Raw genomic sequence first — 121,896 nt, 5'->3', positions numbered from 1 at the left:
TGAAGGGCAAGTAGGAATGCCGTAAGTAGAAAGGCTTTCCATTTTCGTGGATTTTCCAATGTATTACAGATGTAACAACTTGGTACTTTTGGGGCCTCTTTACCCAGAGAAATAAGTAAATGGCAGATCAAGAAGGGCCTAGGTGGTACGGCAGAGCTTGAATTTTACCTTGCAAACTAAGAAGTTATTGAGAAATTTCAAGTAGGGAAATAAAATGACCAGGCTTGAATTTTAGTAAGGTCACTTAGGCAATAATATGGAAGATATATTGGAGGAAACACGGAGCAACTGGAGTGCGGAAATATTAAGAGCCGACTGAAGTAATCTGGGCTTGAACTAAGAGGGCCTAAGTTAAGCAGGCAGGGGGACAATTTAGTCTTGCTACACTCAAAATGGTCTTGATCAGCAGCACGAGCATGTTTGAGAAGCTTGCCTGAAATACAGAATCTTGTGCCGTATCCCTTACCTTCAGAATCAGTATTTTAACAAGCTCCTCAGGTAATCTGTATGTCTGGGAGGCACCACACAGTAGGGGCAGTACTGGAGGAAAAAGAAAATCACTCTCAGGTGGGGTCAGTTTGAGGTGTTTATGGAACATTCAAGGAAGCTGATCCATAGCAGTTGAGTATATGGATCTGGAGGCTGGGCTGGAGATGCAATTTAACATTTATCAACCTGTTAGTATTTGAAGCCATGGTCCGACCCAACTTTCCTGGTATCTGCCCAGGAAATTATATCATTAGGCAGAGGGCCCAGAGGGAGCACTAAGAAACACCATTATTTAAAGTTCCATACAGCAAAAGGTATCCACAAGAAACAGAAGGAGCTTCCAGTGGTAGGTATAAACAACGTGAGCAGTGGGAAGAGTTCCAAGTGGCCGGATGGTCAACATTCTTGTTTTCCAGCAGAGGTCACATAAGAATAGACAAAAGTCCATGGATTTGCCAATCTTGATGTCAGAGTAAAGCTATGGGTGGAGATTATTTCCCATTAAGTTCTTTCTTGACCTTAGTAAGTGGGGATGCAATTTAGTTTCTGCTTTCAAAGTTCAGATGAGTAGAGTATGTGAGAGGAGCTTGGTATGGAGCCAGTTTGCAAATGTTCTCTCTTCCAATAAGATGGTAAATTCTTTGAGGAATAAGGAAGGCACATAAAGATGAGTAAGACCCGGTCCTAACCCTCAGCGTTTATAACAAATAAGAAATAAGATATCTGTAGTACAAGGTGGGACATATATTATAAAATATTATAGGAATTCAAAAGAGGCATACACTACATCCAAACAATCAGAAGAGGCTGCTTACCTCTCCTCAACTGTTATTACAGAGATTTGCTTACTTAACATTTACATACTTAACACTTAAACTATATTCACTGCTTGACTTTTTCTCTTAACAAATCTGATGAATTATTAATAAAGTCCCATTTATTCCAAAATCCAAGGAAACTTCAAACTCATTCATGAGATATTTATTAAAATAACACATTTAGGGAAAAAAATCAATACAATTGTATACATCATTACTGAAAACTGTATACCATCATACAAAAAAGGATTTTATTTTGGGAAATCAATTCCTAATTTATGGCAAGTTTTACTTTCAGAAATAAAACCACAAAACAACACAATCTAATTCAATCTTAAAGGCTGGCATGCTGAGCAAGGAATGTTCTTATTCTTTGTAGGAGCTCCTTCTTTACACTGTCAGGTACCAGGGCTGAAATATAAAAATAAAAACATAAGAGTAAAGAAGATCCCAATTAATATATGTCAATTTGAGATTTGGTATTTTATTCAGGACTACCAACAAAATAATTTCAAAAGTAACCCATATGCTTCAATAAAAAAATAAAGACATTTGAGAAAATAAAGTATATTTGCAATTCATTATTTGAATGAATTATCCAATACCTAAAAATATATTGCACATGTGAAAATTCTTTAAACTAGGAATAGAAAAGGCCTTTTTTAAACAGAGGCTGTAAAAGATTAATGAATTTGATTCAAATGCAACAACTTAATAAGCTTGGTCAAAATTACCATAAACAAAAACTGAGAAAACACTGCTAATCTCTCTACTACACAATTTCTTCAATTTGATATGAAAAAGATCAGCAGGCTTACAGAAAAATGAGCAAAGGAGATGAAGAAAAGGAGAGGCATATAGTTCTTGAATGTAAAAGTTTAACCTCACAACAGAAATGAAAATTAAAACCACATTCAGATAGCATGTTTTACCAATGAGACTGGCTAAAATCCAAAGGTCAGTAATGTATGTATTGGCAAGACTGAGGGAAAACTGGCCCTCTCATATTAGCTGGTGGGAGAATAAACTGACAAAACATTTTGGGGAAGGTAATTTGGCAATACTGTATTGAAATAAATGCATATACTTGAATGAGCAAAGATGCAAAAGCTTCAACAGTAGCTGTATTTGTTATAGGCTTATTTTTAAAATTTTGAACCATGTAACTGTATTATCTACTCAGAATATTAAACTAAAAACGGGAAAACGGGAGTTCTCTGGTGGCCTAGTGGCTAGGATCCCAGGCTTTCACTGTTGTGTGGCCCGAGTTCAAACCCTGGTTGGGAAATGGAGATCCTGCAAGCCGTGTAGCATGGAAAAAAAAAAAAAAAAAAAGGGAAAAAAGCCCTGCTCTTTGAAATTTAAATTAATATTAAATGTCAATAAATAAATCTACACTATTTTCCCCCTTTTTGGCTACTAAAAATAAGGACAATAGGGAATTAACTATACAGATACTCCTCTTTATAAATTTACTGTAAGCCTGCCTAGAAATAAAGACTACATAATTAATTCAAGTCCACTGCAAATGTGATCACTATGTATGTTAAATATACTTTTAATCAAAATTATGGTGATGGAGAACAGATCAGCTGCCTTGGGGTTAGAGATGTGGTGTGACTATGAAGGAACAGCTTGAGGGAGTTTTTTAGAGTGAATCTATACATGTGTATAAAGTTCATAGAACTGACACTAAAAAAGGGTCAATTTTACTGTATGTTAATTTAAAAAATAAAAACAAATACCTCTCTTGACAATAAAAAGAACACTATGAAAATAAAAGAAAAGATTTATTTTTACTTCTCTTTTCTTTTTTGCTCATTCTCTAGCAAGGGAGCTACAAAGGATTGAAATGTCCAACACACAAGTATTGAAGGAGAAGCAAAGGATGATTTCTACCCTGTTAACAGATTAAGTTCTTAAATGTTAACAGATTAAGCATAAATTACAGAAGAAAAGTAGAAAAAGAAATCAGAAATTTATTTTAAAACATAAATCCATGGGGAGAACAATAAATACTGCTTTTTCCCCCTCCTTTTCCTGAGACATGATTGAGCAAAAAAGTCATGTTGTTTAGCTGTAAACAGCCCTAAAAAGATGGCTGGAGGGCTTCCCTGGTGGCGCAGTGGTTGGGAGTCCGCCTGCTGATGCGGGGGACACGGGTTCGTGCCCCGGTCCGGGAGGATCCCGCATGCCGTGGAGTGGCTGGGCCCGTGGGCCATGGCCGCTGGGCCTGCGCGTCCGGAGCCTGTGCTCCGCGGCGGGAGAGGCCACAACAGTGGGAGGCTCGCGTATCGGAAAAAAAAAAAAAAAAAAAAAAGATGGCTGGAAAGGACCACGAGATGTTGTCGCTCTTTCCACATGGTAGCAGTTCAGGGGACTAGTATTCCTTAGTAATAATTTTAAAATCATTTACTTTTCACACTTAAATTCCTTTTACTATTTCTGTGTGAGGAAATAACTAACGGGTCATCTAATTTACCTGCTTCCACTTACAATACAACTCTCCCTCCCCCCACTGACTTCCTCAAATGAAATGATGAAAATAATCTCGTTACACTTAATTATATGATGTAATTCCTGACTTAATACTTATTACATATAAATATTTTGTTAATAGTTTGTTAATATACTACTTCCTCTCTTTCCTTTGGCTTCTCTAAACAAGGTATTAAAGGGAGAAATTAAGAAGGTAGTTGAAGTATGAGTCTTAAATATGAATTACCCTGACCATGAAGTTATGGAGCTACCAAATTTGTAATTAGACATTCAAGAAGACATTTTTGTTTATTTTTAGTAAGGAAAGAGAGCACTGACTCAGGGGCTGGTGTAAAGCTCTGAATTATTAAATATCAGGCTAAAGTTTACAAATCCTAGCTTCAGGTAATATTTGCCTCTACAAAATCCTGTATTATAAAAATGATCTGTTCTAACAACCACATCAACTTACATTTGTGTACTGTTTTAACAGTGCAAAAACGTTTTACACCTCTTACTTGTTTGTTACTCAAGACCATGCACAAAAGTTGGTGAGGCAACTATAACTCTTCCCAAAGAGGAGATGCAAGTACCCACATAATTTTGGAAAGGGTGCTTTTCCTTGTAAAAAGAAAGAAAAGCTGCACCAGCAAAAGAGAGAAAAAAAAATCATGTCTTAGCCCACAATTCCTTTCACACAATTTGTATTCATTCCTTACCTCTGCCTTTTGGTGTGATTTCAGCCACCAAGTCATCAACAGTAACGTGTTCTAGTCCTTTTTCTTTAATTACCTCTTATGCAAAAGCAAAAAACAAATCATATCATTTAAAATCATTATCTGTAAGAAAGATTTTCATAGAGGAAGGGTTAAGATCATGTTTTTAGAGTACAGACTGGTCTTTAAAAAAAAAAAGAGGACACTTCTTTTTTTCTTTTCTAATGAAGGTTTATTTCAACCTTAAACACAGTATGTATTCACCAGATCAAAAACATAAAATAATGATAACACTTAGAATGAATCTGAACTGTAAATTCAAATCTAATATTTGTAAAAAACTGGAAACTTACAACTGCACAGATCTTATTTCACGATAATCATATCAGCTCTTGAATGTATGGAGGGGAAAAAACTGTAATTTAAGTCTAACTTGTAATTTCACAGCCCCAAATTAAAATATAGAACAACTCCTTCGCTCCTTTCTCTTCTCTAGGCTGGGCCAAAAGAAGGAGAAAGGAGTTTACACTTATTGGACCCCTATTATGTGCTGGGTGCTTTGCATCATTTAATATTCACGATAAGCTGACAGGCTGGGCATTTTTCCCACTTCAGAGGTGAGGCAAGTGAGGCTTAAAGATTAAATAACTCATTCAAACACGACTTGAAATCCAGCTCTAGTCTTACCAGTGAAGGTCTGTATGACCTCAAAGTCTATGCTTTTATTAATTTGGCACATTGCCTTCTTCAGGTTAATGATATAGTTTCTATTATCATTTGTAGAAACCAATACGAGAATTCATTATAAATATCCAGAATTCCAGCATACCAAAAGCTGAGCCAGAAAGGAAGGAGGCTCATCTTAGTGACATTTGTAATTGTATCTAATGGCATAATCATCAATACCTAATTGCAATTTAACAAGCTCCCATTTTATAATTTTAAAAATACATGTAATTTTCTAAGAGCTTTTATAGATGATTTTTTAAAAAATAACACTGTTAAAGATAGGAGATATAATTCCTGTAAGTCTGCCAACCGTAAAGTGCTCAATGTGTTAAGAAAAACAGACTAGGAATAATTAATGTTTCACTTTGAGTAGGCACAGCAAAAAAGGTGGGATTCCATATTCCACGCCAGAGGAAATCTTGCCTCACTTGTTTTAAGAGAAACACAAAGAAAATTTCTAAAAATTAAGGAATAGGTCTACATATTATCACTGAGAGAAGGTAATCTATTACCACAAGCTTCAATTTTCTATTTGTTTAAAATTATGCTTGAGCACTCAATATATCTTAAAATACTGACTATAATTTTTCTAATGAATTCCAAACCAACACAGTTGAGAGCTATGGAATTAGCTTATCTTCTAAATGAAACAGATTACCTTTACAGTGTGCCTTCAACTGATCCTTCCAGCCACATTCAATTAATTTAGCTCTCAGCAACTCTTTGAGGCTGTTGAAAAAGAAGTGTTTCCAAATTAAACTACAATAGTGTTCAAGTGTACAATATCTTAGATAGGAATGCTTGAGGCAAAGCTTCAACTGTTCAATTAAAAATCCCACCTTCCAGTTATAAAACTTTAACCATGGCCTAATCTTGGTTCTACCACTAAAAAGTTCTTTGGTCTTATGCAAGTCATTTAAATGCTGGGCCTCATTTTTGTCATCAGTAAAATTCAATGAAGTGGATGGGGTACAATTCTTCTTAAGAAACCCTACTCTGGCCTTCTTACACACTTTCTACTTCCCTCCACCAACAGGAATATTGTGGGTTTTGTACAACTTCAGAAGGGTATTAGTTGAGTTTGAAGCAGCTGTACTTTTGAAATCTTCAAACTCCAAAATCCACTCTTTAACTACAAATTCTTACCCATTAGCTCTCTTATTGCCCCGTTATATATCTAATCTCAGACTTGCCCCTCCCTTTTTCTCATTGTCCTTCTAAATTACACATTAACTATGGTATTTCATTAATTCTAAGACCGTGTTTTCCCACATTTTAACAAGTCAGTAATTGGCATGCCTATCATAATTTAATTGGCAGTATTTTCTTTATTCTTAAAGGTTAAAAAAATATTGGTGGGTATTACAACTAATGGCATCATGGGTGCAATAAAATATTTTATCCTTCTGCAATACCTAGTCTTATAAAACCTCAATCTTCAACCTAAATCACCTCATTTCTCAGCTTAAACATGTCAAGTCCCAAACCAAACTGCTCCTTTTTCCGTATTCCTAACATCCACTATGTGACATTTCCATCTAGATGTTTAAGTCATTTAATCGTAACAGGGACAAAACCCAACTCTTGCTTCTCTTCCATCTCAAGCTGTTCTCCTTGTCAGACTGGCCACTCCATTCTTCCGGATCCTCAGGCTAGAAACCTTGGCAGCATCCTTCACTCAGCAATTTTTATTTATTTATTATTATTATTTTTCGCGGTACGCGGGCCTCTCACTGTTGTGGCCTCTCCTGTTGCGGAGCACAGGCTCCGGACACGCAGGCTCAGCGGCCATGGCTCACGGGCCCAGCCGCTCCGTGGCATGTGGGATCCTCCTGGACCGGGGCACGAACCTGCGTCCCCTGCATCGGCAGGCGGACTCTCAACCACTGCGCCACCAGGGAAGCCCCACTCAGCAATTTTGATAACACTAACGTCCAACCCATAAGCACATCCTATTGGTTCCAGTTTTAAAATATATACCTGAAATCCAAATGTTTCTCACCACCTCTGCCATTACTACCTAGTTGAAGCCACCATCTTCTCTTGACTGGACTGTTGCCAAAGCCTCCTAACTCGTCCCCCTGCTACTTCCCTTGTACACGTCGTTCTCCTCTCACTGCTCAAAACCCTCCAGTGGCTTCCCAATTTACTCAGAATACAATTTCAAGTCCTTACTACAACCTAAATGACCCTGCATGGCCTGCCCCCTCCGAAGCAATGCCTCTGACTTTACTGTTTCCTACACCCAGCTGACTCAGTCTTATTAGTTTCCATGGGTTCCTCAAAATGCCAGGCAAGGGAACTCCCTGGCTGTCCAGTGGTTAGGACTTGGCGCTTTCACTGCTGGAGCCTCGGTTCCATCCCTGGTCCAGGAACTAAGGTCCCACAAGGCACACAAGGAAAAAAAAATGCCAGGAAAGCTACTGTGTCAGGACCATGGCTCTTAAGAGTCCCCTCACTCCCTCATATCCTTTTGATCTCAGTGAAGACTACTTTTTTTTTCTTATCCAAAATAACACACCTGATTATTCTCTGCTTTATTTTTCCTCTAGAACTCATCACCATCTGACATGTTACATATTATTTTCTGTCTCCTCCCATTAGAATGTAAGCTGTGTAAAAGAACAGGCTTCATTTTGTTCACTACTATATCTCCAGCACCTAACAGGACATGGCATATGGTAGAAACTCAGTAACTTTAAGCTGCATGAATGAAAACAGATAAAAAACCAGTAATACATAATACCCTACACCCATTATTGGCAATACTATCCTCTCAGTTTCCCAACGCACTGTTCTAGAGGCTTTCTTCTTCCTCATTCCTCATGTCAAGGGTTGTTGATTTTACTTAAAAAAAAAAAAAACCTGTAAGTTCTCCTTTCCATTTTTGCTGTTTTCCACTTTTAACCTATTTTCTGCAATTTATCTCTAGCCCTTCAAGTCTATCCTCCATACTGCCAAAATAACATTCCTAAAGCGCAAATATGATCTAGTCAGTCCCTTTCTTAGAATTTTTTAATGACTCCCACCACCCAAGGATAAAGTCAACAACAGATGTTTTTGCAAACTACCACCTATTTTCCTGCCATTTCTTTGACAGTAAAAACACTCTACAACTCTTGGTGTAAGAAATCCGGGTAGGGCTCTAGCAATGGAAATGTGACCTAGGCAACGCTGATTATGAATGGCCTATTACCTTAATTAAGTAGGATGGTAATCTAGCTAGGTCCTTTGCTGAAACTACTAGGAGAACGGTAGTCTCAGGTGGAGAGATGTAAATTTTGAACCGCTAATTTCTGCCACCTTGTGGGTAGTGCCTTCTTGAGAATAAAGCCAACAGAGAGGAAAGCAGAGATGAGAGACGGAAAGACAGACATGTTCTTGGCAACAATTTTTGAGTGCCTGAAGCACCTTCAAGCCCTAGATTTTTAGTCACACGATCTTATATAGAAATTGGCTGAGCCAGTTACTGAGTTCAGTTTCTTATCATTGTGAATGGAAAGATTTCTGATTATACAAAAGCCACATTTCTCCTGTCCACTGTCTTTCACATTTTAACTGCACAATCCCCCAGAATATTATCATATTGTAACAAATCTCTTTGACTTTGCATATTCGGTTCCATTTGCCTAGACTGTCCTTTCTCCTTTACCGGGTTGGGGAACTGCGAATCCTTCTTACCCAGCTGAAGTACCACTTCTACTATTCTGTGAGAGCTTTACTGATTACCTTAATCCCCAGGTAGAACTGAGAGATCCCTCTTGTTCCTTATATATATTTCTCTCATACAATTTATCACCCTGCTCCTGGAAGCCTTTTTTGATTCCTTAGATTCTCCTCTGTACTTCCAAACCTGTTCATTCTTCAAATATTTACCTGGCCAATTATGTGCTAGGCACGATGCTCGGTATACAGTAGTATTTCTGCTGTCAAGGAACTCGGATTCTATTGATACAAACTAGCAAAGGAGGTGATTATAATACAAAGTGATTAAATACTATGATGGAACAAGGTATTTGGGAGTTAACAGATTTCTAGAAGAGATGATACTTAAATTAAGACCTGATAATGAGCTAGAATTAGTTAAAGATGGGGGGAAGGAAGAAGAATGTTTCAGAGAGTAGGAATAGCACACATTGCTCTGAGGTTAAGAGAGCTTGGTAACTGAAACTGGTCCATCATGTTGTCTCCCTGTTAAAAAGTGGGTAACATTTTATCTTCAATTGTAGTTATCTGGGTATGTATTTTTCTTCTCCATTAGATTAGACATTTTTTGAGAGAGAGTCACTTCCTGTTCATCTTTGTACATGATCCACTTCCCTCCAAGTCTTGCAATATTGAACAGACCTAAGCATTTTTAACAGATGTTAGGAATTGCTTTTGATAATCTCAATTTTCTGTAATTATTTCCACTGACATCAGTTTTGTTACTTTTTAGATTCTTGTAACTGTAATTTAAAGATGTTAAATGTAATTAATTAACACAATCGATTACTTACCGTTCTCTTTCTCCAGTTTCTATCAACTTTTGGTTAATTGCTGCTCTCATCTGCGCATCTTTGTTCATCTTGCTAACCTGAACATCAACATGTATTTTCAGATATAGAACACTTACAAAGCATTTTCTTCTAAATTCTCTCAAGCACCTCAACAGATTTAACATTCTGTCTATCAACTGAAGGGGTGATAAATTTCAACAATGTGTTAACAAGGTCCTTACTCCTAATATTATTTACTGCATCCCAAGAAGTCATGATCATGACTTTACAATTTTCTTCCCCCATGTACCCTTTATTAATAAGTCTCTAGATAATGACAATTACTGTAACATTTATTAAACACTTATGTACCTAGAACTGAGCTAACACACTGAGTTTTTAATCTCATTTAATTCCCAGATCTTATTCTTTTATGCAAGTACTATTAACATAGTTTGTATTTTACAGATGAGGAAACTGAGGCACCGAGATAGAAAAGTGGTGAAGGCAGGACTTGAACTCAGGTTCTGTGACCCCAGAAGCCGCAAAATACTTTAACCACACATAATAACTGACTGCTAATCATTTCTGCATCTTAATTAACTGTATTCAAAATTTGGGGGAAGCTATATAACCTAAATATCAATAGAAGAGTAAGCACAGTTTGTGAAAAATGAAATTCCTGGGTAAGGATCTGAAGTGCTTTACTTTACTTTCCACTAGTATGTACCCAGAATTACAACTGCCAAACTAGCTTTAAGTATGTGTGTGTGTATATGCTCTTTATCAAAGCTTGCTGGTTGGGTTAAGGAGAAAACAAATACCAAATTAATTCCTAACTTAGAAAATTCTCAGTTTTCAGTAAAAACGGACAACCAAAACGGTGTAAAAAGGACAGGGAGGATAAACTGTAAAACTTGGAATAAGGTAACGTTACTCCACTTATCTGTCACCAACTTGAGACTACTTTTGTTGTCCCCAACCTCGCTCGCCGCCTCTATGACGACTCAAGACTGGCAGTGAGTTTTCAGAGTTTTTTTTTTTTTTTAATGGAACAGGAAAAAGGAGAGGTTGAGAAGTGACTAGGATATGTTTGCTTTTGCAGTTGGAGGCTAACATTTTCAAAATAATACTAAGGTCTAGTCCGTACCATTAGCAGAATACTGAACTTGATCTTGCCTTGGCCCCCAAAATACGGAGAGTGACCTTGGACAAGTCAGTTCTTAAAGGCCTCAGTTTTCTCACTGGTAAAACAAGGGCGCTAGGGGATCCCTCCCAGTTCAGACAGTCTTTGGGAAAACAGAATAGGGCGGAGACAGCGGGAGAGGCGGGAGGGGAGGAGCCAGAAAACAAAGCGAGGACTGGCTTCAGGCCAACTCCGGTAGCACGCCCTGTCGGAGAGCCCTACAGGCCCGCGAGCGCGGGTCGGGGAAGCTAACGAAAGACAGCACATCGAAAGGAGCCTGGGCTGGGCCCGGGTCCCGGCCCTGAGGACCACGGGCATAGCTCACCACCATCACCGCGGGCGAGGGCCGTCCCTTCCCAGCGACGAAATGACCCTTGCGCTGACGACCGTTACCTACCACACTCTTCGGCTGCCCGGACCTAGACCCTCAGTAGCTCGGGCACCTAAGCACACAGAAAGCTAGCACACGCATTTCCGGGGCGGGGTCTCGCCACCCTGCCTATAATGTGAGAATTTAACCAGCGCGGGCCGCCTCCTGGTCGCTCAGCCCTCTGGGTAAGAGAGTCCAGATCCTGCTGTCACACGGGCATTAAGTTCCCTAAAAACTACATATCCCAATATGCAACAGAGCCAACTTCCCCGTGGGCACTACATTACCCAGAAGGGATGTTACGCCGCAGTGTTTTCTGGGATGGGAAGCACGCCGCCTCCCAGCCACGGTAATATGCGTGAAGCGCGGACCTTTCAACCCGAACTTTATTAATTCTCACGCTAGGCCCCCGGAAGGCGATGGAGGTGGCTGCTAATTGCTCCCTGCGGGTGAAGAGACCTCTGTTGGATCCCCGCTTCGAGGGTTATAAGCTTTCCCTCGAGCCACTGCCCTGTTACCAGCTGGAGCTTGACGCAGGTGGGTAGCGGCTGTGCCCCCTAGCACTCTGTTCCTTTCTCCTTTTGGCTTCCGAAACTCGACGCTTCCCGCATTTTCTTCTTTTCTGACTCCGGGTAGCCAGGCGACCGTGGCCTTCCTCACGGCCTGCCGGGCAGGGGTGGACCAGAGTGGCTGGTTCTGGAGAATGATGCCCATCCCCGGCCCCCAAGGGAGCCGCCTTCGAGTGGCTCTGCCGTAGCGGGACCCTGGGCCGGCTCTAGGCTCCGCTGCCCGTGCTCCGAGGTCCTGCATGCGGGTGCTTTCTGGGCTCTGCCCGCCTGTCGGTCCTGGCCTGGCCCCTGCTGCGGAGAGAGCTCAGGGCAGGCTTTCCTCCTGGAGCATTCCCTGTAAACGTGTGCGTTGAGAAGTCACACCTCTTTGGAGGACCTTCTGCTTCTGTTTCCTCTGGCCGAGACCCAGTTCTTAGAAGAGAAACTCCATTGCAGTTAGGAGCGTTTTCAGTTACCTACGGGCCGTCAGATTAAGGACTCTATCGTAGATTACATCTCGAGAAATATTTGAGGAAAAGTTGGTTTAGTACCCACACTTCTACTACTTGTTTGTTTATCTGTAGGTGGCGGGAATATTCATCCTTGTTTTTACAAGGTGAAGAATGGCATTTTTGTTAATGATAAAGAGCTCAAAGATTGCATTTTTAATACACAGCCCTGCTGATTCTGATGCATGTTGTCAGTGGATCACACTTTGAGAAATAATCTAGAGTTAATAAGTTTTATAGAATCAAATACGTGTTTATTCATTTAATATATAAATTATATAAGTTCAGAAATCTCTGTTGAGAGCCTGTTTTATGTTACATGTTGATACAATCAAGATGAATATGACACAGCCAGTAACATAAAAATGCTGTTGTCTAGTTAGGAAGAAAAGTGTAAGCAAATAATTATAAGACAGTAAGGCAGTGATAGGGATATGTACAAAACATATTGATAACGTTTCAGTATCTTTCCCAGACCAGCCTGGGACATCTGGGAAAGCTTCCAAAAGAAGTTGATATCTAAGTTGAGCTTTAAAGAATAGGTAGTTGATCACGGTAAGAGAAAATGAGCTTGATGTTTCTTTTCATTCCCTTCCTTTCTCTCTCCCACCCCATATAAATGAATGATACCACCATGTTAGTTAGCCTTGCATTAAAAAACCACCCCAAAACTCAGTGGCTCAAAACAGTAAGCAGTTATTATTGCTTACAAGTCTACAGGTCAGCTAGGTGGTTCTAGTCATGACTGTACTTTCTCATATGTTTGGGGTTTCTCTGGCTGTAGGCTGGTTTAAGATGATTTCAGATGGTCTTTATCCTTCAGCATGCTGGCACAGGGTTATTCCAAGAGTCTTGTCTTGAAGAGTTTTTCAAGCTCTGATTGCAGTAAGTGTGCTATTGTCCCGTTGGCCAAAGCAAGTCGTATAATCAAGCTTAGAGTCAATATGGGAAGCTCAAACCAAAGGGCATAATAGGTCCAGGGAAGCATAAAAAATTGGGACTACTAGTGCAGGTTGACATAATTGCTCATGCGAGAGTCACCTTTGGTGTATTTCTTCTCTTTTATCCCCTATTGTTTCTCAGCAAATCTAGTCAGCTCAAAATCTTGACTTCTCCATGCCTCTACCGTTGTGCAAATCCTTGTTATCTCTTACCTGAACTATAGTACCTTCCTGACTAGGCTTCCTGCCTTCGATTTTGGGCTCCTTCATTCCATTCTTTGGAAGGCAGTACTTATAGTTTTTATCGATAACTCTACATTTGTTTGATATCTGTTTCCTCCACTAGACTGTGAGCTCCATGGATACCGTGGTGTTTCTCTTGTGCTTGGCATAGTGGGTACTCAATACATTGAGTGAATGAAGAAGAGAGGTTGTTGAGGTCATTCCATTCATGGGAAGCATGAGCAAAGGGAAAAAATTAGATTGTGTGCAGGGCACTATTGCTGTATTGCGTGAGCAAAAAATCTGGGAAAATGAGAGGACTTAGGTGAGGGCACGTTTTGTCTTTTGGACTTTATCCTGTGAGTCAGTGTTTCCCAGACTTTTCTATGGGCAATTACAATAAAAAATAAAGCTCAGCTGTCATTGATTTACCAACTTTTTAATTTGCTAAGTGCAGGTGTTTCTTAAGAACTGTCACGTACTCACCCACCTTTTCATAAACAAAAGGATATTTTGACACCAAAAAAGCAGGAAGCAAAATCTCACAATAAATAGTCCTCTTAATCGAATACATTAACTTTATGAAAAACTGAGTTGTTCTTTTTCGCCCCTCATTTCACCAGTGTTGGTCTTAGATTCTGTTTGGGATGCACAGGTGGAGGTGATGAGGTGCCATTTAGGGTTTTAAGTGTGGAAGGGAAATGGCAGGTTTGGGGATTGAATGGTTCACTCCTAGGCTCTGTGGAGATTGAGTTTGGAAGATGAGGGGAATGGAGATGGGGAGACCAGCTTGGAGGCTTTGCAACAGTTCACATGAGGAGCTTTCATTAAGAATTAATTACTTGAGGAGGAGGATGAAGAAGAGGTTAATTCTTTTCAAAACTGCCATTTCTAGAGATATTGTGAGGTGTGATTGAGCTACTTCTCCTGACAGTTTGATTTCTTTTATAACCAACCTAAGGGGTTCATGTTAATTCAGCAGACTGTTGGTGGGCACCTGTGGTGTGTGAAGCTTCCCAATTGGGATGTGAGAATGAAGATGTGGTGTCTGGTCTCAAATTGCTTGGAGCTTTGAGTTTTATTCTCTTGTCTTAAATGTTATTAAGTTGTTCTGAAACCCCCTATGCTACATAAACAGTAAATGTCACTTTGTCTTTTTCTTTTCCAAAGAACTAAGCAAAAAAACCTTTTGTATAAAATTGTAACTGCCCTTTGAGCCAGCAGTTCCACTTCTGGACATTTATCTTATATTTTTTCCCTAGACTCTTCATTAAGTAAATGTATATATTTTCCTCCTACATTTCACCTAGCTAACTCATACTCTGTTCTTTCATCTTGGTTTACATGTTACTCAGATTCCTTTCTTGACTATCTAGTAAAAATCTATACAAATTACAATCTGTACTTTTCCACAGTACCTGATTCTTCATAGACTTTATCACACTTTAGCATTTGGTGTTTCTCTGCTATATCCCTTTCTCTGCTAAGACTGCTAGTTCTGTATTGAGGGTCCTGTGTCCGTCTTTTTCAGTGTTTCATCTCTGGAGCTGCAGCATGACTGATGAATAATAGAAGATTTTATATCACAACCTAAACAGCTTTATTGAGCTATAACAATAATCTACACATATCTAAGTGTATAGGTTGATAAGTTTTGACATGTGTTCATATACACTCATGAAGTCATCACCACAATCAAGATATTAAACTTAGGGCTTCCCTGGTGGCGCAGTGGTTGAGAGTCCGCCTGCCGATGCAGCGGACACGGGTTCATGCCCCGGTCCGGGAAGGAAGATTCCACAGGCCGTGGAGCGGCTGGGCCCGTGAGCCATGGCTGCTGAGCCTGCGCGTCCGGAGCCTCGGCTCCGCAAAGGGAGAGACCATAACAGTGAGAGGCCCACCTACCGCAAAAAAAAAAAAAAAGATATTAAACTCAGCTACCATCCCCAAAAGTTCCCTTGTGCCTTTCTGTAGCTGGCCCTCTGTTCCTCCCTCTCCCCTCTCAGTCCCTAAGCCACAACTGCTCTGTCACTGTAGATTCGTTTGTATTTTCTAAAGTATTATATACATAGAATTACACAGTATGTACTTTTTTGTCTGGCTTCTCTTACTCAGGATAATTACTTTGAATTTATTCTTGTTGCATGAGAGAGAGATTTTGAAATCCCTGGCTATAATTGTGGATTTTTCTCTTCTTCCTTGCAGTTCTGTCAGTTTTTGCTTCATATATTTTATGTTGCATAAACATTATTGATTATTATGTTCTCTTGATAAATTGACCACTTTATCATTATGAAAGAACCTTTATATCCTTGGCGATAGTCTGCCCTGAATTCTCCTGTTTGATGGTAAAATAGTCACTTCAGCTTTCTTCTAATTAATGTTACCATAGTGTATACATATATATCTTCCATTCTTTTACTTTTAACCTATTTGGGTCTTAGTATTTAACATGCATTTCTTTTTTTAAAATTTATTTTATTGCAGTATAGTTGATTACAATGTTGTGTTGATAACATACATTTCTTTTTGGCAAAAATAGTTAGGTCTTTTTTATTCAAACTGATAGTCTTTATCTTGTGATAAGACTTTACATTTAATGTGTTTATTGATTTTGTTAGGTTTGGGTCTTTCATCTTGCTGTTGGTAGTCTGTTGTTCCCATTTAGTCTTTGGGAGAATGGAAGTTTCCTGCTTTTCTGCCTTCTTTTGGATTGAGTATTTTTAAATGAATCCATTTTTATCACGTTCGTTGGCTTATTAGCTATAGCCCTTTGTTTTGTTATTTTAGGGTTTATAGTATACATCTTTAAATTATTACATGGTGCATTCAAATGGTATTGTACTGTTTCATGTGTAGTATAAGAACTTTACAAAAGTATACTTCCATTTCCTTAATGCTATTGTTGTGCATTTTACTTTTACATATTACTATAAACTTGTAATACATTGTTATTATTTTTGTTTAAATAGTTAATTATCTCTTAAAGAGAAGTAAAAAGTAGAGAAAAAAATCTTATATATTTACATTTCTGGTGCTCTTCATTCCTTTATGTAGATCCATATTTTTATCTGTATAGTTTTCCTCCGCCTGAAGGACTTTTAATATTTCTTGCAGTGTGGGTCTTCTGGTGATTAAATATTTCAGCTTTTGTATGTCTGAAAACATTTTTATTTTGCCTTGATTTTCAAAAGATACTTTTGCTATGTGCGGAATTCTAGGTTAACAGCTTTTTGCTTTCAGTACTTTAAAGATATTACCCCTTGTCTTATTACTTGTATTGTTTCTGATGAGAAATTGTATGTTAGCCTTTGTTCTTTTATGCATAATATCTTTTTCTTCTCTGGCTGCTTTTAAGACTTTTCTCTTTCATATTGGTTTAGAGCGGTTTGATTATGTTGTGTGTTGATGTGGTTTTCCTCATGATACTTGTGCTTGGGGTTTGTTGAACTTCCTAGATCCATGGGTTTATAGTTTTCATCAAGTGTGGAAAGTTTTCAGCCATTATTTCTTCCAGTTTTTTTTTTTTTTTCTCCCCTCTGTTTTCTCCTTTGAGGAATCTAGTTACCCATTTTTGGATTACTGGAAGTTAACCCCAGCTCATCAATGTTCTTTTTATTTTTTTCTGGTTTTTTTTTAAATCTTTCTTTGGGTTTTTTTGTTTGTTTTTTTGGCCCTGCTGCACAGCATGCAGGATCTTAGTTCCCCGACCAGAGATTGAACCTGTGCCCCCTGCAGTGAAAGCATGGGAGTTTTAATCACTGGACCACCAGGGGAGTCCCTTAAATCTGTTTTATTTTGGATAGTTTCTATTTTCATGCCTTTAATTTCACTAATCTTTTTTTTGCAATGTCTATTCTGTCATTAATCCCATCTAGTGTATTTTTCATCTTAGCTATTGTAGTTTTCATCTCTAGAAGTTTGACTTAAATGATTTTTAATACCTTTCATGTCTCTGGTTGTCATTTTGAACATTTGGAATGTACTTTAATAAATATTTTAATTTTTTTAATTTAATGTTTCATTAAACATTTTAATGTTTTAAAACATTTTAATGTTTTGTTCTGCTAATTGTAACTTCTGTGTCAGTTATGTGTTGGCTTCTGTTGATTGGGTATTCTCATTGTGGGTTTTGTTTTCTTTCCTCTTTGCATGCCTGGTAATCTTTGGATGCAAAAAGTTGTGGATTTTACCCTATTGAGTGTAAGACATTTTTGTATCCTTATAAATCTTCTTGAACTTTGTTCTGTGATGCAGTTGAGTTACTTGGATTAATTAGATTAATTCCACTAGGTCTTGCGTTTATGCTTTTTTAGCCTTGTCTGGAGCAATGCTCAGTCTATGGCTTATTATTCCTCACCACTGAGACAAGACTTTTCTGTGTACTCTGCCTATGAATTCGGAGTTTTCTCTGGTCTGCCTAGTGGGAACAGTGACAGCTCCTAGCCTTGTGTGAGTACCCAACACTGTTCCCTCTAATCCGTTCAGATGGTTCTTTCCCTAGTCTGGGGTAGTTTGCTCAGACATATGCCATTAGTTCTCTGCTGAATGTTTGAGAGAGACTCTCTGCAGATCTCTGGAATTCTCTCTCTCTGTGGCTCTCTCTTCTCTGGTACTCTGTCCAATGAACTGTAACTGTCTTGATCTCCCCAGACTTTCAGCTCAGATTCCTCAACCCAGGGAGCTGGTCAAATTCTACCTCACTTTCCCCTCTTTGTGCTGTGGGCTGGAAACTCACTCATGGCACTAAGCTGGGGCAGTAGTAGAGCTCACCTCATTTGTTTCTCATCTCTTAACGATCACTATACTTTGTTGCCTGTTGTCTTGTGTCTTGAAAATTATTGTTTCATGTAATTTTGTCTGGTTCATTTTATTTTGTCTTACTGGTTGTTTCTGAGGGAGGGATAAATCTGATTACTATTATTCCATCTTGGCTGCTCAATGCATATTTTTAAGGGAAAAATAATTTTATAGAGTAGTAGAGCTAGAAACAAAATTAAAATGGGTTAATGAGGGTAATGAGAAAATGGGAGTGTAGACTCTCTTCTAGAGAAGTTTGAGAAGTACAGGGTGGGAGAGAGCTCTGCTTTGAGTGCAGAGCGAAGAAGAGGAAATCTTTTTCATGTGTTTTGAAAGTGGGGAAGTTTTCAGCATATTTAAGTGGAGGAGAAGGGGCCAGTGGAGAGGAGATAACCTGAGGAGAGGCCTAGAAGAGGCAGGAGAGAATGGAATCATAAACAGCTGTGAGAATTAGCCTTGGAAGGGAGAAGAGGAACCGGGAGATTAACACTTACTCTTTTTCTTAGGTGTCACATAGCAAACACTTCACATAATTTAAACTTGTCAGTAATTTCACAGGATAAGTATTATTAACTTTTATTACAGGTGAGGAATCAGGGTAGAAAGTTAGGTAACTTAACCTTAGCCATCAGTGGCTAACCTGACCCTACAGCTCGTGCTTTTTCTAATGCACTTTGTGGTCTCTGGGCTGTTTCTTCAGGGCAGGGAAAATAAAAGCTGGTGAAGGTTTAGGCTATAATTGGAATAAAGGGAGAGAAGAGCCATGTAACTTATTTATGTAAGTTTACTATAAAATTCATGCCTACTCTTCTGGAGGAAAATTTGGGGAAGAGAAGCAGATCACTGTGTTATGGTGCAGAAGCATTGTATAGAAAAGTAGTGGGAGCAATGCTGCTAATTCTAGCCCTGCCTTGTTCTGTACATTTTGCTTCAGAACTAATACAAACCTGTACTCTTTTTTACATCTTTATATGCAAAGAGCAAACACAGTAACTAGGTGAACAGCAGACTTAACTGATCATTTTTAGAAGATAAATGGTCTAAGAAGTGACCTTTGTGAGTTAACGTTCTTTGGCCCTTCCCCTCCTCAAAAAAAAATACTGTATTTTGCTTATGTAAGTATTAGATTGAATCATATTCAGTTGGTGTCAAAAGAGTTGAATATTGACAATTTCATGTGGTTCAACCTAACTGTGTATTTTGAAAGGACAAGAAGCAGTAATTGTGACCATTGTTAGCACGATTAGGACACAGGGATCATGTCTGTTTTATTTACCAGTATTTGCCCAATGCCAAGCACCACGTCTGGCACGTAGTAGACATTCAATAAATAATTTGTGAGTGAAAAACTATAGGTTTTTGAGGTTCCATGCATGTTTTATAAGAAATATAGGTAAAGATTAAGGGAGATTCCCTTCTTGTTAGGCCCTAAGTTCTTTTTCGTAGAATAAGTGAGAAGGCTTTTTCAGCAAAGCTGTTTGATTTCTAATGTAAGATAATGTTAATAAAATATTTTACTACAGTGGCTTCTTAGCCCTCTGTTAAAGAGGTTCCTCTTCTTCAGTCATATCAAAGATCGAGCTGGATTGGAGACTCCCTGCTGTCCACCCCTCCCTTAGTCTTTACAAAAGAGCCCCATCAGTGGTTAAGCTCTGTCACATTCTGGACATTGCTTTTCTCCTTTCATTTTTCTCTGCCTGCCCTTTTATACTCAAGTTGATTGACAGGGTAAATGCAGTAACTTTTCCTTTCTCATTTGGGGCCAGGGAGGTGGCCTTTTTCTGAGCACTGTCAGCTTTTGCAAAATAGCAAGTATGTAATGTGCCCTTCATTTGTGTCCTAATAACCTACATAAATTAATCTTGTCAGAATGCAGCAACCTAAGACTTAGACTATTTCATGGTTTCCTAATAATGGTTTTCCAGAATCAATACAGTTACAGACAAGGTGTTGTACCAAGGCAAAGGGCTAAGAAGTCTCTGGCTTGTTCAGGTTTGGTCAGGGGTCTTTGGTACAAATACGAAGAAAATGTATTTGTTGTATCATTGCCTAATATTACTGCTTTGGAACATTCTGTTACCACGTACACTTCCTGCAGCGTCGAGTTGAATCCACACAGTGGTGCTAGAAAAACAAGAATTAATGATTGTTTCCCTTCTAATTAGTGAATATGTATTTTTAACTTCCTTATAAAATAAACACTTCCTTGAGTCATGTAATAATTTCCTCAGCCTCTATCAAATCCATCACAAAGTTATAATGATTTAACCTCTGATAGGTCTCCAAATTTCAACCATCCTTTACCTGGATGACTGCAGTAGCTTCCTGGTGGATCTTCCTGGGCTTACTTTGCTTTGCTCTGGTCTGTTTTCCATAGGTAGTTATAAGTAACCTTTTTTTAATTTTTTAATTTTTGGCTGCGTTGGGTCTTCGTTGCTGCGCATGGGCTTTCTCTAGTTGCGGCAAGCGGGGACTACTCTTCATTGCAGCGCACGGGCTTCTAGTTGCAGTGGCTTCTCTTGTTGCAGAGCATGGGCTCTAGGCACGCGGGCTTCAGTAGTTGTGGCATGCAGGCTCAGTAGTTGTGGCTCGCGGGCTGTAGAGCACAGGGTCAGTAGTTGTGGCACGTGGGCTTAGTTGCTCCGCGGCATGTGGGATCTTCCTGGACCAGGGCTCGAACCCGTGTCCCCTGCACTGGCAGGCGGATTCTCAACCACTGCGCCACCAGGGAAGTCCCTATAAGCAACCTTTTATACATTCGAATCTGGACTTTACTCTCCCACTTAAAAGTTCTTAAATGAGCTCTTATTACATTGAGTTTATCAACAATGATAAATAAAGGCAAGGCCTTTTGTGATCCAGCTTCTGCCCAGTTCTCTAGCTTTATTCATCTGTTGCCTTTCCTTGTGCAGTTCTCCATGTTGCTCTGTATTTCAGCCAGTCTGGCTGACTTTTAGTTTTTTGAACACAAGTGTTTCCTTCTACTTTCACCTGCTCTCATTTTGCCTGTGATAAGTTGTGTGTGTGTGTGTGTGTGTGTGTGTGTGTGTGTGTGTGTGTGTGTGTGTGTAGGGATGTTTCTTAAGTTGACTCTACCTTGTCCTTTGTAGCTTGGCTCAAATTTTTTAAAGCCTTCTTTAATCTCCCCAAGTAGATCAGCTTCCAGTGTTATTTGTTCTCACAGTATCCAATAATTTTCCTTTATAACATTTATTACAGTTTAATTATATATTTATTTATTTGACTAACGTCCATTTCCCCACTGGATCATAAGTGTTAAGAAGGTAGATTCTGTGCTCTTTTCTCATCATTGTATCATTTATGCCTATTAAAATATTTGCTAAATAAATGAATGAATAAATGTAAGTCAGCAGGCCTCAAGGCAGGTAATAGAAGTACCAACAGGTGAGCATTTGGGGAAAAAAGATGAGAATAATTGCAACCAGAATACAGTAAGGTGAGCTTCATAATTAAGGTAAAATATTGGCCCAGCATAGTCTACTTATGTATCTCCTGTTGGAGCAGAAATTCTAGGTCACTGGTAGCCCTGAACTATAAGTTTCTCTCTACATAGAAGGGAAGGAGGAGTGGGAGGCAGAGATCAGGCTTGGCAGATTTAAAATTACGGAAGCAGGACTTCCCTGGTGGCGCAGTGGTTAAGAATCTGCCAGGGTTTGAGCCCTGGTCCAGGAAGATCCCACATGCCACGGAGCAACTAAGCCCGTGCGCCACGACTTCTGAGCCCGCATGCCACAACTACTGAGGCCTGCGTGCCTAGAGCCCGTGCTCTGCAACAAGAGAAGCCACCGCAGTGAGAAGCCCGTGCACCGCCACGAAGAGTAGCCCCCACTCACCACAACTAGAGAAAGCCCGTGCGCAGCAGCGAAGACCCAATGCAGCCAAAAATAAAATAAATAAGCAAATAAATAAATAAAAAGGAAACATAAAATTATGGAAGCAGCTAAGAGAGTAGATTTTAAAAGTTCTTATAACTAGAAGAACAGTTGTAACTATGAGGTGATGTCTGTGTTAAGTAAACTTATTTTGATAATCATTTCACAATAAATACATATATCATATCATTATGTTGTGTACCTTAAACTTATACAATGTCTTATGCCAACTACATCTCAATAAAGCTGGAACAAGGTAAAATAAAGTTATGGAAGCTTCCAATGCCCTAGTGGAAAAAACACTGTTCTTTAAATAAGAAACCTTGTTTCTGTTCCAGATATGATCACTGTTTTGTTCTGTACTCTTGGGAAAGATGTAGTATAGCATTAGAGAAGTCACCATTTGCACTTACATTTATTTCCATAATTATTTTACGGGATAATAAAAACATTCTCTTTATTTCTTAATGTGTGGTAAAAAATGAACAAGGTGATAGAGGTAGAGCATTTTAAAAAGCACACACTTTATAAAGTGTACTTAATATTTGCCCAGAAAACAGGAAATCTTTCAATTTTATGATTTCTCTGTTCTTTTTATTTATAATTACAAGGAAGAGGTACCTAAAAGCAAAGAGTGTGGTATGAAGAGCTCTATCTCCTCTGGCCACTGTATTCTGAGTTCTGTAAGGGCAGGGGCCTTGTCAGTTTTACTCACTGTTTATCCTCTGCACACAGTGCCTAGTATAGGGGCCCAGAAATTGTTTTTGAAATGAAAAATGTAGTGAATTGTCCTGAGGCCTTGGTAATTAGTATTCTGTGATTTTTTTGCCTTGTTGGCATTCTGCAGAAAACAACAATCTGAGGCAGAACTCTTGATGTTTGTTTATTTTTCTTATATTTCAGCTGTGGCAGAAGTAAAACTTCGAGATGATCAGTATACACTGGAACACATGCATGCTTTTGGAATGTATAATTACCTACACTGTGATTCATGGTATCAAGACAGTGTCTACTATGTTGATAACCTTGGAAGAATTATGAATTTAACAGTGATGCTGGTAAGAAAAAAATTTGTAATACTAGGATTTTCCAATAAATTTGTTACTTAATTTTCCCTTTTCATCTAATGTCTAGAGAATTGAGGTACACATACCTTTAATATATGGAATCCTATCATCAGTTTATGTAAGGCTTCATTTTGTTTAATTCAATTTTAATTTTTCCCCTTATTCCTGTTACTTAAATTTACTTATTCCCCTCCACTCTTACCAACAGGCAACTACTCTGATGTGTTGTATATCTCAATATTGATGTAACTCCTTTTTCTATGTGAGTAGTTAATCCTATGACAGTGGATTTATCTGTTTTTTCCTTTTAGTTAATTTTTGCTTTATGTATTTTTAAGTATGTTAATTGGGTGCAGACATTTTATCAATAGGATTGTTTTGTCTGTTATGCAACGTCCTTTTAACATTATAAAATATCCCTCTTTATCTCTGGGCTCTGGGAATAATTTGTCTTGAAGTCTTCTGATATTAATATAGCTGTCCTGGCTTTTTTTGTTTGTTTGTTTAATTAGTATTTGTCTTTTTCTTTCCGTTTTCTTTGAATTTGTCAGTGTTGTTACTTTTAAAGTGTGTCTCTTGTAAAGAGCATATAGTTTGGTCTTGTTTTTTATCCAGAATGACAATCTTTGTCCTTTAATTGGCTTAGTACATTTATATTTAATGTCATTACTGATATGCCTGGGTTTATGTTACCGTTTGCTAATTCTTTCCATTTTGTCCCATCTGCTCTTTGTTCCTTTGTGTCTCTCTTCCTATCTGTTTTTTTAATTCATCACAGTTTTTCTTTTTAAAAATTTTTTTTCTTAAAATTCTACTTAATTTTCTCTTTTAGCTTTTTATTTAAACCTGTTTGTATTGTTATTATTTTTAATGGTTAATGTAGAGATTGTAGTACTCATCCTTAATTTATCCTACTTTGCCTCCAATTAATGTTATTCCACTTTAAAAAAAATTTAAAAATCTTATGATATTATAATTCCTTTTACTTTTCCATCCTCTGAGCTATTGTCATACATTTTATACTTCTTCATATGTTGTAAGCTTCACAATACATTGTTAATGTATTTGCTTTAAGTAATCAGTGGTCTGTCAGTAGCTTCCTGACTACTCTGCTCCTTTCAGCTTTCCTTTGTGTTGCATCTACAGAATAATCTATCCAGTTTGCTTGTTTAATCTTATCACTTCTCATTTAAATTCCTTAAATATTTCCTTTATGACAAAATCCACACTTATTAATATGTGATTTTAGAATAGATAATGCATTCATGTGATTTAAAAAACAAGAAATTTAAAAAGGTATTTAGTAAAGTCTCTCTGACCCCAGTTTTATCTGTCCTGTGTTCAGTACCCCTTTTCCCTCCGTAACTTCTTCTTATTAGTTTCTTGTATATTCTTCCAGAGGTGGGGTTTTTTTTGTGTGTGTGTTTGTTTGATTTTGATTTTCCTAGCAAGTATAAGCATAAAGTGATGTATTTGTTTAAAAAATACAAACTCCTCACCTTGGCAAATGCAGCTTATAATGCCCTTTTCTTCAGCCTTGTCTTTCACCACTTTGTACACTATATTCTAACAATACTAAACTCTTGCAGTTACTGAAACATGCTCTGTATCCTTTTCCCTCCAGCCCTTTTCCCACATAATTTACTCTACCTGAAACATTCTCTCTTACTTGTGTGTCAGGTTGCTTCCCAGTCTTCACTTGAGTTTCAGCTAACTATTTCATCTAGGAGGCTTGATGACGTCCTCCCTTTGTTCCCCCAGGGATATTCAAACCATTGGCTCTCAGATCTGCATGGACTTTGAATTCCTGCTAGGCCAGGGGTTGGCAAACTTCTTCTGCACGGGGCCAGATAATAAACGTTACAGGGTTTATGGACCAGTCTTATGTCACAGGTGCTCAGTTTTGCTGTAGTAATGTGAAAACAGCAGTTCACGATATGTAAACAGTGATTGTGGCTGTGTTCCTTGCAAACTTTATTTGCAAAACCAACAGGCTAATTTGGCTCATGGGCTATAGTTTGCCAACACTTGGTCTAGGCTGTGGGTCTTTCTTATATTTCTGTAATCCTAGCAGCCAGCAGAAGGCTTAATCAGTATGTTTATACAATGGATAACAGTTGTTTAAAGCTTGTTCTTACTCTTTGGAGTTAGCTTTTCATTCTTTTTTTTTTTTTTTTCCCTTTGTGGTACGCGGGCCTCTCACTGTTGTGCCCTCTCCCGTTGCGGAGCACAGGCTCCGGACGCACAGGCTGAGCGGCCATGGCTCACCGGCCTAGCCGCTCCGCGGCATGTGGGATCTTTCCGGACCGGGGCACGAACCTGTGTCCCCTGCATCGGCAGGTGGACTCTCAACCACTGCGCCACCAGGGAAGCCCGGCTTTACATTCTTGATAGGATCTTTTTATTCTTCAGGTACAAGTATGAGTCTGGTTTGTTGAGATAATTTTACTGAATAAGAAAGATTTATTTTTCTTCAACAAACATGTATTGAATACTGCTGCATGCTTTGTAGCCACACACACAAATAAATTGATAATGTCACAGCGGAAGTAAGGATAAGATGCAGAAGTAGTATGGAGGAGGAAATAGTTTACTACTATGCATGGCTAGGAGAGGGATGTGGATAGGGTCACATTTTAGAGCCAGAAGCTTGGTTTTATCAGTTCACTCATTGATAATCATGATTTGGGATACTAATTCCAACTTAAATCAAAAGATTGGAAATCTAGAATTAAAGTTCATGACTGCATTTGCGATACTGTAGATAAGCAGTGTGGACTGGTCAGTATATTTTTCTTCTATTGCAGAGTTTCCATAGGAAATAAAATTATTTTATTTATTTATTTATTTTGAGGAGACTATTTACAGCTTTCTTTTTTTAATTTTATTTTATTTACTTTTTATACAGCAGGTTCTTATTACTCATCAGTTTTATACACATCAGTGTATACATGTCAGTCCCAATCGCCCAGTTCATCACCCTCCCACCCCCACCCCATCCCCCTGCAGCTTCCCCCCTTGGTGTCCATACGTTTATTCTCTACATCTGTGTCTCAACTTTTGCCCTGCAAACCGCTTCATCTGTACCATTTTTCTAGGTTCCACATACATGCATTAATATATGATATTTGTTTTTCTCTTTCTGACTTGCTTCACTCTGTATGACGGTCTCTAGATCCATCCACGTCTCAACAAATGACCCAATTTTGTTCCTTTTTATGGCTGAGTAATATTCCATAGTATATATATACCACATCTTCTTTATCCATTCGTCTGTCGATGGGCATTTAGGTTGCATCCATGACCTGGCTATTGTAAATAGTGCTGCAGTGAACATTGGGGTACATGTGTCTTTTTGAATTATGGTTTTATCAGGGTATATGCCTAGTAGTGGGATTGCTGGATCATATGGTAATTCTATTTTTAGTTTTTTAAGGAACCTCCATACTGTTCTCCATAGTGGCTGTGTCAGTTTACATTCCCACCAACACTACAAGAGGGTTCCCTTTTCTCCACACCCTCTCCAGCATTTGTTGTTTGTAGATTTTCTGATGATGCCCATTGTAACTGGTGTGAGGTGATACCTCATTGTAGTTTTGATTTGCATTTCTCTAATAATTAGTGATGTTGAGCAGCTTTTCATGTGTTTCTTGGCCATCTGTATGTCTTCTTTGGAGAAATGTCTGTTTAGGTCTTCTGCCAATTTTTGGATTGGGTTGTTTGTTTCTTTAAAATTGAGCTGCATGAGCTGTGTATATATTTTGGAGATTAATCCTTTGTCCGTTGATTCGTTTGCAAGTATTTTCTCCCATTCTGTGGGTTGTATTTTTGTCTTGTTTATGGTTTCCTTTGCTGTGCAAAAGCTTTGAAGTTTCATTAGGTCCCATTTGTTTATTTTTGTTTTTATTTCCATTACTCTAGGAGGCGGATCCAAAAAGATCTTGCTGTGATTTATGTCAAAGAGTGTTCTTCCTATGTTTTCCTCTAAGTGTTTTAGAGCGTCGGTCTTACATTTAGGCCTCTGATTGATTTTGAGTCTATTTTTGTGTATGATGTTAGGGACTGTCCTAATTTCATTCTTTTACATGTAGCTGTCCAGTTTTCCCAGCACCACTTATTGAAGAGACTGTCTTTTCTCCCTTGTATATCCTTGCCTCCTTTGTCTTAGCTTAGTTGACCATAGGTGCGTGGGTTTATCTCTGGGCTTTCTATCTTGTTCCATTGATCTATGTTTCTGTTTTTGTGCCAGTACCATACTGCCTTGATTACTGTAGCTTTGTAATATAGTCTGAAGTCAGGGAGTCTGATTCCTCCAGCTCCGTTTTTTTCCCTCAAGAATGCTTTGGCTATTCAGGGTCTTTTGTGTCTCCATACAAATTTTAAGATTTTTTGTTCTAGTTCCGTAAAAAATGCCATTGGTAATTTGATAGGAATTGCATTGAATCTGTAGATTGCTTTGGGTAGTATAGTCATTTTCACAGTATTGATTCTTCCAATCCAAGAACATGGTATATCTCTCCACCTGTTGGTATCATGTTTAATTTCTTTCATCAGTGTTTATAGTTTTCTGCATACAGGTCTTCTGTCTCCCTAGGTAAGTTTATTCTTATGTATTTTAATTTTTTTGTTGCAATGGTAAATGGGAGTGTTTCCTTAATTTCCCTTTCAGATTTTTCATCATTAGTGTATAGGAATGCAAGAGATTTCTGTGCATTAATTTTGTATCCTGCTACTTTACCAAATTCATTGATTAGCTCTAGTAGTTTTCTGGTGGCATCTTTAGGATTCTCTATATATAGTATCATGTCATCTGCAAACAGTGACAGTTTTACTTCTTTTCCAATTTTATTCCTTTTATTTATTTTTCTTCTCTGATTGCCATGGCTAGGACTTCCACAACTATGTTGAATAATAGTGGTGAGAGTGGACATCCTTGTCTTGTTCCTGATCATAGAGGAAATGCTTTCAGTTTTTCACCATTGAGAATTATGTTTGCTGTGGGTTTGTCGTATATGGCCTTTATTATGTTGAGGTACGTTCCCTCTGTGCCCATTTTCTGGAGAGTTTTTATCATAAATGGGTGTTGAATTTTGTCAAAATCTTTTTTCTGCATTCATTGAGATGATTATATGGTTTTTCTTCTTCAATTTGTTGATATGGTGTATCACATTGATTGATTTGCATATATTGAAGAATCCTTGCATCCCTGGGATAAATCCCACTTTGTCATGGTGTATGATCCTTTTAATGTGCTGTTGAATTCTGTTTGCTAGTCTTTTGTTGATGATTTTTGCATCTATATTCATCAGTGATACTGGTCCGTAAATTTCTTTTTTTGTAGTATATTTGTTTGGTTTTGGTATCAGGGTGATGGTGGCCTCATAGAATGTGTTTGGGAGTGTTCCTTCCTCTGCAATTTTTTGAGGAGTTTGAGAAGGATGGGTGTTAGCTCTTCTCTAAATGTTTGATAGAATTCACCTGTGAAGCCATTGTTTGTTGGAAGATTTTTAATCACAGTTCCAATTTCATTACTTGTGATTGGTCTGTTCATATTTTCTATTTCTTCCTGGTTCAGTCTTGGAAGGTTATACCTTTCTAAGAATTTGTCCATTTCTTCCAGTTTGTCCATTTTATTGGCATAGAGTTGCTTGTAGTAGTCTCTTAGGATGCTTTGTATTTTGACGGTGTCTGTTGTAACTTCTCCTTTTTCATTTCTAATCTTATTGATTTGAGTCCCCTCTCTCTTGATGAGTCTGGCTAATGGTTTATCAATTTTGTTTATTTTCTCAAAGAACCAGCTTTTAGTTTTATTGATCTTTGCTATTGTTTTCTTTGTTTCTATTTCATTTATTTCTGCTCTGATCTTTATGATTTCTTTCCTACTGCTAACTTTGGGTTTTGTTTGTTCTTCTTTCTCTAGTTCCTTTAGGTGTAAGTTTAGATTGTTTATCTGAGATTTTTCTTGTTTCTTGAGGTAGGCTTGTATAGCCTTTTAGAACTCCTTAGAACTCCTTTTGCTGCATCCCATAGGTTTTGGATCGTCGTGTTTTCATTGTCATTTGTCTCTAGGTATGTTTTGATTTCTTCAGTGATCCTGTTGGTTATTTAGTAACATATTGTTTAGCCTCCACGTCTTTGTGTTTTTTACCATTTTTTCCCTGTAATTCATTTCTAATCTCTTAGAGTTGTGGTCAGAAAAGATGCTTGATATGATTTCAATTTTCTTAAATTTACTGAGGCTTGATTTGTGACCCAAGATGTGATCTATCCTGGAGAATGTTCCGTGCACACTTGAGAAGAAAGTGTAATCTGCTGTTTTTGGATGGAATGTCCTATAAATATCAATTAAATCTATGTGGTCTCTTGTGTCATTTAAAGTTTCTGTTTTCTTATTTATTTTCATTTTGGATGATCTGTTCATTGATGTAAGTGAGGTGTTAAAGTCCCCCCACTATTATTGTGTTATTGTCGATTTCCTTTTATAGCTGTTAGCAGTTGCCTTATATATTGAGGTGCTCCTATGTTGGGTGCATATATATTTATAATTGTTACATCTTCTTGGATTGATCCCTTGATCATTATGTAGTGTCCTTCCTTGTCTCTTGTAACATTCTTTATTTTAAAGTGTATTTTATCTGATATGAGAATTGCTACTCCAGCTTTCTTTTGATTTCCATTTGCATGGAATATCTTTTTCCATCCCCTCACTTTCAGTCTGTACGTGTCCCTAGGTCTGAAGTGGGTCTCTTGTAGACAGCATCTGTATGGGTCTTGTTTTTGTATCCATTCAGCAAGCTTGTGTCTTTTGGTTGGAGCATTTAATCCATTTACGTTTAAGGTAATTATCGATATGTATGTTCCTATGACCATGTTCTTAATTGTTTTGAGTTTGTTTTTGTAGGTCCTTTTCTTCTCTTGTGTTTCCCACTTAGAGAAGTTCCTTTATCATTTGTTGTAGAGCTGGTTTAGTGGTGCCGAATTCTCTTAGCTTTTGCTTGTCTGTAAAGCTTTTGATTTCTCCATCAAATCTGAATGAGATCCTTGTAGAGTAATCTTGGTTGTAGGTTCTTTCCTTTCATCACCTTAAGTATATCATGCCGCTCCCTTGTGGCTTGTAGAGTTTCTGCTGAAAAATCAGCTGTTGACCTTATGGGAGTTCCCTTATATGTTATTTGTCGTTTTTCCCTTGCTGCTTTCAGTAATTTTTCTTTGTCTTTAATTTTTGCCAATTTGATTACTGTGTGTCTTGGTGTGTTTCTCCTTGGGTTTATCCTGTATGGGACTCACTGTGCTTCCTGGACTTGGGTGGCTATTTCTTTTCCCCTGTTAGGGAAGTTTTCAACTATAATCTCTTCAAATATTTTCTCAGGTCCTCTCTCTCTCTCTTCTCCTTCTGGGACCCCTATAATGCGAATGTTGTTGCGTTTAATGTTGTCCCAGAGGTCTCTTAGGCTGTCTTCATTTCTTTTTATTCTTTTTTCTTTATTCTGTTCCGCAGCAGTGTATTCCACCCTTCTGTCTTCCAGGTCACTTTCCGTTCTTCTGCCTCAGTTACTCTGCTATTGATTCCTTCTAGTGTAGTTTTCATTTCAGTTATTGTATTGTTCATCTCTGTTTGTTTGTTCTTTAATTCTTCTAGGTCTTTGTTAAACATTTCTTGCATTTCTCGATCTTTGCCTCCAGTCCTTTTCTGAGGTCCTGGATCATCTTCACTATCATTATTCTGAATTCTTTTTCTGGAAGGTTGCCTATCTCCACTTCATTTAGTTGTTTTTCTGGGGTTTTATCTTGTTACTTTATCTGGTACATAGCCCTCTGCCTTTTCATCTTGTCTGTCTTTCTGTGAATGTGGTTTTTGTTCCACAGGCTACATGATTATAGTTCTTGCTTCTGCTGTCTGCCCTCTGGTGGGTGAGGCTACCTCAAAATAATTTTATTTGATAGCTTATTTGACATGAATCAGAGCAAAGACTAATATGTCTTTGATTCCTTTTCCTGTCCTATTGTCTAGCTTCTGTGGACACCTTAGAATAATTTGTTATAGTTCCTTATTTGGTTTAGTCTCTCTTTGCCTGTCTGTTGACTCATTAAAGACACTAAATACACACACACTCTATATACACTATATACTTGATAGTGTATGCACACAGCCAGATGCCCTATAGACATACATGTGTGCTATATTGCCCATACATGATCATACACATCCATACTCTGCATATGCATAGTTAGCATTTTATTGTGTGTTTTAAATTTAAGGGCTTTTACTTTTTTTTTAAGATTCTGTTATATTTTGTTTAGAAAGACAAATCTAAAATCTGGATATTCTTTAAGAATATTTAGGGCTTCCCTGGTGGCGCAGTGTTTGAGAGTCCGCCTGCCAATGCAGGGGACACGGGTTCGTGCCCCGGTCTGGGAGGATCCCACATGCCGCAGAGCGGCTGGGCCCGTGAGCCATGGCCGCTGAGACTGCGCGTCCGGAGCCTGTGCTCCGCAACGAGAGAGGCCACAGCAGTGATAGGCCCGCGTACTGCAAAAAAAAAAAAAAAAAGAATATTTACTTATGGAGCCTAACTCAGTCACATAGTCTAATTTAATACTATTCATTCAACATTCAAAATGTTTATTGAATACTTGCTATATGTTATGCATTATTGTAGGCACTGGGAATGCTGCAGTATACAAAGTAAAGTCTCTTCCAGTTTATTAATTTACAGTAGAATATGAACAGCTTCCTTCCCTCTCTTCCCCAATTTGAACTTAACATTGAAATAACAACCTCTTTTGTATGTTTGTACATGTTCAAAGCAATGTACATCTTCCTAATTATAGTGTACATTTAAATTTGTTTAGTTTCCTGGTAAAATTGGAAAGTTGTGTTTTTTTTTCCTCTTCGAAAGCAATAAGGAAACTATAATTTAGAATGCATGACTTCTGGGAAAGTTTCTACAAGGTGCATTCTTTCCTAGTTCTCAGTTGTCATTCTCATCCCAGAATTCTTTTAGCACTTCATATGTATTCTCTTTTTAGCAATTGGATTACAAAGTCCTTGAATTATTTAGTCAAAAAGATATAATACCCACTCTAAAAATAGTTTATTAGACCCTCTATCAAAAAGACCTACCATATACCTATATATACCTTTTTTGTTTTTTTCCCCAACTGTTAAGTGACAACTGTATGTTTGAGTGAGAATCCCCTGACCTGAATGTTAGTTTTTGTAAGTTATATCTCCTGGGCTGGCAGGTGTCCTCAGAGAGGAGTCCTCTGGTTTCTTGTCTGACAAGTATTAAGGCCTGATTTTGGCTTTCTGGGATCCAAAGGAAAGAAAAGAGTTTGTAGTCTCATCTTATAATATGTGGGGATTTGCTGATTCCTCTGTTTTCTTTCATTGGTGTCCTTTACCCCTGTACTTAGCTAGGCCTGATGGCCAGAGTCAGTCTAGTTAAAACTTTCATTAGAGAAATCTCCAGTGTTTTGCTAGAGTGGGTAGTTTTTTTTGTTGGGGAGAATTGGCTTTTTTTTTTTTTTTACCCAAGAACATGGTATGTACTTTCATTTATTTAGATCTTCTTTTATGTCCTTAAGTAAGAGTTTTATAGTTTTCCCTTGATCTTACGCTTATTAAGTTTATTCTTGAATATTTTATGGTTTCTGCCTCTCATTAATATAGTTTTTTCTGTTTTCTTTCCTAGATGCTTATTGATAAAGACTATTTGTTGTATAAGCAGTCACCTTATTTGACAATTGAGTAATTTTTACCTACTCCCATTTAGGTTTCCAAAGTACATAGACAGTTCCATCCTTAGCAAAAGGAAATGGTTTTATCTCTCCTTTTCCAGTATTTATGAAAGTAGAAATAACATTCCTGTGTCATTTTATTTTTGTCTTATTGAGGTTAGTAGACAGAACCTCTGAGACAATGTTGAATAATAATGTGGACTGCAAGTATCCCTGTTTAGCTTTTGATTTTAATTGTAATGGCTTTTAAATTAAGAGAATACTTATTGTCAGTTTTAGATAAATAGCTTTTATTGTTCTAAAGTTGCTTCTTTGAGTTTCTGTTTCTGTTTAATGTTTTTATTATGCCTGCTGAATTTTATTGCATGCCTTTTCAGAACCCACCTATTAATGATTGTGTGCCTTTTATTAATTTGTCAATGTAGTGAATTAAATTGATATATTGTAGTTTTAATTTCATAATTCCTTAAGTTCCTGGAATAAATTATTTTTGGTTAGAGTGTTTTATTCTTTTGATACATTATTGGTTTCTATTTGCTGACATTTGTAATATTTGTATTTGTTTTCACAAGTTATACTGGTTTTGATTTTGTTGATATCTGTCAGATTTTGATTAAAGTTTTTTGCTGGCTTCCTTGAATTGGAGAGCTTTTTGGAACTGGAATAGTTTCAGATTGGAATAATCTGTTATTATTTTTCTGATCAGCAACAAAGGAAATTGACTTGCTCTTTGAACTGTGCTGGGGCAGGTGGAGAGTATGGGCTGCTAGATACTCATTGACTTTTTTTAAAGCAGAAAACAGTTCTAAGATACATTTTATTGTCTGATTTTTTTTTTTTTTTTTTTGAGTCAAAGGCACACATGCACAAATCCCAGAGAGGTTCTTTTCTTGTGGCTGATTTACAAAAATGACCGTCCATGTTAATCTGGGCTAAACACTATTGTGGTCAGGATGAAGGCTGTAGGGCCCAAGAAAGGAAATCCACAAGTTGCTTGACTGTTAGGTTTGTCAGGAGCCAGCAGGTGGCAGCAGTTCAACACACAGGTTTATAGAGGCATTACACTTCTAAGTCAGTCTAACTTGTGGTTTACAGTTGTTAATTTTAGAGAAATGTCAATTGGGAGGAAGTACAGTTAGGAAGTAGAAAATTCCTTAGGAAAGAAAAATAAATTGTGTTTTAAAATTTGGTTCTTTATTATTTTGTCATTTTATTATGATATTAGGGCTTATTTTAAAGTAATGTGTTCTGTTTCTTAATATTTACGGAATTAATTTTGTCCTAATTTATTTTTCCGTTTATCTGAAAAACTCATGTTTTTGCTACTAAAGAAGAGCGTCATCTTGTGGTGCCTCTTTAAATTGCATGTAAAGATGGAGAGGAGAGTTACTGGATTCCATTTGAAGCATGCATTTGTGAGGTTGCTTGTTAGTCCAGCTCAGTTGTATGCCAGTATGTTCTTATCTAGACCTGAATCTAGCTTATTTTCTACAGCTGAATGTATTAATAGGGAGCCAGTAATTTACCTGGTTAAAGAAAAACGAGTGGAGTAAGTTCTTGGAACTGTGTGTGCTTAATGCATTATTGAAAGCTTTGTGGTACATAAAGACGTTACTTAGTCAAATTGCAATTAATTTAAAACACCCTTCCTTAAAGCTTTAGCAAAAGAAAAAAAAAAGGTGGGGGCAGAAAAAGGAAGACTTTTTTTTTCTTCCAAATAAAATTAATAGTTATTAGTGATAAAAGACTTTCTCCAGAAAAAGATCACTCCCTTTTAAAAGGGCAAATTTTTAAATGTCAATGTCTAATAATACTATTAAATGGCATCCTTATTTAATTTAGCTTGACCAGTTTTTTAAACTTGAGTAGTGTTTTCTGTAAATGTACATGTATTAGAAAAATGCTTTGTTAGTTCAGAGCTTGTCTCCTTGTAGTTGTAACTAAGAGATCCCCAAATGGTTTTGAGATGTTTTCATAAATATGTACAGTTTATGAAAACAGTACTTATTTACTGTTTAGTGTCATTTATATACAATATGTGGACATTGAGATTTTTGTATTATGTTTTGTTGACTCAGGAATCTAATTAAAATGCTGTGTAATATATTAGCCTGAAAGAAAAACTGAATATGGTAGTTTCGTTCATATTAGGGTTTTTTTTTTTGGCGGGATGGGGAGTTATTCTCTAAGTTGCATTGAGTTCTGGGGTATCATTTGTTTAGAAAAACTTGAGAATTGGTTTCTTCTCAAGAAAGTGTGGAATACAGGAAAGACCAGCTTTTGGAGTGTGGTCAACCAAGATTTGAATATTGGCCCTGCCATTTTCTAGCAGTGGAATTCCAGGCAAATTATTTAATTTTTTTGAACAGAGTTCTTTATCTTCTTAAAGTGCGATAATAATTTCAACTTCATAGGGTTTGGAAATAATTAAATGAGATGGCAAAAAGTCAAAGCACTTATTTAATACAATACTGTACATTGTAGTCATTCAATAAGTGCTCCATTTATCAATGAAATTTTAATTCTTTTGCAATTCACCTGTGAAATGTTAGAATGATTTTCAACAGCTTTGCACATAGTTACGTTAATTTTTTTTTTGACTGGAGGAAGAAAATGATTGGGTGGGACCAGGACATTATAGATGCACATTACATAAAGCTTTATTATTAGGACACTGTAAAACTGTTATTGAAGGTTATTCAGAAATAATTTAGTACTCTAATTTACACAAGAAAATATTTTATTGGTACAGTCCATTTAAAATTAAAATGTACTCTTTGAGAATTAGGTTTCAAAAATCAGGAACATTTAGGTTCTTTCACATAAACTATCATATAACTTTAAGATACTGTATGTTTTCTTTTGAATTTTAATTTAATTTTGGCTTTACATTTATAGACTTGAATATCTTAATCATTCTACTAGATATTGCACTCATTTATCTGATAATTAGGTACCTAGCAATCTCAGTTATGTGGAACCTTGTATTTAAAAGAAGATGGCTTAAAGCCACCTTTATAATTGAATATGAAATGAAGAATAGTGGCTTCCTAATAATGCTTCCCTAGATTAGACATAGTGAAGAGCATGTAATGGAGGAGACCACTAGAAACTTTTACTTTGAAACAACTATTCTGAGGAAGAAGTTCCATTTTATTTTATCTTATTCACATCCTTTAATTATGTATATCACACGTAAATTATCAATATGGAAAAAAAAACAGTCAAGCAATGTATTTGAAGCAGTAATGGAAAATTCTTCTTTACCCCCAATCTCCCTTACCACCAGTTGCACTTTGATCTCATTTTCCTAATAGTAAACGCTATTAACAGAATAGCACGTGTCTGTCTACAGCTTACTCTGTGCTGTCATATTGCAGTGTTTGTTTAAACGTACATGGATTTATACATATTCTGCATCTTTTTTCCCTGTTATTATCTTGGTGATCTTTTTGATGTATTGTAAATCTACTTCAGTATATTTAACAGTTATTTGGTATTCCAAAGGATGATTATTCCACAGTTAACCATTCCTCTGCCAATGCTCTCCAGACAATGATGCCAGGTACACATCTATAGTTGAACACATTGGATTTATTACTTTTTGCAGCAGAGGAGAATGCATACCATGCAGAACCATAGGGTATCTCAGAAGATGTTAGAAAGGCCTTATTGTGGGATTGAGCTTATATTAGATGATTTGGGGGGAGGATTTAAGAGACTGGGGCTTTGCTCTGGATTGGATACTGTTAGGAAACTGGATAATTCCATGATGGATATCTTAATAAGTCTTATCCAGAAAGAGGGAAGAAGACTGGGCCAAGGCTCAAGCTGTGGTTAGTAATAATGGCATGGATTAGGGTCCTGTTTGTAGCTTTGGCAATGTACATGTTTTATCTGTGTTCAGATACCATTACAGGGTGATGCTGTTTTTGTCTTGTTCTGTTATGGTGACAGAGGTCACACAGCGGCCTTGTCTGATGACGATGTTCTGTGAAGTTGTTTATGTTCATCAGGAGAACATAGCTGTTAGTGTCACCAGCTCATAGCAAAACCAAGGCCTAGCTGATACTACCAGGCTAGCACTGGGATGCCAAGGGCTGCTATTTTCTTACTTACTGTTGATAAACAGCTAGGTTGTCTTAGTTTTTATTGACACAGCTTTTCATTTTCATCGTTAAAATAAACATTCTCGTTATATGGATCTTAGTGTACATGTGCAAGTATTCTTATAGTATAAATTCCTAGAAGTGGAATTATATTAAATGGTATATAATGCATGATAAAATTTGATTTATAATCATTGCTGAAAGCCTATACTTATTTCTGTTCCCACCAACAGGGCACCTTAGCCAAGAATAGACATTAACAGTCTGAGATTTTTTTTTTCTGACTAATAGAGATATCTTATTATTTTAATCATATATTTTTTTTACTAGTGAGTTTGAGCATTTTGCTCATTTTTTTTAAAGCCATAGTTTTCCTGTTCATATTCTTTTCCCATTAAAAGAAATTTAATAACCTTGTCTTTCTTGTTGAGTTTTAAGGGTACTTCGTATGTTATAGATATTAGTACTGCTTTATATTTGTGGCAAGTATTTCTCTCCCTACCTCCTATATGTCTTTTATTTACATAGGAAGGCTTTCTCCACCTTGAGATTATTAAAACATTATTAATCTTCTAGCACAGTTATTTTACTTTTCCCTTAAGACATTTATTTTATTAATCTATCTGGAGTAAGGAATATTTTTGTGTAATTTTTTCCCTAAAGATCCCTAGTGTTCCACTATCATTTGTTGACCAGTCCATTTCCTTCACAGTAATTGGAAATACCACATCATGTTCTAAATGCCTACGTAGACATCAGCCTGCAGTAAAATTTCTCTTACTTGCCCTTCACTTAACTAACTGGGTTAACTGATATTCTCTATTCTCTTTGAATAACATACTGACTGAAGACCATGGTAAGCTTAATGTTTATTGCCAGTAGGCTACTCAGTACTATGCTGTTACAATTCTGTTTCTGTTAGTTGAGCTTTACATCACTAATACCCAGATTTTGTCATTCTAAAAACTTTATGCCAGCTGTGTTTGTCGTTGCATTTTCATTATTTAATGCAATATTATGTAAATCAGTAAAATATGAGTACAGAAAGAAGGAAAGTTGCTGTTTTAAAGAAAATTGCATGCTTTAGAAAGAAACAGTGAGTCACTAAAAAACTTGAGGCTAATAAGGACATAGTTTACTTAAATTTTTTTAATATTTACATATATTGATCTAAACAGTTCTAGGAGTAGGGAATGAAATACATGAATCAAGGATTATTTTTGTACTGCAGGAAAACCTGTTAACTAAAAACTAAAACAACAATAAAAAATTAATTGAGGGCTTCCCTGGTGGCGCAGTGGTTGAGAATCTGCCTGCCAATGCAGGGGACACGGGTTCGAGCCCTGGTCTGGGAAGATCCCACATGCTGCGGAGCAACTAGGCCCGTGAGCCACAACTACTGAGCCTGCGCGTCTGGAACCTGTGCTCCACAACGGGAGAGGCCGTGATAGTGAGAGACCCACGCACCGCGATGAAGAGTGGCCCCCGCTTGCCACAACTAGAGAAAGCCCTTGCACAGAAACGAAGACCCAGCACAGCCAAAACTAAATGAATTAAATTTAAAAAAATTAATTGAATTGAATACAGTTTGGTGTATGAGAGGAAGTTTATTTTCTCGGTTGTAGCCCTTTTTATATATTTTCTTGTAAAACATTTTAATGATGTGTAATCCATCTTACAACTTTATATTGTAAGGACATATACATGATAAAAATGTGTCAACAAAAACCCAAGCTGTTAATAACATAATACAGCATTTTCATACCACAGGAATGTCCGTGTAGGCATTTAGAACATGATGCAGTATTTCCAATTAGTTAAAAATACTGATCATTAATTTTAAACTTAGAAGAATGAAGACTAGATTACTGCATTGTATTAGTTTTCTGCCATATTGCTATGTAACAACTTACTTCAGAGCTTAGTGACTTGAAACAAATGTTTGTCATCTCACAGTTTCAGTGAGAAATCAGAGTGGCTTAGCTGGGTGGTTCTGTTCCAGGGTTTCTCAAGAGAATGTAGCCAAGGTGTCAGCCAAGACTGCAGTGATCTGAAGGCTTTACTAGGGCTAAAGTGTACACTCCCAAAATGATTCACTCACAGGGTGCTGGTTTTTGTCAGGAGCCCTCACTTCCTCCTCATATGTGTCTGCCATGTGCAATCCAAGAGAAAGCAAGATAGAAGATGTAAAGTCTTTTATGACCTAGTCCGAGAAGTCACATACCATCACTTTTATTTCTTCGAAGTGAGTCAGTGGGACAGCTCACACTGAAAGGCAGGGGAATTAGGCACCTACTCTTGAAGAGGAGCGTAACCAGTGCACTGAAGGTATTTACTCTGTGTGTGTATGGGTCACAGAGAGGGCGGGATTCACTTATAATGTTTGGCTTCTTTTTAGGACACTGCCTTAGGAAAACCACGAGAGGTGTTTCGACTTCCTACAGATTTGATAGCATATGACAATCGCCTTTGCGCATCCATGCATTTCACATCTTCTACTTGGGTTACCTTGTCAGATGGAACTGGAAGATTGTATCTCATTGGAACGGGTGAACGTGGAAATAGTGCTTCTGAAAAATGGGAGGTGAGTTTTTTTTTTTTCTTCTTTAAACTTAGCAAAGTCTGGAAAGTATATTCAAATTAGAACTTAATGATTTTGAAATAACACTTTTTTAGGGATAGTTTACATGTGACCTCTTGATTTTTATAATATATAATGTTTTGGATATCTTTTTAAGTTAAATTATAAAATGTATACCTTTTATGAAACTGATATATTAGCTATTCCTGTTTTGATCTGGGGTGCATGCAGTTATCAAGGATTGCATTTGCTTTTCAGCAAATACCTATTGAGTGTTTTATAAGTGTAAAGCAGTACACTAAGCAATGATGCTGCCACCTTCTTCTTCTTGAAGAGTTGGCCAGAAAATTGCATTGTCATGTCTTTTCTCCTCTACTCTTCTTCTATTTGCTGGTATGTTTAAGGGCCCAGCACACTGCTGCACCACTCTGCTAACTGTCTGGTATGTTTAAACTCGTCAAATAGTAACTATACCAGAGTATTCCCAACTTAGAAAAATATACTGTAGAATAAATAACTATAGTTACGTACCAGTCTCCAAGATGTCATTTTTACTTCAGTTTTTTAAAAACAATGTAACAGACTTAAATCTGAGGGGCAGGTGTTAGGATTTTAATAGTAATATATATGGAATTATTTTCTCTAGAGCCACAGTTTTTGAAGGTAGAGAAGAATGACACTGAGTTGTGCTAATAGGTACAATGTGATATTGCTACTGTCTAAATCTCAGCAGGTGGCCTTTCGTTCTGGGTAGCTAAAGCGATATGAATTTAATATTTTACATCTTATAAAATATTTTTATCAGACCAATAGATGCCTACAAAGACCAGGCTTTAATTATTTGAGAAAAACCAAGAAGGCCTTAGTGGTTTACCTTTCTTACTAAGTTATACCAAATGCTATACTTCCAAATTGTAGTATGTTCAAAAAACTAAACAAAAAACACAGTAAATTATCAGAACAACAATAGCCTGTTTATAGGGAGCCTTTGTAGTCACAGTTTCAAATAGTTATTGGACATTGTGACATTTTCTGTTCTGGCCTCCAGTAATAACCTTTTTTTTTTTTTTTTCTTGCTGAGGCCATGTGGTATATAGCACAGCTACCTGAAATAGTTGGAAGGAATTTGGAGAATGATGGGCAGGAGAGATATGAATGAGAATTTATCTGTTATCAAGCCGTGTGGATTCTGTTGGTTTTCAGTAGTAAGAAACACACTGACCTTGTTCACCTTCAGATTAAAAATAACACCACATATTCCACCAGAAGGAAATCCATATGGGTTTATATTTCATTTGATTTCTGCTGTGTATATCTCCTTGGCACATATTAGGCCTTCAATAATATTTTGTAAATGAATTAAAAATTTAAATTCACTCCACATCCTCTTCAGTATTTGTACTATCATAATGAAATCAACACTCTCTGGGGAGGTTGGGGGAGTGGGAAAGGGATGGGACTTGGGCATTACTGAGGTGGGAGGAATACTGAGGGATATTGGTCGCTTTGAGAGAAATAACTCAGTAGAGTTTCAAGACTTTGGGGGAATTCGTGTAAGAGAGGAGGCTAAAGGTGAGCATGACGGGGGCATGGTAGGGCCTAAGGGGGCCAAGCAAGCGTGGTGGTGATGACTCAAATGTAGAAAGAGAAATAAAAGAAGGCAAGGAAGACTGCCTGTTTCCAAATGTGTGGCCTCTAATGTGATGGGGGTGCTATATATCAACAATATCACAGTTGATTTGCTAGGTTTGTTCAGAAGACTGGAAACTTCAGCCTAAGAATTTTTAAGAGTCCAGACATCTACTCCTCTGGTCTCATGAGAGAGAAAGAAGAGAAGGAAACAGTAAACTGGCTACTTGTGCTTGGCAGAACTTTCAATTTTTTCTCCCTGTGGTTTATTTCTTCTTGTCCCCCAAACAAAAGCAGAACCCAGTCAACCAACTATAAAAAACCATGTCTGTCATCTCTGTTTTGAGTATTTGAGGTGTTTTTGGTTTTTTATCCCTGCTTGTGGAAGACTTTAGAATGGATTTCAAAGCTCTACTATTCGAATAATTTTGGCAGAGTTGCTCAAACACAAAGAGAAAATGATGACATTAAAGCACACTTTTCTTTTTTTTTAATTTTTTTTTACTTTTTTATTTGCGGTACGCGGGCCTCTCACTGCTGTGGCCTCCCCCGCTGCGGAGCACAGGGTCCGGACGTGCAGGCCCAGTGGCCATGGCTCACGGGCCCAGCCACTCCACGGCACGTGAGATCCTCCCGGACTGGGGCACGAACCCATGTCCCCTGCATCGGCAGGCGGACTCTCAACCACTGCACCACCAGGGAAGCCCTTTTATTTTTTATTGAAGTATAGTTAACTTACAATGTTTTGTTAGTTTCTGGTATACAGCAAAGTGATTCAGTTTTACATATATATATATTCTTTTTCATATTCTTTTCCATTATAGTTTATTACAAGATACTGAATATGTTCCCTGTGCTATACAGTAGGATCTTGTTGTTTATCTGTTTTATATATAGTAGTTTGAATCTGCTAATCCCAAACTCCTAATTTATCCCTCTTCCCCTTTGGTAGCCGTAAGTTTGTTTTCTGTGTCTGAGTCTGTTTCTGTTTTGTAAGTAAGTTCATCTGTATCATATTTTAGATTCCACATATAAGTGATGTCATATGGTATTTGTCTGACTTACTTCACTTAGTATGATATTCTCTAGGTCCATCCATGTTGCTGCAGATGGCATTATTTCATTCTTTTTTATGGCTGAGTAGTATTCCATTGTATGTATACCACATCTTCTTTATCCATTCATCTGTCAGTAGACATTTAGATTGCTTCCATGTCTTGGCTATTGTAAATAGTGCTGCTGTGAACATTGGGGTAAAGCACATTTTTCTTTATAAGGCTTTCAGGTAGGAGCTGATATGAGGGGATTCCAGATAATGGGTTTAAAAAGAATAAAAAAGCTAATTTTTGTCTCAGATTAGTATTCAGCTATTTATTTTTTCATTTATTTGAAAAGCTTGTTTAGAAATTAGTCTTAAAACCTCTCCTATTTGGTATTTAATAAAAATATAACAGTCTTTTAGATTATGTGTTTGTCTTATAAAAAATTTGATAAGATTTTGTGTGTCTTTGCATAATGCTTTGATTCGCTTTTTAAAAAGGAGCTTCAGTATTTAAATAGCGTTGGTGGAATTATACCTTTTAAATGTAAGTGGGCTCTTTTGTTTTTGAAGAACAAGAAAGTTTTTGTGATTTGTTCTCTAATTCCTTTGACTCTTACCTTTGTAAATTTCCAGAAAACAAAGAAAAACAAACCAAACCAAAAACAAAAGGAAAAAAAACATACACACACCCACTCACAAATACACACGAACTGTATTCAGAAACTAAGAGGAAGAAAGCAGAAATAAATCAGAGATGAGACAGGGGAAGAGATGCAGTAATGCATGTTGACTTGCTCATGTCCTGTACAGAACATTCTTTAAACTTGACAATTCTTTTCTAGAAGATTGCTTTTAATTCCCTTTCTCCTTTAGATGCTGTTTGGATGCCCTGTTGTTTTCTTTGTTTTTAAGCCATGAGTACTGATCAGTTTTTTCTGTTAAACAATTAGATATTTTCCAAAAGTTCTTTCTTCAAGCAATATGGTTTAAACTTGTAAGCTTTATTTAAGGGCTTTTTTCATTTTTGTATCCTTGTAGTAAATATGGATAGTATCCGAGTTATTTGTTGGATTGTCAGAATTCTGTATATTTCCTCTGTGCCGTATACATTCATCTAATACATTTTTGTGAGTGTCATCTTTTTTCTTTTTTGTAGATTATGTTTAATGAAGAGCTTGGAAATCCTTTTATCATAATTCACAGTATCTCATTGCTGAAAGCTGAAGAACATTCGATAGCTACCCTGCTTCTTCGAATAGAGAAAGAGGAATTGGATATGAAAGGAAGTGGTTTCTATGTTTCCTTGGAGTGGGTCACTATTAATAAGAAAAGTAAAGGTAAAACAACAAAAATCTGATCTCTCTGTAGTGGTTGCCGTAATTTAGTAGGTTTTGAAATGCAAAGAAGTTCCTGTAAATGCTATTTGCTTTTTCTTAGGCACTGTGTTATGATTCTGGTACCTGCCACCCGGTGGAATGAATATTTATAGATAGTTTCTCCTTAGGGATGGATTATAAAAAAATAATAATGTGTTTCCATAGTCAGATGTGCCTTTTTGTGTAAAAGGAGACACTATTACATAATTTTGGAATAATTTAAGTGTATATTTTTAATATATACAAAAGTATATGTTAATATGTGTATGTATATACACACACACACACACACACACACACATATAGACACAAGATTTGTTCTTCGAAATATTTAATGTAATTTGTTTTTTCTTTCCAGTGTTGTAGTTTTATCTCTGGAGGAACACAGTAACTGAAAACTTCAGATTACGTGTTAGAAAGTTTCTGTAAAGGGCTAGATGGTAACCATTTGACTTATGTCATAACTACTCAACTATGATGTTGTGGTGCAAGAGCAGCCATAGATGAATGCATAAATGAATGAGTAAGACTGTATTCTGGTGTTTATGGACACTGACATTTGAATTTTATATAATTTTTACATGTTTTTAAATATTCTTTTGATTTTTTGTGATTTTAAAAATATAAAATTCATTCTTTGGCTCACAACTTTCTTTTCTTAATATCTCAGTTCCTCTTGTCCCTGAATTACTAACATAATTGTGTTACTTTTTATTTTCCCTGAACATTACAGAGCAGTGTTATATTTCTAAACTCTTTTGAGTGGAACATTTGATAAGTTATATTTTATGGTCAAGTAAGTTTGAAAATGTGGGCATACGATATCTCCATTTCACATTAAGCATATTCAAGTTTCTAGAAATTTTGAGTAGAAAAAATTTAATTTTGACCCAGCATTTCCCAACTCATTTAGCCATGGAATAATTCACTTGAGACCTACTGTTTTCTGTCCCACACATGTTGGGAAAAACCATCCAATAAAATATACAGTGTCTAAGTTTGGGTCTTTAGAGGAAGGTAGGACTCTTTGCTGTGAATGTACCTGTGGAGGAAAAATAGGAGTTTTTATTTCATTCATGAAATGAAAAGTCTATTCCTAAATATGTATGAAGTGAATGTGTGAATGTAGGTGAGGATTTAGAGAAAAAACACTGACAGATGTTTTAGAACAAATTGTATTATTATGTATGTATATGTGTTACTATGTGTAACTCATGACATTGAGTTATGATTTTTGACTGTTCATTATGAAGCTTAACAAGCACTACCCACTGTAATAAAAATTTGTTACCCACAGTAACAATATAAGTAAAGGTACGGACTCAACTGAAATGTTTGGGTACTTTTTAAAGCAAAAAACAAAGACAAAAACCCCTTATTTTCATAGAATAAATTCAGTTAATTTACCAGAAACTCAGAATACAGTTAATTGTTTATATCTTAAAAATTCCAAGCACAGTTATTTATATTTGGTTATAGTAGGCAGATAGATCTATATCTGAATGTGTATAAAAATCATTTCTACCATAAACATATTTCATTTAAAAAAAACCCTTATCAGTAGCTAGAATGGGAAGAAAATAGTCCACACCACACTTTTTCTGGTATCATCAGTTTGTAGCTTTTTTCAGAAGACACTTATCATATACTGGCTGAGAAAGTAGACAGGCTGGCTGTAGTGAAGGAACGGGTAGTTTTTTCAGAGGTTCATGTTTCAGGTAAGGCAGTCACTTTTATGATTTAGAGCACTGCTCTCCAACAGAAATTTTTCCAAAATGGACGTGTTTATATGTGAGCCACTCAGTGTGATAGCAGGTAGCCATGTGTGGCTTTTGAGCACTTGAAGTGTGGCTAGTGTGACTGAGGCATTGAATTTCAAATTTTACTTAATTTTAATTAAATAGCTACTCTGGCCAGTGGCTACCACTTGGACACCACAATCTAGAACAAATTTCATCAGACCCAGTATTTTTTTTTTAACATCTTTATTGGAGTATAATTGCTTTACAGTGGTATGTTAATTTCTGCTTTATATCAAAGTGAATCAGCTATACATATACATATATCCCTATATCTCCTCCCTCTTGCATCTCCCTCCCACCCTCTAGGTGGTCACAAAGCACCAAGCTGATCTCCCTGTGCTACACGGCTGCTTCCCACTAGCTATCAGTTTTACATTTGGTATTATATATATGTCCATGCCACTCTCTAACTTCATCCCAGCTTACCCTTCGCCCTCCCCATATCCTCAAGTCCAGTCTCTATGTCTGCATCTTTATTCCTGTCCTGCCCCTAGGTTCATGAGAACCACTTACTTTTTATTCCATATATATGTGTTAGCATACAATATTTGTTTTTCTCTTTCTGACTTACTTCACTCGGTATGACAGACTTTACGTCCATCCACCTCACTACAAATAACTCAGTTTCGTTTCTTTTTATGGCTGAGTAATATTCCATTGTATATATGTGCCACATCTTCTTTATCCATTCACCTGTCAGTGGACACTTAGGTTGCTTCCATGTCCTGGCTGTTGTAAACAGAGCTGCAGTGAACATTGTGGTACATGCCTCTTTTTGAATTATGGTTTTCTCAGGGTATATGCCCAGTAGTGGGATTGCTGGGTCGTATGGTAGTTCTATTTTTAGTTTTTTAAGGGACCTCCATACTGTTCTCCATAGTGGCTGTATCAATTTTACAGTCCCACCAGCAGTGCAAGAGGGTTCCCTTTTCTCCACACCCTCTCCAGCATCTATTGTTTGTAGATTTTTTGATGATGGCCATTCTGACTGGTGTGAGGTGATACCTCATTGTAGCTTTGATTTGCATTTCTCTAATGATTAGTGATGTTGAGCATCCTTTCATATGTTTGTTGGCAGTCTGTATATCTTCTTTGGAAAAATGTCTGTTTAGGTCTTCTGCCCATTTTTGGATTGGGTTTTTTGTTTTTTTAATATTGAGCTGCATGAGCTGGTAAATTTTGGAGATTAATCCTTTGTCAGTTGTTTCATTAGCAAATATTTTCTCCCATTCTGAGGGTTGTCTTTTCATCTTGTTGATGGTTTCTTTTGCTGTGCAAAAGCTTTTAAGTTTCATTAGGTCCCATTTGTTTATTTTTGTTTTTATTTCCATTTCTCTAGGAGGTGCAGACCCAGTATTTTAAAATAGGGATTTATTTACAGAATATTAGGTTGTAAATTTTTTTTATCCTTTTTAAAAAAGTCACCTAATAGTGTGCTTTTTAATAGTACATTTAAAATATTTAGTTTAAATTAGAATTAATATACAAATATATTCAAATATTTTTATTATATAGTTTTTTATTTGTAATTTTTTTGTTCTAAAATGCTTTATTTTCTTACAGATAAAAAAAAATATGAAATTACTAAGCGTAATATTCTCCGTGGAAAGTCAGTGCCCCATTATGCCGCTATTGAGCCCAATGGGAATGGTCTAATGATTGTCTCTTACAAGTCCTTTACATTTGTTCAAGTTGGTCAAAATCTTGAAGAAAGTAAGGATGAAGACATGTCAGAGAAAATCAAAGGTGATTTTACTTCGAATATCCATAGAGCTCCTGTGTAAAATATATCTGATTTGTCCTCCCAGCTAGGTTATGAGTTTTACCAGGTCAAGATAGGTGCTTAATTTTTCTTTATTTTCCTTTATATTTCCCAGAATGGTCTTTTATAAAATATACCACCTAAGTAGTGTGAACTGTTTAATTTAATACTTTTGTAATTACCAAAAATGTTTTTAAAACCTATATATTATCTTACCTGATTAGATATTTAATAAATACTTACTGAATGAATAAACAAATACTAATGTCTACTTGTTGGTGTTTGAAAATCCAGCATATTAGTATTGTCAATAATAATTTTTAAAAATAAGCTAACCTCTGTTCATTATAGGTGTCCTAATTACATGTTCTTATCTTTCATACTAAACTGAAAGAAGGTTCCTTGGGGGTAGAATCACTAAGTTTTCTTAGTGTTGCATTCATTCATGAATGCATGAGTGAATGAGTGAAGGTAATGTTTTAGAATGAAAAGAGTAAAAAGGTCTTTCAGGAGAAATTTATATTTGTATACAAAGAGTACATATTCTTTAAAAGTATTCCAGAGAACATTTTTCTATAATCATTACTGTTTATATTTGTGGTATTTATAGCCAGGGACTAGTATATTTTACTTAACAGAGATTTTCACAATATTTAACAATTATATATATTACTCTTTGAATCTACCCTTTTTATTACTTTAACAACTTAATTATTTAAAATAAAAATTAGTTTCACTATTTTTATAAGTATATTTTTATATATTTTTATAGCTTAAAAAATGAATCCTTCAAAAAGTATTTAAAAATACTTTTCAAGCACTTAATTTATATATGTTATATAATATTTGAATATGTAATAAATATTTGAAAAATACTTTCTCCAGGTTTGAAAACATGTACAACTCCAATTATAAGGGTTGTGCTTGGTAGCGTTTTATTTAGCGTCTTGTGATGTTTTTATGTGAGATCCTTTTCTGAATAAATTCTACTATTTTGTCTTAATTATAATGTTAAACTCTCCTAAAGCTTAGCCAGAGCAGCTATCCATATCTCTAGACCACATGCGCTTTAGAACTCCTTTGGTGAGCGATTGTGGAAGAATGAAAGACTGCCTTAATCCTTAGAACCAGTCTGCCTAGTTAGGACCATGTGGTTCCAAGACAGATTTGCAGGCTAGTTGGGACACATCATGTGTTTAAATCACTAGCCACTAGTCCAGTGTTTCTTTTGTTGACATCTCACACTATATTTTGCATTCCTCCTGAGTTCGTTTTTCCCTTTTAGTGTAAACCACAAGTCCCTTCCATTTTTCTGTTTCTTTTCTAATAAATAGCCCTTTCTTGTACCCACTTTCTCTTGGGAAATTTCTTCTGTATTTATTTTATCATTGGGCTTTCACAATAAGAAAGGAAAATTGTTCTAATTTTTAAAAATTATGCATAGTTTGTTAATTAGTATGCTTTCTTTTAAGCACTCTTTTGAGTATGTATACCGGTTTCATTTTCCATAAACTTCAAGAAGACTGATATCATCTATTACCCATTTGGTATTGTCATGATATTATAAATAATGATATTTTCTTTGAAGACCTAATACAGTCTATAGAGATATAGAAAGGTACTCAAAGCAACCAACAATGGAAAAAATTATTTAGGTGTCTGTATAGTTTTGATGGAGAGGGGAGTAAGAAAATTCTGGCTTTCTCTTTAGTCTATGTCCATGGCCTTAATTTATACTAAAAAGCTCATGTGATTTTGCAGGTTCCTCCCATCACCATATCTGGCAGAAATTCTATATTGCATGATTATTATGTATAAACTGCCTTGTTAATGTTTGTGCGAGACGAGGGATGAGTAAAACATTTCTTAGAGAGCTTATAGTATGTCTTTTAAGCTATATTTCAAGCGTTTTCAGTAAGTTTTTATTAAAAGTACTTCTAAAGGCAAAAGATAGAGGATCTGAGACTTAAAGGAATGTGATGCAAGTTAGATATTACCCCGAAGTAACAATTTTATCCTAAAAATTCATGCTTTTTTTTTTTTTTTTTTTGCGGTACGCGGGCCTCTCATGGTTGTGGCCTTTCCCCTTGCGGAGCACAGGCTCCGGATGTGCAGGCTCAGCGGCCATGGCTCACAGGCCCAGCCGCTCCGCGGCATGTGGGATCTTCCCGGACCGGGGCATGAACCTGTGTCCCCTGCATTGGCAGGTGGACTCTCAACCACTGCGCCACCAGGGAAGCCCCCCATGCATTTTTTTAAAATTTATTTTATTTTTGGCTGCGTTGGGTCTTCTGTTGCTGCGTGTGGGCTTTTCTCTAGTTGTGGCGAGCAGGGGCCTCTTGTCTTTGTGGTGTGCGGGCTTCTCATTGCGGTGCCTTCTCCTGTTGCAGAGCACGGGCTCCAGGCGCGTGAGCTTCAGCCATTGTGGCTCGCAGGCCTCCAGAGTGCAGGCTCAGCAGTTGCGGTGCCTGGGCCCAGTTGCTCCGCAGCGTGGGGGATCCTCCCAGACCAGGGCTCGAACTTGTGTCCCTTGCATTGGCAGGCAGATTCTTAACTGCTGCACCACCAGGGAAGCCTGCATGTTTTATGTTTATTTCTATATTATCATATTTGTTAAAAGAAAAATTTTAATATCAGATAAAAGTGACCCTTCCAGGAGACACACCATGCTTATGCTATATCTTTCAGCATATCAAGTACCACCCCAAGTTTTAACATAAAACCACACAAAAATAAAAAGAATAATAACCCACATTTAGTGAGAGTTTATAATATATTTAGCTAACAGAATTGATATTAAATGTTTTACATGCATTAACTCATTTAAATGTCACCAGTCAGTCCTAAGAGGTGTGTAATATTCTGTTATACTGTTTTACAGATTAGAAAAATGAGAATTAGAGGTATAGTTGTGTATCAGAATTATTAAATGGTTGAACCAGGATTCAGATCGTGGACTAGCCAACTCTGGAGCACTAGTTCCTAACAGCCCTGTTATATTCCTTTCTGATGAGTGGATAGACAGATTAATGTTTATGGATGCCATTAAGCAAATATTTATTCATTTTGCATTTAAGCCCTATTTTCCTACTTCCATGGTGATAGTATGATGGGTCTCAAAGTGTCTCTTTAGTAGATAGCTTTTTTGGAGACAAGCTGAGGAGTTAAGAGAAGGTGATGAAGGCAGGATTCTTTTATTGGGAACTTAGACAAAATATACTGACAGCCCTTGAATTTGCTATGAAATTGCTTTCATGTTTTGAATGAGGTAGAATAGCCAATACCTTTATAAGGAAAATATCTTTTATTTTTGTGTGGACATGTATCCCACCAAATAACAGTAGTCTCCTGTATCACAGAGTTACTATATTGCTCCAGCATTGGCAAATCAAGGCTGTGGTGAATGTTTCAGACAGGAGTTTATGACATATTTGGTATTCTTTTGAAATCGGAATCCACTGTGTGTGTGTGTGTGTGTGTGCGTGTGTGTGCGTGCGTGTATAAGAGGAAGAGGGAGAAGTAGGGAAGTAGGGATACTGAGAGGCAGGGAGAGAAGGAATGGGGATGAAAGAGTTGCTATGATTTGTACTTTATGAATGTGTATCTCTTGGAGCATGAGGTAATCCTGGAACAGGAAAATGTCAAGTAAATTGCTACAACTCTTTAAGTGAAAATTCCCCATGGACATCTCTGTGTGTTTGTTCATAATCATTTTTTTGTGAGACGATCACTAGAAAATATGCTAAGATAGGTTTTCTTTTGTATGACCTAGTCTCAGCTTTTTAATTACATAATGCATTTTTCTTTTCCTAAAAGAACCTCTGTATTACTGGCAACAGACTGAAGATGATTTGACAGTAACAATATCGCTTCCAGAAGACTGTACTAAGGAAGACATTCAAATACAGTTTTTGCCTGATCATGTCAACGTTGTGCTGAAGGGTCAGAGGTTTTTGGAAGGAAATCTCTATTCATCTATTGATCATGAAAGCAGTACATGGATAATTAAAGAGAATAATAGGTATTTTTATAGTTTTATTTATATTTAAAATTTTATTTTTTATTATTTCACTTTTTCCTTGTTTTCTTTTTATACTTTTTGCAGTGGTTACATCATAGGGGAATACTACAATAGGTCCATCAGTATTGCTGATTATTTTTCTTAAGATAGATTAAAAATGAAATTACTGTAGTTAAGATTAAAGATACTATTATAGTTATTGTTTACATTATACTGCGTGCTTTTCATTACCAGCTCTGGATACAATAATAATAATAACAGAAACAATAATAATAAATAGGTGAAAGTGGTCATTTATTTAAATTTGTGCTTTTTAAACTTTTTAATAGAAATAATTTTTTTCTATTAACTTTAATTTGCTAATTAGTGGAATGCTACTCTGCAATATGAACCTCAAAAACGTTACATGGACTGAAAGAAGCCAGAGACAAAAAGTATGCCCTGTGCAATTCCACATAAGTGAAGTTCTAGAACTGGCAGAACTAATCTATGGTGATACAAATCAGAACCGTGGTTACCTCTAGGGTGCAGGAGGATTGACTGGAAAAATGCACAAGGGAACTTCCTGGATGTTTCACTATCTTTTTTGGGTTATACGGGCGTATGCATTTGTCAAACAATGAATTCTACACTTAAAATCCATGAATTTCATCTATAAATTACACCTCAGTAAAAAGAATATGTAAATAAAAGGTAAACAAAGGTTGTGTCTTGTAAGACTATAATCCTCTGTCCCAACTACCGTTCCTCTTTGTAAATCTATTGTTCCAGATACTTCATTCCCTAATCATTTGGATTAATAAAATTAGTCTCTTTCATTTTAGATCAAGTCTTAGTAATTATTGAATTCAGTGATGGTTAATGAATGGTGTTAGGCACTTAATTTTTAAAATGGTCAAATTTTGTCAGAAGTGGGTTAAAATTAGATATTTTCATTAAATATAATTCTTGGTTAGTGGTATTTTACCCATCCATGTGAGTCTTGATGTGACTCTGAATTCTGCTAGTCTAAGAAATATGTATCTAGTTCAAAATTGTTTTTAAATTAAGCAGATACCCTGAAATCATTTTATTAATGGAGAGATTTGGTGACTTCGTTATACTTTTTAATGTATTATTTTAAAAACTCAATATCTGAAAGGTTCTTTCAAAAATATTTTATATTTCCATATATTCTATTTAAACATATCTTACTAGTGTGTGTGAGAGATGAGGATAGCATTTTTAAATTGGCAAACCAGCTGGAACATACTGCTAAATATATGTCATCAAGCAGTAACCCAGCCAAGGTTTAGGAGAAGAGCTGGACCTTATGCAAATAGTTTCAGCATTTAACACATGAATATAGACCAGTATTCTTTTTTCATTAAATTTGAGGTGCTTGATTACTATTTTATGTTACAAAAGATAATTACAGTGCTGTGTTGGTGGTATCATTGGTTTAAAAACACATGATTTTTTTGTACTTGATTATATTATTCGTCTCATTTTCAGTAGTGAATGTTCCTTGTAGTTTTGGAAGGATTTGTTAACTAATCTGTAGTTTATTATGTATGGGGCTGTGTGTTCCTTTTTGCTTGGATGATAGGATGTGATTCTAGTTTTAAAATGTAGAAATGCATTTGTGCTAAAAGAGTAACATTGACTAGATATGCCAATTTAATGATGGTTCATAAATTCTTTATAACTAAAACTGTACGAATTCTAACTTCTTTAGCTAGCAACTGACTAAGAACAGTATTTATGCATTCTGGTCACTAGGTACAAGTTCTTTAATAGTTATTTACATATATTTTTTCAGAGAGGCAGAATAGTGCAGTAGTGAAGAACATGGACTTGGAGCCAGACTGCTTTACTAGCTTGTGACCTTGGCAAGTTACTTAACCTCTCAGTGCTTTCTTTTCTTACTTGTAAAATGGACATGATAATAGTGCTTACTTTATTTGTTTGTGGTGAGCAGTAAATGAGTTAAACATGTAAAGTACTTAAGATAGCACCTAGCTTACGGTAAGCATTAGGTAAGTATAAGCTGCTGTCATTATTTTTATTATCATTATCACCATCATCATCATCATTCAAGATTAGCTTTCTCCTTAGAAAATGTAACTAAATCTGGGCATTATTGACCATGGTGGTAGTTTTTAATGCTAATGATAGGAACTCATTACATAAGAAAGATATTATTTTGTATAGTCTCTTAAAATACAAGAAGTTTTAGAAAATTTTAAAGTACTGTAATTAATTCATGACGGAGTGATAATAGCCTTGAAAAAGAATATCTGATAAGTTTGCATGTTCTGTTTGATAATTACGATAATAGTTACTATCGTGTTCTTGCAATTGTTTCCTTGCAATTGTGTTCCAGGGCATGGGTTAGTATGGCCCACGTGTACCAGAGATGGCACATGGAAAAGGTTGCTTTGCTGTGAAACAGCTACCACCAACATCACTTTTCTCTGTATTATAGCAACAGCCAGCTTACCTGGATTTCCTTTCCTATTCAAGAGGCCCATGGGCAACTCCCTATCCCATGTCCACAGTCTGCCCTGACTCAGCTCTCTCTCCCTTTTGTGCTGTATCAGTCCTTAATCTTAGTGTTCCCCGATGGGTCCTTTTTTATTGATTTAACTAACCTTCCTGATATTTAGGTCAATAATATATTATGGCTACTAGTTTGTGATAATGAAGGTAATTGTTGGCTCCACACACAAAGAGGTACCTTTAGTTATAGGCCCTTTCCAGTTAACTTTATGTGCCCCCCCGACCATTCCCCAGTGAAATATCTCATAGATTCATGCTGCTTGCATTTTTCTGTTACTGAAGATTGGTAACACACAGCACACCTGAACTGCAGCAGTACTTTCTGAGTGGTGTTACTCTTCCCAGTCACTCCAGTGGTGCCTTCTTGTCTATTAGATCTATATTGTTTACCCTTGGATGATAGGTTTTCCATCATATGCAGAATGAAAATGAACATGATTTTTGGTAAAACATCCTCTGGACATCAGAGGTGTAATTTCTGTGGAAGATTCTTCTGTTTGGTATTGGTTGTATAATTTGTATAGTTGCTTAATGTAACATTACTTTTCTCATCTTAAACTTCTAGCTTGGAGATTTCCTTGATTAAGAAGAATGAAGGACTGACATGGCCAGAGCTAGTGGTCGGTGATAAACAGGGGGAATTTATTAGAGACTCAGCCCAATGTGCTGCAATAGCTGAACGTTTGATGCATTTGACCTCTGATGAACTGGTAAGCAATTGCAATAGCAGTGTGACTTCCCAAGGATCCAGAAGTATGTTATGTGAGGATTATACCATGTTTTTCAAACATTATTTTGCTTTTCCTAATGTAAGAGACAGATTAGGTATCACTGACTAGTGCTTGAATATGGCTTAAAATTCTAATATATATTCCTTATACTGTGTGAATATATATATGTGTGTGGGCATGTTGTACATATAGGGTGGGTGTGCATGTATGGTTGTATGTATATATGTATCTTTCGCTCTCTCAATATATGTACAGAGAGAAAAAAAGAGATATACAGTTGACACTTGAACAATGCAGTGGTTAGGAGACCAACCCTTGTGCACTCAAAAATCCAAGTATAACTTTACAGTTGGTCCTCTGTATCTCCTGCTCACATCCTCAGATTCAACCAGTTGGGTATTATATATTTCTGTAGTATGTATTTTAAGTGGACCTTTCCAGTTCAGACCCATGTTGTTCAAGTGTCAACTCTATCTCTGTGTATATCTATATTCTCTTTTAGAAGAATTGACTGACCAAAGCTGACAGGGACAAAAATTATGATTTTACCCCCTACCTTGCTAATAATCTACGTGTAGTCATTGAAGTTTTCTGGGTGCTCTTAGAATATCACAAAGGGTGTTGTGTGTGTGTGTGTGTGTGTGTGTGTGTGTGTGTATACATATAAAACATACAACTGTGAGATTTTTGTTGAGTATGTTCCTATTCCGATAACATTTAAGATAATGTTAAGAATTTGAACAAATTCAGCAATACACCAGAACTTCAGTTATGTTCCTTTACCAAAACATACCAGCAAATTTAAAATGTCTGATTTATTGCCATCTGGAATTATAGCAATGAGGAAGATTATATAAAGAAGTATTTATACTGTAGGGTTAGTTGCATCCTAAGGTAGAAAGGAAAGATTAGAATATTGAAGGTCAATGTCTCTGACAAAAGAAAACATGACCAAAATGGAGAAACCAAGTTTCACATTTTCTAGCATAATGGAAAATTTCAAGAATCACTGGAATTCATATGTATGACTATAGAACTTCGATTTCATAGCCCTCTTGTTACAAGCCATGCAGACTGCATTGCTCTGTGTTCATTCAATATTCAGCAAGTATTTATTGTGATAGGGCTCTGGGGATATAATTATAGTGATAGTAGTGGGGGTTTGTTTTGAGATTGTAGATAATTGCTACTAACTGTCTTTTAAACTTGATGATTTCAAATGAATATTCATATATATGAGTAAGTTATTTATGCCTAAACACTAGTGTGTTTGTTACTTTTAAAATAAAAAACAGAATCATGTCATCTCTAACTGAAGGCAGTTTTGTGTTTTTCAAATCTTTATACTTTTTCTTGCCTTACTGCATTGATTAGAACCTCTAATCCACTGTAAAATAGGAATGGTGAATAGTGAAAGCAGATATTCTTGCCTTATTCATGATCTTGCGGAGAAGACTGAATTTTCACTATTAAGTATGATGGATTCTTTTTATCACTTTGTGGAAATTTCTTCTATTCCTAGTATGCTAAGAGTATTTATCATGATGGTCATGATGTATTATTATTCTTTTTTACATATCACTGGTTTGGTTTACTAATATGTTATTGAAGAGTTTTACATTTATGTTTGTGAGGAATATTGGGGCCTATGGTTTTTGTTTTGTTTTGTCTTTTTACTGTCTTTATGTACTTTTGGTATCTGGGTAATGCTGCGTTCATAAAATGAGTAGCGAAGTGTTGCTATCTTCTATTTCTGGAAGAGATTGTGTAGACTTGGCATTATATGTTCTTTAATGTTTAATAGACGTTGCCAGTGAAACTATCTGGACTGGAGTTTTCTTTTTTGAAGGTTTTAAACCATGAATTTAATTTCTTTAATAGTTATAGGATTATTTGGGGCATCTATTTCTATTGACTTTATTTTTCCTTTTTTTTCAGTTTCCAATTTCATTCATTTCTGTTATTACATTTATTTCTCTCTTTTGCTTGCTTTAGATTTATTTTGCTCTTTTTTGAAGGTGAAAGCTTAGATGACTGATTTTTGACCTTTCTCCTTTTCTAATGAAAGCATGTAATGCTATACACTTCCTTCTAAATACTACATTAGCTGCATCCCCAACATTTTCTGCCTGTTTTCTTAATCCCCGTTACTGATTGATTTGATTTGATGCTGGATTTCAGTTTTATGCACGGCTGGTTTATTCTTTGTTCTTAGTCCTAGGGCGGAACTTTTCATGAATCTCAACTGAAAGTCTGGAATGTTTACCAGGGTTTCTCCTCCTGTGTGGGCCCTGATCTCTAATTTTTGTCTCCCAAGCACTTTGATAATTATCAAAACTCAGCTTTTTAGCCCCTTATCCTCTGCTTTCCACTTGTCTTTTTCAGCTCAGCTTGAAATAACAGATAACTCTAGGAAAGCAGCATAGTCTTGGGTTCTCCTTGCTATTCCCTTTTCTCTATAATCTTGTCCTATTAAATACTGGCTGCTTTGATAGTCCTTAGCTTTTAATTTTTGCCCTCCCATCTCTAACATATGGGTAATTGAAAGGAGAAGGGAGGGAGGAGTGGGGAGGGTGCTTTCTTTTCTGCTGGATGTATATATCTTCTTGAGACACTGTGACAAAATGGCCCCAGCTAATTGCTGGAATTACCTTCTCAGCCAGCCACTGCAACCAGAATTGTTTCATTGGTGCTTAGAAAGGAGAAGACAGCCACAGCTAGCTGGGTGCTTTCTTTTCTGCTGGATGTGTATATCTTCTTGAGATACTGTGACAAAATGGCCCCAGCTAATTGCTGGAATTACCTTCTCAGCCAGCCACTGCAACCAGAATTGTTTCCATTGATACTTAGAAAGGAGAAGACAACCACAGCTAGCTGGCTCCATATCCCAGCTGGAAAATGGACAGATTTGATAATGTCTGTAACTTCCAGACATTTAGTTTCACAGACTCTCTGGTCCTTTCATTAGGTTCTCAGTAACATGACTGCATTTTGGCAAACTAGTTGTGTGGACATTTTATCAGTTGTTATAGAATTGTATTTCTATTATATGCATGTGAATGTATAACTTATCTTTTAAGTGATCCTTTTTTATTCTTTGAGGGATATAAGACCAAACAGTGATTTTTGCATTCAAACAGTGAACATATTAAAATTACTTTAATGATTCCATTTATCTCTACTTTTGGCATATTTTTCATGATACCTCTGTGTTTTTGTTTGGGTGGATATTTGTGTGTGTGTTTAGTGGTTGTTCTAGAGTTTATAGTATAACATCTTCACCTTATCACCATCTATCCTCAAAATATATCACTTAACTCATAACTTAAAAACTTTACAATATATTTCCATTCCATCCTTTGTATTATTTTTGTCATTTTATTTCTATGTTATAAACTTCATGATATGTTATTATTTTAACTTTAGTCAGTGAGTTTTCTTTTAAAGAGATTAAAAATGCAGGGTGAAAAAGCCTTATATTGATCCAAATATTTGTCATTTCCTCTTTTTTACGTTCCTTTGTGTTGATTCAGATTGCCATCTGGTGTCATTTTTTTCCTGGCTGAAGAACTACTTTTGTCATTTCTTGCAATGTAGTTCTGCTGGATAAATTCTTTCAGCTTTTGTTTGTCTGCAGAAATACATGTCTTCCTTGTCTGCAAAAATACTTGAGTTCCTTCTTTTAAAGCTATTTTTGTTAAGGGTGTAAGTCAGTGCTGACAGGGTTTTTTTCCCTTTCAGAACTTCAAATATACTCCATTGTTTTCTGGCTTGTGTAGTTTCTGATGAGAAGTCAGCTGTCATTTGTAATTTTGTTCTTCTGTCAGTAATGTGATTTTTTCCCTCCTGTAACCACTTTTAAGATTTTCTCTTTATTACTTGGAGAATAATTTCATTTTTCTCATTTTTAGCAATTTCATTGTAATGTGACTTGCTCTGTGTTTTTTTTTTTTCTTAATGTTTGTTATGCTTGGGGTTCTTTGACCTTCTTTAATCTGTAGGATTATAGTTTTCATCAAATTTGAAAAAAAATTGCCATTATTTCTTCAAAATTTTTTCCATTCTTCTTGCATTCTTCCAAATACTCATATGTTAGACCATTTGATGTTGTTCCACAGGTCACTAGGGTTCTCATCTTTTGTGTGTGTTTTTATTCTTTGTCTTCTCTGCTTCATTTTCAGATAGACTCTATTACTATTTTAGATAGACTGTTACATTTTAGATAGACTCCAACTCACTGGTTGTCTTTTCTTCTGCAATGTCTAATCGGCTGTCAATCCCATCTAATATTGTGTTTTCCATTTCAGATATTGTATTTTCATATCTAGAATTTCAGTTTAGTTCTTTTTTATATCTTCCATATTTCTCAATGTGTTTGTTTTTCTTTACATCTCTGAGTATATAGAACAAGTTTATAATAGCTGTTTTCATATCTTTCTCTGCTGATTCCATCATTCTCTTTTATGTGTCTGTTTTTAAGTTTTTATTGGTCATGAGTCTGAAATTTAATATTTAATTATTGCTGTAATCTTAACATTGTTGAGTATGAAGAAATTCATTCTCTTGTTGTTATTTATTTTCTTTTATGGTCTAAGAATCCAAATCCAGATAAAGGTAAACCTCCTTGTAATGCTCAAGAGTTAGAAGAATGTGATATTTTCTTTGAAGAGAGCTCCAGTTTATGCAGATTTGATGGCAGTACATTAAAAACTACTCATGTGGTAAGTTTTTGATAATGATATTTCTAAAAATTTGTGAATAAATAAAAGTTATTCAGATGAGATGATAATTGATTGACTAAATACTATTTTGCAAAGACAGGTTGATTGTCAGTTACTGGCTGTGACGTAAATTTCTTCACTCCCTAAAGTAGCCATCATTTTATATCGTCATCCCTAATTAAACAATGTTGTATGTTTGGCACTACTGCATATTGATATCTTTCAGTGGGCTTTTTTTCTGTGCAGTTTTTCTATGTGTAGTTGTGCCTGTAATATATAACAACTTAATATCTAACTTTCCTCTCACTGTCCTTTCCTAACTTTTTTTGGATACTTAACATTTTTTTAACTAATGGCTGGGTATTACAATACTCAAAGGTGTTATAAAAGTGAGCATTTTTTTGATTATACCTATGTAGACAAATGAGGTGGAATGGCATAAGACCAGTGGGTAGAAAGAGGTATCATTCAAGCTTGTACCAAAATTACTTACTCTACTGATTAATTTCTGCATCTGCTTTGCTCTCCTATAACTAACTAACTCCAATAATTTCTAAAAAGCACAGAGATGACATTTTGCTTACCACAGTGTACCTAACACCCACCAAAGGTTCTGATTCTGATAACTGCTTAAAAACATTTTTAGACTGATCTCTTGGTGACAGTCATAGAAATAGAAATTGTTTCAGGTGCATCTTGGATCTCAAGAAATTTGCATACACTTTTATGTTTCCCTTCTTTGTCAATCACTCCTCTAACTGAAGAGTAAACAAAGTTCTTGGTCATATTATTTTATGCAATCTGGGCATTGATCCAAAGCCCAGATGATCAAAGTCGTTAGATTTTTTTAGGCGTTTTGCTTCTTAGATATTGTTTAGTTCTGACATAATCCCATAGATAACTCCATTAATGGTGAGTGAAGAGCCATTACACAATTACTCTTACTTCCTTGGGTTAGATTTTAGAAAATCATTCTTAAGTGTGACTGATGAAAGACTCTTCAATCTGACTAACTGTAGATTATTTATTCTTGAAGAATCTGGCCTTTCTTCCTAAAGTTATAGTCTTAGGAGCTATAACTTTTAGGTACTGTTTCCTGCCTAACTTTTATAGAGAAGACACCTGATCTTAGATGTCGTAAAATGTTATTGTTTAAGCTTAGCTTCTCCAAGAATTTCATTTCATTTTAGTATAGCACTACTAAGTAGTACTGATCAAGTAGTTTAATGTTGGTCATTGAGAGGCATCTAGTTAATGATACCTCTCTTTATTTGCTATGTTTAAGCATACTAAAAATTAAAACCAAGGAGTAACAGAAGGGGACCAAAATAAAACATTTATTATTTACAAATTAGGGTACAAAAGCCCCATCTGCTGACTAAATCCTAGAATTTAGCAAATTTAACCTTAGTCACAGGCAGTGCCAAACCAGATCTGGCTGACCCTGGTGGAGCGGTGGAAACATCTTATTCCCTGAGGCCTCTAGCACCTTAGAGGAAGAAGTTGATACTACTACTTATATACTTATATAAATATATACTCTCTTCTATTTTTCTAAGCTTTGTTGAAGTTCTCACTTTGTTCATTCTTCTCCCAAGCTCAGTGGGCATCTTTATGACCATTATTTTGAACTCTTTATCAGTTAAATCACTTATCTCTGTTTCATTAAGGTCTCTTTCTGAGGTTTTATCTTATTGCTTCCTTTGAAAGATATTCCTCTGTTTCTTCATTTTCCTTGACTTGCTGTGTTGGTTTCTATCCGTTAAATAAAATAGCCATCTCTCCCAGTTAAAGACGTGGTCTTATATAGGAGATGAACCTTATTGTTCAACTCTGCCCCTAGTTCTTAGTTGCCTCTCAGACTTTGTGATTGTCTGAGCAGCTTTTTTTTTTTTTGGCTCCCAGTAATTGAGGGTGTGCCAAGACCTGTTAGTGTCCCAAAACGGACGATCTCGGTCAGCACCTGAATTCAGGCTGGTTGGAAGCCAGACCCTCAGGCATCAGGTTTTTTTTTTTTTTTTTTTGAGTTGTTTCCTTTTTATTCTTTAGGCATCAGGTTTTGAAGTACACAAATGTGTACAGTCCTGTGGGATCGCAAACATAAGTCAGCCCCACTGTCCATCAGAGCCAGATGGTCTAGAGGTATACCCTGGGTGACAGTCGCAAAAATTGGGGCACCAGATGAGTATGCAAGCTCCTTTCCTGGAGATACCAGTGACTTAGAGTAAGGCAGAGGGAATGTGCGAAGATGGCAGTCACTGGCCTCTGTCCACACAGAGCAGCAGCACCTCAGTAAGCCTCTAGGTGTGTGTCACACCAGAAACCTACCACTACTCTGAAGCTTTAGGACAAGCAGAGAGGGTTTTTTCACAGAAAGACTGGGGGTGTGTTTCGGTCTGCCATCTCCGTTGAGCCCTGTAGTGGTAGTCAGCCAGGAACTGTCTCTAATTGCTATAGTCCCATGGCACCAGGAATGCGAGCCTTACTGGCTACCAGAACCAGGCAATCAGTGAGCATCCCCTGGGCAGAAACCACAAAAATCAGAGCACCAGATGTGTGTACAAGGTTCCCTCTGAGAGATTACTGGTGCTCTGAAGTGAGGCAGAGGAAGAGTGCAAACGATGGCACTTACTTCCTCTCCCTGAAGTATATTTCAGATGTGTGTTGAATTAGATGCTTGCCCCTCCTTCGTGGGAGGAGGTGAGTTAGTATCTTTCTGTCTTGAACCAGTATCTCAACTGAGTTAAATTTGAGGCCAAAGTTTCTTTTTATAATGGTAAGCACTTTGATTTTTCTATCATTAGTCATTTTTTATGAATATAAGGCAAAGATTCAGTGAAGTAAAAATGCATAAACATTGATGTTTGGGAATAAGTGGAATGGTAATAACTGGAACAACAATTAAGTACTAAGTCCATCTTCTTTCTGAAGACAGATTTGGGGACTTCCCTCGAGGTCCAATGAAGGGGGTGCAGGTTCGATCCCTGGTCGGGGAACTAAGATCCCACGTGCTGTGCGGTGCGGCCAAAAAAATAATAATAATTAAAAAAGTAAAAATAAAAAATAAAGACAGATTTGGTAGGTCAGTGTATTGTATGAAAGTCAAGGTCTGTCTGGTCAAATGTAGCTTGTTCAAAAATAGTTTCTTGGTGTACCTAAGAGGATACCAGTTGGCATGTCATTGGGGAAGGGAATGAAGGAGGCTCCAGTATTGTGGATATTCAGTGGTACATCCATTTTAGGCATCAGATAGTACTATATGGGTAATTCGTACTCCTTTCTGCAATGTTTACTTCAGATTTATCTTCTTGATTTCATTTGTCATGACTTTGGACAATTTGAAATTACCTGTAAATGGAAAGGTCAGTATATGTCCTTAATTTAGAAGGAAAAAAAATACTGTAACAAAAAGGTCAGAACTTTATATTGTAAATGACAGATTTTCCAAAATATAAAATTCCCTGAAAGAAATGTAAATTAGGGTTAGAATTTGGCATTTGGAAAGTAAAATGTTAAATGAATATATGTAGCAGCAGAATAAAAGAGAAATATTAAATTTCAGAAGCGAAGGAGAAAAGTAATAAGATGTGATCACTGGGGTGTAAAGCTCAAATCAGAATTTAGATACAGTTGAAGATGAATTATTTTTGCTTTTTTCTAGAGCTGTGTTATCCAAAATATTAGTCACTAGCCACATAGCTTTTGAGCACTTGAAATGTGGCTAGTTTGTTTGAGATGTGCTGTAAGTGTAAAATACACAACCAGATTTTGAAAACTTAGCATGAAAAAAAGAATGTGAAATATATTATTAATAATGACTTTTATACGAATGTTCATGTTGAAATGATAGTTATGTTTGGTTAAGTAAAATACATTTATTAAAATGAATATATCTCATTTCTCTTTACTTTTTTTTTTTCTTTTAACATCTTTATTGGGGTATAATTGCTTTACAATGGTGTGTTAGTTTCTGCTTTATAACAAAGTGAATCAGTTATACATATACATATGTTCCCATATCTCTTCCCTCTTGCATCTCCCTCCCTCCCACCCTCCCTATCCCATCCCTCCAGGCGGTCACAAAGCACTGAGCCGATATCCCTGTGCCATGCGGCTGCTTCCCACTGGCTATCTACCTTACATTTGGTAGTGTGTATATGTCCATGACTCTCTCGCCCTGTCACAGCTCACCCTTCCCCCTCCCCATATCCACAAGTCTGTTCTCCAGTAGGTCTGTGTCTTTATTCCTGTCTTACCCCTAGGTTCTTCATGACATTTTTTTTTCTTCTTAAATTTCATATATATGTGTTAGCATACGGTATTTGTCTTTTTCTTTCTGACTTACTTCACTCTGTATGACAGACTCTAGGTCTATCCACCTCATTAAAAATAGCTCAATTTCGTTTCTTTTTATGGCTGAGTAATATTCCGTTGTATATATGTGCCACATCTTCTTTATCCATTCATCCGATGATGGGCACTTAGGTTGTTTCCATCTCCGGGCTATTGTAAATAGAGCTGCAATACTTAAAATTATATATTTGCCTTGCATTTTATTACTGCCAGACAACACTGATTTATAGAGATCAAATTAAATATAGCCTTGAACGATCAAAAGATGATAGGATGTTTTTAAAAAATTACAGTGAATTTTGCAGATCAGGTGGTATTCATCATTTACTGCTTAAAACATGAGAATGAAACAGTTGAAAAGAATATTTGTAACTTATAAACTCACTGAGACAGTAAGCAGAGGAAGTACAAATAGGAAATAATTCTTTTAGGTTAATGTCACTAAGAAAGGTAGTAGAAATGGTGTGTATTCAGTATACTAATTCCTTCAAAAAGATATTAAGAATTAATATCAAGGATCAGAGTTTATAGAGGAAGGAAGTACATTTAGAAAGTATCTAAATCAGTGGTTCTCAAGCTTTTAAGCTCCTTGAGGTACTGAATTTATAATTTACTTGATTATATCAAACTTGACTATATTAGAAATGAAACTATGTAATAATTTCCCTGCCTTCATGCTCAGAGTAGGTATATATCTCTGTAACAGTGCCTGAAAGTGGGAGGAGACAAATCCTAGTGCTAGTTGTTACTATGGGATGGACCTGAGGCTCACCATTAGGTTAGTGAGGAGGTATTCTCTTCTGGAAGAGTTAGAAACAACCAGAGCACCATTCAGGCAGCTGTCTATGAACCATCTTCCCTGGAAGCAGTCTGCACCCCTCTCCCCAAGTCTTCTTAATTACCAGGCAGTAAAATAGAGGACCATTTGTTGCCTGATTGGCCATACAATTTGGTCAGAGAATTTGCTACCAGTACCCACAGACTTACCTCAAATTGTATAAATTGAACCATAAGGCCCTCATATTTTTTCTTTAAGAGAGCCATGTCTCTATCAGCATCCCATCTTTCTCTCCAAAATCGCAGTGCGTTTGAGATTTTTAACTTTCCCATAAACTAGCAAATTAGCCTGCCATAGTTTCATAGATGCTGGTAAAAGACATGAGACTCTTGGGTCAGAAACAAAGGACAGTTTATTACAGCAGTAATATTAGCTAGAGTATCAACATTTGGACCAATTCCCAGTGCCCCAGTTCCCACAGTGTAATATGAAGATGACCAGAAAGCTTGGCTGACCTTGCTCAGGAGAGAGAGCTTATGTTCATGCCACTGGACAGTAAAAAAAGCCTGCCTTTTGCTCTGGAGGGAAACAGTTTACCTTCCACAGTTGTTTGCTTTAAAAACACCTTGAAGTAGTAGTCTAGAACACATTAGTGCTTCTGCTAGAAAGATGTGCAGAAATGAAAGAGTCCTTAGGATAACTGTCTCCCTGCAAGTTAATGTTCAGGTATCACAGTAATACTGGTGTCATAATGAGTGTGATTCAACTGAAAGCACTTCAGTTTCTTTCAGGGTTATGAGAATATAATGGATAATGTCAATTATTTGTTGCCAGTGGTTATTATTGACATTACCTGTGACGGACCTATTTGAAGTAGTCTTCAATTCCATTTTTACCTTCTGTTCTCTGAAAGGAAAGATAATTTTAGTTGCATATCACATATTTCTTGATTCTTAAAGTTTCTACACAGTTATCAAGCCCTCAATCCACTAGAATTTAACCTTTCCCTTGAGATATCAATGAGATTGTTACTTGACTGACAGAATTTTTTCTTAGAATATGAGTTCATATATACTGAGCATCTCTACAGGAAGAAACTCTTCCTAGAAGTTTTTGTTTTAGATAGAATATTTAATAAACTTTCATCTAGAATCTTAAAGGACAAGGATATTTTCAGAAACTATCCTAAGTGACAATCCCAGTTGGAAGACCTTTTATCAGACAACCTATGGCTCTTTTCTTTCTTTATTCAGCAGCCTTTTCCCCAGGATGATTGCCCCTCACACACCAGATAAGGGAAATTCCCTTATCTGGGAATTTATAGATACTTGACAATAATTTATTATTGTCAATTTATAGATACTTGACGATAAATGTAGTTTGTTTGTTATTATGGACAATAAGCCTAACACAGGAATACAATTAGCCTGATTTGTGACAAGGATAATACTACAATATAGTGGGGAAAAAGATGGTCAAAATAAATGGCTCTTAGTCTGTTAGATATCCATAGGAAAAATAATTTATTGACATTTACATCACACCATATGCAAAAATCAATTACAGATGGATTGCATGTCTAAACATGAAACAGTAATTTAATAAAGCATATAGAGGAAAACAGACATTTTTGCGGCACAGGTAGAGATCATTTGAACAGGACATGTAAAACACTAACTGTAAAAAAAAGATGTTCAGTTGGATCAAAATTAAAAACATTAAAAACATCTGTTTATCAAAAGAGGCCATTATGAGAGTGAGAAAGGAAACTTGCAATGAGAAGATATTTGTAATACACGTGTTTGACAAATGGTTCATATCTGGAACAGGGTCAGTAACCGTACTGGTTACCTACAGCCACCTGATTGGTAAAAAAGTTTTATTGGAACACAACCATAGACATTTATTTGTATATTGTCTGTGGCTTCTAATATACTACATCAAGAGAGTTGAATAGTTTTAACAGAGACCATATGGCCTTTAGGCCTGAAATATTTACCATCTGGCCCTTTGAGTAAAAGTTTGCTGATCCCTTCTTTAGACAGTACTATACTGGCTTGATTCTGTGGCTATGTAGTGAGTCTTGATTTCAGATAGGGTTAGTCTTGATCTTTTTTTTATTTTCCTAAATTGGTTTTGTTTTTGTAAAAACTTTACAATTGGCTTTTCAATTTGTACCAAAACATCTGCTGGGATTGTCATTGGGATTGTGTTTAGTTTGTAGGTCAACTTGAGGAGAATTGATATCTTAATAATATTGAGTTGTGTCATTCATGAACATTGTATATCTCTGTTTATTTAGGTTTCCCTTAATGTTTCCTAGCAATATTTTGAAGCTTTTAGTGTTAAGTTTAACACCAGTATTTCATATTTTGGAAGCTGTTGTAATTAGTATATTTTTTTAATTCCCAATTTGTTTTGTCTTTTACACAGAAATAAGGTTGAGTGACTTTATATTGTAACTTATAAATTCTTGTTCCAGTGCTTTTTTGTAGATACGTCAGTATGTTTATGTACAGGATAATGCCTGTGAATTAAGATAGTTAACATTTCTTTTCAGTCAGTACACCTTTTATTTCTTTGTCTTGTCTTATTGTACTAGGTAGGACATCAGATGCAGCACTGAATTTCATTCATGGGAGCAGAAATCCTTGTCTTATTCCTAGTCTTAGGAAGAAGGATTGAGTGGTTTACCATCAAATACAATGTTAGTTCTAGGGCTTACGTGTATGTTAGGTTGAGGAACTCACTTATAGTCTAGTTTGCTGAGATTTTTATCTTTTTAATCATGAATGTGTGTTGAATTTAAGTGCTTTTTGGGGCATTTGCTTGATTATATGGATTTTCTTCTTTCTGTTAATATGTTCAGTTTTATCATTTAATTACAAAATTGTAACAGCATTATTTTAAGGATTTTTATTTCTATATTCATAAGGGATATTAATCTATGGTTTTCCTGTAATTTCTTCTTTAGATAACAGTAATGCTGTCCTCATACTATGAATTGAGAGGTGTATTTTCTGAAAGAGTTTGTATAGGGTAGATATTATTTGCTCCTTAAATGTTTGGTAAAATTTATCACTGAAATTACCTGTGCCTGGAGATTTTTTGTGGGAAGGGTTTTAGTTACAAATTTAGCTTTGTTAGTAGATACAGAGCCATTCCGATTTTCTCTTTCTTCTTTAGCTTGTGTTGATCGTTGTTGTCCTTCAAGATATTAATCCATTCCATCCAAGTAGTTGAATTATTGCAGAAGTCCTCCAGAATACTCTCTCATTGTCTTTTTAATGTTTGTAGGATTGTAGTAATGGCCCCTCTATTTACCAATTATGGGTTTAATTTACTCCTCTTTTTCTGGTTTCTTAGGTGGAAACATAGGTAATTGATTTGTAGCACCTCTCCTCTGATAAATGCATCTAGAGCTATAGATTTCCATCAAAGTATCACTTAACCTTCATTCCATATATTTCATTTTATTTCAGCTTAACGTATTTTCTAATATCCTTTGAGATTTCTTCTTTGACCCATGCTTATTTATAAGGTGGTGTTTTAATTTCCAACTATGTAGGGATTTTTGTGATGTGTGTATACAGGTTTTTTTTTTTAAACTGATTTCTCCTTTAACTTCATTGTGGTTAGGGATAACCAGTCTTTTAAAATTTATGCAAACTTGTTTATAGCCGAGTACATACACGGTCTCTGTAGGTATCTTTTCCATATATACTTGAAAATATGTATATGCTGTGGTTGGGTGACCTCAATTTCTGTTTGGTCAAGTTGTATTAGGTTCAATAGCTGAGGTTTTTTTTTTAAATTTTTATTTTATATTGGTGTATAGTTGATTTTCAGTGTTTTGTGTTAGTTTCAGGTGTACAGCAAAGTGATTCAGTTACACATATAATACATGTGTCTGTTTTTCAAATTCTTTTCCCATTTAGGTTATTATAGAATATTGAGTACAGTTCCCTGTGCTATACAGTAGGTCCTTGTTGGTTATCTATTTTAAATATAGTAGTGTGTATATGTTAATCCCAAACTCCCAATTTATCCCTCCCCCCCCTTTCCCCTTTGGTAAACATAAGTTTGTGAGTCTGTTTCTGTTTTGTAAATAAGTTCACTTGTATCATTTTTTTAGATTCCACATATAAGTGATATCATATGATATTTGTCTTTCTGTGTCTGACCTACTTCACTTAGTATGATAATCCCCAGGTCCATCCATGTTGCTGCAAATGTCATTTCATTCTTTTTAATGGGTGAGTAATATTCCATTGTATATATGTACCACATTTTCTTTATCCATTCATCTGTCAGTGGACATTTAGGTTGCTTCCATATATTGGCTATTGTAAACAACAGTGCAATGAACATTAGGGAGCACGTATCCTTTCGAACCATGGTTTTCTCTGGATATACCCAGGAAAGTGGGATTGCTGGATCATACGATAGCTCTATTTTTAGTTTTTTAAGGAACTGCCATACTGTTCTTCATAGTGGCTATACCAACTTACATTCCCACCAACAATGGGAGGGCTCCCGTTTCTCCACACCCTCTACAGCATTTATTATTTGTAGACTTTTTGATGATGGCCATTCTGACTATCTGGATGTCTTTTTTTTTTTTTTTTTTTTCTTTTTTGGCTGTACCACATGGCTTGTGGGACCTTAGTTTCCTGACCACAGATTGAACCCAGGCCCCCAGCAGTGGAAGTGCCAAGTCCTAACCACTGTACCACCAGGGAATTCTCTGTATGTCTTCTTTGGAGAAATGTCTATTTAGATCTTCTGCCCATTTTTTGATTGGGTTGTTTGTTTTTTTGATATTGAGCCACATGAGCTGTTTGTAAATTTTGGAGATTAATCCCTTGTCGGTTGCATCGTTTGCAAATATTTTCTCCCATTCTCTGGGCTGTCTTTTCGTTTTGTTTATGGTTTCCTTTCCTGTGAAAAAGTTTTTGAGTTTAATTAGGTCCCGTTTGTTTATTTTTGTTTTTATTTCCATTACTCTAGGAGATGTATCAAAAAAGATATTGCTGCAATTTATGTCAAAGAGTGTTCTGCCTATGTTTTCCTCTGAGAGTTTTATAGTATCCAATCTTACATTTAGGTCTTCAATCCATTTTGAGTTTATTTTTGTGTATGGTGTTAAAGAATGTTCTGATTTCATTCTTTTACATGTAGCTGTCCAGTTTTCCCAGCACCACTTTTTGAAGAGACTGTCTTTTCTCCATTGTATATTCTTGTCTCCTTTGTTGTGGATTAATTGACCATAGGTGCGTGGGTTTATTTCTGGGCTTTGGTATATCTTTCCATCTGTTTGTGTCATCTTCAGTTTCTTTCATCAGTGTCATAGTTTTCTGAGTACAGGTCTTTTATCTCCTTAGGTAGGTATATTCCTAGGTATTTTATTCTTTTTGATGCAAAGGTAAGTGGTATTGTTTCTTTAATTTCTCTTTCCGATCTTTCTTTGTTAGTGTATAGAAATGCAACAGATTTCTGTGTATTAATTTTGTATCCTGCAAATTTACCAAATTCATGGATGAGCTCTAGTAGTTTTCTGGTAGCATCTTTAGAATTTTCTATGTATAGTATCATGTCATCTGCAAACAGTGACAATTTTACTTCTTTTCCAATTTGGATTTCTTTTATTTCTTTTTCTTTTCTGATTGCCACGGCTAGGACTTGCAAAACTATGTTGAATAAAAGTGGAAAGAGTGGGCAACCTTGTCTTGTTCCTGATCTTAGAGGAAATTCTTTCAGCTTTTCACCATTGGGTATTGATATTAACTGTAGGTTTGTCATTTATGGCCTTTATTATGTTGAGGCATGTTCCCTCTGTGCCCACTTTCTGGAGAGATTTTATCATAAATGGGTGTTGAATTTTGTCAAAAGCTTTTTCTGCATCTACAGAGATGATCATATGGTTTTTATTCTTCAATTTGTTATTTTGGTTTATCACACTGATTGATTTGCAGATATTGAAAACTCCTTGCATCCCTGGGATAAATCCCACTTGGTCATGGTGTATTATCCTATTAATGTATTGTTTCTAGTTGTGGCCTTTTCTTTTCCACCTAGAGAAGTTCCTTTAGCATTTGTTGCAAAGCTGGTCTGGTGGTCTTGACTTCTGTTAGCTTTTGCTTGTTTGTAAAGCTTTTGATATCTCTATCAAGTCTGAGTGAGAGCCTTGCTGGGTAGAGTGTTCTTGGCTGTATGTTCTTCCCTTTCATCACTTTATCGTGGCACTCCCTTCTGGCCTGCAGAGTTTCTGCTGAGAAATCAGCTGATAACCGTATGGGACTTCTCTTTTACATTATTTGTTGCTTTTCCCTTGTTGCTTTTAATTTTTTTTTCTTTGTCTTTAATTTTTGTCAGTTTGATTATTATGTGTCTCAGTATGGTCCTCCTTGGGTTTATCCTGCCTGGGACTCTGTGCTTCCTGGACTTGGGTGACTGTTTCCTTTCCCATGTTAGTGAAGTTTCCAGATATTATCTCTTCAAATATTTTCTCAGGTTCTTTTTCTCTCTTCTCCTTTTGGGACCCCTATAATGCAAATGTTTGTTAGTTTAATGTTGTCCCATAGTTCTGTTCGACTGTCCTCAGTTTTTCTTTATTCTGGTCTGTGGCAGTGATTTCCACTGTTCCGTCTTCAAGCTCACTTATCTGTTCTTCTGCCTCATTTATTCTGCTACAGATTACTTCTATTGTATTTTTAATTTCAGTTATTGTATTGTTCATCTCTGTTCTTTATATTTTTTAGCTCTTTGGTAAACATTTCTTGTATCTTCTTGGTCTGTGCCTCCATTCTTTTTCTGATATTTTGGATCATCTTTACTGTCATTATTCTGAATTCTTTTTTGGGTTGACTGTCTCTACTTCACTTAGTTGTTCTTCTGGGGTTTTATCTTGTTCCTTTGTCTGGGACATATTCCTCTGCCGTCTCATTTTATCTAAATTCTTGTGATTGTGGTTTCCATTCTGTAGGCTGCAGGGTTGTAGTTTTTCTTGCTTCTGCTGTCTGCCCCCATCTCGTTGTGCCGCCTTCTTTGTCTTTGGATGTAGGATATCATTTTTGGTAGGTTCCAGTGGTTTTTTTGTTGATGGTTGTTCAGCAGTTATTTTGGTGTTTTTGTGAGAGGAGGTGAGCTTACATCCTCTACTCCACCATCTTGTCTCCACCCAACATTTGACACTCTTGAGCCTCTGAATTCACAGGGGCAGGTGGTCCTCATGGTTGCTGCCGAGTCAGCAGAGTTTGTGGCTGCAGCTCTGCCTCCTCTCAGTTAGTTGAATTTTTAATATCCCTTTTGTCCTTCTCTCTACTTACTACAGTTTCCAGATGAGGAGGGTTACAATCTTCAACTGTAATTGTGAATTTTAAAGTTTCTCCTTTTAATTTTTAGTCTTGTCAGTCTTAATTCAAGTATTTTGAAGCTGTATAATATTAGGAGCATACACATTTAAGATTTTTTTTTTGTTCTCTAGATGAACTGACCCTTTTATCATTATGAAATGCCTGTTTTTATCTCTGGCTAATACTCCTTGTCATGAAACATACTCTGTTTGATATTAGTGTAACCACAACAGCTTTCTTGTGATTAGTATTTATAGGATTAAATTTTTTCCATCCTTAACCTGCAACATGTGTCTTAATATTTAAAACATGTTTATTAGTTAACTGTTGCTATATAACCAGTTATCCCAAAACTTAGTGATTTAAAACAGAAACATTTATTATCTCATACTTTTGTGGGTCGGGAATTTGAAAGGCATTTAGCTTGGTGGTTTGGGTTCAGGATGTTTCTTACGGTTGTACTCAAGGTGTTGGCCTGGGCTGTAGTCATCTGAAGCTTGACAGGGGCTTCAGGATCCACTTACAAGCTCACTCACGTGGTTGTTGGCAGGAAACCTCAGCTTCTAGCCATGTGAGCCCCTTCATAAGGTTGCTCATGACATGGCCACTGCCTTCCCTTAGAGTGAGTGATCTGAGGAGGGTTGTGGGGAGAACAGAAGTGACCAAGATGGAAACTGTAATGTTTTCTATAACTAGATCTTGGTAGTGATATACTGTTATTTCTTCTATATTCTGTTGGTCACACAGGCCCACCCTAGTACATTGTGAGTGGGGAAGACATAAGGCTGTGAATAAAAGAAGGCAGGGATCAAAGGGTGCCACTTTGGTAGCTGGCTATCATAGCCACTGATATGGGCATTGGGGGCACTGGCATACCCATTGTTGCCAATGATTTATGGCCTTCTCACATGCAAAATAGGTACCCTGCAAAGGTCTCTTAAAGTCATATTCTAATATAGCATTCACTCAAAGGCAAGTATATCATCACCTAAATCTTGTACGGGTATAGATGAGGATCCTTTAAGGACAGCTCCTTGGGTACAGTTGCTCTTGATCTGTAGCCCTGTGAACTAAAAGACTAGTTATCTGCACCAGTATATCCAATATAACATGATGGGATAAACATAGGATTATCACTGTACACATTTCTGTACAAAAGGGGAAATATGGAAGGTACACAGGGGTGACAGGTCCAAAGCAATTCCAAAATCTAGCCAGGCAAAATGTTGGAAGTTTCTCAAGTAAGACTCAACCCTACTCTTATTTGGAAGTGTTTCTCCCTGGCTCTTGGTTCTTTCTTCTGCCCTCTGGGCTCTTGATTCCACCCTTTAGGTCATCTTTCCTTATTCCTGAGAGATTACAGGCATACCTCGTTTTATTGTGCTTTACTTCATTGCACTTCGCAGATATTGCAGTTTTTACAAATTGAAGGTTTATGGCAACCCTGTGTTGAGAAGTATCCTCTAGTTGACTCTTGGCTCTTTTTTTAAGTAACATGCTTAATTGAGGTGGTATTTTAGAACTGACAACTTAAGATTCAGCATCTGAATTCCTCAGTTTTGATATGCACATGCTTCTGGCCAGGGCAGTAACTATTCCTGGGTGAAGTTTGGTGGTTGGGAAGAAGATGGTAGCTATAGAAACTGGCACCTGGAGCTTCCAACAAGCACTGTACAAGCTACCACTATAGTACAAATCTAACCATGGCTGGTGTTCCAAAAAGCCTAAATTTGTCAATACAAGCATACCTCACTTTATTATGCTTTGCTTTGTTGTAGTTCTCAGATATTGCATGTTTTTGTTTTTACAAATTGTAGATTTGTCACAAGTGTGTGTCAAGCAAGTCTATCAGCAACTTTTTTCCAACAGCGTTTGCTCACCTTGTCTTTCTTTGTCACATTTTGGTGATTCTCACAGTATTTCAGATTTTTCATTATTATGTTTGTTATGGTGATGTGTGATCAGTGATCTTTAACGTTAGCATTGTAATTGTTTTGGGGCACCCACAAACCATGCCCATATCAGATGGCAAACTTAAGAGATAAAGGTGTGTGTTCTGATTGCTCTGCTGATTAGCAGATTAGTGTTTACTGTTCCCCCATCTCTCCCTCTGCTTGGGCCTCCCTATTCTCTGAGACACAATGATATTGAAATTAGGCCAATTAATAACCCTACAGGAGCATCTAAGTGTTCAAGTGAAAGGAAAAATTGCATGTCTGTCACTTTAAATCAAAAGCTCGAAATGATTAAGCTAAGTAAGGAAGGCATGTCGAAAGCCAAGATAATCTAAAAGCTAGGCCTCTTGTGCCAGTTAGCCAAGTTGTGAACGCAACAAAAAAGTTCTTGAAGGAAATTAAAAGTACTACTCCAGTGAACACATGAATGGATGTCTAATTATAGTCTAATGGAAGTCCAATTCTCCAGTCTAATTACATGGAGAAAGTTTTAGTGGTCTGGATAGAAGATAAGAACAGTGACAACATTCCCTTAAACCAAAACCTAATCCAAAGCAAGGTCCTACTTTTCTTCAATTCCATAAAGGCTGAGAAAGATGAGGAAGCTGCAGAAGAAAAGTTTGAAACTAGTAGAGATTAGTTCATTAGGTTTACGGAAAGAAGCCATCTCCATAACATAAAAATGCAAGGTGAAGAAGCAAGTGCTGATGTAGCAGCTGTAGCAAGTTACCCAGCTAAACATTACACAACAGATTTTCAAGGTGAAACAGCCTTATATGGGAATAAGATAGCTAGAGAGTAGTCAATGCCTGGCTTCAAAGGATAGGCTGACTCTCTTGTTAGGGTGAATGCAGATGGTGACTTTAAGTTGAAGCCAGTGTTTATTTACCATTCCCAAAATTCTAGGGCCCTTGAGAATTATGCTAGATCTCCTCTGGCTGTAAATGAAGCAACAAAGCCTGGATGACAGCACGTCTGTTTACAGCTTGGTTTACTGAATATTTTAAGCCCACTGTTGAGACCTACTGCTCATTGACATTGTACCTGGTCACTTAAGAGCTCCAGTTGAGATGCATGATGAGGTTTATGTTGTTTTCTTGCCTGTTAACATAACATCCATTCTGTAGCCTGTGGATCAAGAAGTTGTTTCAACTTTCAAGTCTTATTTAAGAAATACATTTTTTAAGGCTGTAACTGCCATAGATAGTGATTCCTCTGATGGATCTGGGCAAAGTAAATTGAAAACCTTCTAGAAAGAATGCATCATTCTAGATGCCATTAAAAACATCATTATTTATGGGAAGAGATCAAAATATGAACATTAACAGGAGTTTGGAAGAAGTTGATTCCAACCCTCATGGATAACTTTGAGGGGTTTAAGAATTCAGTGGAGGAAGTCACTGCAGATATGGTGGAAATAGCAAGAGAACTGGAGCCTGAAGATGTAACTGAATTACTGCAATCTCATGATAAAACTTTAATGGGTGACTTACTCCTGGTGAAGATGCTGTCAAGACTGCTGAAATGGCAACAAAGGATGTAGAATATTACTTAGTTGATAAAGCAGTGGCAGGGTTTAAGAGGATTGATGCCAATTTTGAAAGAAGTTCTGTAGGTAAACTGCTGTCAAACAGCACTGCATGCTACAGAGAAATCAGTCGTCCATGAAAGGAAGAGTCAGTTTTTGGCCAACCCAATATTTTTTAAAGTAGGTACATTTATTTTTTCAGACACAGTGTTACTGTGTGCTTAATAGACTGTAGTATAGTGTAGACGTAACTTTTATATTCACTGGGAAACCAAAAAACTCGCTTTATTTTGATATTCACTATGTTGCAGTGGTCTGAAACCGAACCTGCAGTGTCTTCAAGGTAGGCTTATACGTGTTTGCACTTTAATAGTTTTCTCAGCCTGTGTTATGGGCTGAATTGTATACCCGCCAAATTCATATGTTGGAATCCTAGCCCCTAGTCCTATCCTAACCTTGAGAATGTGACTATATTTGGAGATAAGACCTTTAAAAGATAATTAAGTTAAAATGAGGCCATTATGGTGGGTCCTAATCCAGTAGGGTTGGTGTCTTTGTTAGTAGAGGAGATAAGATCACAGATACACATAGGAAGGACCATGTGAAGATAAAGGGAGAGGAGAGCCATCTGTAAAGCTTCAGAAGAAACCAACCATGCTAACACCTTGATCTCAGACTTCTAGCCTCCACAACTGTGAGAAAATAAATTTCTGTTGTTGAAGCCATCCAGTCTGTAACTAAGTATAGTCATGGCAATGCTAGCAAACTAATATAGCCTACCTCCTGGAACTTGTAGAAATTGCAAGCGTGGGGGGTGGGGGTGGGAATCTAAGGACCACTTTTCATTTTGTGCTGTGTCCATTTCAGTCCAAGCTGTTGTTATTCCTGCTGATTTAATTTTCTTAAAATTTTGTGGAGATTCTGTTAATCTTACTAGGATTTACTCCATTATACAAAAGCCACACCCACAATATCTTGTAGATAAGGCCTTTCTCTACCTTGAGTTTCTGTTGAGATTTCAGCTGATGAACAATGTCCTTAAGCTATTTAGAAGCCTGTTGTTGGATTAGTGAGGCATACTCTTTAAGTCTTTAGGGAGCCGTTTGTCTGACTGAGTGGTGCTTTCTTTGCACTTTGAGTTCTTTGAGTAAAGAGTTTTACAGTTATACCCTTGCTTTCATCTTTAGATTATGCTTTCCTGAGAGTACCCTGGATGTGATCTTTGCAGAGAAGCCATTTCTTAATTTTAAATTTAATAGGTAGAACAGTATGTGTGTGTGATGACAGAGTCCACAATACATGTGACTTCCTGTAGTCAGCGTTGAATTCTGAGGTTAAACAATGACCAGTAGAAAAAAGACTTACTGGCCAGTAATATTTGTTTCATTTTTGTTGTTTGTGTAGGATAGGATTGTCCATGTTACATCTCTGAAGGCAGTGAGTATCTGATGGGCAGCAGAAAGATTTGGTATACATTTAACACATGGAAACATCAGTCTTAAACCTTTAACCTTAAATCGTGAACTCTAGAATAGGTGAGATTTCAAATTACTCTGCAAAATAGAGTATGTAACCCAGCCTCTGTCTAGCTAATTTTTCTTAAAGGTGTATCTTAATGTATAACCTATTAATATAAACTGTTCATGTAACACTAGCATTGATACAGCTGCATTTAATCCTTATAATTCAGTCTTGGAAGTTTCCATTTTATTTCCCACTTTACAGAGTGAGTTGGCAATTGATTTTTTTTTTTTTTTTGCGGTACGCGGGCCTCTCACTGTTGTGGCCTCTCCTGTTGCCTCCGGAGCACAGGCTCCGGACACGCAGGCTCAGCAGCCATGGCCCACGGGCCCAGCCGTTCCGCGGCATGTGGGATCTTCCCAGACCGGGGCACGAACCCGTGTCCCCTGCATTGGCAGGCGGACTCTCAACCACTTTGCCACCAGGGAAGCCCCGGCAATTGATTTTTATAAACCAATTTTATATTTTGTAGCCACAGTGACCCATTTTATTTTAAAATTTTGACTTTGTGTTTTCAAAAAAATTCAAATTTACAGAAAAGTTACAAAAATAACAAACTACTATGTACCTATATTAGTTTTCTGGGACTTGCCGTAACAAAGTACCACAGACTGGATGGCTACACAACAGAAATTTATTTTCTCACAGCTCTGAAGGCTAGAAGTCTGAGCAGCGTTGGCTTCTGGAGCCTCTCTCCTTGGCTTGTTAGATAGCTGTCTTCTGCATTTGTCTTCACATAGTCTTCCATCTGTGTATCTGTGTCCTAATCTCCTCTTCGGACACCAATCCTATTGGAATAGGACCTACCCCAATGACCTCATTTTAAATACCTTTTTGAAGGTCTTCTTTCCAAGTATAGTCACATTCTGAGGTGCTGAGGATTGGAACTTCAACATGAATTTGGGAGGGGATACACCTCAGCCCATAACAGTATCCTTCACTTAGATCTTAGTAACTATAATATTAACATTTGCCAAATTTTTTCTGTTTCTCCATTTCTTTTTGTTTAAACATTTAGGAGTAAGTTGAAGATGCCATGCTCTTTTACCCCCAGTACCTCACAATATATACTAAAAATGAAGACATTTTCTTGTAGAACCACAATATAATTCAGGAAATTTAACGTTAGTATATATCAATACTTTCATCTCATATATAGAGTCCATATTCAAATTTTACCAGTTGCTCAAATAATGTACTTCACAGCAATTTCTTTTCCTGATTCAGGGTCCAATCCCATGTCTCATATTGCATTGAGTTGTGGTGTCTGTAGTCTTTAATTTGGAATATTCAATTATGCAGCCTTATGACATTGACTTTATTTTCTACCTTTTATAGACTATGTCCAGTATTTCCTCAAAATCAGATTCTGATTTTGCATTTTTGCCAGGAATAATATTACATAAATGATGTTTCCTTTCCAGTGTATCACATTAGGAGGTACTTGGTTGACAGCTACTGTTTTCATACTATTGTGGTGTTAAATTTGATTACGTGGTGTCCACCAGATTTCCCTATTTTAAAGTTATCATCTTCCCCTTTGAATTAGTAAGTACTTTGTGTGAAGTTCAAAGTAATCGTCGTAAAGGGCTTAGATTTTGTCATTCCCCTGTTTCTTTCCTCCCTTTACTGGCTTTCTGTCACATTTAGAATAATGTCTAGGATCCTCACTGTGGTCTACAAGCAGCCTTATGACTCACTGTATTTTGTATATTTTAAATTGAGAGGTCAGGATACACATATAACATGAACATATTTGAAGCAAAGATTTCACAAAACAGTACTATCCTTATTGTACAAGACATATTTTAGTACTCTACTCCATACTATTTTTAGTGAAGTAAAATAGAAAATTCTTTTCTTGATCTGCTAAATTGATTTTGCTACCAGTGTTGAAACCCATAGTTAAAAATCACTGCCCTCCAGTACTTACTGCCTCTCATTTTTTACCATGTTTTCCCCAGCTTACTTTTCTTAAACCACACTGGCCTTCATGCTATTCCTTGTACTAAACATGCTTCTCCCTGAGGGTGTTTGCATTTGTTATTGTCTGAACCTGAAATGTTCTTCCTTTTCTCATTTGTTCCCATACTTTATTCACACCTCTGTTCACATGTTAGCTTCCATCCTTACTAACCTATAGGAACCACAACCCATTATCTACTTACCTGTTTGCTCTTTTTTTTTCTCACGGCACCTTCTATTTTCTGGTATGTGTTTCTGTTATCTGTTACATTTATATGTATATATATATATATATATATATATATATATCCTCCATTAGAACAGTCAGTGAAATTTGATATTAATTATGATACACACAGGTAAAGATCCAACTTGATGATTTTCAAAATGAAAAAAAATCAGCGTTTTTTTCCTCATATTTCTAAGTAATATTTTCTTTCTACGGCTTTTATTTAAAAATGTAAGTGCATTTCCCCCCATTTCATTTTACACCACTTAGCTAAGATCTGACATCTTCCTATGCTACAGTCTCTAGTGAGTATTAGGACGTCTTTAATTATATGGTTAACTTCATGAATGGATATTCAAAAAAAAATGTAACTCAGGATTTTATAAGACTTTTCTGTAGTTTTCAGACATCAATTTTAGACATATCACACATGTACAACTTAACACAACTTAACTGACCAAACAGAATATATACATATTATCAGCTTCTTAACCTAAATGTCTTAACCTCTTGAGTTTGAGTTTCTTCTTCCATAAAATGGGAATTCTCAGGTAGTGAAGATTCAATAGGATTAAGTAAGGTAGCTGTGAAAAAGTATATATTGATCTCTGTCCAGTTCCTGATACAGAGCTCCTAAAACCTTTGTAATTTCCTAAGTGATAAGAGCACTAGGACCAGGAGCATATTTTGGTGCTTGGTCTTTGATCCCAGTTCCTGACACAGCTCTTAAGTCCCTTGGGATATCCTGGGTGATAGGAGTGTCCTTTATGCTAATGAGGCGGTACTCTTGGTGAGCTCCTGGATAGCTTCATGATGGGGGCTGGTCACCAGAAAGACCAAGTCATGATTGCAAGACTGGAACTTGCAGCAGCAGCCCTCCTGTAACGTCCAGGAAGGGGAGAGGGACTGGAGACTGAGTTAATGATCATGCCTATGTGATGAAATGTCCATAAAAATCCCAAAAGGACAGAGTTTGTAGAACTTCTGGGTTGCTGAACACATGGAGGTACTAGGAGGGTGGCGTGCCTTGCAAGGGAATGGAAGCTCTGTTCCCCTTCCTAGGAAGCTTGCCCTATGCATCTCTTCCATCTGAATGTTCATAGTTATCCTTTATCATATGCTTTTATGGTAAACTGGTAAATATAAGCATCTCCCTGAATTCTGTGAGCCATTTTAGCAAATTATTGAACCCAAGGAGAGTCGTTGGAATTCTTGATTTATAGCAGTCAGTTGGAAGTACAGGTGACAACTTGGGATTTGTGATTGGCATCTGAAGTGGGGTGGTAGGGAGAGTAGGGGAGTGGTACTCAGTCTTGTGGGACTGAGCCCTTAACCTGTGTAATCTGATGCTATCTCCAGGTAGATCGTGTCAGAACTGAATTAATTGTAGGACACCCACCTGGTGTCAGAATTGCTGGATGTGTGGAAAACCTACACATCTGGGGCCAGAAATGTTTTGAGTGTGGTGGTATTGTGAGTAAAGGAGAAACACCAGGGAGTGTTTTTCCTTATACAGTAGTAGATGCAGATCAACTCAATATTTCATGCATAGTAAGAACAGAGTAATTTATTCTACGTACAGAATATGAATTTGGAGTTAAAGTTTCAACTTTTCAATCTGACCTCCAACAGATACGTTATTTATGAATAGATAAAACCTTTTTCTTAATACTACTTTTCAGTTCAGTTTGGTAATAGCAGTGATTAAAGGTTGTTTAAATGTCTTCACTTTGACATATAATCTTCAGAAGTCTTTAATTGCTAAGTGTTCTACAAAGAGAAGAAAAAGACAATCGACTACTTGAAATTCATGTTCCAAAGTTTTCTCTAGAGAATATTTTACTCTAATTGTGATCTTCACTGGTACTTAAAAGATAAACATGAGAATAGAAGAAATGTGGGGTTATATTTTATTTATCAAAGGGTTTATGAATTTAAGAGGTTTTTTTTAAGGCAATAGGTTATTTTTTTGGTAATATATACATAATTTATTTTTTTAACATCTTTATTGGGGTATATATAATTGCTTTACAATGGTGTGTTAGTTTCTGCTTTATAACAAAGTGAATAGGTTATACACATACATATGTTCCCATATCTCTTCCCTCTTGTGTCTCCCTCCCTCCCACCCTCCCTATCCAGGCGGTCACAAAGCACCGAGCTGATCTCCCTGTGCTATGCGGCTGCTTCCCACTAGCTATCTACCTTACGTTTGGTAGTGTATATATGTCCAGGCCTCTCTCTCACTTGTCACAGCTCTTGTCACAGCTCCCCCTTCCCCCTCCCCATATCCTCAAGCCCGTTCTCCAGTAGGTCTGTGTCTTTATTCCTGTCTTACCCCTAGGTTCTTCATGACTTTTTTCCCCCCTAAATTCCATATATATGTGTTAGCATACGGTATTTGTTTTTCTCTTTCTGACTGACTTCACTCTGTATGACAGACTCTAGGTCCATCCACCTCATTACAAATAGCTCAATTTCGTTTCTTTTTATGGCTGAGTAATATTCCATTGTATATATGTGCCACATCTTCTTTATCCATTCATCCGATGATGGGCACTTAGGTTGTCTCCATCTCCGGGCTATCGTAAATAGAGCTGCAGTGAACATTTTGGTACATGACGCTTTTTGAATTATGGTTTTCTCAGGATATATGCCCAGTAGTGGGATTGCTGGGTCATATAGTAGTTCTATTTTTAATTTTTTTAAGGAACCTCCATACTGTTCTCCATAGTGGCTGTACCAATTCACATTCCCACCAGCAGTGCAGGAGTGTTCCCTTTTCTCCATACCCTCTCCAGCATTTATTGTTTCTAGATTTTTTGATGATGGCCGTTCTGACTGGTGGGAGATGATATCTCATTGTAGTTTTGATTTGCATTTCTCTAATGATTAATGATGTTGAGCATTCTTTCATGTGTTTGTTGGCAGTCTGTATATCTTCTTTGGAGAAATGTCTAGGTCTTCTGCCCATTTTTGGAATGGGTTGTTTGTTTTTTTGTTATTGAGCTGCATGAGCTGCTTGTAAATTTTGGAAATTAATCCTTTGTCAGTTTAATCCTTTGTCAGTTGCTTCAATGCAAATATTTTCTCCCATTCTGAGGGTTGTCTTTTGGTCTTGTTTATGGTTTCCTTTGCTGTGCAAAAGCTTTGAAGTTTCATTAAGTCCCATTTGTTTATTTTTGTTTTTATTTCCATTTCTCTAGGAGGTGGGTCAAAAAGGACCTTGCTGTGATTTATGTCATAGAGTGTTCTGCCTATGTTTTCCTCTAAGAGTTTCATAGTTTCTGGCCTTACATTTAGGTCTTTAATCCATTTTGAGCTTATTTTTGTGTATGGTGTTAGCGAATGAGCTAATCTCATACTTTTACATGTACCTGTCCAGTTTTCCCAGCACCACTTATTGAAGAGGCTGTCCTTTCTCCACTGTACATTCCTGCCTCCTTTCTCAAAGATAAGGTGACCATATGTGCATGGGTTTATCTCTGGGCTTTCTATCCTGTTCCATTGATCTGTATTTCTGTTTTGTGCCAGTATCATACTGTCTTGATTACTGTAGCTTTGTAGTATAGTCTGAAGTCAGGGAGCCTGATTCCTCCAGCTCCGTTTTTCGTTCTCAAGATTGCTTTGGCTATTCGGGGCCTTTTGTGTTTCCATACAAATTGTGAAATTTTTTGTTTTAGTTCTGTGAAAAATGCCAGTGGTAGTTTGATAGGGATTGCATTGAATCTGTAGATTGCTTTGGGCAGTAGAGTCATTTTCACAATGTTGATTCTTCCAATCCAAGAACACGGTATATCTCTCCATCTATTTGTTATCATCTTTAATTTCTTTCATCAGTGTCTTATAATTTTCTGTATACAGGTCTTTTGTCTCCTTAGGTAGGTTTATTCCTAGATATTTTATTCTTTTTGATGCAGTGGTAAATGGGAGTGTTTTCTTGATTTCACTTTCAGATTTTTCATCATTATGTGTGTAGGAATGCCAGAGATTTCTGTGCATTAATTTTGTATCCTGCAACTTTACGAAATTCATTGATTACTAGTTTTCTGGTAGCATCTATGTATAGTATCATGTCATCTGAAAACAGTGACAGCTTAACTACTTCTTTTCCGATATGGATTCCTTTTATTTCCTTTTATTCTCTGATTGCTGTGGCTCAAACTTCCAAAACTATATTGAATAAGAGTGGTGAGAGTGGGCAGCCTTGTCTTGTTCCTGATCTTAGTGGAAATGCTTTCAGTTTTTCACCATTGAGGATGATGTTGGCTGTGGGTTTGTCATATATGGCCTTTATTATGTTGAGGAAAGTTCCCCCTATGCGTACTTTCTGCAGGGTTTTTATTATAAATGGGTGTTGCATTTTGTCAAAAGCTTTCTCTGCATCTATTGAGATGATCATATGGTTTTTCTCCTTCAAATTGTTAGTATGGTTTATCATGTTGATTGATTTGCATATATTGAAGAATCCTTGAATTCCTGGAATAAACTCCACTTGATCATGGTGTATGATCCTTTTAATGTGCTGTTGGATTCTGTTTGCTAGTATTTTGTTGAGGATTTTTGCATCTATGTTCATCAGTGATATTGGCCTGTAGTTTTCTTTCTTTGTGACATCCTTGTCTGGTTTTGGTATCAAGGTGATGGTGGCCTTGTAGAAGGAATTTGGGAGTGTTCCTCCCTCTGCTATATTTTGGAAGAGTTTGAGAAGGATAGGTGTTAGCTCTTCTCTAAATGTTTGACAGAATTCGCCTGTGAAGCCATCTGGGCCTGGGCTTTTGTTTGTTGAAAGATTTTTAATCACAGTTTCAATTTCAGTGCTTGTGATTGGTCTGTTCATATTTTCTATTTCTTCCTGATTCAGTCTTGGCAGGTTGTGCATTTCTAAGAATTTGTCCATTTCTTCCAGGTTGTCCATTTTATTGGCATAGACTTGCTTGTAGTAATCTCTCATGATCTTTTGTATTTCTGCAGTGTCAGTTGTTACTTCTCCTTTTGCTATCGTTCCTTCATTTCTTTTTCATTTATTTCAGATTTGATTTTTATGATTTCTTTCCTTCTGCTGACTTTGGGGTTTTTTTGTTCTTCTTTCTCTAATTGCTATAGGTGCAAGGTTAGGTTGTTTATTCGAGATGTTTCCTTGTTTCTGAAGGTGGGCTTGTATTGCTATAAACTTCCCTCTTAGAACTGCTTTTGTTGCATCCCATAGGTTTTGGGTCGTCATGTCTCCATTGTCATTTGTTTCTAGGTATTTTTTTATTTCTCTTTGATGTCTTTAGTGATCACTTTGTCATTAAGTAGTGTATTGTTTAGCCTCCATGTGTTTGTATTTTTTACAGATCTCTTCCTGTAATATCTATTCTCATGGTGTTGTTGTCGGAAAAGATACTTGATACAATTTCAATTTTCTTAAATTTACCAAGGCTTGATTTGTGACCCAAGATATGATCTCTCCTGGAGAATGTTCCATGAGCACTTGAGAAAAATGTGTATTCTGTTGTTTTTGGATGGAGTGTCTTATAAAGTTCAATTAAGTCCATCTTGTTTAATGTATCATTTAAAACTTGTGTTTCCTTATTTATTTTCATTTTGGATGATCTGTCCATTGGTGAAAGTGGTGTGTTAAAGTCCCCTACTATGAATGTGTTATTGTCAATTTCCCCTTTTATGGCTGTTAGTATTTGCCTTATGTATTGAGGTGCTCCTGTGTTGGGTGCATAAATATTTATAATTGTTATATCTTCTTGGATCGATCCCTTGATCATTATGTAGTGTCCTTCTTTGTCTCTTCTAATAGTCTTTATTTTAAAGTCTATTTTGTCTGATAGGAGAATTGCTACCGCAGCTTTCTTTTGGTTTCCATATCTTTTTCCATCCCCTTACTTTCAGTCTGTATGTGTCTCTAGGTTGACCTGAAGTGGGTCTCTTGTAGACAGCAAATATATGCATCTTGTTTTGTATCCATTCAGCCAATCTGTGTCTTTTGGTGGGAGCATTTAGTCCATTTACATTTAAGGTAATTATCGATACGTATGGCAATAGGTTATTTATTTGGCATTAACAAAGAATGAGTTTTCCAAATAAATTGTCTAGTATAAATTACTTCTTCTCATTTAAGTGCTAAAACTATATTTAGAGCTTTTTTTTAATGGAATCTTACTAAAATTTATTATTTGCCCCAAATCTAATGTAGAGCATTCTGAAGAGAAAGTAACATTTTATAGATTGTCGAATGTCATCAGAGTGAATATTAATTACAATGCTGTATATGTCTATAGTAAAACCATTAGAAGCATTTGAAGTTAAGTTGGGTTCTTTACTCCCACACTAAGTAGTCTCAGTGTACTCCATTTAAAAATTTCTTCTCTGGTTCTGCATGGTTTGTTTTTGTTCTTTCCACTGCTAATAAGCTATTGGGTACTATGCTTACCTTTGACAGTGTGTGCCCTAAACATTCATCCTTTTCCTTCTTTCTTATTTGCTGTCGCATTTTGCTTTTGGCTACCAAGTTGTGAACTCAGTCGGATTTTTGGCATCTGTTCTTTTTTTGAAGCATAGTTGATTTCCAGTGTTGTGTTAATTTCTGCTGTACAACAAAGTGAATCAGTTATATATATTTTTTTATATTATTTTCTATTCTGGTTTATCCCAGGATGTTGAATATTTTCCCTGTGCTATACAGTAGAGTCTTGTTGTTTACCCATTCTATATGTAATAGTTTGCATCTACTAATTCCTAACTCCCAGTCCATCCCTCCCCCACCTGCCTTCCCTCTTGGCAACCACAAGTCTGTTCTCTATGTCTGTGAGTCTGTTTCTCTTTCGTAAATAGGATCATTTGTGCCATTTTTTGATTCCACATATAAGTGATATGGTATTTGTCTTTCTGATTTCACTTATATGATAATTTCTAGCTGCATCCATGTTGCTGCAAATGACATTATTTCGGTTTTTTTTTCTTTTTTGTTTTGTGGTACGTGGGCCTCTCACTATTGTGGCCTCTCCCGTTGCGGAGCACAGGCTCCGGATGCGCAGGCTCAGCGGCCATGGATCACTGGCCCAGCCGCTCCGCGGCATGTGGGATCCTCCCAGACCGGGGCAGGAACCCGTGTCACCTGCATCAGCAGGCAGACTCTCAACCACTGCGCCACCAGGGAAGCCCCTATTTCGTTCTTTTTTATAGCTGAGTAGTATTCCATTGTATATATATACCACATCTTTTTTATCCATTCATCTGTTGATGGACATTTAGGTTGTTTGCATGTCTTGGCTATTGTGAATATTGCTTCTGTGAACATAGGGGTGCATGTATCTTTTTGAATTACAGTTTTATCTGGATATATGCCCAGGAGTGGGATTGCTGGATCATATGGTAATTGTACTTTAGTTTCCTGAGGAACCTCCATACTGTTTTCCGCAGTGGCTGCACCAACTTACATTTCCACCAACAGTGTAGGAGGGTTCCCTTTTCTCCACACCCTCTCCAGCATTTGTTATTTGTAGGCTTTTTAATGATGGCCATTCTGAGAAGCACGTGGTGGTACCTCATTGTGGTTTTGATTTGCATTCCTCTAACTAATTAGCGATGTTGTGCATCATTTCATATGTCTATTGGCCATCCGTATTTCTTCTTTGGAGAAATGTCTCTTTAGGTCTTCTGCCCATTTTTCAATTGGATTGTTTTCTTGTTGTCAAGTTGTATGAACTGCTTGTATATTTTGGAAATTAAGCGCTTGTCGGTTGCATTGTTTGCAAATATTTTCTCCCATTCTGTAGGTTGTCTTCGTTTTGTTTAGGGTATCCTTTGTTGTGCAAAAACTTATGTTTGATTAGGTCCCATTTGTTTATTTTTGTTATTTGTATTGCCTTGGGAGTCTGACCTAAGAAAACATTGGTATGATTTATGTCAGAGGATGTTTTGCTCATGATCTCTTCTAGGAGTTTTATGGTGCCTTGTCTTATATTTAAGTCTTTAAGAGTTTACTTTTGTGCATGGTGTAAGGGTTTGTTATAACTTCATTGATTTACATGCAACTGTTGAACTTTCCCAGCACCACTTGCTGAAAAGACTTCTTCCCATTTTATATTTTTGCCTCCTTTGTTGAAGATTAATTGGCCATAGGTATGTGGGTTTATTTCTGGGCTCTCTATTCTGTTCCATTGATCCATAGGTCTGTTTTATGTGCCAGTACCACACTGTTTTGATTACTGTAGCTTTGTAGTATTGTCTGAAGTCTGGGGGGGTTATGCCTCCCGCTTTGTTCTTTTTCCTCAGGATTGCTTTGGCAATTCTGGATATTTTATGGTTCCATATAAATTTTAGGATTATTTGTTCTAGTTGTGTGAAAAATGTCATAGGTAATTTGATAGAGACTGCACTAAATCTGTAGATTGCTTTGGGTAGTATGGCCATTTTAACAATATTAATTATTCCAATCCAAGAGCATGGGGTATCTTTCCATTTCTTTGAATAATCTTCAGTTTCCTTTGTTAATGTTTTATAGTTCTCAGCATATAAGTCTTTCACCTCCTTGGTGAGGTTTATTCCTAAGTATTTTATTTTAAAAGGTTTTTTTTTCTTTTATTTTCCCTTTCTGATATTTCATTGTTGGTGTAAAGAAATGCAACCGATTTCTGTATGTTCATCTTGTATCCTGCTACCTTGCTGAATTCATTTATCAGTTCTATTAATTTTTTGTGTGGAGTCTTTAGGATTTTCTATATATAGTATCATGTCATCTACATATGGTGACAGTTTTCCCTCTTCCAATTTGGATACCTTTTATTTCTCTTGTCTGACTGCTGTGGCTAGAACTTCCAATACTATGTAGAATAGAAACGGTGAGAGTGGGCATCCTTGTCTTCCATATTTTTGTGGAATGCTTTCAGCTTTCACTGTTGAGTATTATTTTGACTGTGGGTTTGTTATAATTTTTATTATGTTGAGATATATTCCCTCTGTACCCACTTTGGTAAGAGTCTTTATCATGAATGGATGTTGAATTTTGTCAAATGCCTTTCTTACATGTATTGAGATGACCATGTGGTGTTTATCTTTTCTTTTGTCCATGTGGTATATCACATTGATTTACATATGTTGAACATCCTTGTGAACTTGGGATGAATCCCACTTGGTCATGGTGTAAGATCTTTTTTATGTATTGTTGGATTTGGTTTGCTAGTATTTTTTTGAGAATTTTTGCATCTATATTCATCAAAGAAATTGGCCTGTAATTTTCTTTTTTGGTGGTGTCTTTGCTTTTGCTATCAGAATGATGGTGGCTTTGGGAGTGTTCCCTCCTCTTCAGTTTTGGTGGGCTGTATGTTTCTAGAAAGTTGTCCATTTCTTCTAGGTTGTTGAATTTGTTGACATATAATTGTTCATAGTATTCTTTTATGGTTTTTTTGTATTCCTGCAGCATCAGTTGAGATTTCTCCTTTTTCATTTCTTATTTTGTTTACCTTTCAAAGAAGCAGCTCTTGGTTTTATTGATTTTTTTCTATTGTTTTTTAATCTCTTATTTATATCCTCTCTGATCTTTATTATTTCTTTCCTTCTGCTGACTTTAGGTTTTGTTTGTTCTTTTTCTTTTAGGTGGTAGGTTCGGTTTGAGATTTTCCTTGTATTTTGAGAAAGGCCTGTATCGCTATGAACTGCTCTAAGAACTGCTTTTGCTGCATCCCATAGCTTTTGTATGGTTGTGTTTTCATTGTCATTTGTCTCCAGATATTTTTTAATTTCCTCATTGACCCGTTGCTTTTTTAGTTTGTTGTTTGGTCTCCATGCAATCTTTTTTTTCTCATTTCTTTTTCCATGGTTGATTTCTAGTTTCATGCCACTGTCAAAGATGCTTGAAATAATTTTTATACCAGATTTTGTTTTGCGCCCTATTTGGTCAATCTTAGAGAATGTTCCATGTCCACTTGAAAAGAATGTGTATTCTGTGTTTTTTGGATTTAGTCCTGAAAATGTCAATTAACTCTAACTGTTCTGTTGTATCATTTAGGATATCTTTGCCTTCTTGATTTTCTGTCTAGAATATCTGTCCATTGATGTGAGTGGGGTGTTAAAGTCTCCTACTATCATTGTATTCCCATCAGTTTCTCCCTTTATGTCTGTTAGTTTTTGTTTTATGTACTTGGGTGCTCCTATATTAGGTGCATATATGTTGACGAGTGTAATGAGTGTAAAATCCTCTTTTTTTTTAACATCTTTATTGGAGTATAATTGCTTTACAATGGTGTGTTAGTTTCTGCTTTATAACAAAGTGAATCAGTTATACATATACACGTTCCCATTTCTCTTCCCTCCTGCATCTCCCTCCCTCCCACCCTCCCTATCCCACCCTTCTAGGTGGTCACAAACCACCTTGCTGATCTCCCTGTGCTATGCGGCTGCTTCCTACTAGCTATCCACTTTACGCTTGGCAGTGTATATATGTCCATGCCACACTCTCACCTCGTCACAGCCTACCCCTCCCTCTCCACATAGTCCATGCTCTAGTAGGTCTCTGTCCTCTTCTTGTATTGATCCTTTTATCATTATATAGCGTCCTTCTTTGTTTTTATGGCCTTTGTTTTAAAGTCTGTTTTGTCTCATTGCAACCCCTGCTTTCCTGTCATTTCCGTTTGCATGAAATATCTTTTTCCATCCCCTCACTTTCAATCTATGTGTGTCCTTTGCCCTAAAGTGGATCTTATGTATGCAGCACAATGTAAGGCTCTTGTTTATTTATCCAGTCTGCCATACAGTGTATTTTGATTGGAGCATTCAGTCCATTGACATTTCAGATAATTATTGATAACTATGTATTTATTGCCATTTAAACTTTGTTTTCCAGTTGATTCTATGTTTCTTTTTGTTGTTCTTTTTGTGGTTTGATGATTTCCTTTTATTTTATGCTTGTGTCCTTTATTTGGTTGTTGTGAATCTATTGTTATTGATTTGTGATTACCGTGTTTTTTCAAGTATGTTAACCCCTTCCAATAGCTGCTTGCTTTAGACTGATAGTCATATAGGCTCAAACACATTCTAAAAAAAAAAAATCTACATTTTCTTACTCTCCCCCACATTTTATGATTCTGATGTCCTCTTTTACATCTTTATGTTTATCCTTTTGCTGTCCCTTGTGTTTATCATCACTTCCACAAATAGCTTTTTTTTTTCTTTTTGATCTGTATACTGGTTTATTTAAGTGATTTACTTTCCAATTGTGAGCTTCTCTTTCCTATATCTTCTTGCTTCCGTTCTATTTAGAGAAGACCTTTCACTATTTCTTTTAGGATAGGTTTAGTATTGCTTTAGTCTTTTGGTTTTTGCTTGACTGAGAAATTCTTTATCTCCCCTATTCTAAATGATAATGTTGCTGGGTAGAGTATTCTAGGTTGCAGATTTTTCTATTTTAAGACTTTGAATTGAACATCTTGTTCTTGATTCTCACAGGTTGATTCTTGCAGGTAATTGCCAGATAATGAATAACATTTTATTTCCCTGTTTTGTCTGCTTCAAATTAATGATATGTCTTTGTTGTTCTTCAAACATTTTCTTTTCCTTATATTGAGTTTTTTTGTTTCTATAGCATCATACAAAAAGTGCACTTAATCTGAATTGTACTTTTTAATTTTTGCACTTTATTTTCATTCACTTAATTAACTTATTAGCAAAACTAGTTTGCTTCAGTTTGTAACCTTAATTCTGATTTTCTTTTTTGGACAAAATCCTTTCATCTGGACTTTCAAAGGTTGCAAAGAGCAGAGACGACCTCTCATTACCTCAAGTCACAGATATTTAGTGTGAACATATGTGGAGACTATAAGGAATAGTGGAAACAATCTCTTTAGATCTCATAGAGAAATAGAAGGTCATTCTGTAAACAAATGCATTTGCAAGTTCGACCTAAAAGAGAAGGGAAACACTGTTTAGAAAATAGCACATAGTTCTGATGACAAGGTAATCTCCTTGTCTCCTGAGAATCAGTCAAGTGTCCCTTGCTGTCTACTGTAGTGCTGTGCCATTATCATCACATCACCACCTTCTTTACTTGCTTCTGCTGCTCATACCTCTGTGATTCACTTCCTACCTCATGATTTCTGCTTCCTGTAGTCTCTCTGGGTATGTCTTTTGCCTCTCTTTCTTATTGGCTGTATGTTTGTGTTTATTGTTCATTTTTGGCATTTAAGAAGAGGATTTACTGTTTTTGGCCAGCCACCATCCCCTATGGGAAGCACCTGTTCAAGAAAACACTTCAGTCTAACCATTTCATAAATCAGTGGATAAAAGATGTTTGCCTTTAAGTTAGTTATCTACTCTGGTAGAAGCCAGGGCGTGGGATCCTACAGTTTGCCTGCTTGGGTATATGGAAGCTCTTGTGGATACTGAACTATCACCAGTCTGCTCATTATAAGTGGCTTGCTTTTTAGGCAAGTTTGTAAACAGTGAGCTGGGGACTTCCAGTTCAGTCTAGGGTCTGGAAAGCTGGAAAGAGTGTCACTCCCAGTGTAACAACAAGAGAAGCCTGGATAATCTGTAGAATCATTACTTAAAAAAAATTTTCAGCGATCTGAGGTTACAGTGCCATCAACTAGCTTGAAATCCAAGGGAAAAACAGGTACCACCAAGGAGAGATTGGATAGGAGAGCTGGTTCATCTGAACATAGGAAGAAGAAAGGATTGCCATGTAAGTGGGTAAGGAAAATCCAACAAACTGCTAAAAGCCTAGTGGGGGCTAACAAGAAAGTACAGAACCCATGGGATTTACAGATCCTCTTTATGGACCTTGACCAGGGCCTGATGCGGAAGACGGGGAGCAGGGGAGGAGACGGACAGGGGGAAAGCCACCCTGGTGATGCAGCATTGGAGAAGGGAAGTATCTTCTGCCGTGAAAGAAGAATGAAGTCCTGCCTGGTTTATTTTCCTTAAGTAGCAAAAGCCTTAAGCTGCTGAGGGAAGAGCATCAGATCTTATCCTAAGGGCTCAGAAGAAGACCCACGGCAGCCGGGGGAAAATAAAAATAACTTTAAAACACCACCGCTATGCCTGGGGCAGGGGCAGGAAATCAAGGGTAGATTATCAGAATTCTCCTACCACTGGAGATGAGGCAGTATCACTAAAAAGGCCCAAACCCAAGGACACAAGGCCCAATACTGAAGCTGAACAAGAGAACCCTCTGCCTATATCCTTCCATCCACCATCATCAAGGCTGAGAAGCACCAAGTAACAGGCAATAATAATCTACCACTAGGGAAGGAGTAAGAGCATAGAGAGACTCTGAAATGCGGATGCATGGTGAAGGCCTGAAGTTAGGGGTGGAACAGTGCAGTTGGGGAAGATCCTCCAGCATCTCAGTCCCCACCAGAGTGCAAAGTAACACTGAAGGAATTTGAAGTTGGTGATGCACTGAAGGTAACCATAGCAACAACAGAATTCAAGCTCAGATCAGCCCTTTCTTAGCCCTTTCTCAACCTCCCTCTGTCATGACCACCCACACGAATGGCCTAGCAGAAGAAATGTGTCCATTACCAGGCATAAATACTGCTTACCTCAGTCTCTACAGTTTTTTACATCCAGTATTCAGTCAAAGGTTACAAGACACACAAAAAGAAGTAAAACACACAAAAAGAAGTAAAAAAAAATCCTGCTGTCAAGAAACAAGGGGAAACAAACCAGACTCAGAGATGACCCCTATTTTGGAACTACCAGACAAAGGATTTAAAATAACTGTGGTTAATACGTTAAAGCCTCTAGTAGAAAAGGTGAATAAATTAATACAGAATTTTAGCAGAGAGAAACTGTAAAAGAGTCGATTAAAAATGCTTGAAGTTTAAAAAAAAAAACAAAAAACCCACAGCAACAAGAGAAGAATGCCTTCAACAAACTCATCAGTATAGTCAATACATCTGAGGGGAAAAAAAAATCAGTAACCTTGAAGACTGATTTCAGTTCTGCTAATTTTTACTAACCTAAGAGGGTGGAAGTGGGGTGGGATTAAAAACAAACAAAAAAACAGAGCATCCAAGAGCTGTGGGGCAATATCAGATGGTCTACTATACATCTAGTTGGAATCCCAGAAGGGACATGGAACATTTGCCAAAATAGACCATATTCTGGGCCATAAAATAAATGTCAATAAATTTAAAAGAATAAGAATCATGAACAGAATGTTCTCTGGCCATAACAGAATTAAATTAGAAATTAATAGAAAAATCTGGAAAATCCACAAGTATTTGGAAATTAAATACATTTCTGAATAACCTACGAGTCATAGTGGAACTCACATAGGAAGTAGGAAGTATTTTGAATCGAACGAAAATGAAACAGCACATATGGGATGCAGCTAAAGCAGTTCTTAGAAGGAAATTTATGGCATTACATGTTATATTACAATAGAAAAAGTGTCTCAATTTTATAATTTAAGCTTCCATCTTAAACCAGGAAAAGAAGAGCAAACCAAGTCTAAAAAGCAAGTAGGAGGAAGGGAACTTACAAAGAGCAGAAATGAGTGAAACTGAAAACTGAAAATAATAAAACCAATGAAAAGATCAAAATTGGTAAGTCTCTAGCCAGAGTAACCAAGGAAAAAGACAACACAAATTACCATATCAGAAATAAAAATGGACATGTCAGGACAAGTCCAAAAGACAGTAAAGTATAATAATGGGATGTTATAAACAACTCTATTTTCATATATTTGACAATTTAAGTGAAGCTAATTCCTTGAAAGACAAGCATTACCACAGTTCACTGAAAAAGAAACAGATAACCTTAATAGTCTTATATCTGTTAAAGAGACTGAATTTATTGTTAGGAACCTTCTGACAAATCTCCAGACCTAGGATGCTTCACTGGTGTGCTCTACCAAATGAACAAACAATACTAATTCTATACTTCCAGAAAACAGAAGAGGAAGGAACACCTCCCACCTTGTTTTATAAGGCCAGCACTACCCTGATAGCAAAGACATGACAGAAAGGAAAACAGGAAAAAAATTAAAAACCACACCAGTATCCCTCATGAATATAGATCAAAAGTCCTCAGTAAAATATTAGTAAATGAAATCCAGCAGTAAGTAAAAAGGATAATACATCATGACCAAGCAGTGTTTACCCAGGGAATTCAAGGCTGATTCATCAACATTCAAGTATCAATCAACATAATTCAGTGTATCATCAGACTAAAGAAGAAAAATATTTGACCATTCTAGTAGATGCAGAAAAAGAACTGACAAAACTTAGTATCTGTTTATGATAAAAGTGCTTAGCAAACTAGGAGTTGAAGGTAACTGCCTCCTTGAAAAACCTAGTGTTAACATCGTATTTCATGGTAAAAATACTAGAATGCTTTCCCCTAAGATTGGTAACAGGCGGGCTTCCCTGGTGGCGCAGTGGTTGGGAGTCCGCCTGCCAATGGCAGGGGACACGGGGTTCGTGCCCCGGTCTGGGAGGATCCCACATGCCGCGGAGCGGCTGGGCCCGTGAGCCATGGCCGCTGAGCCTGCACATCTGGAGCCTGTGCAAAAGATAGGCAAGGGTGTTTGCCCTCATTACTCCTAGTCAGCATCATGCTGGAGCTCCTAGCTAGTGCAGTGAGGCAAGAAAAAGTAGTAAAAGGTATAAAGAATTATCAAGAGGTTTTAGTAACTACCATGAGAAAGATGAAACCATTTTTAGGTGCTATCTTAAAAGCAGTGTTTATCTGCAGTTCCTTTGTCTACTCTTAGCTTGCAACCTTTGAATGGAATTATAAGTTTTCCTAACATGGCTGCTGACCAACCTAATAAGTATCATACATCTTAAGTGGTGTAATCTTTTTTATTTATCTGTATGGAATACTTGATTTTAAAATGAAGAACAGGAAGGCTAGAATTTATTAAATGAATATCACAGTCTCTTACTACATGAAGAAAAAATTATCTCAAGTAAAGGGAGTGTTTTATCTCACAGTAAATTATATTTGCAGTTAGTTAGTTCCATCAGACTAGTTTATTATAATTTGTTTGTAAAACTTACAGATAATTAGTTTTGAGTATATTTAAAGCATCCAAATCTTATTTGAGGAATAATGTGTTCACTTTCTGAGGGCCAGATCCACAAACTATTTGCTGAAACATGCATTAATGGAAAGTATAAAACTGAAAGTAATGAGAACACAGTTGAAACTACAGAAAAACTGAATTTGACAATAAACTTACTGTAAAATGTAATATAAAAGGCCAGTCAGTTGGCAGTTATTTTGAAAATAAACCTCACTTAGCCAGTGTTTATCAGGAGCAAAGGGAGAGAAGAAACAGTCTGTGAACACTGTGTGCCAGCCTGTTCCCCTTCTGCAGAGAACAAGTACCGGCCCCACCCAAAAGCCCTATCCCTTGGCATTGTTGCAGCAACACAAATTAGGTTGCTGTCTCTGGATGCTCCTGTGACCAGTAGCCTATGTGGGAGAGCCACTTCACAGCTTTCCCTATTGAACATAGGTCAGGTCTCCACCTTTAATTTCAACTCAACATTTTATTCTCCAGTCTGCTCTAAAACTCATGGAAGCAATTCATTGTTTATTAAGTGCTATGCATATTTTATGTTTTCTATATTTGATATGATTTTTGTTGGTTTTTAGGCATTTTTAACTCTGATAAACAGCATTTGTAATGAAGAATGTCACTGCAACCTCTTTCCATTAAAAAAAAGTATTCCTATAGATGGAATCCAGTTATGAGCCTCAACCTAATGAGTCTGTAGTAAAATGAGTTCCTTTAGCCATCAATATTGCAATAAAGTTATTAACATAATGAACATTCTTGACATTTTACTGTAAATAGACAATACAAAGTCAATAATTTGTAAACAGATCTGCGTTTGAATCCTAGCATTGTGATTTTTCTGTGTAGCCTAGAATGTTACTCAAGCTCTCTCAAGTATATTCTTCCATCTATGAAGATAATAACAGCCTTGTGGGTTATTGATGTTAATATTTATAACATGTCTGGTACATAGATTGTGCTCATAAATCATAGTAGCTATCATTGTTCTTGGTAGTTATTATTACAAGTTAGCATTTGTAAGCTTCATATTTGTATTCTGTGGTTTAAAAAATATTCTGCCTATAAAGTTGGTGCTTTATAGCATGTTGTAAACGAGTTACTAACAGTTGACAAATACTATAGTGTAGTGGTTTAGAACATAGACTCCAGATTCAAATCTCAGCTGCACAACTTATTACCAGGCTGACCATGGGCAAGTTACTTAAATCCTTTACCAGGCTGACCATGGGCAAGTTACTGAAATCCTTTGTGCGTCACTTTCCTCAGCTTTAAGATAGACCTAACAATAGCACATTTCTCCCAGGAGCATTATGAAGATTAATCAGTTTTAGGTGTGTAAAAAGTTTAGAACAGTTGTTGACATGTAGTTCTGTGTGTCAGCTGTCATCCGTATTATTATTAATTTGTTGTTGAGTAAATGATTTTTTGTCACTTTTTATTTTAGGTGAATCTTGGAAGCAACCAGTACCTTTTCTCTGTCATAGTGGATCCTAAAGAAATGCCCTGCTTCTGTCTGCGCCATGATGTTGATGCCCTTCTCTGGCAACCACACTCTGGCAACCACGATGATATGTGGGAGCATATCGCAACTTTCAATGCTTTAGGTATAAGCAAGCTCTTTGACAACTTTTTCCTTTATATTGAAAATTAGTCAATTCTTTTTTTTTCAAGTTTTTGGGTTTGTTTAAATTTGAGCTGTCCTAAGTATGCTTGGATTGATTTGTGCTATAATTTGGTTGCTTGCACATAGTTGATGAATATTAGTACTTTTGGTACAGTAGGACTAATTTGTTTTTATGCTTGTGCATAAGATCAGCACAGAATAGAAATCAAAGTGGTTATCTAACTGCATGAATCATTCTAATCAGTTATTTGCTTATTCCAACTAAGCTATACAATATCAGAATATGAACAAGGGGCTTGACAGTACCCTACATGGAACTTGTATTCAGGTTTCTTCAGAGTAGTCTTCGGTAATCATGGAATTGCTCTAAGGTAAAGCACATTATGAGACATCTTTCATGGAACTTATGTGAAAAACAGCCATTATAATGAAAACACTTAGGGAAGATGATGATAAGCAGAAATGAAATTTATTCTGTAGGATAAAAGGGAAAATACTGGTTTTAAAACTAGAGCTTGAAACATTTTGAGCTACATAATTGTAGACTTACGCAATAATTGATTTAATGATAAAATACATTAGTATTTTGTGGGAGAAATTTTTTATATGAATTGACCACAGCTATTGCTTTATTGAAAGGTTATTTTAAACTGCCAGCAGGAATTAAAATTATGCATTGTGACTGCTGTATATGTACAACCCTAATTGTAGAGGAGATTTTTTTCAATTATCCCTTATAGTTAATAATATGGGCTGTTAAACTGGTTAATTCAGACTCCAAATGGATTTTTATGACCTGAAATAAAGTTTGATTGAATAATTTAGCCACATAATTTCTAGTTCTACTAAAATTCCTGATTTTTTATTCTCCTATTTTTTTCAGTAAGAGGGAAAGCTTTATCTTAATTTTCAGATATTCCTTTTGTATCCCTAAATCCCCTAGTATAATGGAATTCTATTATGCTTGAGTTTAAGTTAAATCAACATTACATTAGATGTGTAGTCTTGAGATGTTATATACATTATTTCGTCAAGATTAGCCTGGAGAGCTAAATCTAGGCTCTCAAATAGGTATCTGTGTCCTTTCTAATTTTTCCTCCTCAAGCCCTGCTTAATATTAAAAAACCAGCATTGATCTGCCTGTGCTCAGTGGTTCCTTTGCTCATTCATTGTTTGATGAGGTCTCAATTTACATTAGTGTTGTATTTCCTCTCTCACATGTTATAATGTTCAGTAATCATGTCCCAATCTGAAAATTCTAATTTTTATTTCAGAACATAAATGCTCTTTTAGACTATAAAGATAATTCTTAAAAAGATTATTTCAAAGTTTAATTAGTTTTCAAGGGATATCCCAATGGAATTTTTTAAAATAGATACTTGAATTTTCTTTGAATTTGTAGTGGTCTCAAGGCTCTGCTTCTTCTGAGAGGTGAAGTACAAATCCTGTTACAGTGTTGGTATTTGTGTATAAAAATGCCACTAACATTACAGAAATAATGGGAATGCACTGTGCATATTAGTACCTTTGGGGATGGGGTCTGCATTATAACACACTCCTAAAATAACTTTATAATACATCCTATAAACATTTTCCCATTTATCTGATAAGAAGAAAAGATGCTGTAATGCCACATCTCTGATTGATGTACTCTATTATTTAAAGATATTTTGGCATGTTTTTAGTGTGTTAGATTTTTAATGTTTTAATTATTCATGGAAATTATATAGGAACTATATTGTGCTTTTTTTTGAAGGGATGAAACACTATTTTGTTCCTTAGGAATTAATGCTTTAATTTTGCACCATTTGGGAGAGACTGATTGTGGCTAGTCATTAATGGTTCAGAATTTAACCACTGTTGAGTATCTATGATATATATTTTTATTTAATCCTTTCAATTTATAATAAGATTTATGAACTATTAAATGTTAAATCACTGTTTTTCCCCTTCTGTTTAATATACAGTTTTTCTTTTTTTTTTGTCTCATATTTCTTGGCAGGCTACGTCCAAGCATCAAAGAGAGACAAAAAATTTTTTGCCTGTGCTCCAAATTACTCTTACGCAGCCCTTTGCGAGTGCCTTCGACGAGTTTTCATCTATCGTCAGCCCACTCCCATGTCCACTGTACTTTACAATAGGAAGGAAGGCAGGCAAGTAGGGCAGGTTGCTAAGCAGCAAGTAGCAAGCCTAGAAACCAGTGATCCTATTTTAGGCTTTCAAGCAACAAATGAGAGATTATTTGTTCTCACTACCAAAAACCTCTTTTTAATAAAGGTAAATACAGAGAATTAATTACTCCAACATGTTGGCTTCTCTGTACTGGAAAAGTATTCAGTGGTAGCTGGAAGGCTGGGCAGTTGTGCTGTAATCTGTTAAGTTTTTATTGTGTTAAAATTATCTTGTATGAATTTATTTTTTAAAGGATATTGGAAATATATTCGAGATTATGAGTCTATAAAAGCTATGGAATGAAGCTGCAAATTTAGAGAAAATTAGCTTCTGTAAAAAATGTAAAGATAGTATTAGCAAGTATAATTAATTTTTTAAAAACAGGCTAGAATCTCATCTTTTATATGAAAGATGTACAATTCATGTTTAAATAAAAATATTTATCATGTATTCTTTGTTCACTGATACAGTTTCTACTTCTTTACCTATAGAATGTATAGGATAATAGTTAAAGTGTTGATTCTTGTAAATACTTTTTAAATGGACTGAAAAGCTGGGGTAGAGGGAGAAATATAACAGGTACAGCAGGTCTAGTACTGTTAAAGTTTGCTGAGAGACCTTAAGTGTTTTTTCATATTAAATATAACTTTATTTCACTTAACTTTTATCCATTTGGTCTTCCACAGACATAAATAAAGAGAGATGATAAGGTTCTACGAAGTGTAGCTCTTACCCATTGCCATATAACAAACCACTCCAAAACTCAGTGGTTTAAAACAGGATGTTCTATAATTTTTCACGGTTCATTGACTTGACTGTCTCTGGTCTGCATGGCCTTTCTTCCTCCAGTAAGCTAGACCGTGTTTCTTCCCATGACAGAAAAAAACATTACAAGAGGGCAAGCCCTAATGTACAAGAGTTTATCAAGCCTGCACTTGCATCATATTTGCTCATCTTCCATTGAACAAAGCAAGTCTAGAGTCAGTGTGAGAGTGGAGTACACAAGGATACAGATAGCAGGTGGTATGATTCACTGGGAGCCATTTATGTAGCACTCTACCATACAAATTATAATTCATCCTGGTAGTTCTCCTTACATTTCTACAGTTAAGAAAAAAGTAATCCTGTTTGTTTATACATTAAATATGTTTTGCCATGAATTTTAGCTTCTTATATTATTTCCTTGGATTTCTTTTGGTGTGCATTTACCTGGAAAATTGTTTCCTTTTATACCATTTTTGTATACTTCTTATATATACTTCAAGTTAAATTTTATATTATAATAGGGGAATTGAGACTTTAATATAAGAGGCAGAAAATGAAGAAAAGAGTACAAGATAGGAAACATTTGTTCCTAACATATCTCTTGCCTATCTAGACAAGTGTTTGGCTGAATTAAATTTTAGTGAAAGAAGGAAAAATAAGTTTGAGAGACAGAAAAGGAGAAAAAAGATGGGGATTTACATGCATGTTCTAAACACTATGTCAGAAAGCGGTTTCCTGGAGAGAAGTATTGGGACGCTAGATAAAAAGTTGGGAAAAGTCCTGAGAACTGGTAGTGACAGTGGAGTCCTAATGGTACTCTGTTAGTACTAGGAAAGAGGACTAGAGAGCTATCAAGCATCAAGAGATCATGAACACAGAAAAAAAAAAAAAAGTATGGCTGAACCAAAAAACAAAACAGTGATATTTGCAGAACTTTTTAGTGTCATTGTGAAATTTAATGAAACAAGACTATTTTGACAGTGAACTATTAAAAGCCTTTGTTATGTGATAGTACATTTAAATTTTCTTTAAAATTTACCTCAGAGATCATAAATACCCTCTTAGGGAATTTAAGAAAAATACAGATTAATGTGGTGCTTAATTAACCATATGACAATATATATATGCAAATTTACATGTGGTAATTTCTTTCCTTTGTATATGTGATTTTTAACATGATTAATGTTGAATTGAAACCTATCAGGATAACTAGTCCTAAATATTTTTGCATATTGATCTATGTTAAGAGAGTAACAGGTCTAGAGCAGTGATTCCAAGTAATGTTTTCTTGAAATGTTTCAAGGATTCCACAGATATTTAACTCAGTTTGAATAATGTTCTAAAGAGATATATACAACAAGTGCTATGAACGTAGTACCTTGTGTTTTGTTGATTTTTTTTACCATAAATTATAAATGGGAATTTATAAAATATTTATGATAGTAATAAATAGTATTTTGTGTTTTTCATATGGAGTCATTTAACAATATTCATTATATCAACGTTTAGTAAGCATCAGCTATGTACCATAACATATTTTCAGGGCTAATGATAATACAGTTAAGTTAAAGACAAATATTCTAGTGATTTCCAGGTGAATTTTCTCTTTGAGTAAAGAAGTAGGTGGGGGGTAGGTGGAGTTGCTCTATTAGAAAGACATTTAACCAGGTCTGGAACCCATATGAGAACAAACAAAAGAGTTGCCAGTGGGAAGGGTCAGGAAGAGGATAATAAAGTTCAAGAAATTAACCAAAGAAAAGCATCATAAGGGACTACTATGAACAATTATATGCTAACAACTTTGTAACACAGAAAATGGATAAATTCCTAGAAACGTATAACCTATCAAGACTGAATCATGCAGAAATAGAAAATCTTAACAGACTGCTTACTAGTAAGGAGTAATAAAAAACCTCCCAACAAACAAAAGACCAGGACCAGACGGCTTCACTGGTGAATTCTACCAAACATTTAAAGAATTAATACCAATTCTTCCCAAACTCTTCCAAAAATACAGAAGAGGGAACCCATCCAAACTCATTTGAGGTGGCCAGCATTACCCTGATACCAAAACTATACCAGGAATGCCACAAGTAAAGAAACTTACAGGCCAATATCCCTGATGAACATAGATATTAAAATTCTCAATAAAATATTAGCAAACCAAATTCACAATATATCAAAAGGATTACACACCATGATCAAGTGGGATTTATTATAGGGATGTAAGGATGATTCAATATTTGCTAATCAATCAACATGATACATCACATTAATTTAGATACAGAAAAAGCATTTGACAAATTTCAACATCCATTTATGATAAAAAGTCTCAACAAAGTGAGTATAGAGGGAACATACCGCAACATAATAAAGGCCGTATATGACAAGCCTACAGCTAACATCATACTCAATGATGAAAAGTGAAATCTTTCCCTCTAAGGTCAGGAACAAGAGAAGAATGCCCACTCTCGGCACTTTTATTCAACATAATATTGGAAGTCCCAGCCATAGCAATTAGATGAAACAAAAGGTGTCCAAGTTGGAAAGGAAGAAGTAAAACTCACTATTCACAGATGACATGACTATATATATTAAACACTAAAGACTCCACCAAAAAAACTTAGATCCAATGAATTAGGTAAAGTTGCAGATAAAAAAATCAATATACAAATATCTGTTGCGTTCCTATACACTAATAACAAACCATCAGAGAAATAAAGCAATCCCATTTACAATTGCATTAAAAAAGAACAAAATACTTACAAATAAATTTAGTCAAGGAGGTGAAAGAAACTGAAGAAGACAAAATAAATACGAAGGCATCCCATGCTCACAGATTGGGAGCAAATGTTACTCAAAGCTATCTACAGCTCTAATGCAATCCCTGTTAAAATTCTAACGGGATTTTTCACAAAAATACAACAAACCTGAAATTTATATGCAACCACAAAAGACTACAAAAATCCAAAGCAGTCTCTTAAGAAAAACAATGGTGGAGGCATCATGCTCCCTGATTTCAAACTGTATTACAGAGCTATGGTAATCAAAACAGTATGGTATTGGCATAAAAACAGACACAAAGATCATTGAAACAAAATAGCCCAGAAATAAACCCATACATATGGTCAATTAATTTATGACAAGAGTCAATAATATACCAAGGGGAAAGGAAAATTTCTTCAATAAATGGTTTGGCAAAACTGGACATCCACACACAAACGAATGAAAATAGACCACTGTCTTACACTATACACAGTAACTCAAAATGGATTAAAGTCTTGAATGTAAGACCTGAAACCATAAAACTCCTAAAAGAAAACATAGGCAAGTAAGCTCCTTGACATCAGTCTTAGCAATGATTTTTCTTTCCTTTTTTTTTTTTTTTTTTTTTGGATCTGACACCAAAAGCAAAGGCAACAAAAGCAAAAATAAACAAGTGGGATTGCATAAAACTAAAAAGCTGCACAGCAAAAGATACCATCAACACAATGAAAGGGCAACCTACTGAATGGGAGAGAATATCTGCAAATCCTATCTGATAAAGGGTTAATATCCCAAATAAATAACTTACACAACTCAAAAGTAAAAAAAAAAATCCAATTAAAAAATGAGAAGATCTGAATATTTTTCAAAAGAAGACATAGAGATGGTCAACAGATACATGAAAAGTAGTGCAACATCACTTATCAACAGGGAAATGCAAATCAAGACCACAATGAGATATCACCTCGCACCTATCAGAATGGCTATATCAAAAAGACAGGAAATAACAAGTGTTGGTAAGGAGGCAGAGAAAAGGGAACCCTTGTGCACTGTTGGTGGAAATGTAAATTGGTGCAGCCACTATGAAAAACAGTATGGAGGCTCCTCAATTAAATGTAGAACTACCATATGATCCATCAGTTCTACTTGTGGGTATTTATCTGAAGGAAACAAAACCACTAACTCAAAAAGGTATATGTGCCCCCATGTTAACAACAGCTAAGATATAAAAACAACCTAAGTGCTCATTGATGGGTGAATAATGGCATATATATATAATTCAGCAATAAAAAGGAAATCTTGCCATTTATGAAAACATGTATGGATTTTGAGGGCATCATGCTAAGCAATATAAGTCAGACAGAGAAAGACAAATGATCTCACTTTTATGTGGAATCTTAAAAACACACACACAAACCAAAACCGAACTCATAGATAAAGAGAACGGAATGGTGGTTACCAGCGGTGGGGGTGGGATGGGGTGGGGTGGGGGATTTGAATGGGTGAAGGGAGTCAAAATGTACAAACTTCCATTTATAAAATACATAAGTCATGGGGATGTAATGTACAGCATGGCAACTATAGTTAATACCACACTGCTTATTTGAAATCTGCTAAGAGTAGAACTTAAAAGTTCTCACTGTAAGAAAAAAAAATTGTAACTATGTATAGTAACATGTTAACTATCCTTACTATGGTGATCATTTTGCAATATATATAAATATCAAATCATTATGTTGTACACCTGAAACTAATATAGTGTATGTCAATTTAAAAAATGAGCGTGAAAAATAATTATGAAAACAATTTGCAGAATATTTAATTGAGTCACAATTCAGTTGCCACATTAAGAAAAAAAAACAAAAAGGGCCTGAGGGATGATCCTAGGGCAGGCAGGGATAATGGCTGCTGGGGCAGGGCTCTCCAAGGGGTCTTTTCCAAATGGGATCCAGAGATCCCATTTCTTCCTGGCCCCAGCCCACTAGGAAGACAGGTCAGCAATGCACTGTAGCACACGTAAGAACTGCACTTGGTGGTGTGAAGTAAAGGAAGTTAAAGTGCTTAGGGAGCTACCTGTGGACTGGCAGCATTTGGGTCTAGTTCCCACCTGCCCACCTCCTCATGGTCATATTCCCGCCTTTCTTCACAGGCTGCTATCTAGTTCTGCCTTGTTCTTCCGGATAACCCCTAAAATTTCAAGTGTTGATTAAGGGAGCCCTTTTCACCATTTTATATCCAGGGCCTGATACAGGTCTTAATGTGTAATAAGTATTTAATATATGTGTTAAATAACTGATTTTTTAAAAAACATTAAGAATGGTTAACAATATTAAATAATGCTTTGAAATAATATACAACTATCACATTTCTACATAGAATGGAAATTACAGGTTAAATTATCATTGCACAGGTATTTCTAACATTTGTGATTATCTATAGAGATAAGAACAATGGTAAGTTTATGTGTGGCAAATAATAAATAAAATTGGTATTGTACTAGTCATTGATGATAATGAAGAATATTTTAATTGCTTAGTACTAAGTGTGTCTTACTGAACAAGTGATAGTAGTTGAGCTAGTAAAAATTAGGCCTAATGTTGGGATGCTGGAGTAATAAACGAGTGAGAAGTAAGCCCTTCTAAAATTAGTATGAAAGAAAAATAGGCAAAAACGGCCAAGCCAACTAGATACCAAGATGTATTATGAAGCAGTAATTACATGAGGTGGTATCATTGAATGAGTAAACAAATACACATTTAATTTCTATTTACTTACTAGAAGGAAATGTTTATAATCTCAAGGTTGAGAAGGCTTCTTTAAGACCCAGAAAGCAAAAATAAATTAAGGAAAAGATTAATGAATTTGATCATTACAAAATGTAAAATTTCTTTATGCCCTCTTAGACTAACAGTGGTAAAAGATAAGCAACAGACTGCGAGATCTTTGCCAGTGCATAGTATATGAGGGAACTACTATCAAAGAGAACTATTAATAATAAAAGGAAACAAATCACACGATAGAAAAGCATGCAAAAGAAAGAAAAGTCAATAGGAAAAGAAATAAAGATGGCCAATACAGTTTTTTTTTAAATGCCTGGTCTTCCAGGTAATCAGAGAAATAGGTAAAAAATCTTAAGTTTTATAATAGTAAATATTAGCCAGGATATAGGAAAATGGGAACTCTCCTACCCCCTTGCGGGGAGGCGGGTATAAATAGGTATATGTGAAGGACACTTGGCAGTATGTTTTTATATTAGAATTCTATGTATTAGTGTTTTTTAGGAGAATAGGTTAAATCCCTCTTAATGGGCCTGAAAACTTCCTGACACTCACATGTAAGTAATATTTTTTTCCTTTTCTCACTGAAGAAAGATGGAGTTAAATTGTAACATACTGGCAATTTACAACAAGATTTGTGTGCTGTTTTCTAAGAAAATAGATACTCCTGCAAAAAGTCTTGGTTCATAAAAACATGTTTTTCTGCTCTTTAATGCATCTATTAGAAAATAAGAGGGAAACACCCCTTAGTGGCTCAAAGGAAATAAGAAAATTGAGATTGAATATCACCTGGGTTCCAAAGCTTCTGTTGTGGGAAGGAAATCAAAGGAGCCACCCTTTCACTTTGCTTTCAGCAAGTATTTTGGGTTTAAAAGCAGGCAAGTCATGTTTCAAGAGAAGCAACTTATGATGGATCCATTGCCAGCCACATCCATCCTGAGATTCTGTTGCACCTGTCTCTTTCTCCAACAGACTAGCCCAAACATGTATTATGGCTACGTATCAGAATGCGAGAAGGCAAGAGCAACTGCACAAGCATTTTTCAAGCTTCTGCTTGTGTCACATTTTTTGATATCATATTGGCCAAAGCAAATCACAAGAGTTTATCCCAGAGTCAGAGTGGAGTACTCTGCAAAGTTATGTGGTAAAGACATGAAAGTGGACGAGGTGAAAAATTGGAACCATCTTTGAAATCTACCACACATATCCATACTATTTCCCAGCAATATCATAGATTTCTAACCTTCCCCCACCCCGACTTCATGGCACACAGAAAATTATACGGCAGAGTGGGGCAAAAAAATGAAGCTGCTCTTGGCCACAAGTGACCTTGGCTATCCAAGGGCCTAAATATCTAGGCAGCTGGTACCCTATTTGCAGCACAATGATGTAAAGTCTATAAAGAGGTGTGTGCATACATTGAAAAGACTGCCAATTATAGTTAAGTGCTGTACTCAATTCTCAAAAAAAAAAAATCAAAATTATTGAAAAAAATTTAATTTAGAAAAATATACTGGGCCATTTAGATCTAAAATCTATAATTATTAATATTTCAAATGTACATATCACTGTATCAACGTTTAAAATAAATTTTATTGAGGTATAATTTGCACACAATAAACTGCCCATTTAACATGTACAATTGGATCAGTTTCAATATATTTAATATATATTTTGATTTAAAAGTATTCATCTGTAATAATATGTACATTGTATGTATATTCATATATATGAAACCACCAGTATAAAATTAGTTGGAGTGGCCATATTAATATCACACAAAGTCAATTTCAGACCAAAGAATACTACCAGGGATAAAGAAGATTATGTCATGATAATACAGGGATTAGTCATTTAAGAGGACATAATTCTAAATGTTTATACACCTAAAATAAAGTTTCAAATACAAAAAGACTGATAAAACTGCAGCAATAAACAGGCAAATCAACAATTATAGCTGGAGATTTGAATACCCTTCTTTCAATTATTGATAAAATAAGTAGACAGAAAGTCAGCAAGGATATAGAAAATTCAAATAACACTATCAACAAAGTTGACCTGATTGACATTTACAGAAAACATTACCCAATAACAACAGAATCTATAGATTCAATGTGATCAGTCAATCCTAGCAGGGACCAAAAACAACAAACAGGTCTTACACCACCTGACTTTTAAGGCTTATTGTAAAGCTACAGTAATCAAGTCAATGGACAATGTGGTATTGGCATCAAGATAGACAAATTGATGATCCACAGAACAGAACAGAGAGTCGAGATACAGATGCATATACGGACATACACCGTCAATTAAGTTAGACAAAAATGTGAAGACAATGCAGTGGAGAAAGGGTATCCATTTCTGTCTCTGGGGTAGACTGAATAATGGTTACCCAAAGATACTAAGTTCTAATCCCTATAACCTGTAAATGTTAACTTATAAAGAAAAAGGGTCTTTGCAGAAGTGATTACGTTAAGGATCTTTAGCTACATTGAGAGATTATTCTGGACTATCTAGGTAGACCCTAAATCCAATTACAGTATCTTTATAAGTGAGAAAGAGATTACAAACACACAGAAGAAGCCATGTGAAGACAGGCAGAGACTGGAGTGATGGGTCCACAACCCAATATGCTGACAGCCACCGGAAGTGAGAAGCAAGGAATGGATCTCTCCCAGAACATGGAGAGGGAGGATGGCCCCACTGACACCTTGATTTTAGATTTTTGTCCTCAGAACTACGAGATAATATATTTCTGTTGTTTTAAGTCACAGATTTCATGGTAATTTATTAGAGTAGCCATATGAAACTAATAGCCTTATACCCAAAGGAACTCAAAATGGGTCATAGATCTAAATGTAAAGCCTGAAACTGTGACACTTCTAGAAGATAACATAAAAGGAAATCTTTGCAAAGATTTCCTTGCAAAGATTTCTTGCATGTAACAACAAATGTGAGATCCACTGAAGAGAAAGCTGATAAATTGAACTTTGTCAAAATTAAGAAATTATGTTCTTGGAAAGACAGTCTTAAGGAAATGAGAAACAAGCCACAGGCTGGGAGAAACTTCTGCACGCGTATATCTAATAAAGGACTAGTATCCAGAATAAAGAACCCTCAAAACTCATAAGAAAATAATCAAATGAATAAACGTTTTTAAATGGGCCAAGGTATTAAACCCGACATCACATTCAAGAAGATATATGAACTGTAAGTAAGCCCATGGAAATATGCTCATCATTATTAGTTATTAGGAAGTTGCAAAATGAAGGCACGAGATATCACTACACTTCTATTGAAATGCCTCAAATTTAAGACTGACCATACCAAGCTTCGGCAAGGATGTGGAGCATCTGAAATCTCATACACTGCTAGTGGGAGTGTAAAATGGTAGAACCACTTTGGAAAACGGCAAATAGCATTTTCTAAAATGTTAAACTTACATCTACCATATGACCCAGACTTTCCACTTACCCATATTGCTCCCTCATCTGCCATCTTTATTTTTTTCCAGGAAAATGTAGTTCAGCATGCAACATTAATTGAGTCACTGGAGTCACAAAATGAAGAACTTTCAAGGAAACTATATTCTCAGGTCCTTTACTAAATAGAAAATATGTATTCAGTGTTTTTCTCTGCCTGCAAATATATACCTTACAAGAGGAAAATTGAGAACGGTGAGGCTATCTTAGTGGAGGAACAGGGTAATAAAAGTATGAAGCATATTATTCTACAATGTTGGTAATAGTATGTTCTGCTGGGAGGTTAATTACTGGTGCTTCAGGAAACCAGTTAGAATCAGGTGTGAGAAAAAATAATTGAGAAATCAAGAGCTATGAACAACAACGCAAGCTGCTTTGGAAAACAGTCTGACAGTTCCTCAAAAGGTTAAACATAGAGTTACCATACGACCCAGCAATCCCATGCCTAGGTATATACCCAAAAGAAATAAAAACTTGTACACTTATGTTCATGGTAGCAACATTCATAATAGCCAAAAGGCATAAACAACCCAGATGGATGGATGGATAAATAATACGCAATATATCCAAACAACAGAATATTATTCAGCCATAAAAAGAATGAAATACTGATACATGCTACAACATGTATGAACCTTATGCTAAGTGAAAAAAACCAGTCACAATGGGCTATACATTGTATAATTCCATTTCTATGAATAGGCAGATCTAGAGAGATAAAGGAGATTAGTGGTTGCCAAGGACTGGGGGGAAACAGGGAGTGGCTACTAGTGGGTATACATTTTGGGCAGGGGCGGGGGATGATGAAACTGTTCTAAAATTGTACCCACTCTGTGAGTACACTAAAAATCACTGACTTATATACTTTAAATAAATGGATTGTGTAGTACATCTCAATAAAAAGCTATTATAGAAACAACATCATGAGAGAAATGAACTAAAAGAAAGTCTCTAGTCATCTTCCATGCTAAATATGTATGGATTTTTAAAACCGTTTTGGTATTTTTGCCTTTGGCTTCTTGAAGTGTCTTATTTTTAAAGAAATTTGAAAAGATTTTTGGTAGGGAAATTGTTAAAATCAAATTGTTCATGTAATTTTATGGGGGGAAACTGGTTAGATACAGTGGTGATCCCCTCTTGCCAAAAGCTCTCAGCTGGAATACTTTTCCTATAAAATTATGAGGAGTTATTTGGATGAAAGCACCCTCTTTATTTTAGTGTTTTTGTTATATTCTACTGATATTTACATTTTATCTAAAACTAGTGGATCTATAAGAAATAATTTAAACCTATTAGCATTTTTGTTCTTGATAACGTATAGGGTCTATGAAAAACCACAAAGAATACTACATTTCTGGTTTAGGATCAGAGTCTCCAAAATTACAAGTATTTAACCCTTTATCCTAGAAACAGAACCTATCTCCTGACTTCAAGACCACAAAAATCCGTGGACCATCTAAGTGGTTTTGTCCTTAGAGCAAACTTTGATATGTAAAGTTTTCCTGAACATGTTATAGTTTAAAAATAATATTTCCATTTACTTTGAGTTTATCATTTATATATTTTTGGTAATGAATGACTTAGACCAATAATGAAAACAATCATTGCTTACATGTCCAGAGTCTAGCTGAAAGTCATTGCAGGGAGCCTAGAAGAAATATCACAAATTATATGCAAGGGTATGAGGCCTATGAAGGCCCTTTGGATAAGGGAAAAGCATTAGTGAAAACATCCATGCACTGGAGTTTCTCATGATCTAGAACTTCTGGCTTTCTTTCTCTTTTCTTCCTCCCCCTCTTTCTCTACCTACCTTCCTCCTTCCTTTGCTTCTCCTCTTCCTTCTCATTTCCGTCCCTGTCTCTCTGTCTCTCCCCAACCTTCACCCCCCAATGGCAGCCACAGCCTCAGCAAAGTTTCCTCCCTTCTTCACTCACGTACTCATCTGCTGTACACCTGCCAGGAGAGACCCAATATCTAATAGCAAAATCTATCAGCACTAACACAAAAAAATTAAGAGAATGCATTTGACTGCTGGTGTATTAAGTTGATCTCCTTAATACATAAAGACTTACCAGTTTATACCTCTGTTAACAAAGACACTTCTTTTTTATTAAAACATCCTATGTCAAAACCACTGTAAAAAACTAACACTCCTATAGCAGAGGGTGAAGGTCTTAGATAATGAGAGGTGCTTGACATCTGAGCAGAGTACCTGGAAAACTGTTTGAAAGAAGAGGTTGGTGACAAAAGGGCCTGATCTCATAATTACCTAGTCAGCTTTATTTTACACTATGTATAGGAGGAAACTGCTTTCAGATGATTTTTGTTGGGCATAATTATGAAGGTATCTATATCTATAATCCATCTGTTAGTGGTAACGGCTAGAACCTGGCTGTGTTCAGTATCATAGCTATTCTACGTGGGAGATAATTAAATATTCTCCAAAGAGACAGCCATTTCCCAAGTGGGAGCAAGCTTCAGGTACATTAGTTCATTGTTCAAATATTTCTTGTGTCGCAATTATATGTTTTCGGGTAATTTTGCTATAGGTGCTGAGGATGATCAAAATGTAAACAGAGATCTTCAAGGAGTTTTGTTTGGTAAAACGAACATGATTTAGAGAATCAGAGTTTCCCCAATACCTACTATGCAAAATGGAGACAATAATACATTCCCCAGAGAGTTGTGGTGAGGGTTATATGTTATGCAGAGTGTCTAGTTTTCAATGTGTGCTTGTTTCCTCAAAAGGTTTTATATCTTAAAGAATATACAAGAGGTAAGAAATGACTTTGACAGCTTGATATCTGATGTTTAATGAGATTTTTTTTTCCCTGTCATTGACTAATGGAGGAGCTCCCAGAAAGAAAACAAAGGTTGTTTTGCTAAGCACCCTACCTGATAGGCCTGGCGGAGCACCTTCTATGAGAGTAGGAGGGCTTGCTGAGGCGTCAGTGTTCAGCAGAACCTCTGTTACCACCATGCACTTCTACTGTCTTCAGGAAATTGTAGAGGGAACTATAGGAAGTTTGGGGCTGGAGAGTAGTGAGATTCAAGCAGTGCTTACAAGTATGTCTAACATACTTCATCTGTAAAAGTATGTAGACAACGGAGAAACTGGAGGCCTGAGACCAGCATGAGGGCTATTATAACTGCAAGAGCTCATGAGAAACTGATCTGGAGTAATGACAGTGGCAATCAAGAAGAGAGGACAGGGAGACCATATTAGAGGACAAGAAAGAGTAGAAAGAATAGTACACATTTTCCTTTTATCACACATTCAGGATTAGGAGTAAGTTGTAGAAGGAATACACCATCTTTAATTTGGGACACGTTAAAAGTCCAGCCTTTTGGAACCCTCCTACACTGTTGGTGGGAATGTAAACTGGTGCAGCCACTATGGAAAACAGTATGGAGGTTCCTCAAAAAACTAAAAATAGAGTTGCCACATGATCCTGCAATCTCACTCCTGGGCATATATCCAGAGAAAACTCTAATTTGAAAAGATACATGCACCCTAGTGTTCACTGCAGCACTATTCACAATAGCCAAGACATGGAAACAATTTAAATGTCAAATGACAGAAGAATGGATAAAGAAGATGTGTTACATATATATATACAATGGAATACTACTCAGCCATAAAAAAGAATGAAATAATGCCATCTGCAGAGCAACATGGATGGACCTAGAGATTATCATACTAAGTGAAATAAGTCAGAAAGAGACAAATACCATATGATATCACTTATATGTGGACTCTAAAATACAACACAAATGAACATATCTACAAAACAGAAACAGACTCACAGACATAGAGAACAGACTTGTGGTTGCCAAGGAGGTGGGGGGGGCAGGGGAGGGACAGATTGGGAGTGTGGGATTAGCAGATGCAAACTATTATATAGAGAATAGATAAACAACAAGGTCCTACTCTACAGCACAGGGAACTGTATTCAATATCCTGTGATAAACCATAATGGAAAAGAATATGAAAAAGAATGTATATATGTGTATAACAATCACTTTGCTGTACAGTAGAAATTAACACAACACTGTCAATCAACTGTACTTCAATAAAATACTTAAAAAAATCTTTTTAAGTCCAACCTTTTAAATTTCTTTGAATTTTCTCACAAGTTAAGACAGAATTCTCCCTTCAAAAACAAAAATCAAAACTGTGGAATCTTGAAATAGAAGATAGATTAATAGTACTGTCTTAAACTTACACATTTATCTAAATGACAGGTTGACATCTTTGCCTTAATGTTCATAGGAGCCACAGTCAAAATCCTACTTCTTAAAGGCAATAACAATTACAACTAGTACATAAATAGCACCTACTATGTACCAGCCACTGTTCTAGCACTTTACATATTAACTCTTTTCTCACAACAACCCTATTATTATTTCACAGAAGAGGAAACTGGGACACAGAAGTTAAGTGGCCTGCCTTAGTTACACATTAGTTCTTCAGCCAGTAAGTGGCAGAGTCTGGATCTGAAACAAGGAAGTATAAACTCTAGTGAGCTTTTAGCAGCCACTTGTTAAATCTGCTTTGCACACACAGGTAGTGACTTGTCCACATACTTCTTGGTGATGTCTTAAGTCATATATGTCTTAAGTTTCTCAAATTTTAAGCAGATGGAGTTGGGACACAATTTATTTCTCAATCATTGTTTTTCTTTTTTTCTTGCTGTTGTCAGTATTCAATATCTTTAGAGACAGAGGCTTTGGGAAAGTAATTAAAAATATTCAAATCAATGGGAACATTTAAAAACTCGTGATTTCACCCCGTGCTTGGTGGGGTGGGTCTAGAGAATTTCCACTGTGGTTTCCATAGCAGTGCTTTTGAACTCCTTCCAAATGCATGCTTTTTAATGGCTTCCCCAATGATGATGAGTGACTAACCCCAGCTGTATGATAATTCCAAATTAGGCCTAAAAGGATTATTACAGTTTGGTACAATGAGAAGAAAAACTGCTATCCATTTGAACAACCTTCCTTCAGGCAATGCTGTTTTTCATAGTTTTTTGACTTTCTTTTCTCCAAGTTTTGGCTCCTGGTTTTTTTTTTTAATGTCACTTGATGTGTTTTAGTTCTCAAGGTATCACTTCAACCTGTGTTGAATCCTGGGCTAAAAGTACTTGTTTACTTACCCAAAGACTTTGTTTTACAAAGATAGCAGCCAGCTAAGCTCCCCGATCCACCCGGTGTCCATGAGTCATTCTAACAAAGCAGGAAAGCCTGTTGACCTATTTGCCAAGTGTCTGCTCTGGAGCCAGTTGCAGTGACAGATTTTTGAGATGCAAGAACTCCTCTGGTAGGGATTTAACTAGTGGTTTCCACTGCATTCCTAGTAAGACTCTGGAATGATGATTCATAAGAATTGAATCATTATAGAAAATTAAAGAAAGGAGTGGTACAGGCCATCTGTCCCTCAGCAAATGTTCTCACTTTGGTGATAACAAATATTGATCCCAGGTCTGACAGCAGTATGAAGGCAAGTATGCCAACTTTTCAAACTGATGTGAAATTAGAAACCAAAGTCAGTTCACAATCATCAAACACCAAATATAATGGGATGAGTAGGAAATGTTGCTTTTAATAAACAGGAGAATTCAACATTGCCATAAGCACTTTAAGTTGTTTGAAGAGAAGCTTTTGGCAATTGTATTCCCTAATTTCCTCTAAGAATTGTATTGAAAATCACATTAAAAAAAAACCCTATTATGTATTGACACTATTATTCTCTTTTCACCCAGAAGGAAGTAATATGCTAAATGACAGCATTCTCTGACTAGTACTGCCAAGCTGGTTTTACCCATTCTGAACTCCAGAATCTTAATTGCAATAGGAATCCTAAAAAGATTCTTTAACTTGGTATATTTATTGTTGTATTAGGATACTAACTACTAATTATCACAAACTTGGTAGCTTAAAACAATACAAACTTACATTAACAGCTCTGGAGGTCAGAAGTCCCAAATGGGTCTCACTGGCTAAAATCAAGATGTAGAGGAAGATTTGTTTCCTTGACCCTTCCAGCCTGTTGAGTCTGCCTGCTTTCCTTGACTCAGACCCTGTCTCATCTTTAGAGCCAGCAATGGTGGTGCAGATTTTCTCATGCTGCCTTACTCTGACACTGAGTCTTCTTCTGCCTCCCTCTTCCACTTTTTGGTACCCTTTGGATTACACTGGGTCCACCCAGATAATCCAGGATAATCTCCCTATCTTAAAGTCAGCTGATTAAATAACCTTATTTCCATCTGCAGCCATAATGTCTTTGCCTTGTACTAACATACTCACACGTTCTGGAGATTAAGATGTGGACATCTTTGGAGGTGGGAGGAGCGCTAATCTACTGCCTACAGCTGTCTACAGTCTCCTACCTAGAGATACAGATTTTTACATCAATATTTTTATTTTATTATTTATTTTTGTTATCTACACATACACACACACACACACACATATATAAAGCAATCTCTAAAATCGTTTGAATGAGGCAATGTATAAACAAAAAAATAAAAATGCAAAACTGGTAAAAATATTTCCTATAATTATGATAAAAATTCATATATAAAATGCTCATACACATGGATAATAAAAACCTAAAGATCACCCTCAAATAAACAGGAAGATAGCGGATTAAGCACATTTTGAAACAATTTCTGGAAAACAGAAATTGGAAGTGGGTTGATGATGAAACAGCTAGAGAAGATGACAATTGTAATACACCATGAGAATCCTGTTGAAGATACAGGAGTCAGTTTACCAAAAGAGAACCGCACTGAGGCTGTGGGATCAGATTGGGCACATTGGGCAGGTGGGACAGTGAACGAGACAAATCTGAGGGATTAATTACATGTCCCTATATGGGTCAACCGTACCTGTAGGAGTCCCTATTCTCTATCCTGCTCATGGAGCAGAAGCAGATGGTATTTCCCAAGGCAAACCATTTGTTGTCTTTTTTTAAGAAGGAAGAAAAAAAAAACTGATTATCTAGAGACAACTAAGACTTCTGGTGAAGATTCTGGACCTTGCAAGAAAAATATTTCTCATTCTAGAAATTGGGCAGATTTGTAGCCTAACAACTGGTTTTCTGATGGCTCACAATGAGGTGTATCATACTAACTGACATACCCTGAATTTCCTCACTTGAGTTCCAGTCAAAACTTTTCTGCAGGAGTGAAGACCTGGTCAGAAAAGGGAACAAAGACACCCAATATAGAACATCCACAGTAGCAACCTGCCTATCTGTTTTAAAGAAAAATGGACAACTTGCAGTGGCAAAAGTTGTGGTGAGGCTCCATGGAACGATTATAGGAAAAAATTTTCCAGAACCGAAGAAGAGTCTTCAGGCGAAAGGACCCACCTGTATCCAGGAAAATAAGTGAAGAAAGACCCACACCTAGAGCGTATCATGAACTTTCAGAATACCAGGATTAAATGATGATCCTAAAAACTTCAACGACAAAAACCCACAGCACTTACAAGGAATTAAAAGTCATACAGATACTTCCTCCCCGCCGCCGACTATACTAGAGAATAGAAAATAATGGCAAAACATCAAAAATTCTGTCATAAAGTTATTTTCAATCTAGAAATTTGTATCCAACAAATTATCCATTCAGTGTGAGGGCTGAATATACATATACTTTCTTGCATGTACGTTCTCAGAGAGTTGAATATTTGCTTAGTACAAATGTAGTCCCACAAGATGAGAGAATAAACCAAGAGAGGGAAGCATATGAAATACTGAAAATAGTGGGCCCAACAAATAAAGCAATAAGAAGGGTCTCATGCGGTCAGTGTCCCGCAGAGTAAGAGCAAATAGTCCATTTAGGGAAAAAAAGACAGAGGGCACTGAGAGAAAGAGCTTCCTAAAATAAAATCAGTTTGAACTTAGAAAAGGCTCAGAGTCACAGTATGCTAAATACAAATAATGCAAGAGAAAAACTTATGAATAGAATTCCTGAGCAAAATAAAAATTTGGAGAAGAAAGTCAGGGCTCATAGGTGATGCTAAGTGATACATGGTAGGAAGTTAAGCATGTTAACTTTAATTTCCTCTTCAAGTGGCTTAGGTCAAGCTATTGTACTCATGATGGAGGAAACACAATCCAAACACATTACTTGAGTTTTTAATGACAATGTTTGTATAGAAATGTTGTTTATTGGGTCTCAATTTTTAGAGTCAATCTAAAGACAAAGAAGGCTTGACTGTGGTTGCCAGATACACGTAAATATTAACAACCTAGTTGAAGTGTAGCTGAAAGGGCTTCCCTGGTGGCGCAGTGGTTGAGAGTCCGCCTGCCGATGCAGGGGACACGGGTTCGTGCCCTGGTCCGGGAAGATCCCACATGCCATGGAGCGGCTGGGCCCGTGGGCCATGGCCACTGAGCCTGCGCGTCCGGAGCCTGTGCTCGGTGACGGGAGAGGCCACAACAGTGAGAGGCCCACGTACCGCAAAAAAAAAAAAAAAAAAAAAAAAAAAAATGTGTAGCTGAAAGAGGGTGGGATAGAGAAAGAGGGAGGAAAAAGTTGAGAAATGGCTGAGCAGGGCATGGTGCTAATCTCCTTATCTCACAAAGCAGGGAGTCCATAAGAGATAATGTCAAAAGTATCTGGAGTGTCTATTTTAAATTATCAAGGTAACCAACAGAACAATCAAAAAATAATTGAAGCATGAATATCATACTTTAGGAGGAAGAATGTAACGGATGCTGTGGTGCCCTACCCAAATCCCTGTAGCCTACCCTGGAGGCCACCACAGTCAGGTCCTGCACACACTGACCTGGTGGCCTCCTATGTCTCTTTCTCTCTGCTGGGATGGGATTGGCCTGCAAGCTGGACAGGCCAGAACTGCAGGGAAGATGGCACAGGAATAACCCTCAACCAATGAGGATGAGAATCTGTTTTCAATGAGACACCTTCGAGTGGTCCATTTTTAGAGGGTCCCCTGAGATACTGAGCCCAGTTGCCCAGGTAACTCATTAATCCACCTTTCATTGGTTTTTCTCCCTTCTGGGTTACGCTTCTCACTCCTTCACTGTGCTTCCCAGAATTGCCTTCCCAAATAAACTACTTGTACATAAATTCTTGTCTCAGGGTCTGTTTTTAGTGGGAACAAAACTAAACTCTAAAATGTGATTCAAATCCTTTTTTTCATACTCAGGAGCTGATATGTATTTTCTACAAGAAATGGCAGTTTGAGCATATTATACAGTTATGGTGAAAACCACCAGAACAAATTCAAACAGTAACATTAAAAGAGTTTTTCTAGAGCTTCCCTGGTGGCGCAGTGGTTAGGAATCCCCCTGCCAATGCAGGAGACATGGGTTTGAGCCCTGGTCCAGGAAGATCCCACATGCCGCGGAGCAACTAAGCCCATGTGCCACAACTACTGAAGCCTGTGCTCTAGAGCCCACGAGCCACAACTACTGAAGCCTGCGCTCTAGAGGCCGTGAGCCACAACTACTGAGCCCGTGTGCCACAACTACTGAAGCCCGTGCACCTAGAGCCCGTGCTCTGCAACAAGAGAAGCCACCGCAATGAGAAGCCTGAACACCGCAATGAAGAGTAGCCCCTGGTTGCCGCAACTAGAGAAAGCCCACGCGTAGCAACGAAGACCCAACGCAGCCAAAAATAAATAAATAAATAATAAATAAATAATTTTTTTTTTTAAAAAGTTTTTCTCTGATGGACGGAGAGGTGGGATGGGAGACTCTGCTTTTTATTATGTAAGTGGCAAAGGACATGAACAGACCATTTACAAAAGAAGAAAAAGCTAAAACGTGTATAAAAATTTCTCAGCTTCCCTAGTTAATCAAAGAAATATAATGATGAATTATTTTTCACTTATCAATTGGAAAATCTTTAAACACTTGGTAACCAAGTTTACACAGGTAACAAGGGTGAAGCGAAAGGAACACATTTTTTATACAAGATGAAATGAAACAAACACAAGGTAACAGGGATGAAGTGAAACAAGCACTTTTCATACACTGCCAGAGAGATTTTAAACCTACATAATCTTCCTGAGAAAGCAACTGAGTGATTTGGTTAAGAGCTTTAATATTTTTCATAACCTCTAAGTCTGTAATTTCATTTCTTGGGAACAATTCCAGAAGATGAATAAAAAATACAAACATTCATGCATAAAGATGAACTGTCATTTACAGTAGTGAAAACTAAAGTTACGTAAATACTCAAAATTTAGGGGAATTATAAGTAAATTATCATATATTTATATAATAAAATACCATGAAGACATTAAATATGGCCTTGAAGAGTTTATACTCACATAGGAAAATACATCTGCTCTCAAGTGAAGTGAAGAAGGTAGAATATAAAATTAGATATACTGATAATTTATCTCAAATATCTAAAACTGTATCTACTTTTTACAAAGACAAGAAAAAATGTTATGTAACATGGTAAAATTCGAGCTGGAATCAGACTCTAAAAGAGGACTTTATGAGGAAATTATCTTAAGACATTTGGGGTTGAACTGAAATATCAAGATGTGTAGGTAACAGATAATGGTTAGTAAATTTCTACATATGAGAAAAATGGACTAAAAATGTTTTTTGTATTGCTGAGAAGAGGTCAAGAGAGAATGAGGCCCTGAGGTATATGACATGGCTGTGCCTCAGGACACAGTCTCCACCAAACCTTTAGCACAGTTTCCTAAACTCACACAATATGATTTTTGTGAAGGCCGTCACATTGTGTGATTTGTTCACGGTGTGGTACAGGTAGTACACAAGGATGCTAGGTCCCAGTCACTGGTGTGGTGGGGATGATGTAAACTTCCCAGGAATTAGCTAATGTCTTTGGAAGGGTCATGTGCAGCTGTGGTTTCCACAGATGATGGGTTTGGAAGGGGGTTTAGGAAATTTCACTTATATGGGAATCACCAGACTTACACCTGCATTACAAACCATAACAAGCAAGGACTTTGGTTGTAAGCGACAGAAGCACTTGTTGGAAGGGTCTGAGCTACAGGAACCAGGCCCTGTCTGGGCCTTGGAGTTTGAACTAGAACTTAAACACCATTTACATACACACCCTCTTGGTCTTCTCTCCTCCTCAGCGTATTAGCTTCATTCTCCTCCGGCTCACTGGATTTCTCCATTTGCTGTAACGTGATTGGCAACGGTTTTACATCCTAACAGCTTCGTGATTAGCTTACATTGGAAGAATCCCAGCAATGGCCTCAGATGGGCTTGACTTGGTTCGTGTGCCCATCTCTTTGCAATCATTGTGGCTAAAAGAGCAAGTTTCTCCAATGGCTCAGCTGTGGAGTGGGAATTAGGCCTGATGCTAGGATTACAGGAGGTCAAACAAAGCCCACGGGAGAATTCTGAACCCAGTTTTGTCTTCACAACCCAAACAAGCAAGCAATAAAAAATCCAAGGTTAACACAAAGAGTACAAAAAAATTGTAAATCAGGGCTTCCCTGGTGGCGCAGTGGTTGAGAGTTCACCTGCCGATGCAGGGGACACGGGTTCGTGCCCCAGTCCGGGAAGCTCCCACATGCCGCAGAGCGGCTGGGCCTGTGAGCCATGGCCGCTGAGCCTGTGCGTCCGGAGCCTGTGCTCCTCAACGGGAGAGGCCACAACAGTGAGAGGCCCGCGTACCGCAAAAAAAAAAAAAAAAAAAAAAAAAAAAAATTGTAAATCAGAATTTAAAGAACTTTCATTTGGCTCCAGGAAAGATAGTTTGAAACTATGGACTGAGACCTATTAACCCATCGGGTTACGGAAATCAGGATACGTGAACACCTGTTCTACAAGCATCCAAGAAGAGTTGCCCACATTACTTAACCTTATAAACCCATACAAGGTAACTTTCTAACATAGACTGACAACCAGAGGATCGTGCAATACACATTAATCAGTACACAGGAAATCTGCTAAACAAACAACAAACCCAATAAACTTCCCTAGCAATTCCACTATTCTTTTTTTTTATTAGTTTCTGCTTTATAACAAAGTGAATCAGTTATACATATATCCCCATACCTCTTCCCTCTTGTGTCTCCCTCCCTCCTGCCCTCCGCCTTTATCTCCCTGTAAGACAGCTCATCATCTTCCCTCCTCTCTCCCTTACCTCTTGTCATCCTCCATAGAAACCCCTTCTCCTGTGCCCTTCCACTTGTCTTCAGGTTCTGCTCTCTGCTGGCAGCAGCTTATCGCATGAACTCATCTGTGTTAATGTGCTAACATCACCCAGGTAACAGAACCTACTGTTGACTACCAGGGATAAATCTCCCTGTATCTAAACTCTGTCCTCCTGGGCTGAATTAGTTTCCTCTAAAAGCCAATGTATTTTTCATTAAAATGCTTCCAAACCCTTCAGGTTATTAGGTTTACGGCAGCCCCATTAAGCAGAACAATAATGATTTATGTAAGAAGTTAGGCCAGGACCTTTGTTTTTTTCAGTAAGAAGGTTCATGGTCTACAGCTGCTCTTTTGGGCCCTGTAGTCTTGCACTACAGGACTGTTTCTGTGTGGCTTAAATCATTTCCCTATTTTGTTTTCCAGGAGGGTATCAGTCCTCCTTGGAATTGTTCAAGATTTACAGCCTGGGAAGTCCAGCTATGATGTTCAACCCTCTGCTGAGAGAGCAGCGGGGGCTTTAGATCAGGACGGACTTTGGTAAAACCTCCAGATTTGCCCCTGATGGGCCTTATGACTTTGGGCAAGTCACTTAATGAGTTAAGTTTCCTCGACTGTAAAAGTGGGTAATAATACCTTACTGAGAGTGTTGTCCAGATTAAATAAACACTGAGTGAACTACCCTGCCCGGCTGTGGGGGGCCACTCCTTGCCTTTCCCCTGCCCTGCATCACAAGTGGGTTGACCCCTAAAGACTGCATTTACCAGGTTCCCAGGTGGGGTCAGTCAAGGGGTTGGGGATTATTCAAAGTGGCTGGGAACCAAGAAATAATAACCAGGTGAGCAGAAACAGCATAAATACTATTAATTTAAATATATATTGGTGGTATTAAATATCATCTCCCTGAATGGAACATTTAAGAGTATTTCATTTAGCCATATGATGATCAACATTCTATGGGCTCACGAACAGCTCATACAACTCAACAACAAAAAACCAAACCCAATTGAAAAATGGTCAGAAGACCTAAAGAGACATTTCTCCAAAGAAATACAGATGGCCAGTGGGCACATGAAAAGATGCTCAACATCACTAATTATTAGAGATATGCAAATCAAAACTACAATGAGGTAACACTTCACATTGGTCAGAATTGCCATCATTAAAGAATC

General features: G+C 36.6%; 2 protein-coding genes across 3 annotated transcripts; one reads left to right on the top strand and one right to left on the bottom strand.

Moving 5' to 3' along the window:
• Positions 1-641: 641 nt before the first annotated feature.
• Positions 642-11,363, bottom strand: ENY2 (ENY2 transcription and export complex 2 subunit). 2 transcript variants are annotated; one of them, XM_082858605.1, is made up of 5 exons: positions 11,292-11,363; positions 9,730-9,806; positions 5,889-5,959; positions 4,505-4,579; positions 642-1,718 (listed from the first exon to the last, which is right to left on the bottom strand). In XM_082858605.1, exons 2-5 carry the CDS (start codon positions 9,795-9,797, stop codon positions 1,642-1,644), a joined length of 291 nt encoding a protein of 96 aa, XP_082714731.1. In that variant the 5' UTR covers positions 9,798-9,806; positions 11,292-11,363; the 3' UTR covers positions 642-1,641. The 2 variants fall into 2 exon arrangements, with proteins under 2 accessions (XP_082714731.1, XP_082714730.1); XM_082858604.1 differs by having other exon boundaries at positions 11,220-11,355.
• Positions 11,364-11,599: 236 nt separating this feature from the next.
• On the top strand, positions 11,600-99,959 carry NUDCD1 (NudC domain containing 1). Its single transcript, XM_082859115.1, has 10 exons — positions 11,600-11,801; positions 23,081-23,235; positions 39,493-39,678; positions 43,503-43,683; positions 47,088-47,270; positions 51,103-51,307; positions 54,414-54,558; positions 59,175-59,300; positions 96,459-96,618; positions 98,641-99,959. The coding sequence occupies exons 1-10, from the start codon at positions 11,684-11,686 to the stop codon at positions 98,931-98,933; spliced, it is 1,752 nt and encodes a 583-aa protein (XP_082715241.1). The 5' UTR covers positions 11,600-11,683; the 3' UTR covers positions 98,934-99,959.
• Positions 99,960-121,896: the final 21,937 nt, after the last annotated feature.

This window comes from Leucopleurus acutus (assembly GCF_964270905.1).
Source record: "Leucopleurus acutus genome assembly, chromosome: 17".
Lineage (NCBI taxonomy): Eukaryota > Metazoa > Chordata > Mammalia > Artiodactyla > Delphinidae > Leucopleurus > Leucopleurus acutus.
Note: the sequence above shows the minus strand (reverse complement) of the source record. Positions and strands in the feature narration are given on the sequence as shown.

Excerpts from the sequence above, each read along its gene's own strand:
- ENY2 (XM_082858604.1), bottom strand. Across the intron at positions 4,580-5,888 it reads GTTGAAGGCACACTGTAAAG|AGGTAATTAAAGAAAAAGGA; the intron begins GTAATCTGTTTC and ends CTTTTGCATAAG. Across the intron at positions 1,719-4,504 it reads AATCACACCAAAAGGCAGAG|CCCTGGTACCTGACAGTGTA; the intron begins GTAAGGAATGAA and ends TTTATATTTCAG.
- NUDCD1 (XM_082859115.1), top strand. The coding sequence starts at position 11,684 with ATGGAGGTGGCTGCTAATTGCTCCCTGCGGGTGAAGAGACCTCTGTTG. Across the intron at positions 39,679-43,502 it reads GTGCTTCTGAAAAATGGGAG|ATTATGTTTAATGAAGAGCT; the intron begins GTGAGTTTTTTT and ends TCTTTTTTGTAG. Across the intron at positions 54,559-59,174 it reads ATTTGACCTCTGATGAACTG|AATCCAAATCCAGATAAAGG; the intron begins GTAAGCAATTGC and ends TTATGGTCTAAG.